The following is a 144179-nucleotide window of genomic DNA, read 5'->3' as shown; positions in this document are numbered from 1 at the left end:
TACAAGTTAACATTTTATAGTCCTATTTTATTCTCTAGGCTAGAGTATCTCTTTCTTTTCTTTTTGATGCTATTTTTAATTGATTCTTACCACTATCTTTATTGAATACCATCTGTTGTGTTGTACCAACAGCAATCTTTGTTGAAGTCTCCTAAGGATTGCTGACTTAAATTTCTCTTTCTTCCGGTTGCTATAACTGACTATAAGATAAATTGCACTTTACAACTAATGCTATGTGTGACAATTGTTATAATCATTGTATTTTTCTCTACTTCCCATTCACTGTTATATTTTCCTTGGTTAAGCAGTATATTTTAAAATAATATTTATTTTTTAAAATTCTTTATTGTTTAAAGTATTACATATAGTATTACATATGTCTCCTTTTTCCCCCCTTGACCTCTCCCAGGCCAACCCCACCTCCCAGCACATGCCCTAACCCCCCTAAGTGTCTGTGTCCATTGGTTATGCTTATATGCATGCATACAAGTCCTTTGGTTGATATCTTATCCCCCAACCTCTGCCTTCCCTCTGAGGTCAGACAGTCTGCTTAGTGTTACCCAGTCTCTGGATTCACTTTTGTTCATCAGTTATGTTGATTATTATATCCCAGATATGAGTGAGATCAGGTGATATTTATCTTTCTCCGACTAGCTTATTTTGCTTAGCATAATGCTCTCCAGTTCCACTATTGCAAATGGTAAAAGTTCCTTCTTTTTTATAACAGCATAGTATTCCATTGTGTAGATGTTCCACTGGTTTTTAATCCACTCATCTGCTGATGGGCACTTAGGCAGTTTCCAAATCTAAGCTATTGTAAATTGTGCTGCTATGAACATAAGGGTGCATTTATCCTTTCTTATTGGTGTTTCTGGTTTCTTGGGATATATTCCTAGAAGGGGGATTACTGGATCAAATGGGAGTTCCATTTTTAATTTTTTGAGGAAACTCCATACTGTTTTCCACAGTGGCTGCACCAGCCTGCATTTCCACCAGCAGTGAATGAGGGTTCCTTTTTCTCCACATCCTCCCAGTACTTGTCGTTTGTTGATTTGTTGATGATAGCCATTCTGACAGGTGTGAATGGTACCTTATTGTTGTTTTGATTTGCATCTCTCAGGTGATTAGTGACTTTGAGCATGTTTTCATATGTCTCTGGGCCTTCTGTATGTCCTCTTTCAAAAAGTGTCTATTTAGTTCCTTTGGCCATTTTTTGATTGGACTGTTTATCTTCCTTTTGTTAAGTTGTAGGAGTTCCCTGTAAATTTTAGAGATTAAACGCTTATCTGAAACAGCATTGGCAAATATGTTCTCCCATGCAGTGGGCTTTCTTGTTGTTTTGTTGATGGTTTCTTTTGCTGTGCAGAACTTCTTATTTTGATGCCGTCCCATTTGTTTATTTTCTCCTTAGTTTCCAATGCCCTAGGAGCTGTATTGGTAAAGATATTGCTATGACATATATCTGATATTTTGCTGCCTGGGGATTCTTCTAAGATTTTTATGGTTTCCCATCTTACATTTAAGTCCTTTATCCATTTTGAGTTTATTTTTGTGTATGGTGTAAGTTGGTGGTCTGGTTTCATTTTTTTGCATGTGTCTATCCAATTTTCCCAACACCATTTATTGAAGACGATGTCTTGACTCCATTGTATGCTCTTGCCTCCTTTGTCAAATATTAATTGAGCATAATGGCTTGGGTCTATTTCTGGGTTCTCTGTTCTGTTCCATTGGTCTATATGTCTGTTCTTGTGCCAGTGCCAGGAAGTTTTGAGAACAGTGTCTTTGTAATATAGACTGATATCTGGTATTGTGATCCCTCCAACGTTGTTCTTTCTCAAGATTGCTGCCACTATTTGGGGTCTTTTTTTTAATTCCAGATGAATTTTTGGAAAGTTTGTTCTAGGTCTGCGAAATATGCCATTGGTATTTTAATGGGGATGGCATTAAATCTATAGATTGCTTTGGGTGGTATGGACATTTTGATGATGTTGATTCTACCAATCCATGAACACAGTATATTTGTCCATTTGTTTATGTCATCCTCCATCTCTTTTTTTCAATGTCCCGTAGTTTTCTGAGTACAGCTCTTTTACCTCCTTAGTTAAGTTTATTCCTAGGAATCTTAATAATTTTGGTGCAATTTAAATGGGGTTGTTTTTGTTGTTTCTCTTTCTGTGAGTTCATTATTGGTATATAAAAAAGCCATAGGTTTCTGGGTAATAATTCTGTATTCTGGTACATTGCTGAATTCCTTTATTAAATCTAAAAGTTTTTGATGGAATCTTTAGGGTTTTCTATGTACAATATCATGTCATCTGCAAATAATGACTGTTTTACTTCTTTTCGAATTTGAATGCCTTTTGTTTCTTCTTCTTGTCTGATTGCTATGACTAGCAATTCCCATATTATGTCAAACAAGAGTGGTGAAAGTGGGCATCCCTGTCTTGCTCCTGTTCTTAGGGGAAATGATTTTAGTTTTTGTCCACTGAGTATGATGTTAGCTGTAGGTTTGTCATATAAGGCTTTTATTATGTTGAGGTCTGATCCCTCTATTCCCACTTTGCTGAGAGTTTTTCTCAAGAAAGGGTGTTGGATTTTGTCAAATGCTTTTTCTGCATCAATTGATATGATTATGTGATTTTTATCTCTCAATTTGTTTATGTGATGTATCACATTTATTGATTTGCAGATATTGTTCCAAACGTGCATCCTTGGAATAAATCCCACTTGGGCATGGTGTATGATCTTTCTAATGTAATGCTGTATTTGATTTGCTAGGATTTTGTTGAGGATTTTAGCATCTTTGTTCATCAGAGATATTGGCCTGTAATTTTCTTTCTTTGTAGTATCTTTACCTGGTTTTGGGATTAGGGTAATTCTGGTTTCATAGAAAGAGCTTGGAAGTGTTCCTTCCTCTTGAATTTTTTTGGAATAGTCTAAAGAGGATAGATTTTAGTTCTTCTTTGAATGTTTGGTAAAACTCCTCTGTGAAGCTGTCTGGCCTAGGGCTTTTATTTGCTGGAAGTTTTTAAATTCAATTTCCTCCATAGTTATCGGCCTATTCAGGGTTCTTTTATTCTTTCTGATTGAGTTTTGCAAGGTCATATTTTTTTAGGAATATGTTCATTTCTTCTATGGTGACCAGTTTTTTGGAATAGAGTTGTTCATAGTATTTTTTTACAATCCTTTGTATTTCTGTGGGGTCTGTTGTTATTTCGTCTCTTTCATTTTTTATTTTGTTTATTTGGGTTCTCTCTCTTTGCTTCTTGGTGAGCCTGGCCAGAGTTTCATCAATCTTGTTTATCTTTTCAAAGAACCAGCTCTTGGTTTTATTGATCTTTTTTATTGTTTTTTGGTCTCTATGTCATTTATTTCCGCTCTTATCTTTATTATTTCCTTCCTTCTGCTCACTCTGACCTTTTCTTGCTCCTCTCTTTCTAATTCTTTAAGTTGCAGAGTTAGATAATTTATTACCAGTTTTTCTTGTTTTTGTTGGTAGGCCAGTAGTGCTATGCACTTCCCCCTCAGTTCTGCTTTCACTGTGTCCCATAGATTTTGGATTGTTGTGTTTTCATTGTCATTTATTTCCAGGATGTTTTAAATTTCTTCTTTGATCTCTTTGTTAACCCAATCATTGTTTAATAACATGCTATTTAGCGTCCAAGTGTTGGAATTTTTTGATTGTTTTTATGGCAGTTGATTTCTAATATTATGCCACTGTGATCTGAGAAGATACTTGATATGATTTCAGTCTTCTTGAATTTGGAGAGACTGTGACCCAATATGTCATCTATCTTTGAAAATGACCCATGTGCACTTAAGAATTTATATTCCATAACTTTGTGTTGAAATGTTCTGAAGATGTCAATTAAGTCCATCTGTTCTAGTGCATCATTTAGGAAATCTTATGATTTACAGTGAATCTTTAAAATGACTTAATAAAATCATTAGATGGTCATTGATTAATTTCATAAATTTATCATTCATTTCATAATATTTATTCTACATCTACTACACATCAGACAGTGATGTTAACATTGGTATTTACTAACCATATTGGCATCAGCCTTTGGGAATATCATTTTAATTATTTTTTTAAACTTTCTCCAATTTCATTAAGTTAAAATTGTTGAAATTAATTTATGGTACTGTAGTAATTTCTGCATTTAAATTTCAGTATTTTACAGTTCTTTTTTTCCAAACTCATAGAACAAACCAACTGATTTATCGTATGCACATAGGGGTTTTCGATAGATAATTCTCAGTTAACCATACTTGCTGAGTATGTACTATGTGTTCTTCATTGAGTCATAAAACAGTCATAGCCCTTCCTCATGTATACCAATTTGGGAAGATGACAACACTCTGGTAAAAAAATAAATATGTAATTGCAAATTGTGATAAATGCTCTGGGAAAAAATGTGTGTTGAGAGAGAATAAGAAGGAGCAATTACATTTATTGATCTTGCTCAATATATTCAATTCAACCTCTTGTCTGAGTTATGGACATACATTTTCTATTATCTATTATATGTTTCTATCATGTGTAAACATGGTTCCTCAAACCTAATATGTTATTTTCTCTCCTTTTCCTCCCTCTCTACTATTCCTCCTCCTCCTCCTCCTCCTCTTTCTTCTTCCTCACATAATTTATTGAATGCTTTCTGCCATGAAATGTGGTGGGAACTTTACAAATGGTAACTGTAAATTTTAATTGCAGCGTAAATATTAATATTATTATGCACATTTCACTTACAAGAGAAATGAGTCTTATAAAGGGTGAGCCTATGTTTTATAGACTACAATAAATCCTTTGACTGTGTCAGTTATGAAAAGCTATGGATTGCTCTGAAAGAAATGGGCGTGCCTCAGCACTTGATTGTTCTGATGTATAATGTGTATTATAGACAGGAAGCCACTGTCAGGACAGAGTATGGAGAGACAGAATGGTTTCCTAGGCAAAGGTGTCAGACAAGGGTACATTTTATTTCCCTATTTGTATAATCTGTATGCAGAACCTATCATATGAAAAACTGGGCTAGACTCAGAGGAAGGAGGAGTGAATATTAGTGGAAGAAATATCAGTAAGTTAAGATATGCAGATGATACTATCTTATGGGCAGAAAGTAGAAATAATTTGAAATAACTTCTGATGAAAGTGAAAGAAGAAAGTGACAAAGTAGAATTGGATATGACCAGCAAGAAGACAAATGTCATGACTACATAAGAAATACAAAACTTGAATGTAGACAATGAACACATTGAAATTGTGAAAGATTTTGCACACCTTGCTTCGATCATCAATTAAAATGGAGATTGCAGCCAAGAAATCAAGAGAAGGCTAAGGCTTGCAAGGGCAGTAATGGAAAAATTAGGAAAGATCACCGAGAGAAAAAAAAACAGATGTGTCATTAGAGACCAAGTCTAAGATCATCCACATATTCCCAATTATTATGTACAGATGCAAAAGTTGGACAGTGAAGAAGGTTGGTAAGAAAAAAAAATAGATTCATTTGAAATATGGTGCTGGAGGAGGGCTCTATAGATACCCAGGGCTGCCAGGAAGATGAAGTGGGTCTTAGTGCAAACTAAGCCTGAAACATCACTGGAGGCAAAAATGACAAAACTGAGGCTGTCCTAGTTCGGTGACATCATGATAAGCAGGGTTCTTTGGAAATTACAATAATGCTGTGGAAAATAGAGGGCAGAGGGAAAAGAGGAAAACCAAATATGTATGGAATGAATTGACTTTGTAAAAGAAGTCAAAGGCATGAATCTGCAGGAGTTGAGTAGGACTATTGAGGAAGGTCATTGTAGACATCATGCATTCATAGGGTCGCCAGGAGTCAGAGCTGATTCAGTGGCATGCAACACACACAAAGGGTGAAGTAACTTTGGCCATGCCATAGCACATCTTCAAGGAGGGATGCTAACTCAGGTCTTCTGATTCTAAATCTCATGTTCTTTCTCTAAGATGCCATCTTTCCAGAATTTATCATGTGCCCACTATGTGTTAAGAAGAATATAGGCATTTCCTTATGTAATTATAACAACAATCCCATGAAGTAGATGCTATATTCATCCCCTTGCTAGATTCCCAGATCTGTCCTACAGTATCTGTATTCCTCTGGGGGTGGCTTTATGAGAGAAAGGAGGAAATAATTCCAGTGACCTGGAAAAACAAAATTGGAATGTGGGGCTACCAAAGCAGCTGGGATTTAATGTTCTAAGGTCTTGGAGAAAGGGGAACTGCAAAGAAATGAACTCAACATTATATACTCCTTTTACACTCGAGGCACTTGCTAAACTTGGAGCTTAAATCATTATCTGACCTTTACCTTTTCTACAGCTTCTTTCAAATCAACTAATAGAAATAACTGCACTTGTGTCCTCAGAACACACCATGTGTAATAGCCAAAAATTGGAAAGTGTCCCAATATCCAATCACCTTAGAATGGATGAATACTCCTGTTGTAGTCATACAGTGAGATGTTAATATAGCAATGAGAATAAATATACTAGAACAATTCACATTGCATGTATCATATAGATTTTAAAACATACACAGTAACAGAAGACTAAGTACTGTATGCTTCCATTTATATGAAAACTAAATTATAGTGTTTAGTGATAATTATATAGTAATGAAGGTATAAGGGAAGGCAGGGTGGTTAACTTTATTTTTTATTTTTTTTAAATTTAAATTCTTTATTGTTGAAAGTATTACATATGTTAATGGTGGTTAACTTTAGAGAAAACCAAGAGTGGTCTGCTTGGGAGTGGACATATGGGGAATTTCTAAGGTACTGGAAGTATTTTTTAAATGAACTAAATGACAATTCAAATAATTACTTAACCTTCCAAACATAAACAATGGCAGAGAAAAAAATGATAAATTAAAATATACTACTCATCCAGTTTCAAAAATTATCAATTTATGGACTATTATCTCTATGACCCCAATTCCTCTACCAACAGCATAAATCATTTGAGACCTAATCCCATACATCATATCATTTCAAATGTGTAAATATTTTATGAATCTGTATAAAATAAAATATTAAAACACATTCATAATATCATTACAACAAAAAGAAACTTAATGATTTCTTAACATCATCAGGTTTCCTATCAGTTTTTTGTAAAATGTCTGATATTCTCAAATTTTTAGAGTTGGTTTGTTCAAATCAGGACCCATTAAATGGCCTATCTCTTTAATTTGGCAGCTATGCCTCTTCAGTGGTATGACTCTACATTCTGGATTTTCCAGAGTTCCATGTTCCATTTCAATAGCATCTCTTCTCTCGCTCTAAAATATTCTGGTTTAGATGAAAAAGCATATGATCACTTTACGTTTAAGCCATTTTTATCTATAAGTTCCCACTCCCTCCCTTTTCTTTTTCATACACACACACACACACACACACACACACACACACACACTAGAGGCCCGGTGCACAAAACTTAGTGCACTCGGGAGGAGGGGGAGGGGGGTCCCTCAGCCCGGCCTGTGCCCTCTCACAGTCTGGAACCCCTCAGGGGATGACCATCTGCTAGCTGAAGCCTGCTCCCCAGGAGATTGGGCCTAAGCTGGCAATCAGACATCCCTCTGGCAGCCCGGCAGCCCTCGGGGGATGTCCACTTCCCAGTGGGGAGCAGACCTAAGCTGCAGTCAGACATCCTTAGCACTGCTGAGGAGGTAGGAGAGACTCCCACCACCACCGCTGTACTGGCAGCCATCAGCCTGGCTTGTGGCTGAGCAGAGCTCCCCCATGTGGGAGCGCACTGACCACCAGAGGGCAGCTCCTTCATTAAGCGCCTGCCCCCTGGTGGTCAGTGTGTGTCATAGTGACCAGTTATTCCCAGTCTTTCTGCTGTTAGGGTCAGTTTGCCTATTACCCTGTTACTATATAGGATAGAGGCCTGGTGCACGGGTAGGGGCTGGCTGGTTTCCCCTGAATGGTGTCCCAGATCAGGGTGGGGGTCCTGCCTGGGTGCCTGGCCAGCCTGGGTGAGGGGCTGATGGCTGTTTTCAGGCTGCTTGCACCCCCTTCAGGGTGGGAGTCCCCACTGGGGTGCCTGGCCAGCCTGGATGAGGGGCTGATGGCTGTTTTCAGGCTGCCCGCACCCCCTTCATGGTGGGAGTCCCCACTGGGGTGCCTGGCCAGTCTGGATGAGGGGCTGAGGGCCATTTTCAGGCAGACCAAGCCTGCAACTGAAGCTCCCAGTCTCTCCTTTTTGTCTTTATTTTTTTTATTCTGGGATTTATTTACCTTCTGTAATTGAAACTTTGTTGCGGCTCCAGCTCCGAGGCCGGCTGGTTGAAAGCAGGTATCTGGGGTTTGTTTAGCTTCTATAATTGCAACATTGTTGCTTAGAGTTCAGCTCAGAGCTGGGCTGCGGCAGGCGGGGAACCTTGGCTTCCTCCATCACTGGAGCAAGCAAGCCTCATGTTCGCTTCAGCTGCGTGGCTGCCGGCCGCCATCTTGGTTGGCAGTTAATTTGCATATCGCCCTGATTAGCCAATGGGAAGCGTAGCGGAGGTATGGTTAATTACCATGTTCGTCTATTATTAGATAGGAGTCATATATATATATATATATATATATATATATATATATATATATATAGTCATTTTCCCTATAGTGTTTTCTGCACTCTTGTTATTTGCTAAATACATCTAACTGGTGTTATTTAATGTTTTCCTTTGTATCCTGTTTTTCCTGTAAATTGGAAATTAGAAACAGAAGCTTTATTTGTTTTAAGTTCCAATGGGAATGAGGAGGGAGAATACTTTATAGGTGATGTTTACTTCTGGTACAAAGAATGGAGCATCCAGTTACCACATTTTCAGTCAGTTAGGTTAGCAATCATTGATGATCATTGCCTAGAGGTATTATTTCTAAAGGAATTTTCCAAATGGTATTATTAACATTCTGTTTCTTAATCTAGGAGGTACTTATATGGGGCTTTACTTTATAATAATTTATTCAACCATTTATGAAATTTTCTATATACCAGTAAGTGTTGTATTTTATTAAAATAACTTTAGAATAAGAATTTTTCTCTCTATATATATGTGTGTATGGCTTTGGGCAGGAGAAACATGAAATTTGTGAGATATATTGTTAAATTATAATGATGAAATTAATATGTTTTGCAAATTCGGCAGCAATTGATTACAAAAGTAAATTTCCTTACTATTCTCAGTACTAATAAATAATAATTATGAATTATATACTATTCCAATGTGACCAGTTATTTAGTAGAAGGTTTAAACTTGCTTTCTATGCTGTGATAATGTAGAAAATGTAGTAAAAGGGGAATGTGATGATGTGGAACAGAAAGAAGGCTGGATATGGCTTCATGAGGGGTAAACCCATTTATGAGAGGAGACTCATATCTTTTTAGTAGCATCTATTAATAAAGATTACAGTCTTTAATGAATAATTAAGATATACCATTTTAAAAATAACTTGTTTGGGCTTTGGACATCAAAGAATCATAAATGTATTCAATTTGATGGTTACAGGGTGATTTATGTGTTAATTACTCTACATTCCAATTGATTCTAGATACCATCTCCCAGGATACATTGACCAAAGAGATATAGCTATATTTAAAAATATGTAAAAGTAATAAGTCCCTCCTACCTTGTTGATAGAGATGGAAGACTGAGAATCTTTTCTGTTTGATAGTGGATGTAAAATTATAGGTCTACAGCTTTCTTGCTAAGGCAAAATTACTGTCAAAGCAAATTCCCATAAAACTGCATTTGAATCATATTTTCTAGAGATGATAAACTGCTAATGTTAATTACCTCTGAAAAGAAAAATAAACCTATTGGCTGCTGGGAAAATATTCCATTGTTGTCTGGGGTGCTCTGGTTTATATTCAAGCTATGTTGCTTACTAGTAGCTGACAAACTCCAGAATTCTCCTGTATATTGATTGACCCATCTGTTTTCCTAGTTTCACTGTACTTTGGTTTCCATTACCCCAATGATCTTTATTGTTGGAGGTAATCAGATATGGAAGTTAAAAGACTGACTGCTGAATACAGACTGGGGTAAGTCACTTCTAGCTATGTGACCTTGGACAAGTTTCTTAAGCTGTTTGTGTCTTTTTTTTAAGCTGTAGAATCCTATATATAAAAGGCTAATTAATATGCAAATTGACTGAAAGGCAGAATGACTGGTTGCTATGATGCACACTAACTGCCAGGGGGCAGACGCTCAACACAGGAACTGCCCCCTGGTGGTCAATGTGTGGAGCGCTGCTCAGCCAGAAGCCGGGCTAATGGCTGGCGAGTGCAGTGGCGGTGGCAGGAGCCTCTCCTGCCTTAGCAGCAGCACTAAGAATGTTCGACTGCCAGCTTAGGCCCAATTCCCATTGGGATTGGGACTGTGAGAGGGCACAGGCTGGACTGAGGAACCCCCTCCCCCGAGTGCACAGATTTCATGCCCTGTGCCTCTAGTGATAATTATAATATGTCCCATCTATCTGGTGTAATGATTAATACACATAACATCTTTGGCACATAGGTCCACAGCAAATCATAGTTATCTTCAGCATGCTTTGGCTTATTTACTTAATTGCATACTAAAGATTATCACTGCAAAAACTGCTCTACCCTGAGCATAGTTCTGGGCTGGGTATTGGAGATGGCAAAAATGGGCATTCCTGTCTTTCAGGTGCTCACAGGGAAACCAACACATGACAAATAGTTGCCTCAGCTGAAAGGAGCATTTGTAGATGCCAGGAGATGCAAAGAGGAGGCCACCAAAGGATGGGGATGTTACTTGGAGAAGATTTCCTGTAAAGATTATTTGCAAGTTGGGTCTAGAAGGACATAAATTGATAAAAGCAGTGTAGGACAGTCCAGTAGCTGAAAATTGGGTTAGAGGTGGGCTTGAAAGTGGCATGATGATGGTGGGGATAGTAAAAAATTGAGTAGTAATAATATAGGTTTAGAAGAGAACAATTGTACCTCCAAGAGACTGCAGCTTTCAAGTTACTTTTCCTTTGACAAATTGGTTACATCTTCTTTCTACTCTCATTTTTTTTTTTGATACTTTATTTTTTTACATACAAGCATAAAATGGTATTGATTATGAAGCTTTTAGAGGGTGGTGTCTTGGAAGCCAGCTTTAGGGTCCAGGGTTTGAAGTGGCATACATCACTTCCATCTACATTCCATTGGCCTTTACTCAGTAGATGACCCTCTCTCACTGCATGGTGGGCCGGGAGATGTAGACTTCCTTTGTGTTATTCACAGGGTCTCTTAATGATAAGTATTATCTAGTTCTTAAATGGGATAGGAGGCATAGTTTGTGTGTCTAAGGATGTTTTCAGGGATGTTGGTTATTGATATTACTAGAGGCCCAGTGAACAAAAATTTGTGCACTCGGGGGGGGGGGGGTGGTTCCTCAGCCCGGCCTGTGCCCTCTCACAGTCTGGGACCCCTCGGGGGATGACCACCTGCTGGCTTAGGCCTGCTCCCTGGGGGATTGGGCCTAAGATGGCAATCAGACATCCCTCTGCAGCCCGGCAGCCCTTGGGGGATGTCCACTTGCCAGAAGGGAGCAGACCAAAGCTGCAGTTGGACATCCTTAGCGCTGCTGAGGAGGCAGGAGAGGCTCCCACCACCACCGCTGTACTGGCAGCCATCAGCCTGGCTTGTGGCTGAGCAGAGCTCCCCCATGTGGGAGCGCACTGACCACCAGAGGGCAGCTCCTGCATTGAGCGTCTGCCCCCTGGTGGTCAGTGTGTGTCATAGTGACCAGTCATTCCCAGTCTTTCTGCCGTTAGGGTCAGTTTGCCTATTACCCTTTTACTATATAGGATAGAGGCCTGGTGCACGGGTGGGGGCCGGCTGGTTTGCCCTGAAGGGTGTCCCGGATCAGGGTGGGGGTCCCGCTGAGGTGCCTGGCCAGCCTGGATGAGGGGCTGAGGGCCATTTTCAAGCTGGCTGGTGACTGAAGCTCCCAGCTTCTCCTTTTTTTCTTTTTTCTTTTGGGATTTATTTACCTTCTATAATTGAAACTTTGTTGCTGTCACTGGAGCTGCGAGCTGGCTCCTGCTCACTGCAGCTCTGAGGCAACGGCCTGCTTAAAGCAGGTATCTGGGGTTTGTTTAGCTTCTATAATTGAAACTTTGTTGCTTTCGGAGCTCATAGCTGGGCCGTAGCAGGCAGGTAACCTTGGCTTCCTCCATCACTGGAGCAAGCAAGCCTCCTGCTCGCTTCAGCTGCCTGGCTGCCGGCCGCCATCTTTGTTGGAGGGTAATTTGCATATCACTGATTAGCCAATAGGAAACGTAGCGGAGGTACGGTTAATTACCCTTTTTGTCTTTTATTAGATAGGATTAGCTTAGTAGATATCACTGTATACTGGGGCCCTAGAGGGCCACTACGAAACTATGAGCACCTCCTTCATCAGTCTTTATGCTTGTACATCTGGCCTTTTTGGTGTACATACATGCCCTCAAAGCTTTATGTGTTAAGGCCCATTATACATGTAGGCATTCACCTCTGTTTCCCCAGTACTACCTATAGGTTCAGTTAATATATGATGAATTCTAAAGGAATGAATTTGTGTTTATGCATAGTATTAAATGTCTGTAGATACAATCACATTCATCTAAATTAATCTGTAAGTTTATTTTTCCTTTCAGCTCTGAAACATTGTTTTTTTTCTTATTTATTATTTTTAGAGAATTCTAGTGTACAGTCTACTTATAATCTATACCAGTGGTCGGCAAACTCATTAGTCAACAGAGCCAAATGTCTACAGTACAATGATTGAAATTTCTTTTGAGAGCCAAATTTATTAAACTTAAACTATATAGATAGGTACATTGTTATTAACTTAATTAGGGTACTCCTAAGCTGGCCTTTGCTAAAAACGTCCTCAATCTGATTGAGGTATATTCGTTGAGGTTGACCCCTTCCAACTCTCCCATTCACACTCGCCTTGTATACTTGTTTCAGATAGACGAGTGTGGATGGGAGATTTGGAAGGGGTTGACCTCAGCAAACGTACCTCAAAACAATGTACCTCCCCCGTGCTGCATATCCTGCGGCCCGCCTGCGTTGCATCTCCCGTCGCCCAACCGACCGACCAACACCCCCCACGTTTTCTAACGCCACTCTTCAAAATAGATTCGGCCAGGCCGAAAACCGACTTCTGCGCATGGGCCATGAAGTTTCAATCGCACTGTACATGTGTGCCCACACATGGTATTTTGTGGAAGAGCCATACTCAAGGGGCCAAAGAGCCGCATGTGGCTTGAGAGCCGCAGTTTGCCGACCACTGATCTATACTAATAAAAGGGTAATATGCTAATTAGACCAGGTAGACCGGACATCTTCCAGATGTAATTCTGGATGTCCTTCCTGACAAAGCCAGGGGCGTGGCTGGCCTGCAAACCGCCCATGACCCCACCCCAATGGGGGCGTGGATGGCCTGAAAATGGCCGAGGCCTCTTGCCCAGGCCAGCCCCACACCCCAGTGGGGACCCGCACCCCAATTGGGGGCATGGCTGGCCTGCAAACCCCTGGTGGCCCCTTGCCCAGGCTGGCCCTGTCCCCCAGTGGGGACCCCCACTCTGATTGGGGGTGTGACCGACCTGCAAACTTCCCACGCTCCCTCGCCCTGACCGGCCACACTACCCAGCAGGGACCCCCACCCTGATCCAGGGCCCCCTTCAGGGCAGGCCAGCCGGCCCCCACCTGTGCACCAGGCCTCTATCCTATATAATAAAAGGGTAATATGCAGATTGACCCTAATGGCCAGAACAACCAGAACGACCACTGGACCAGTCACTATGAGGCGCACTGACCACCATTTGGTCCCTTTCCCTGGCCATCAGGCTCCAATCGCCTAATGGCTATCTGTAGCAGGGGTGGGGCCAGCGAGCAGGCGGGAGCAACCGACCTCTTGGTCCCTTTCCCTGGCCATCAGGGACTGATCACCCGATGGTGAATGGGGAACCGGGGATGGGTAGCGGCGGGGGGCGGGGCCAGCTGCGGGCAGCTGGGGAAGATGGCCCTTATCGCAAGCCAGGCCTAGGGACCATACCCGCATACAAATTTTGTGCGCCAGGCCTCTAGTAGATGAACATTTACTCAGTAATGATGATTCTTTAGTTGCACATACTATACCTCTGGTAAAAAACTTTAAATAGACAATACCTGTTTTAGCCTTGTACTCACACGCTGCAGTCAAATGTACAATGTGTTTCTTTTATGGTTGGCTTTGCTCCAATGGCAAGGTATAGATTTGCACTTCCAATGCACTATATTTTCAGACTGTTTAATATTAGCTTTCTTTCACAGAATCAACATTGAATGCAATGAGGACATTACTAATAATAAAAGTGTGTGTGTGTGTGTGTGTGTGTGTGTGTGTGTGTAGTGTTGGTATTGTCTGGATGAATTTTCAGTAGCTCTTAATCTAAAATAAACAGAAACTATTGCTTGCATCGGTATTTTTTTCTAAGTGATATCTGTAATATTCTTTTTTGTGTGTGAATGAACAATAGCAAAAAGTGATTGCACAGTGGTTTCATAGCTCAATAAATTAGCCTTAGTGGATAAGAGATTTACTGTGCCTTAATCAATGAATAATTATTCCTTTATGATCTCAGTCGGATCCCATAAAAAGGGTTTTCACGTGTAGCCTTGTTCCTTTTGAGGCTGCAAAAAGAACTATAAAATTATTAAGCCTAGTTAAATTGTCCTTTGTGGCTCTGTTGAGAGGAGTGTCTGTACAGTACACATATGTGACCGTCTTTTAGATCAGGGAAAGGAGCAAGAAACAAAACATACTTCCTCTTTAACATGAATAAAATGTATTTTGAACACAATGGAAACAAGAACATAGATCTTTGGAAAATAGTTTTCTTATTATGCCTTGATTAGCAGATTAAGGGAGTTCATTAAGAAATGACACATCATTTATATATTTCATGCATCCAAATTTTCAAAGGCTATTAGCTGTTACTCAGTCTTTAATTTAAACTGAATATATCTGCTTTTAATTTTTTTAATTAAAACATTTTTTAGTCCTTCCCAGTGTTGTTCAGTGGTTTGAGCATCAGCCTGCATACCAAAGGGTCTCTGGTTTCATTCCTGGTCAAGGGCATGTACCTGGGTTGCAGGTTTGATCCCCGGCCCCTGTTGGGTCAAGTGCAGGAGGAAACCAATCAATGTGCCTCTCTCACATTGATGTATATTCCCCCCCCCCCGTCTTTCTCCCTCCTCACCCCTCCATCCCTCACTTCTACTCTCTCTAAAAATAAATGGAAAAAATATCCTGGGGTGAGGATTAACAACAAACAAGCAAGCAAAATTGTTTTTAAACTTTAAATATTTTTGATTTATTGATTTAAGAGTGATTTATTTCATTGATCTAAATGTTCTTCCTTATGCTGATAGCACTTTTTAAAATTTTTGTAGTTTTTCATAAGACATGGTTCTGAAGTCAGCTTCATAAGGCTTCTCAGAAAGTCTTGCTAGATTTAGCAACCATTATTGCTCATAATGGCACTGATTTGATAGTGCATCCTTGTGTTGATTTTTCTGTCTTTCTGGTTTCACTTCTCATATCCCTTGATCATACTTCCTGGAATTGCAGTAAAATAAATTACTCATAGACATTTTCTTTGATTCTGATTTTGGGACACCCAGGCAAAACAGAACTAAGGAATCTACTGTTCCCCTATAGTGACACCAGGCAGAGGGAACTGACAGGTCATAATGTGACTCTTAAACACTTTGACCAGATGTTGCATAGTGCTGTACAACTGGGGACTCTGGTACTAATTTATTTTTAAGTATTTTTATTGATTTTAGAGAGGAAGGGCGAGGAAGAGAGAGATAGAAACATCAATGATGAGAGAGAAAGATTGATTGGCTGCCTCCTGCATGCCCCACACTGGGGATCGAGCCTGCAACCCAGGCATGTGCCCTGACCGGGAATCGAACCATGACCTCCTGGTTCATAGGTTGACACTCAATCACTGAGCCACACCAGCTGGGCTCGTACTGATTTTTTATGTTGGTTTTGAGTACTGAGGTAGTCCCTGAGCTTGATGAAAGTTCTTTTGTCTCACCATTAAACCTTTCTGCTTTTCTCCTTTTGACTATGGGGCAATCTTCTACAATAATTGCCTTACTTAATTAAAAGGGGGTAAATATTTGCAAAGGAAGTAATAAGGATGGTTCCTAAGTATATATAAATTTTGACTGAATGGGGAATAATAATTAAAATAATAAATTTCGTGTTTTTTAAACACTATGTGTCAGGCACTATACTAAGTTTAATTCTAACATTCCATCATGAAGTAGGTGCTGGTATTAGCCCCATTTTACCTTTAAGAACCTTGACTCCAACTCAGGTGACACTAACTCTTTAAAGCTTGCCTTCTTATGCAACATATTAGATGGCTTTAAGATGTTCTTCCTGTGAGTGAGTTAAACTACTAGTTATAAAATTCTTGACATGTTTGTATAAATCTTCATAAGAAGCCAACAACTTGTCTGAAATGTTATCCCTCTTAAAAACTAAGGCTAACAAACTAATTGTAGAGGAATTAAGTTTTTGATATAGAAAAACTGGTTTTAGAATATGATGCTGAAACCTTGAAACCTAACAAAGAATAACAACAACAACAACAAAAAATGGACTTTAGTCTCTTGCCAGTGCACTCAGAATTTAAAAGTCTAGAGTTGCTCCAGTGTCTGCACAGATGGAATCTGGAGATGACAATATTTTGTCATTTGGCTTCTAGATATCCTTGGTGTATGCACCCCTGTGAAATCTGGTCCATCTCCAATATGTCAGAAAGCATCTGACTCCTTAGGTCCTGAGTCTGCACACAAAGTGTGTAAGTACACTGAAATACTGAGGTCAATTTACTGTTGTCAAGGGTCTTCTAAAATGATTTTGTAATGGTTGTTATATTGGAATGGACTTAACACTGTAGTTTCAGTCTGAGAAGGGAAGAACAATGTTTGGTTAAGATTAGAAAATACCTTTCTTGGAATTTTTTTATGTGTGCCTGCTAACTCATTCTTTGCCCAGAAAGGCTTTGGTGGACATGACTCTGAGATAAATCCAAGATTTGAATTGAGACTACTAGTAGATTGAGGTGAGGAAGAAAGTGTTCCTTTTTATATTTTCAGACTCTTCCTGCAGGAATGAAAATGTAATCAAGAACCCTTGATTAAAGAACAATCACTAAATAGTTAGAGCTGAGAAACTTTCCCATGAAATCTTGCTCTATTATGTCTTAGTATACATACCAATTAGGGATTGTTGCAGGGAATAGTTAGCTGCTCAAACTAGCCCAAGTTAAAGTTTTATTGATAGAATTTATGGAGTCTCAGGGGATATAGCAGTTATGGAAGGAATTTTAATTTCTAGCCAGTTTTAATTTTAGGTGGAAGTTTAAACATGACAGCTCATTCTCTTATTTTGTTTCGCACTTTATTAAGAGAGAGGCACATCTGTGACATTTAGTTCAGTAAGTAGAATCAGGTACAAATGACACCTCCAATAAGCAACAGTCCTTTCTATATAACCTAGCTGTCATTAAAGAAGTATGACTGCATTTTAAGAGCTTTTCAAATAAGTTAATTAGCAAAACTTTGTTAATAGAGTTGATTTTAAATATTTCCTCTCTTAGAGTTTCCTGCAGCCATGCTTTAAACATTAATAAGTGATAGCATTTTTTTTCAGATCAGTCATTACACACACTGAATCACCTTTTAAGATGTTCAAATCCTTCTCTCTTAGATAATCAGTGTGCTTATTCTTCAGCTATTACCCTTTTCCATGTTAATGCATCAGCTATATTGAGTTTACCTACCACAGACATTCCCTGTTTTGATAAGCACATCTGTGTTAAGTGAATTAGTTTCCCTTTTAATCCTTTAAGACATTATTATTTTTTCTTTCAGATGTCCATCCTAGAGCCATCACCATCATTCTAGAACTTTCCCTTTGCCCTTTTTACTGACTGGCTCCATGTTTCCTGAATTTCTTTCTTGGTTTTTAATGGAGTTCACTTTTCAGAAGATTCCTGAAAGAAATGTATAGGAGATAAATTTCTTTGTGACCATTTTTTTTGTACGAGAATATCCTTATTCTATAATTACACTTGATTTGTACTTATATTCTATAAGTACATTGAGTATTTAGATTGGAAATAACTTTTCCTCAAAACTTTGAAGGCTTCCCTTTATTATCTTTTAGTCTTCATATTTCTATCCAGAAACCCGACCCTTTTCAGGTTCCAGAATTTATGTTTTAGTTTCTCTCTTTTTGACAGAAGATTTCTACACATGTTTGGTTATCTCTCTATATTTAAGAGTAAGGGCCTTATAATTATTTGGAAAACCTGTATAATGAGGTTGTATTCCTTGGTAAGGTTTGCTATGGTGTGATAGGTGGTAACATGGCATTTTAATAGAGGCCTTCAATCTCATACATGTACATGTTTTCTCTGGGCCCTTCAGTTTCTCTACAGAGGACTTCTCTGATTTTATGCTTGAAGGGAGAAAGCCCAGTGGTCTGTGTTCTGGGAACTGAACCAGAAAATGACCTGCAGGTCTCACCATTCAGTACAGGGATTTGTATTTCATCCCTATTACTCAATAGAATATCTCACCCTGTATTTGCTGTACATACCTCTTACAGAGTATAAACCTCTGATATGTTGGGGGTCAAGGAAAGGATCTGGCATTTAATTGTTTCTTAGGTAAACTTTCAACTAATCCTCTTGTTTTATTCACACACCTGTTCTTCTCTATATGAACATCTCACTCTAAAACAGTGGTGGGGAACCTTTTTTCTGCCAAGGATCTTTTGGATATTTATAACATCAGTTGTGGACCATACAAGATTATCAACTTAAAAATTATCCTGCTATATTTGGTGAAAGACTTAATTAACTCAATCCTAATGCCTTGGCAGAGCCTCACGAAGTGATTTCTTGGACCGTATGCGGTCCGCAGGCCGGATATTCCCTAATCCTGCTGTAAGAGATACCTGGTATTTCCATATTCTAAAACTTTTTGAGTTTTTGAAGTAAAATTGTCAACTTCCTATTGGCTTCCTTCAATTCAGGTTGAGGTTTCAGCTTTATCTGGTTTGCTAAGCAGTTACTTTTCATCCATCTATCTTCGAACATTTTAGAAATGTATTTGATATTGCTTATCTGGTATTTTCTCCACTACTATTCTTTTCATCTTTATGGGTCTATAAGTTTTAAAATTCTTTCACTGTGAGTTTTGTGTGGTTTTGCAAGGATGAGGAACAAATAAATACATGCGTCCACTGCCATATGTAATCAGAAGTCCATAAACTATCTTAAAGAGTATACGTAAAAATAGCTATATCTCTATGGTATGACACTAGTACTATTTAAAATATGATCAATTTATCACTATAATATCTGCAAGCAGAAGAGGGCATAAGTACTCTGAAAACAAAGTCCTGTCCTTCCCAACTCTCATGCTGTTTTCTCAGTAGAAGAGCTAAGCCACGTGATACCTTTACAAAGCCTCTTGCCTGAGTTTTCCAGTTGCACTTTGAAAATCTTGCTGTTGTAAGACTTAATACATTTTCTTCTGTTTATTTACCTTTTTACACTAAGCCTCAGCTACGTGAAGTCAAATGTTAAGCCTTATTCGTCTTTGTATTGCCTGACTTAGCACAGTGCTTAGCGTGTAGTAGGTGCTTCATACATGTTTACTGAAAAATGTTGAATGAGTATGTTAATAATTCACCTACATATTCAAGGAACTTTGGACATCTCATATCTAAAGTAATTACTCTCCAGTATTTTCCTCTTCCCCCCTCCCATCTCCCCACTTCCAGCAAGCAAGATATACTTTTATGTATATTTAAACTGAGTACAAATATATCCCAGTATATTTCTTTTGCTTAATTCTTACAGTTTAACTGAGGTTGTTTAATCATTTTAATTTTCAAACAATTTTCTCCAGAATAAGAGAAAACCATTTTTTATATGTTGGCCATTTATGGACTTTTATATCAATACTAGAGGCCCGGTGCACAAAAATTTGTGCACTCGGGGGGGGGGGGGTCCCTCAGCCCGGCCTGTGCCCTCTCACAGTCTGGGACCCCTCGGGAGATAACGACCTGCTGGCTTAGGCCTGCTCCCGGGTGGCAGAGGGCAGGCCCAATCCCTAGGTGCAGCCCCTGGTCGGGCTCAGAGCAGGGCCGATTGGGGAGTTGGGGCGCCGCCCCCTGTCATGCACAGAGCAGGGCGATCGGGAGTTTGCGATGCCACCCTCAGTCACGCTCAGGGTAGGGCCGATTGGGGGGTTGGGGCACTGTCCCCTGTCACACTCAAGGCAGGGTCGATGGGGAGGTTGCGGCGCCACCCCCTGTCACGCACAGAGCAGGGCCAATCAGGGGGTTGGGGCACTGCCCCCTGTCACTCACAGAGCAGGGCTCATCAGGGGGGTTGGGGCTCTGTACCCTGTCACGCACAGAACAGGGCCAATCAGGGGGTTGGGGCACTGCCCCCTGTCATGCACAGAGCAGGGCCCATCAGGGAGTTGGGGCACCGCCTTCTATCACCCACAGAGCAGGGCCGATCAGGGGGTTGGGGCGCCGCCACTCTCACACTCAGGGCAGGGCTGATGGGGAGGTTATGGCTCTCCCCCGTCACACACAGAGCAGGGCCCATGGGGGGGGGGGAGTTGGGGCACCGCACCCTGTCACACACAGCCGCAGGGCGATCAGGGGGTTGGGGAGCTCCCCCCTATCAGGCACAGAGCAGGGCTGATCAGGGGGTTGGGGCGCCTTCCCCTGTCAGGAACAGAGCAGGGCTGATAGGGAGGTTGTGGCTCCGCCCCCTGTCACACATAGAGCTGCAGGGCGATCAGGGGTTTGGGCGCTGCCCCCTGTCACGCTGATCCCGGTGCCAGAAGGCCTTGCGGCTCTGCTGATCCTGGTGCCGGGAGGCATATTACCCTCTTACTATATAGAGTAGAGGCTTGGTGCATGGGTGGGTGCCGGCTGGTTTGCCCTGAAGGGTGTCCTGGATCAGGGTGGGGGTCCCCACTGGGGTGCCTGGCCAGCCTGGGTGAGGGGATGATGGCTGTTTGCAGCTGGTCACACATCCTTCAGGGTGGGGGTCCCCACTGGGGTGCCTGGCCAGTCTGGGTGAGGGACTGAGGGCTGTTTTCAGGCTGGGGGTGACTGAAGCTCCCAACTGCTCCTTTCTTTTCTTTTCTTTTTTTTTTTTATTCTGGGCCAGCTTTAGCTTTGAGGCTTGGCTCCAGCTCTTAGGCCTCCGCTGTTGAAAGTAGGTTTCTGGCCTTTGCTTACAATGTTGTGATCCTGCTGGCTGAAGCCCGGCGGACTAAAGCAGGTTTCTGGGGTTTTTTTTTAGCTTCTATATTTGTTACATAGTTGCTTAGAGTTGCAGCTCAGAGGCCTGCAGCGGCAGGCGGGAAACATTGGTTTCTTCCGTCACTGAAGCAAGCAAGCCTCATGTTATTTTCTTGCTGCCTGGCTGCCGGCCGCCATCTTGGCTGGCAGTTAATTTGCATATTGCCCTGATTATCCAATGGGAAGAGTAGCGGTCATACGCCAATTACCATGTTTCTCTTTTATTAGATAGGATTCTTGCCTGTTAAGGTAAAATGAATGGTATAAGGTGGTGGCCAGGTTTAGATACAATTGTAAATTTAATTCATGAGTTATTTACAGCTTGTGTGTTATCTTCAGAAAATTGTACTAAGCACTGTTTGGAAATTAAAATGAGTCAGAAAAACTTCTGCCATTAAGTTGCTTACATTATAATAAACTTAAAAATATAAGATGCTGCCCTATGTACAGGTAAACAATGAGTGCTATGAAATTCAAAAGGGGAGCTCACATATGGAATCATGATGGGTATTTTGGGGGAAAGTAGCATTTCAAATGTGCTTTGAAGAATGCTGTAAAGGAGAGAGAGAGAGAATCCAATGGAAAAAGATGTGAAAGTAGAGTATGGGTTAGAAAAATAGTAACTTGATGTATTTGGTAATAGGAAGTAACAAGTTTATTTGATTAAAATGTAGAGAGTATATAAGGATATATGGAAGAAAGAGCTAGAACACTTAGCCTGAGCCGTTTTGTAGAGTACTTTGAATGTCAGACTAAGGTACTTTTGCTCAATGAACCAGTCAATGGGGAGACACTGAAGGTTTTAAGCTAGGGAATAGTAATATTGAATTACAACCTAAGAATGTTAGTGAGGCAGATATATCAGGGGAGCAATAGGAGGAGAGACCATTACAAGGCCACTCTTGTAGAGCAGTCAGAAAAAAATGAGCTTCTGAAAGAGTAAAGAAAAGAAGAGCAGAACATAATTTTTTGGATGTTCATTATTCTCTGTTTATATTACTATTCAATTGTTTACTTATCTATTGTTTGTGTCCTCCCATTAAAATGGAATCTCCTTGAGAGCAAGGGTCTTGTCTATCCCCTTGAGCCCTGCACTCCAATGTCTAGAATAGTGCTTGCAGCATCGTAGTTCCTCAGGAAATGCTTCTCGAAGGAATTAAGGAGACAGTGAAGGAAAATGAGAAGTAAAATAGGTCTGTCTCAGGTGCATGAATTAAGTCAAATAAATTCAAATAGGCCAGTAATACCATTAATGAAAATGGAGTGAACTCTTTAATTAGAAAACAAAAATGGTCAGAAAGAATTTTAAAAATACCATTTATATGCTATGTAAAGATTCATGCTTAAAACATAATGACACAGCAAAGATAAAAGGATGGAAAAAATATCCCAGATAAATATTAACCAGAAGAAAGATGCTGTAATTTTTGCACAAAAAAAAGATGCTATAATTTTTGCACAAAATATATTTTAAACTAATATAAATTGAAATCAAACATATAAATGTTTATGTTTATATATTTAAAATTTGAATATACCTAATAATCTATATATATAAAAACCCAGTGACCATTAAGGCGGAACGACCAGAATGACCAGTCACTATGATGCACACTGACCACCAGAGGGCAGATGCTCAATACAGGAGATGCCCCATGGTAGTCAGTGCACTCCCACAGAGGGAGCACCACTCAGCCAGAAGCCGGGCTCACGGCTGGTGAGCATAGTGGCGGTGGTGGGAGATGCCTGTGGCAGCACTAAGGAGCAGCAAGCCAAGCAGTAAGGAGCGAGCAGGCAGGCAGTAAGGAGTGAGCAGGTGGGTAGTTAGGAGTGAGGGGTCCTGGATTTTGAGAGAGCACCGGCTGAGACCCCCCCGCCCCTCCATGCATAAATTTCATGCACCAGGCCTCTAGTATTATTATAAATATCCTATATAATAAAGAGGTAATATGCAAATTGACTGTCACACCCTTGCACAAGAAGGCCTCCCCCATGTGGCCACAATATGGCCACCCCCATGTTGTCACAAGATGGCCACCACAAGATGGCCAGCAGGGGAGGGCAGTTGTGGGCAATTAGGCCAGCAGGGAAGGGCAGTTGGGGGGACCAGGCCTGCAGGGGAGGGCAGTTGGGGGCAACCAGGCCAGCTGGGGAGGGCAGTTGGGGGGGACTGGGCTGGCAGGGGAGGGCAGTTGGGGGCTACCGGGCTGGCAGGGGAGGGCAGTTGGGGGCTAAAACAGCAGGCAGACACCCCCCAAGGGGTCCCAGATTTGGAGAGAGTGCAGGTTGAGCTGAGGGACACCCCCCAAGTGCACAAATTTCATGCACTGGGCCTCTAGTATAAAACATAAATGGACATAACTACATGGAAGATTGACAAATCCACAATCCAAAAAGATTTTAACATACATCTCTTAGTAACTGGCACAGACTTCACCAATGGGTCAATATAGAACTTACATTGAAGTTTCTTGTCAAGCACTAATGGGATATTTAGGCTGGGTGGGGAAAAATAATGGCATTATAGACTGGAGGAATAGCATAAGCTAAAGAACAAAGAGCAAAAATGAAAAAGAAAATGGCTGATATGAGATCATAGGTTTCAAGTTGGGGAGTAGCACAGACTGTTAGGAAGATCATTTTAATGACATGTGGAGTGGAGTGGAAGGTGGAATGAGGAGTGAGCAGGAAAGCTAGGATAAAGGTGACTAGTTGAGAGACCTTTTTAGCAGTTCATACATAAGACAATGAGGTCTTGAACAAAGGCAGTATCAGTAAAGATTGAGGGGAGGATTCAGCTTTAGTCAATGTTATGGAAACATAATTGTTAGTACAAGTGACTTATGGAGGAGGGAAACATTAGTATGGCTCCCTGTTTCTGGGATGGATGGATAGTAGTGCTATTAATCAAGAAAGGATGTATAACAGGAAGTCAGGTTTAAGGGGATATACCTATGACACTTACGGTTTAGAATAAATTTTCTTTTAAAGTTAATTTTATAATTTTTAAATGCTTGTGATAGTACAATGGTGGAAAATTTTGTACTCTCCAATGAAATTTTTTTCTTACATAACTGAGTAATATGACATCTCTGAATTATGAGTATAAATATCACTTTTTTTTTTCTTTTTTAAGATCATCTGAGAAACTTTTACCTGGAAATGGCAGACTGGAGCTTAAGTCCTGGCTCTGCTATTGCCATGTGACCTTGTTTTATCTTATGTGCAAGTATATGTGATTCTGTCTTTTTGTTAAACAGCAATTTAGGTAACTTCCTGTATGTAGTAGATTTCCTAATCCATTACTTAAAACTATCATCTCTAAAAAGCATCTCAATACAGCTGTCCTCAAGCATGCATGCTCTGAACTAGTGGGTGTGTGCTACCTCCATTGGGTTCAATGCAGTTCCACCAACATTTCACAGACTGAAGAACACATTTCAAAATCTCTTGTTTCATAGTTTATACTCTTTTCCTATTTTACAAACTAATCTTTTAATAGTAAAAAACTTGACAAAATGATAGTGATGATGATGAGAATGATGATGATGATGATGATGATGATGATGATGAAAGTAGAGAGCTTGGGACCTGGCTGTGTAGCTCAATTGGTTGTAATGTCATCCCATATGCAAAAGGATGCAGGTATGATTCCCAGTAAGGGCACATACATACATTATGGGTTCCATCTCTGGTTGGGGTGCAACTGATCCATGTTTCTCTCACATTGGTGTTTCTCTCTCTAAAATCAATTAAAAAACACACGACATAACCTCTACTGAGGATTTAAAAATTGAAAATAAATAAAAGTATAGAGCTGTTTGTTGCTCAAATTGAGCATTTCAACTGTAATTTTACAATGACATCACATTGAAGGTATTACTAGCCCTGTTTTGTATTTGACGAAATTGAGGGTCTGAGAATTTAAGCAAAAGGTGAGGCTTGAATATAATTCCAGCTCTCTGATTCCAATGTTTGCATCCCTACAGTTATTCAAAATGCTATGGAAAACTGGACTGGATGAATAAAAAATGTTATTTATAAAGTACCGTCCAGTATGGGAGTACTAGTATGTCTGCTGCCTTGGGTTTCTTATATAACAGTTGTATTTCTTACAAATCAGGAAGTAATCTTGCAGCTTGTGTATAGATAGAATTGTGTTTGTTGAAGGGGATGAAAATGGTCAACACAAATGTATTCACAACATTTCCCCTCTCAAAAATATACATTTTTGTTTTTGCATCAATATAATAACTTAAAAAGATTGAGTAATTATGGCTTTTTGCATTTAAAAAAATATATTTTTATTCACTTTACAGAGGAAGGGAGAGGGAGTGATAGAAACATCAACAACGAGCAAGAATCATTGATCATTGACCAGCTGCCTCCTACACACCCCACCCTGGGGATCGAGCCTGCAACCCGGGCATGTAACCCGACCAGGAATCAAAATGTGACCTCCTGGTTCATAGGCTGAAGCTCAACCAGTGATCAATGCTGGCTGGGTGTACTGTTTTTCTTTTCTTTTAAACTAGTAAATGGTGGCACTAAGCATATCTTGGAAGTTTCTCACTAGGTGATAAACCAAATTCTATGTAAATTCTCAGAACTGAAATAAATTGACTTCAGTGATGACTGTTTTAAAGTGTTAAATCACATAGTGTCCTTAGAAAAATTCAACGATGACTATATATTTTCTAAGGTGCTTCAAGAATTTGATCACTTATAATTAGCAATAAATGATATGGCTTCTAATAATGACCTTAGTGGATGCTTTAGCTATGTTGGGGTCTGTGCCAAACAAGGGTCAGCTTCTGAGATTGCAATTGCACATTTTTTAGTTTTTGTTTTTAAAATTAAAAATCATCTATAAATTGTCCTTGGCCCTTGTGATGTTCTGGGAAAAGCTCCAAAAGTTCTGTCAGATCATCTGGTGTATTTTTGCTTACTAGCAATACTTGTAGCAATAATAATGAGTTGACACTATCTATGTGCCATGTGCCAGGGATTGTGCTAAGAGGTTTATACGCTCTACTTAGTCTACAAAACAGCATTTGGCACCAGAAACAGTTATTATCCCTATTTTACAAATGGGGAGCACGAGGCTCAGAGAAGTTAAATAACTTGCCCAAGGTCACACAGACAATACGTGTCAGAACTGGGATTTGCCTACATATTGGGCTAAAATATGTTTAAAGGCTCTGTAAATGGAATTTTCTCAGTTTCAGAGAGCAGTGGAGGCACACGGAATGCCCGTTTGTTTCTGTGGCCTGACACCTGGGTCATCATTTATGACAGCTTGATGCACACTTACGGATGCCAAGTGTCAGTTGAGAATGGCTGATGCAATGGCCCCATAGCACTCAGATTTGTTGGAAAATTTCATGTTGATCTTTATACAAAAAAAGTGTTGCTTAAGCTTCTGAGGTTGGATTTTTCCATCCTGGTGCATAAATTGAGTGTTGGGGAGTCAGTGTGCCTGAGGTGTGAAGATGATGATGTATTTCCTGTAGGCATGAAGGCACTCAGAAACAAAGCAAGGCCATCGAACTGTCATTTGTTGTTCTTCCTACTCAAGCTTTTAAAAAAGAAACTGAGGTCAATTAACTGGGAAGCTTAACCTCTCTTAGCTTGTCTTTCTTTGCATAGGCTTTTAGCCTTTTAAATAAATCATTTTTCTCTTTTCTCCCTCCCCACCCCCTACCCATTTTGAACACGTTCTTGGATTTCTCATGCTGGGCCTAAGGAGCAGACTGCTTATATTCAAGAATGATTTGGAGGGGATAAAGTGTGCAAGATTTTGAATTCTTGCCATAAGTCCCTGGCAGACAGCCAGGCAGCCTCAGAGGAATAAGGCTAATGAAGGGAGGGTAAAGAAGATCTTGGAGTACGGCTGGTAATGCAGCACTCACTTAATTGGGAGCAGGTACTGGTGCAAACTTCTCCATGTTAATTGGAAAAAGGGAAGGAGATTGTAAAGGAAGAAGGAAAAAGGAATGCATAAAGTTTTCAAGCCAAGGAGCCAGAGGCAGCCCTGTCTATGCCAGAGAAAGAACTCAATTTAGGGCAATTTGCTCTGCAAGCTGGGCTGCAGCCTCCCTTGGGAATAGGGATGAGGAAGAAAATGAAACCAAAAGAGAACTTGATAAAATCACCTAGCACAGACAATCTCAGTAGAATAGGTTTTACTGAGTTAAATCTGCCCCAATCAATATGATTCTTTTCATATAAGTTACAAATAAAAAGCCACAAGATTACAATAAAAATTGAGACTCGAGCGCTGCTGATGTTGCACCTGGGAGTCTTAAGAACTTGTTATGGAATATATGTTCTTGCAACTATAATGTTTGTTTTTTCTTTTCACCCTGGTCATGCGAATCAACTCTTTGCTCTCCCTCCCCATCCATCCAGTTTTATATATTGTTTTAAAAACCACTGGAGGCAAACTCTTTTTGCCGAATTTCTCTTGTACTGGAGATCAGTGATCAGTAGTTGTTTTTGTTTGTTTGTTTGTTTGTTTTTGTCCAGAAATGTGTTGAATTGACCAAGGGGCTGATTTTTCATGCTACTGATGAAGAGATTTCTTTCTATTATACATTTTTATAACAATATATTAGTAAAACAATAAAAGAGATGTGAGATTTCATTATAAGAGAAAGCAATGCTTTTTGATGCACACAAGAGACTAAAACATCCTGTAATTACATGTTAATAAACATCAGTTCTGAATATTTTTTTACTGTGTTGTATAAGTAGGAGTTATAAGCTCCCGATGGCTTTACTGTGATAACTTTTATTTTTATCCTTAGTAAATAAAGATGCAGAAGACCAAACAAAACATTTTGGCCTTTCTGCCATTGTGGTTAACTGACGAAAAACTTGGAGTATTTCGGTACATAAAAGTACATTTTAAAGATAAAGAGCTTATTTGGCCATACGTTTTCTGGCAATTTTTTGTTCTTAAATTTCTTTAAAATTATTAATAATGGAGAATAAAAAGATCATGGTGCCTCATATGTGCTTACAATCCCATTTATTCCCAGTGAATGGATATTTGTTCTCTCTGTGTTGTTCTCCATTGACAAGCACCCACAGACCTGCTCCACAGAGCTGCAACTCCTACATAGGCCCTTCTGTTTTCCCTAAGTGCAGCTGCCCACAAAGCTGCTAGCCCTAGAGTGCCACAGAAGTAGAGGTTGGGGGCAGGGGAGAGGGAGAGATGATGACAGAGAAAGGCTTTTTCCCCAACTCAGAATTTCACTTGTGCTAAGAGATACACAAGAACTCTGATGTACTAGTAAACACACCAGCAGCTTCTGTCTCTTAAGTTTCTATGATTTATTGTCAGTTCTATCACTTTCTCACCTTCACCTCTGGAACTATGGGTGCTCACACCTGGATGGATCATGCAGGGAATAGACACCATCACTGTTCTTGTTTCCCATGACTTGGTGGCTGTAGCCCCAAATAAACATTTCTCTTCTTCCTCAACTGTAAAATAAAATGTCTGCACAAATCACTTGTTACAAACAGGGACTGCTGTGTGTTTAACATGAGTAGGTGGGAGAAGGGGTCTTTCTACAGCTCAGCTACCCAAGATGCTCTATTTGGTTCTATAACCTATTTATGTGATGTGGTTTAGCTTCTGGAAAAATAGTGAATTAGAAAATTTGCCTTTATCTCATGCCCACTGTTCCTTTTATGCACCTTTTCCCAATGGAGCATTTTTAAAAGAATGCAAGTAATTAAAATATTTTTGAGAGTTGGAGGGGCTTTTCACTGCTGGTCTTTTTGTAGAGTTATCCACTATTAGCATCATTTTTTTCATCTTTAGGAAAGGGCATTAGGGATCTTTCTGCCATGACATTTCTCAAAATACGATGTACAGATTACCATTTGTTTTATTTATGTATAAGATGACTCAGCTTTGATAAGTTGAGCACATTTCTGCAATAAAAGGGAATTACAAGAGTTAAAACTAATGTTAAGGTTATATATATATATATACTGTATATATATAATGTTTATACATATAATGATAGGTATACATAATGATAAAAATGCTTTATAATGTTTTAATTTTTAAAAATATACTTTAATTGATTTCAGAGAGGAAGGGAGAGAGAAATAGAAACATCAATGATGAGAGAGTATCATTGAGTGGCTGCCTCCTGCACACCCCCACTGGGGACCAAGCCTGCAATCTGAGCATGTGCCCTTGACCAGAATCGAACCCGGGACCTTCCAGTCTGCAGTCCAATGCTCTATCCACTGAGCCAAACCAGCTAGGGCTAATGTTTTAACTTTAATAGTACAAATGCAACAGCTGAATAGCTATTAGAAAATGCATTAATTAAAAACCCATTTGTGGATCAATTATGGATGAGAGTTTCTTATTAGTTTACATATGGCCTTGTGCCTTTTTGAGCTCTGTCATTTTATACAAATTTTAATTGAAGATGTATCTCTTCTGGGAAGTACATACTCATAAAATATAGCATATTCTCTCTTGCAGACATCACCAATGACTATATTAATATAGAACCAATCAAGTGCAAGTGTCAAAAACAAGTTACACCATTGGTTTTATTAGCCTATACCTGATTCTTATTCAACTAACATTTATGGAGCTCTAATATGGCCAGACATTGTGCTATTATATGGTATCTATTATTTAACCTAAAATTCTTCAGAGCCAGGAATGAACTAGATGTGCTTATTTACATTTTAAAGATAAGAAGCATGAAGTCTGAATAAGCTAGATGGTAATTCAATTCCATATCTAGTGATTAGATGGTAACTCCATATCTAATGATTAGATGGTAATTCCATATCTAGTGAGTAATAGAGGTGGGGCTTGAAGCCAGGGTCTCATGATGCCAATGTGTGATTTTGCAACAATAAATGTATGACTCTAGCCCAACTTCTCCTTATTCCAAAATCTACAATACACTTGTCATATTAACTGGAGTGAACATTCTTGAGAATTACTACCCATATTTGGTAGATGAGGACAATATATAAGAAAACTGTATTCCTATTTCTGATAGGAATATATCTTTAATATAGAAATAGTGAGTGGATAAATAAATGGCACATACTTCCTTTTTAATTATTCTTGTTTAGGTAATAAACTATTAAACAACCTGAATATATCATATTATGATGCTTTAGATTGTCTTAGCTTTGCACAACTTAAAATAATTTCTGAACTCTTCAAGTTAATGCATTACTTTTTAGTTTATTAATGCTAAATGAATTTAAAATGTTTCCTCTTTATATGTTATAAAATTTTAAACTTATGGATAACTAAAAATATTAAATAACAAACACCCATATGTTCTTATCCAGATTCACCAGCTCTTACCAACTCACTACATTTGCAGTGTCTCTCTGTAATATATAAATGAAAATTAGTTGCAGACGTAATGGTAATTCACCCCTAAATACTTCCACATGCATCTCCTTAAAACAGGACATTCTCATTCATAACCTTATTCATAACCATCTTTATAACCTTATAATATTGTTGTCAGATCCAAAATATACAGTAATGAAAGAATATACTTGATATTAACACATAAAAATTTCCCAATTATCCAATTAGCATCCCTTTCATAAGTTGTTTTATTTTTTCAACAACTTTTTAAAATCTAGAACATTTCCTAGAATATTTTTCATGACTAAGACTTTTGAAAAGTTTAGGGCAGTTGTTTTTTATAATTTCCTACTGATTATTTCTCTATTACTAGAATTACGTTAAACATTTTTGTCAAGAATACTGCACAGATCATCATGTGTCCTCATATTATGGCAGCAGGCATATAATATTGACTTGTTCCATTATTGGTGATGTTAACTTTAATTATTTCATTAAGGTGGCATTGCTGAGGTTCTTCTATTGTGAAGATATCCTTTTTTTCTTGCAATCAATAACTGTGGGTGATACTTTAGGACTATGAATATCCTGTAATCAACAAAATGTTAATATTTTTTAGCATTCATAATGATCTTTGCTTAAATCAGTTATTACAAGAGTGCTTGAAAAGTGATGATTTTATACTTATATAATTCATTTGATATTTATTAATGGAATAACTTTCATCTCCTCCATATTCTTTTCTTTTATTTCCTTGCTTTTTGGCTCAGCAAGATATTACAAGCTTATCTTATACTTTCCTTGCCCAAGACCTAGGATCAACCATTTCTTCAAAGATCCCAGGTTCACAGACAACAGTGTGGTGAAAGCCTGGGGTAGGGGGTGGGGGTGGGCTAGAAGGGGTCAGTGGGGAGAAAAGGGGACATATGCAATACTTTCAACAATAAATATTAATTTTTAAAAAGATCCCATGTTCCTTTTAGTAGGGATTTGTATTTAGAAATAAAAATCTGGGTTCATGATGTGCATAATGTTCCTATGCATTTTCATTGAATAAAGCTAGAAAAAAAGAAAAAACAATATTAGAAAATATTTGCAGCACACAATGCAGATAAAATGTTAGTATTCCAAAAGAGAACTCTGAAAAATAAGCTACAGACATGAACATATGCTTCATAGAGATAAATATACAAATGACCCTAAAATACATTTAGGATGTTCAGGGTCACTCAACTTATAAAAATGAAGATTAGAACTGCACTCATCTGACCATTCCTCACTTATGAAATTGACATAAATCCCTAACTTGACAATGTACCTTGCTGATAAAGTTGTGAAGGAACGCATTCTCATACATTGTGGGTGAGAACATAACATTATACCACCCTGATGGAGGTACTTTGGAGGAGTTACATTCTTTGATTTTGTGATTTTCTTTTGTTTATTTATAATAAATTGGGCTCTTAATTTCTATCACTTATTTTCTTTTTGCTGCCACCACCAATCCTCTAAGCAACACCTTCACTTCCCATGACTAGCATCTCTCTTCATAAGCAGTTTCGAGCTCCTTCATTTTGACTCCCCAACAGCCAGCCCTCTGCACTACCTGGTAGCAGACTGTTCTTAATACTACTTATTCATAGAAGATTCTTTCTGGGGATAAGTTGACCTCAGGTGCACCAATACAGGGCCATTTTTCTTCCTAATTTCCCATGAAATCTGCACCAGACTCTTCACACAGGTTTGGACTTCACTTAGTTCTGCTGGTGTCATGTATTTTTCTTTTGACATGTAGATTGAAGATTTTAATTCTCTGACTTTCAGCTATATTGTAGTCATGGATTATGGATGAATATTTACTCTCCTTGATGACCTCTCTCTCTCAGATGAAGGAAGAGTTTCAGGTTTGAGTCATTTTTTTCCTATAGGAACCTAAAAGAACATCTGTTTTGATATTTTCAAAAAAGCTTAAATTTAAAAAATAACAGTTTCACATGAGGAAAATTGTTTGATTGGTATATTAAGTTATCACTGTGGAAGCTAATATTCTGCATCACACAGCCTAGCTTAATTGTCTGTTTTGAAAATACTGTCAGTTCACAGACTAAAAATGTATTCCAGATCATGCATTGTTTAAGTTGTTCTGATTCTTAGTGCTAGAAACTCTTTATTTCTGCTTCTTTATTACTCACAGTCTTGCAAATAACTATTTTGTTATGGTTAAGAGTGTGTGCTCTAGAGAGAAACTACTTGAGTCTATAGCTTGGTTCCACCACTTACAAGCTATTCTATATAATAAAAGGCTAATATGCAAATTGACCGAATGGTGGAACGACCGATCGTTTTGATGCACACTGACCACCAGGGGGCAGATGCTCAATGCAGGGGGAGCACTGCTCAGCCAGAAGCCAGGCTTATGGCTGATGAGTGCAGCGGGGGTGGCAGGAGAGGCACCGCAGCAGTGCTAAGGATGTCCCACTGACAGCTCAGTTGGACATCCCCTGAGGGCTCCTGGACTGGAAGAGAATGCAGGCTGGGCTGAGGGATGCCCCCCCCCCACCCCCCGAGTGCATGAATTTCGTGCACTGGGCCTCTACTATGATTATAAAATTTACTTAATTCCTCTATACCTCAGTTTCCTTCTGTATAAATTGGCAGATAACAATAGTGTCTATTCATAGGACTATTAATACTTATATAAAATGTAGAACACTTGATATATAATAAATATTTAATAAATATTACCTCAATATTCTGAAACCAAAGTTTTAGTTAATAGTCAAAGGACATGAGTTAATTTCCTATATATAGAATTCTCCTTTATGAACAAAATATTTCTTTGAAAATCTTGGTAAAATGTAACAAAAATGAAAATTATTTATTTTCTTGAATAGTTTTTGAAGAATAGGTGATATTTGCTGTATAAAGATGAGTTAGTCTCAGGAGTTACTATTCTCAAGTTCTGTCACAATTCTGATTCTTTCAATCATGTACCTTATTATATATTTAGCTTTTGTAGTTGAATGTAATATACCTATATTATTATCACATTTTAGTTATAACAAATTCCCTCAACATAAAAGTACTTTCACTTTCAATTATATATATATATATATATGTATATGTATATGTATATTTCTTTTTTTTCATATCATCATCAGTGTAAGTAACTAAATAATTTTTCATAACTTGAGAGTATTTTCTGTGTTGGGAGAGCTTGGTTATGTGTTTCCCTATGGTTTCTAATAAGTTCAAACAGTAGATTCTAAATTCAGTAGCATATTGAAGGTCTGATCATGTGAATATCCTTTTTATTTAAAATAGAACATTGAAATATGAATCTGAACATCCAAAAGGGAAGACGAGTCTTTTAAATCAACCCTGGGTACTGTTGATGCCCTCGCTAGATCTGCTTTGCTCCTTTTCTACCAGGTCTGTTTATATTTGCGTGGGCTGAGTCAGAGGGCACTGCCAACCTAGAGTCACTTTAACTGAATCTTTAAGCCTGGCTATTTCCTAACTTAGGGTTAGTGTGAATTTTAACCATAGACCCTTATGCAAACCAGCCTAAGACTACAGGTTCCCTGGGGGGATTATTGATTTTTCCACTTTAACACTCTAGTTCTTTGTATCAGTTTTGCCCCAAAGTTGATACTATTGTTTAAATTTAAGTTCGCCATTTTTAAAATTTCAGTTTACTGTTCATTTTCCCCTAATACTTAAGTATTTTCTCTAACTACTTTGTGAACATGTGGTTATTTTGTAATAATGTAATTTTATAGATTATAATTGAAGTACTAGAGGCCTGGTGCACAAAAATGTGTGCACGGGGGGGTGTGTGTGTGTGTGTCCCTCAGCCCAGCCTGTGCCCTCTCGCAGTCTGGGACCTCTCAGGGGATGACCACCTGCTGGTTTAGGCCTGCTCCCCAGGGGATTGGGCCTAAACTGCCAATCAGACATCCCTCTGGCAGCCCGGGAGCCCTTGGGGGATGTCCATTTACCAGTGGAGAGCAGGCCTAAGCTGCAGTCTGACATCCTTAGCGCTGCTGAGGAGGCGGGAGAGGCTCCCACCACCACCGCTGTACTGGTAGCCATCAGCCTGGCTTGTGGCTGAGCAGAGCTCCCCCTGTGGGAGTGCACTGACCACCAGAGGGCAGCTCCTGCATTGAGAGTCTGCCCCCTGGTGGTCAGTGTATGTCATAGTGACCAGTCATTCCCAGACTTTCTGCTGTTAGGGTCAGTTTGCATATTACCCTTTTATTATATAGGATAGAGGCCTTGTGCATGGGTAGGGGCCAGCTGGTTTGCCCTTCAGGGTGGGGGTCCTTTCTAGGGTGCCATTGGGATGCCTGGCCAGCCTGGGTGAGGGGCTGCTGGCTGTTTTCAGGCTGGCCACACTACCTTTAGGGTGGGGGGGGGGTCCCCACTGGGGTGCCTGGCCAGTCTGGGTGAAGGGCTGAGGGCCATTTTCAGGCTGGCAAAGCCTCCCCAGCAACAGAAGTTCCCAGCCTCTCCTTTTTTTCTTTTTTCTTTTTTTCTGGGATTTATTTATCTTCTATAATTGAAACTTTGTTGCCTGAGTGGAGTTCAGAGCCGGCCAGTTTGGGTGGGAGGGAAAGCCTCCTGCGCTCCAGCTCTGTGGCCATGGCTGGTTGATAGCTGGTATCTTGGGTTTGTTTAGCTTCTATAATTGAAACTTTGTTGCTTTGAGTGGAGCTTAGAGCCGGGCCACGGCAGGTGGGGAACCTTGGCTTCCTCCATCACTGGAGCCAGCAAGCCTCCTGCTAGTTCCAGCTCCGTGGCTGCCGGCCGCCATCTTTGTTGGCAGTTAATTTGCATATCTTGCTGATTAGCCAATGGGAGGCGTAGCAAAGGTATGGTAAATTACCATGTTTGTCTATTATTCGTTAAGATTACTCTATCAGATTTAAAATTTTATAAAATTGAATTTATTGGGGTAATACTAGTTAATAACATCATATAAATTTCAGATATAAACTTTATAATATGACATCTCTATAGTCTATTGTGTGTTCCCCACCCAACGTTTAGACTCCTTCCTTCATTATATATTTGACCCACTTTACCCTCTTCATCCTTCCTTCACCATCTGCTTTTCTGGTAACCATCATTCTGTTGTCTATACCTATGATTTTGGTGTGTTTTTATGTTTGTTTCTATGTTGGTTTTGTTTATTTGTTACTGTTTTTTGTTTTATATTCCACATATGAATGAAATAATATTGTTCTCGTCCTCTCAACTTTCAGATTTTTAATGCTGATTTTATTTAATTTGTTCCTGGACTTTTTTTTTTTTAATTTTTTTAACTTACTTTGAACCTTAAATTTATTTCCTTAATTAAACTTATGATTTAGGAGAGCACATGCATTTTAAGTAATGACTATATGTCTTTTTTTATTGTCTAAAGTTTTACATATGTCTCCTTTTTCCCCAGTTGACGCCCCCCCCCAACCATTCTCACCCCAAGCAAGCCCCCACCGCCCCAGTGTCTGTGTCCGTTGGTTATGCTAATATGCATGCATACAAGTCCTTTGGTTGCTCTCTAACCCTCACCCTCCACTACCATTTGTCTCTGGATCTATTCTTGTTTATCAAATTATATTGATCATTATGTTCCTGGCCTTTTGAAGTATATCTTCAATAATTTTTTTAGTAGTACATGGATTTTGTTTTTCCTATTCTAAGAGAAGTTTTCAGATGCTTTGATACATAAAATATAATTTGGTGAAAGACTGAATTGTTGGACCACCACATTTTCATCTCAAAAATCTGCTATTGCTCCCAGTCCCTTCTGGCATTTAATGTCATGAAGAAGTCTGAGGCCAGCCTGAGCTTTATTTCATTGTAGTAGGATTTTGTGTTTTTGCCTGATTGATTACAAGGTTTTTAATATTATTATTCTTATAACTCAACGTTGTTATGAAGATGTGCATTGGTCATCGTTCTCCTACATTTTCTTCTAGGAAACACGTTTTTTTTCTGATAGATCTCATTAGGGCCTCATGAGGGGGGAAACAAAAGTTATGTTATTTAACTCATTGAGAAGTTCTTTTAGCTCAAAAGGTGTGTACTGGGACTGGAATAAGAAACTTCCCAATATTCTCATTGTATTGTTCCTGGGTCACTGAGTAAAGAGAAGTACTAGGGGAAAAAATGAATCTCACATTGTTTTTTCCACTTAGTATTGGTTCATGAGGTATATTTTGGCATTCTTTGATCTGGTCTTAGTGTCACCTTTAATTTAGTTTAATTTTGGTTTTTATATTTTCTATGTTTATATGTGTGTTTTAAGCATACTTTATGAGAGGCTGCTTTTGGAGCTTTTGGCCTGAAACATTTTAAAGCACAGTTCGTTTTCATCATGAGCAATTTCTTATTAAGATGAAGTTTAAATTTCACTTGTTTAAGACTGCTGTATGTCTATACACAACACAGTATCTTTAAATATTTAAACCCTTGTGTTCTTGTCACTATTTGCCCCTGCTGTCTTTGTCACTGACCTTTTCTTATGTATTTTATCATTTTAATTGAAAAAATATGACATTCCATCAATAATTAGAAACCTGATTGGATTAAAACATTTTTATATTACAAAAATTATCCATAATTTAGTCAGAACAAGGATTAAAATTATAATTTTAAAGTTTTTTGGTATTTTTGATGATATGTTTCAATATTTAAAGGAATAATGGATAAAGACATGTCTGTTTCCAATATGTGGTTGAACAGTGCCATGCAGTGAAATTTAAAATGATAGCAAGAGGGTGCGGATGGAGGGGGTCACTGGGAAAAAAAAAATACAAGGGGTATCTGTAATACTTTCAACAATAAAGATAACTTTAAAAATAAAATAAAACATATCGGATACAGAGGGAAAAAATAGAATAATAGGCTAGAAAAAACATATTAAAATTTTATTTCCTCCTAAAAGTAAATAATAATAAAGCATCAACCTATGTATTGAGGAATGAATCAAAGGCCAAATTTCCCCATAAATAGTAAGCTTTAATTTCAGGAACTACCAAATATATGTATGTACATTTAATCCTTACCTGAGGATATATTTATTGATTTTTAGAGGAGGAAGGGAGGGAGTGAGAGAGAGAGAGAGAGTGAGAAAGAGAGATCAGTTGGTTGCCTCCCATAGGAGCCTCGACAGGGGATTGAACCAGCAATCTATGTATGTGCCCTGATTGGGAATGGAACCCACAAACTTTTTAGTGAATGGGATGATGCTCCAACCAACTTAGCCACTGGCTGGGCCCAACAAAATATTTTAATGAATGAAGCAATATGTATGCAAGCTAGGTTATATAAACATTTAAGTAAAAATTGGCAATTGAAAACTCTAACACTGTCTAGCTTAGTATGGTACTCTAAAATACCACACTCTTAAAGTTGTCAAATATCATGTTTATCTTTCATATGTTGTTATAAATAATACTAGAGTCCCAATGCATGAATTCATGCACAGGTGGGGTCCAGATGGCCCACCCTGGTGGGGGCCCATTGGGCAGGGCCAGCAGGCGGGGAGGGGCCATGGGTGGCTGGCCGGCTGGCCCCACCCCCGATCAAGGTGTTGGGGGCTGATTGGGGGCCAGGCCGGCCTGAGGGGGTGGGGGTGGGGTCAATTGGGGCCCAGATCAGGCTGGTTGGCTGCTGCAGTAAGCATCATAGTCACCGGTCATTCTGGTTGTTCCGGTCATTCTGCCATTCTGGTTGCTGGGCTTTTATATATATAGACTAGAGGCCTGATGCACGAAATTCATGCAAGAGTAGTCCTTCCCTCCCCTGGCTGCCAGCACCAGCTTCCTTCTGGCACCCGGGATCTGGGCTTCCCTCTGACTGCCAGCCGGCACCTGGGACCCTGGCTTCCCTCATAGCTCTGGCTTCATCCAGAAGGTCATCCAGAAGGACGTCTGGCCTAATTAGCATATTATGCTTTATTATTATAGATAGTACCCTATGTAGTAAAGATCTAATTATGGATATCAGGTTTTGATTGCCTAATATGATGGATTCAAGAAAAGCAACCAGGAAGTGAAATGGGAAATATGTCTCTATTCCTTTGAAGCCCATTTGTTTTCCTGTAATTGGGATGAAATTTTCCATCTGCCTTAGTCCTCTGTTAATGATTTCAGAACACTTAGAGTTAAAAACATCACATTTCCTCTCTTTGAATTTCTGCTACTATAACCCTTGATTAAATGTCAGGTTTTTTTTGTCTTTATTGTTTTACCTTTTTATTCCTATTTACATTTTTGACAGCTTTCCCTCTCAGCTGAATACTGTTATCACTTCTTTATTTTAATCCTCTCCCAAGCTGCCTATATTATCACCCCTGTGTTTCAGAACTCAGAATTCTACCCTTTCATCCACTAATTGGCTTTTTACCCCAGCTTGCCTTGCCTCCTCTTTGTACATCTGACCCTACTTTCTACCAACCTGCTCACCAGGCTTGCGGACTTGTCAGATCTTCTTAGCTTGTGTCCTCTTTCTTCATCCAGAGGATGTCATTAATATTTTTTTCTCCACTCTCCCAAAAGTTTCTGTGACAATGACATCCATGACAATATTATTTTCTGGAGTAAATAGCACAGTTTCCCATTTTCAAATAAGTTTTTTTTTTTAAGATATATATTTTGTGAAGTTAGTGCCTTTTGATTAAATATATGCATTGGTTTCAACAACTAAGAAAATGTATGTAATTAAACAAACATTTATTTTACCCTATTCATTTCCATTTATATTTTTCCTTTGGTTAAGAAAGGATACATGCTACTATTCTTTCAATGAGTTCTTTACCCTTTAAATATGAATGTAGTAAAATACTGTTGTAGGGCAATAAAATTCAAACTTTAATTTTTAGTGAGTTTGAACATGTGGCAAAATGAGAATGTATGAAAATGAGCCAAGTCAATATTTGTTACCAAGTTTACATAGATATAATGAGTGAATTAGTCAAGATGTTGTATTTATAATACCTTTATTTGTCTATAAACATAGGACAAATTTTAGCAGAATATGTTAATATATACACAGACGATTAAATTCAACTGCTACTAAAAATCTCAAATGAATCAAGAAGTTTGAAGTTTGTATTATTATCTAGGGAACCTTTTAAAGTATATTTTCTTTTTCTTCACTATGATCTTGTTTTTTGTCACAGGCGTAGACTGAAATAGGCCTGGATTTCTATTATAAATTTACAACTTAGGCTAATTTTATTAATTGTCAGTAATTTTCAAATATTTGACTTGATAGAAAACAGCACTAAGCAGTTCACCAGGAAGTATCATGGTAGGGATTCAAGACTAAGTAGGATTTTTGAGGATTATTCGCATGGAGTGTCTGATCTAAGGTGAAGGAGAAAGTTTCAGGATGAAGATTAATTATCATACAACAGGTCAGCGAGTGGGTGGATAAATCAACATACCAGAGATAAAAGAAGACTCCAACAAGTGCATTCATGTGTTTCTGTTCTATGAATTAGGTTTTTAGGGTGACTGCATCAAGTCAAACTGGAGAAGTCAAATTAGCATTAATTTGTAGAAAGGAACCAATAAGGAATTTTGAACAAAACACCAAGCCTTGCATTAGAAACACCTAACTGAAATATAATTTATCAAGAGTTGTAAGGAAAATAAATATAAGGAAATAGACCAAGTTCTGCAGAATATCACTGTTACCAATAGTGCTTCTCTACTAATGAAACTTAAAAGTTCAAGTGTGACTAGAAACTGTAGATCAGTAACCAGTGCATAAATAAATTATATATAATTTTTCTGTACATAAATTCCCTACAAATATTTAAAATTATACCCTAAATATTACTTTTAAACTTGTTATTTGTATTTGGCACATTTTTCTGCCCTGTTTTATGTATGTATTTGGTTTGGAAACTCTGCAAAGGCTGAGAAAACTTCTTTGGCCACAAGAGGATGTAATTAACAGTTCAGTAGCCTGTGCTCTCTTATTATGCATAGAAATATGTAACTTTAAATGGTTTATCAATAAATTAGAGGCATAGGGCCTGTAAAATTTCTGCTGGGTCATTGGATCTGACTATTCTCAATTATGTCCAATTACTTCTGTCTAATATGATAGTCACATGTGACTACTAAGCACTGAAATGTGTTCTGTCCAAAGTGAAATGTGCTTTAAATTAAAATATACACTAAATTTGAAGACATAGTAAAAAAGAATAAAAAGAATCTTATGCATCACTTTTTACATTAATTACACCTTGAAATAATATTTGAGGTATAATGGGCATAAGACATATAGTATCATCTTCTTCTTTTTACTTGTTTTTCATGTGACTACTAGAGAATTTATTTATTTATTTATATACTTATTTTACTTAAAAAAATTGAACTTGAGAGAGAGAGAGGGGAAGGGAGAGAGAAAGAGAGGGAAAGAGACACATTGACTTGTTGTTCCACTTATTCACTTATTTATGTATTCACTGGTTGATTCCTTTATTTTCTCCTGCTATTTTAAGTTTTTTTTTAATCTATTTTTCCCATCACTCTTGATCCTCTCTATGCCCTCTCCCAACTCCACTCAACCGTCCAACCCACCCTCCTCATAATCTCCACACTGTTGTCCATGCATCTGAGTTCTCTCTCGTTTTTTTTTTCTTTTTTGCTTAATGCCCCCACAATTCTCCCCCCACCAGAGATAGCTAGAGCTGTCTGCCTGCTCTGTATCTATGAGTCTGTCTCTGTTTTCCTTGGTAGTTCAGTTTGTTCATTAAATTCCACATCTGAGTGAAATCATATCTTGCTTATCTTTCTCTGATTCTTGTATGTGCTCTGACGTGGGGATTGAACCCACAACCTTGGCATGTCGGGATGATGCTCTAACTGACTGAGCTACCCAACCAGGTTGCTAATAGCAAATTTAAAATTACATAACTGGTTCACATTATATGTCTATTGGAAAGTATGGTTCCAATTTCTGCCAGCTTAAAAACAATTTTTGCTAGATTAAAGTCAATACATTACGGTGATCTCACATAAATTAAACATTTATTTAAGCTTTATTGTATCATCTTCATCTATATTTTGGCATATGATCTGATTTATTTATCTATAAATTTTTTTCCTAAGGAATATTTCCTTAGATTTTAAAAAAGAACACAGAAAGAGATATAAATGAAAGCTATATAGCATTGTTGGTACCAAAGTATTGGTATTCCATAAGTTCATTTGAGTCATTCCCTCTGAGCCATCTGCACATCAATTCTTTCTGAAGTTGTGAACAGTTAGAGAGATGAACATTCTTGTAGTTTGCTTCTCTTTCTTACCTTCTGAAGGTGAATGATAAATCCAATGGTCTAAAGGATTTGGTGAAAGGGAAGAAGTAGCGGAGGGGTGATCAGGGTATACACTGGATGTGCAACTGTGGATCATGAGGCTAGGGTGCTTGGGCATTTTAAGTATTTCTTAAAATGGTCATTAGAAATAGAGGTAATTTCTCGAAGTCACAGAAATGCAAAGTTCCCTTGCCACTTTCCTCAGAAACCTTCATCTCTCTACCCTTTTTTATTAAAAAGATGCTTGTGGTGTTTGCATTTTTGTTATGAACCATTTCCCTCTGCATTGCCTTTGAGATAGTTGGTACTCTGCCTTTGAATTCTTTTTCAAGCCCAGGATTAGTGAGAAATTGACTTTTAATTTCCAAGTCTCTAAGATTTTTTTTGGTTTCCAGCATAGAACTCCATTTTTCTTTTAAACTTGATTAGATGCTTTCATTCAGTGTTTAATGAGAAAATTTATCCTGGCATTAGTGAAATTATTGATATGCTTTATACTTGTTTTTAATTTTGCATTCTTTCTTCTCCTTATATATTTCCCTATTTGTGATGCCTTTTTTTCAGTTAGATATTTATTCTCTTTGGATTTCTTGTTGATTCATAAGAATTACCATAATTTACTATTCCTGGTATAACAGTGAAACCTATATTTCCTCTCCACTGCTATTTGAAAAATAAGATATCAAATATTTCCCCCATCAAAATGCATTATTTCCTTCTTTGGTGTGCATTTTAAACAGTGATTTTATTATTGATATTTTTTAAAAGGTGAGGTTTCTATCATCCTCTCTTAAATTCTTTTTTTTTCCCCTAGCACTGAGAGGTTTTACAAATTTGCTTTTGGTGAAAAGAGGGTTAAGAAACAGTAGCTGTTCTAAGATATCCATAACTCTTTTGGTCTTTTTAATCTTCAAGTTTCTTTCACAAACAGATACTTTTCTTCTATGTGATATGCAAATCTTTCAGCTCCTAAGAGTAACAGGATAGGGGTATGTGTTTTATCTTAAAACAAAGACCATGAAAAAATAATAATATGATAAAGTGATTCAAAGGATTTCTGAAACAGGTGTTCTAAGTCTACACTAATTGGATTTCAGTTAATTATTCCTTTTACTTTAGGGAATATAAGTAAGAAATATTTAAAAAGTACGTGAGAAACTTCTCTGGCATGCCAATTGCTCTCATATTATTTAACATAAGGGAAAAAAATGCTAGCTTAATGTGACCGAAGCTTTAATTACTATCTTCATTTGTAGATTCTTAAGGTAAAATTGATAGGTCTGTCCATGAAGTACACATTTCAGGGTGTTATGCATACTCTACATTTTCATCCGTATTTAATTTTAATTTTCTTTTGCCAATGCACAGAAAATATTTTTATAATTTTAAGATTGGATTTCCCACTCACCTCAGGGAGACCAAAATAAATCTCTCTTAGGCTTTATTTATTCAAGAAATCTGCTGTTCTTTGATTTGGACAAATTGTTCATTATCCATTAATCTCATTTTCTATTTTTGCAAACAGAAGAGTACTTGTTATATATTACTCTGCCAATTATTAGCATTCCTCATGGGTGTGGGTTGAAGAAGGATCCAAAGGAATGAAAGTCTTGTTTTTTAAATAGAAGATGAGTTCAGAATGTAAACTCCATGAGGGTTTGAATTTCCCAGTTGTTGTTGTCTTTTCCCAGAGTGTAGGACTTTGCCTGGTGCATAGTTAATATGCAATAAATATTTTCTGGATGAATGATTGAATAAGTGAGTGAGTGAGTGAATGAGTGAATGAATGAATGAGACATACTAAAGGAAGTCAGATAGATGACCAGAATCAGGATATCAGGTTATCTGAAATTAAGTACTTGGTATAGTAGACAAGGGGTAAAGGGAAATGAACAAACCTATGTATATTGAATTCTAGCTTTTCTTTTATTTATTATGCAAAATTAGAATTATGGTCTCATAGTAAGGAAATCCTTCATTAACTTGATTTTGGTTAAGGTGGAGGATTCACTCGTTTAGTGAAGTAAAAATTCTTAGTTGATAATTGAGGTAGATTCATTTGTTTTGCTTCTTTACAAATAAGTATGTGGTTAATAAACATTTGTTATATGAATGAATGGATATTTATCATATTTCCCAATAAAAGTGGGACCCATATTTTAAGCACCCTTTTCCCCTGGTATAGTATGGTGCCTGTTTCATAGTAAGTTTCACACACTTGGTTAAGGTGCATTTTACCATTGCACTCATTGTTATATTTTAACTGTCTCTAATTTGTTTCAAATCACCAGTTTAATTCTGGGCTTAGTTCTGATAATGACACTTTTTACAGAGGTCTGAATTCACGGCTGACCTCTAGACAGTTCTAAGACGATATCAAGGAGGAAGATAAGCATAGCTACCCAAAGATGTTATATTGTTAGGAAATGTATACAAAATATATTTTACTTACTTGATTTCCTCCTTGTGTGCCTTCAATAAAATATTTTTTATAAATTAATATTTGCACATGGTGAAAATAATTCAAGTGGTTTCAAAAGAATCTAAAGAGTAAAAATTCAACTTCCCTGAACCTCCCACTTTCAGAGGCAATCATTCTTTGTTTCTATTTTAAAATTATGTTGGTAGTTACCATTATATTTTAAAATATTATTCATCAATTTCTTGAATTATCATATTTTTAAAAATATTTTTTGAATCATTGCTTAGAAATGAAGAATTTAGCACATTAGTTCCTTTCTCCCCTCCTGATTTTACTAACTAAATTTTTATAGTTACAACAGTTATATTATCATTTTACATTGTCAAAGTTTGATTTCTAAATATAATTAAATCTTCCAAATGGACTATAACTTAAATCAAAATATGATCCTTAATAAAAATCACATTTATAGTTTTATGCTCATATAACTCTTATTCAGTATTAAATCGAATATTTGGCCTGGACCCACAGAGATGAAAATATCTAAGAACAGTATAGGGCATTAGATTTTTAAGTTATTTTAAATTTCTTCACTTCTTGATTATAGTTAACTTTTTCATTCACCTATTGTCACCTGCATTTTAAGCCTTCTCTGTGTTTTGCTGGAGAACACCCTTGAATAATGTTTCATCAGAGGTTACATAGGAGATATATCTTCTTGTTTATGCTGATCCAAAAGTATTTTAGTTTCCTTTGACCACTAATTATAGATTGTTGTGGGCATAGGATTATAGAATTAAAATAATTTTCTGTCAGAACTTCAAAGGCCTTAATCTATTGTTTTATAATGTAAAATGTGGTTTTAAAAATTTTGTTATCATTTTGAATCTCAGTGCTTAATAAATAATCTTTTTTCCCCCTCTCTGAAAGATGTTAGGTTTTTTTTTTTTTTCTTTGCCTTTGGAATATTGAAATTTTCCCACAATCTACCTAAATGGTACTCCCCCTAGCCTCTACAGACACTTTACTTGATACATACTGAGTACTTTTAATTCCAAAGTCATCCTTCTTTCTTAGCTTAGTAAAGGTTTTTATTTTATTTTATTTATTTATTTATTTGTATATTTTTACTTTTCCTGTACTCCATTGTCTCTGTCCTCTATTCAGGGATTCTCCCCCCCCCCCCCCAATAGAGTCCATTTCTTTGTTTTATTGCCCTGTGTTATGGAAGATTTCCTACTTTTGTCTTTCATACTTTCTGCTTGTTTGCTGGTATAATGATAACATTATTTGATCCATTTAGTGAATTTTTTATAATTGTATTTTTTAATTTTATGTTTTTCCCCTTTAATAGTATATTTTTGCGTAAAGAACAAAAATATCCCCTTAAGTCACTTTAATAATATGAGCTATATTTGAAATAAATTGCTTCTGTTTCTTAGGTTGAAATTTTTTCAATCTGACTGATATTGCATATTTTAATCTTTCACTTTCGTGCTATTAATTTTTTTTTTCTGGAATCAGATTCCAGGTAACATTTTATCTTTGTTAAAGATTGAGTAACCCAGGACAAGTTACCCCCAACCTAAACTTCAATTTCTTTATTAAAAAACGGAGGCAACCCCCCCCCCCAAAAAAAAAACAACAACAAAAACATTGGCATAGCAAGGGTGATGTTAGTGCCATGATCATTTAGCATAGAATCAGCACACAATTATACATTTAAAAAATGTCTTTTATTTTGTCAATGACATGATACCTTATTCTTCAAATTGTGGTTTGTTGATGGGGATGGTATTATTCCACTATAAACTTGAACCTTTAATGTATTATATTCTTATGGAATACTCAGGGGTTAGCACACTTTTTTCTGCAAATTAAAAGATAGTAAATATTTTCGGTTTGATGGACCACATGGTCTCTATGGCAACTATTTATCTTTGCTATTATAGCAAAAGAAATAGACAATGTGTAAAAAGATGGATGTGGCTTTGTTCCAATAAAACTTTATTTATTGAAAACATGCAATGGGCCAGATTTGACCAGCAGACAGTTGCTTGCAACCCTTAAAATATATCATATAATACACAGCATGTTCTGTGGAATTACTACTGGGTGTGGAGTTGGGAGCATAAATTTAAATATTCCTTACTCATGTGTTCTGGAGTAAGTAATTTAATACTTTTAAGCTTCTTTTCTCTCTCAAAAGTAACATAAAAGAAATAGAGTAAATTATTATTTGTTTGTTATAGTTCTAAAATTCTATTCTGAAAATTAATAAAGGCATTTCATTGTGAAAATCTTAATGTTCAGTATAAAATGATATATAATGTAGATGATTTTACTTTTGAGAGAGAGGACTAGGTCTAATGCTTGGTTTCAGCATATCTATTCAAAATAAGCTTTAACATTGCTTTTGCTATTCAGAAATAATCTGCTACACATGAAACTATGCAATAAATTCTGGAACATGTTTTAATGGGTCTTCTATTGTTTGAAAAATGAATTGGGAGCACTTTGCTGTAGGTTTCTTTAATTAACTGAAATACGGTTCAAAACAGGATGCTACTGGAGCCTGTAAAATATTTATCCCTAAATATAAAAAAACATAAATATCAAAGGAAGCAATAGTCTCAGGTACAATGGTAATTACAGGTGTCTGATGTGGTTCATAAATGGAGTGTATTTTTGAATGAATCTTTACATCAGAATTTTAGCTCTTTACATATCAGTAATCAAAGATAATGTATACTCCTTCCATTTTTCTAGATCATTTTAAAACAGAAGATAATAAGCATCTTTATTTTGACATTTGAAGGCAAATTGTTATGTTTTTCTTAAAGTAGTATATTTTGTTGCAAATATTCTTCACGTGCTTACTTAAATCTGTAAAACTCTATTTGCAGTAGTCATCTATGTAATCATTTGTTCTTTGTTCATTTCTTCATTCATCCAAGACATAGTTGTTAGTCATGCTGTAGAGAACAGTATGAAGACGCTGCTGTCAGTCTCTGGGAATACAGGCTATATAAGAATGATTTGGTGGGGGAAAATAGTGTTCTTTGGAGGAAGGCAGGTCTAGTTTGAAACCTGTTTTTACTTTGTCAATGTGTCTTGGACATATTATTTAACCTCCTTGATTCTCAATTTCTTCATTTGCAAAATGGAGGTAGCTACACACAGAAAGTGCCTGCCATGCTGTCTAATAAAAGTTAGTTACTTAGACTTCCTTTCCTGGGAGTAAGGAAAATGGAAATGGTGTGTGTGGGGAAAAAATAGCCTGGACTACAGAGTTCCCAGAGACTAGTGATGCGGGGCTTTTACAAATAGCCTTCCTTTTTCCCTCTCACCCTCTCTCCTGCCCCTTCTTCCCCGTTTCTCCCTCTTTTCCCCTTCCCTATTGCCTTAGTTATATTTTCTGTCTGAGAAGCAGTTAGTTTCTTATTCCCAAGCTTTCATTAGATTACAGTGGAGGACACTCAGTTTTTGTTATCACAGCTCCCAAGAAAAGTGAAAATTTACTTCTGATTAAAAAGTAAATACAAAAGCAGGAGAGTCGCTAAGCAGGATACGGGGTTACTACACCCTATTATCCAAGAATAGTATATTTCAAACTAGAGGCCCAGAGCACGAAATCGTGTGTGGGTAGGGTCCCTAAGGCCTAGCCTGCGATCAGTGCCATCTTTTGTTCGCTTGCCAGTCCCCAGTCCCGCTCTGCCGCTACCCCCTCTCCTCCCCCCCCCCCCCCCCCCCGCCCCGCATTCACCGTGGTTCTCCAATCACAGCATGGCTCCGGTTCCCTGGAGCCTGCGGGCTGCAGGGAGGGACCAAGAGGTCCACCCTTCTGCCTGCTTGCCAGTCCTGCCCAGCTGCCACTCACCTCTGTTCGCTGTGCTTCCCCATTCGCCATGGGACAGTGATTCGAGCCTGCAGACAGCGGGGGAGGGACCAAAAGGTGGTCAATGAACCTCATGGCAACTGGTCAAGCAGTCATTCCGGCCATTATGCTTATGGTCGCTGGCCTTTTATTATATAGAATAGGTCTGGAGCCCTTGGCTGTAAGGTCCTACCAGCAGCAGCCACAAAGGAGAGAAGTCTTGGGCAAAGAGCTCCACTTCATGGCAGTTACATCCTGGCCATGGACAAGGCCTAGCAAAGTTGAAAGCAGTGGCAGTTTGGACTCCTGGGAGACTTTGGAATGCCTCTTGCATAACAATGAAGTAGTAGCAAACAGTAGTTACTACCATTTTATTCTCTGCTGATTATTAAGTACTGTTTTGTGGCATCTAACCCACTCTTCCATCTTCAGCTTCATAATATGCTTACAAATTAAATACTTTTGTAAATCAGTAGGTGAAGGGATATTATGACTAGAAAAGTACATTTTTTTATATCACTATTTTTATGTAAATCTCATGATTCATATCTGCATCATTCTAAATATTCAAACTAAGTGCAAACTAAATTTTCACATTGGGGGTCTTTTAGCTTCTACCCAATATGCAGCTTTGCATATATGTATAATTTTTTAAAACTAGAATTTCAAAACCTGGTTGTAGTTCCAAATTAAAGACTGCCAGTATGATATTATAAATTGTATTGCACTTATTGTTGTTAACCTTTCAGTTTTATGTTTTTGATGTTATTTTTAATCTCTGATTGATGCATAGACAAATTTGTTATTTATTTTTTTAAAGTGAGAATATGAACATCAACTTTGTTAGTCATTGTATTATTTTGTCAGTTTTACTTGTAGGTTTTTTTTACTTACTTATAACTTTCATTAAAATTTTTCATCAATATATTATTTTCCCTAAGGCTCTTAAGTATTTTGCCTGCTAGTCTTTTTATGCTCTGATGCCTTACATACATATCTTCACTTATGACAAAAGCTACAGGATATGGATTGGGGTTCATTATTTCTGGTCTTGTTTGGTACAGTTAGGAAAATAGTGACAAATAAAAGAAAACTCTTATGTGAAATTAAAAAGCACTTCATTTTGTTGAAAAAGCAAGTTAAAATAACTTTAATGATACATAACAATATACTTACTTTCCTAGGGTTATTCCCAGGATTCTTTTTAACCCTTTCTTCAAAACAATCATATTTATTATTTCAATAAAAGAAAGTAATCACATAGGGGCAAGTGATCATGCAAAAAAAAATTGTGTGTTTCATACATTCTTCTTGTGAAATATAGTAGGAGAAATATTTATGAGCAGCATAAGATAGGAAGCTGAAACTGCAATCATTTCTAAATGAAAATTATGTGACAGTTCATCAGTATTTAATGCTAACATTGGGTGATGCATGCATGAAGAATTTAGCAGCTATTCATCATCACCCTGTGTGTGGTTAGTCTCTGATATACTTTTTTTGGAATAGAATGGTGTTTTAATGGGAACATGAACCAGAGCTTCAGTTTGAGATATTAAATAAATGGGGATGCCAGAGGTGGATTTGTTTCTGTTGTTTGCGGAGTGTGTGTGTGTGTGTGTGTGTGTGTGTGTGTGTGTGGTGGTGGTGGTGGTGGTGGTGGTGGTGGTTTATCACATTCCTGTTCAAAGTAGCCTGCCACACCTCACACGGGTTAGTTTTTAATCCACATTCTCAAAAGCCATGGCTGGGCTCCTGCACCAGATGCAGGTGTCCCCTTGTGCTGTCAGCCAGGAATGATTAATGAGGATTTGCCCCTACTGAAAGCAGTCTTTGGAGCATTGTTCAGGGCATCTGTGGAACTGTCGGGGGAGACAAGGACACAAGTGAACAACCAATTATTTGGCCATCACTAAGGCAGCATGAAAAAGACATCAAATTGGACAGAAAGGCAATGCTTTTGTTTGGGGATCAAATTTTTTTAGGTGTTAACAGTAATATAAGAATTTTACCTAATTTCAAAGAATTTTGATGAAATCTAGACTTTTAACCAAAAGTAGATTTTCTTTTTCCTTTGAAGCTAACCGAATTCTTTGAAAGTCGTATAAAAGAAATAAAATATAATTAAAATGATTCTAAGTGATTGCCTATTTTATAAAGATATATTTTGCTTGGCTAACACAAAACAAGGAGCATGCAGTGGGTAGGAGGGTCCTCCACTCAGAATTGCAAATTGCTGGTCAGGGTTGATAGAGACCGGGGGCTTTACAAGTGACCACAGGGCAGACACATTTCACTGGAATGCTGAAGTGGAAGATGAAAAAACTCCAAAGGTGTGAAACATTTCCAAGTCTGTGATCAACATATGTGTGTTCCTTCTTTTCCAGTGTGAGACGTACACTTACTTAGGTTTTAGTAAGAAAAGATGTTCAGAATCATTCTTGTACTAGGTTTGTGAATTCAACAATTTTTAAAAGATTAAAAAGGCTTATATATTTTGAGCACAATTCATATGAGAATTAAGAAGTTCTTTCTCTCAGTAAAGTACTTTCTTTTATACTCTTTCCTTTCAAGCCTGTTGTCTTTAGGATATTAAGAATTAAGAGTTAATGCCTGAAAACTCTAAAAACTTCAAAGAGCAAATGATGATGTTGTAATATATAAAAAGTAATGGCTAGTAACAACTTGAACAAAAAATAATTAACATTTTTTGCTGGTTAATACTTTTGCATTGTTGTTGTTGTTTTTTAAAATGAAAAGGACTTCAGTCCCAGGGTGATTAGAAATCAAGGTTAAAACATGGGTCAACTGAGTATATTTAAAACAAATGTCTGAGAAAAGACTGCTTTTACAAGTGATTTCTGGTAGAATGCATTGCTTTATTGTTCTTAAGAAATGTTCTCCTGTACCTGCAGTGGGCTAGCTGCTTCCTGATTTATAGTCACTTGGTCAGTTTGAGAATTACATAATTTTCTGCACTTCTAAAGCCAATCAGAATTTCTTTTGTCATATATCTCTCTATCTCTATCTCTGCCTATCTCCCTATCTATCTATCTATCTATCTATCTATCTATCTATCTATCAATCATCTATCATCTATCTATCATCAGTCTATCTATAAACAAACTGGCCCGTTTAGACAGATGCCTTTCTATATGAAAGTTGGCAAATGGGATATGGCCAAATTTAAGGTTATTATGACTAGCAGCGTTGGCATGAAATAGCCTGAGTAGATAATAGATAAATCCAAACCCAAGTGGACACTGACATTGCCTCCTTTCAATATAGCGAAAACAGTACTTCCAAACTGTCTTTATTTACTACTCACATTAAAATTGGCTTAGTCAGAAATATAGTGTAACTTAATTATTTTTTATTAATAACTCAGTATTTAAATGTGTTAGCAAATTCCCTGGACTAATTTTCCCATGCAACTTCTGCTCTGAGTTTTTAACCATTTGAAATAATTTTGTTAGAAAAATTGGCTGTCATTATATACAGTCTTAGGTATGATCTCATCTCTTTCCTATTTTCTTTAGCAACTTTTGTTTTCAATTCTTGGTGCTGTCTTATTACCTGCAGCTTAGTTATTAAAATAATTTTGAATGACTTTGAGCTAAGGCAGGTTCCCAGAAAAGATTACTCATTGCATTTCTGTTGTTTGGTGCTCCAAACATTTGGTCATTAAGAATAGCATGTTTCCCTTGATTGTTTATAAGATTGTTTACAATAAATATATCCCAGGAATAGCAAATGCTAATGTTGTGTCCTACTTTCTCTCCTACATATCTAATCTTGGATTGATGTGTCGTTATCTCTTCTTCACATCATACTCATTTTCTCTATAAGCTTTCAATTTTCTGAAAAGGGTTTGCAAATTGTTCTTTATTTCCCACAGTTTCCTTTTGGGTATTGATGTTAAGCTATCATGGTACATGCTTTCCTGGATTATTCTTTTTCATGGTAAAAAAATAATTATTTTCTAAGGTAGGCTTTCAGTTATAAGAATCTCAAGCTTAGAATATTGAAGAACTTCTAGTTTTAAAGAATTGTGATCAAATTTCTAATTTTACTCTGAGGAGAGATTTGGAAATGGGAGTTAACGATATTGTTTAGGCCAGAAGAATCATTGCATGTTATCAATATTTCTCTTCTCAGATGAGAGGAACATTTAGGGTTGCCAAGTAAGATACATGATGTCTGGTTACATTGGAATTTCAGGTAATCAATTAATTTTTTTTGGTATAACTATACCCAATATATTTCAGGGGGGTATACGTATACTACTAATTTATTTTTTATGAAATTCAAATTTAACTGAGTGTCCTTTATTTTTATTTGCAAAATCTGGCAACCTTTGGTAAAGTCAAAATGTTATGAGGGTGTTTATAACCCATATAATAATCTGGAAATCTGTCTTTCAGGCTCTTCCTTAACGTTTCATATGGCAGTGAGCCAAGGTTTTTTTCACCTTATTACCTCGCTGGTAGGAAGCCTCCAACTACTTTATTGAAATGTTGTAAAGATAATTTTATCTTAAACAAATTTATCTTAAATATCCGGAATTTTTTTTGACAGCAAATAATATATAAGTAAAAGGTGGTAGAGTGATACCCTAAAGACCAATTAAAGGTCTTTTGTGATTGGCGAATTCAACTATGTGAATTGAGAGAAGCGCAGATCTGCCATCTACAAAAGTATGAAATGCTTTCCATCATTTATAATGAATTGCATGAGAAAGGAAATAAGTTTGCTCTTGACAGAAAATGAACTTCCTTACAGACAGCAGAAGTTGAAAGGAAGGTTTGAAGTTCCAAAAGGTTCCAGGGAGAAAGGTAGTAGAGATGTGAATGAAAACTGCTTAATTTAAACTTTATATGCAAAACTCAAATTAGGTAAGAAACTTGTGACTTCAGCCTTTCCATCTGATGTCAGAGGAGTTGTCAGAATCCAGGGCCTAGCTTTGCCTTAATTGCTTTTTTTTTTAAAGCACTTAATGATATAGTTGTTTAACTGTTGTATTCTCATACATACACTTTTTTAAATGTAAATGAATAAGTGAAATTAGTTTTAAAATATTTTCTCAGAAATTTTCAGTTGCAAATATAGGTTTATTTGAACCTTTGCCTAACAATCTCATGGTTATTCTAGTAAGGTTTAAGCTACAGTATGCAGTTGAGAGTATGCTAATAGATGGAATGAGAAGTATTTTATTTTAAGGCATAAATATAAACAAGGTACTCACCTATTGAGCATTGTTTAATCGGTATCATTGGATAATATTCCTTATTTTAAAACATAAAACTACATAGAGCAAACAAACAACAAAATGTGTTATTCTGTATATAATAGGCAACTTAACTTATAACCCTTCAAGAAATAGAAGTATTAGAAAAGTATTCTTGGTCTTCAAGTTTTATTTTGCTTCTGTTGTATGTAGTAGACATAAGAATACTTTAAATAACTTTGATCTTATTCTCACTTAGTATTAATTGACATATCTTAATCCAAGTATGAGCATATTAGATATAATATGAGAAGTTTTTAAAAAATCAATTACCATATATTTATTGATTTCCTATTATGTTACATGTGAGGTATTAGAAGCTATATGGACTATTAAGCTACATTAAGCTATGTGCTGTTTAAAATATTTAATATAGTCATGTGCCACTTAATAACAGGGATACAGTCTGAGAAATACGTTGTTGGGTGATTTCACCATTTCACAAACATCATACTGTGCATTTACACAAAGCTAAATGGTATAGCTGTTATACACCTAGTCTATATGGTATAGTCTATATGGTATAGCCTATAGGCTACAAACTTGTAAAGCATGGTACTGTACAGAATACCATAGGCAATGTAACACAATGTTAAGTATTTGTGTATTTAAACATATGTAAACATAGAAAGATACAGTATGAAAGATAAAAATTGTACAACTTTATAGGGCACTTACCATTAATGGAGCTGGCATGACTGAAGTTGCTCTGAGTGAGCCAGTGAGTGAGTGGTGAGTGAAAGTCTAGGACATTACTGTGCATTACTGTGGACTTTATAAACATGGTTCACTTAGGCAACACTAAATTTATAAAAAATGTTTTTCTTTTTTCAATAATAAATTAACCTTAGCTTACTGTAACATTTTACTTTATAAACTTTAAATCGTTTTACCATTTCAACTCTTTTATAATAACATTTAGCTTAAAACACTAACACATTGTACATCTGTACAATATTTTCTGTTTTTATATCTTCATTCTATAAATTTTTTTCTCTTTTTAATTTTTTGTTTTTGCTTTTCAAAACCTTTTTTGGTTAAAAACTAAGGCACAAACACACACATTGGCCTAGACCTATAGAGGGTCAGGATCATCAATATCACTGCCTTCCACCTCCATATCTCATCCCACTGGTAGGTCTTCAGGGTAAAAAATGAGCTGTCATCTCCTATAATAATAATTCTGGAATCCCTCCTGAACGACTTGCCTGAAGATCCTCTTGAGGAGGTATCACTTTTTCAGAAATATGTCTATGGTGGTTTGCTTGATTTGTTTCATGTTTTTGTTGTTGTTGTTTTTCATTACAGACTTGTAAGCAGATAATGTACTGTGAACACACCTCTCTGCTAACAAAAACCTTTTGGTGTTGGGAGTGATGTTTACAAAATGTTTAAGAAGCTTGTTGAGGTCAGCAAAAGGTTCTGCTAACCTCTTTACTGTGCATTTTCTTGGGAGTTTTTCTCTTTCTTCCCCCGCAGTTTCCTTTTCTCTTGCCTTTTCAGCTATGTGTTTTTGTTCCAGTTCCAACAACTCTTCACTATTTGATTCCTCAGGAACCACTTCTAGAAGCTTCCCAATGTTATAGTCATCCACACCCAGCTTAGAGTTGTTGGCCATCTCAATTACTGCATTATTGATTTTTTTCAACCTCCTCATCCTTGGCAAATCCTTTAGCTTTATAGACAAATCTCTTGAGTGTCTTCTTCTAGATGCCATTCTTATCCTTCTCGATGCCATCATCCCAAGCCCAAGCAAGGTTCTTTCCAGAATTGCATCAAGGTCTTCTTGTTGTCTTCCTCAGTTATTGCAAAAGGTCCTTCTCAGGTAGCAGGTCTTAGCTGCTATAAGCCCTTTATTCATTGATTAGATGAAGAGGTGGTGTTTGGAGGGAGAAACACCACTTTGATATTGGGATTAAGATCACAATAAAAGGAGTGCATTTGGGAGCATTATCAATAGTAAGCAAAATTTTGAAAGGTATGTTATTCTCTAAACAGCACTTCATTTTACTGGCATCACAATTCAGGAGGGCATCTTGGAAAAAGCAGCTGGGTCATCCATGACTTCTTATTGTCCCTGTAGTATACTAGCAGCGTGTGCTTATTAATATGCTTGAAGATCCTGGGGTTCTCACTGTGTCAGATGACAAAAGGATTTCAATTTGTATCCTGCAACGCTGCCCCTAAGCAAGACTATTATATTGTCTTTAAAAGCCTTGAAATCTGGCATTGATTTGGCCTTCTTTTGTATGAAAATCCTTTCAGGCATTTGTTTCCAGAATAGGGAGGTTTCATCTATATTGAATATTTTCTCTGGCAAGTAATTTTCCTCCACAATTAGCTTATTTAGAGCTTCCAAATATTATTTAGCTGCCTTTATATCAGCACTCATGGAATCATAACTCACTTTCACATTACATAATGAATTACAATCCTCGAATCATTTAAACTACTCAGAGCTAGAAGTAAATGTAATATTGTAGTCAGGTCCAGCTTTTTTTTAGTATTATGCTAAATGAAATAAGCCAGTCAGAGAAATACAAGTGTCACATGATGTCACTCATAAGTGGAATATAATGAACAAAAGAAACTGATGAATAAAATAGATCCAGAGATATAGAAGCATGAAACACTGTTAAATATCAGAGGGAAGGCAGGGGTGGGTGAGTGAATGGAAAGAGATCAACCAAAGAACTTGTATGCATATATGCATAGCCTATGGACACAGATAATAGGGTGGTGAAGGCCTGGGGTGGTGGGCAGAGGTAGGTTAGAACTGACCAACTGACAGGTCAATTGGGTAAAAGGGGGGACATATGTAATACTTTCAACAGTACAATAAAAATGTTTTTTATTGATTTTTTAAGAGAGAGGAAGGGAGAGGGATAGAGAGATGGAAACATAGATGAGAAACATCGATCGGCTTCCTCTTGCACGCACCTTACTGGGGATCAAACCTGCAACCCGGGCATGTGCCCTGACCAGGAATTGAATGAGGACCTCTTGGTTCATGGATTGATGCTCAACTGTTGAGCCGCATTGGCCAGGTGGGCCCAGCCTTTTATTTCAACACTAGAGGCCCATTGCAGGAAGATCCCTGCAAAAATAGGGCTTTGCTCCCTTCTCTGCTGCTCCTACCCCGCCCTTTTCTGCCGCTTCTCTCCCACCCGTTTCCGCTACCTTGGCTCTGTTGCTTGGCTTCCTTCTACACTGTCTTCAGACTTCACTCTCAGCCTGTATATGCAAATTAGCCACTATTTTTGTTGGTGTTTAATTTGCATATCACTCTGATTAGCCAATGGGTGTAGCAAAGGTACAGTCAATTTGAATCTTTGTCTATTATTAGATAGGATGCAAACAAACTTTTTTCTTTGGCTATGATTGTCAGGCTGCTGAGAGGGATATGGTTCTGTATCTGGTCTTTAATCTGGGTCATTGGAAATTTATCCATATCTAATATAGGTTTTTCTTGAATTTTTGTTAGTCTTGTTGCCTTTAATGAAGCAGATCCTTTAAGAGTAGCCATCACTCTGTTCTTGTTCTTCAAGGCAATAGCTATGGTGGAATGGGACATGCCTTACTGGTGAGCAATAACCATCACTGATTCTCCATCTTAATAAGTATTATTTTGTTTCCAGGTCAGTCATGCCACATGACCTCTTACTTGCAACATAATTTTTGGATTTTGTATGCTTAGGAGCCGTGAAGAACAAAACAACACAAGATTAAATCAAGCACAAGAGAAAATAATGCAATCAATAGACTCCATAAACATGAGATGTATGAGACTGCTGCCATTGTATCATAGCATAATGTTTTAGACCAACCCCATTTTTTAAATAAATAGGAAAAGTATACTCTTAAATAATGGTAAGATATAGTATATTAAATATATATACCAGTAACATAGTTATTTATTATTATCAATTATTATGTACTATATATACTTACATGGGCTATTCTTTTATACAACTGACAGGACAGTAGTAGGTTTGCTTACACCAGCATCACCATAAACATGTGAGTAATACATTGCCTCACTATGATATGATGGCTACAATATCACTAGGTGATAGGAATTGTTCAGCTCATTATAATCTTACTAGAGGCCCGGTGCATGAATTTGTGCACGGGTGGGGTCCCTCAGCCTGACCGGCGATCAAGGCCTATTGGGGGTCTGGCTGGCCGGGGGGAGGGGCCATTGGAGGTTGGCTGTGGGAGTGCACTGACCACCAGGGGGCAGCTCTTGCATTGAGCGTCTGCCCCCTGGTGGTCATTGTGCATCATAGCGACTGGTCGACCAGTTGTTCTGGTCATTCGGTCATAACGGTCGCTTACACTTTTACATATATAGATGAGGCCACCATTGTATATGCCATTTGTCATTGACCAAACATTGTTATGTGGCAGTGTGACCATAAGTATGTATCTATATGTCCATAGATACATATAGATAGCTCTATATAGATATAGATAGATAGCTCTCCAATATATACAAAGAAGGTACCAGTGAGCACAATCACACCAAAATTGGCCTATTTCATGAAGAAAATTATATCAATCAAATGAAAAATCCATTACCTTTCTGACCGTTTCAACTACAGATTTACTTGCATTCTCATTCTTATTTTCTCCCTCCTTCCTTTATAGTTGAGCAAATGTGATCCCTTCTTTCCTGGCCAGCCTCCTGACCTGGATCTTGGATTCCTTTCCTTCTTGACTTTTTAGGGCTCTTGCTGTAGTGATCATCTCTTCTGCTTTCTGTACCTTCAACCTTTCTTCATCAACTACTTGCCATGAGAACTCAAATATACTTACATCTCTTCTACCTTAAAAAAAAAAGTTTCTACCTGGACTCCGATTTCCTCCCTCCCCTTCAACTGTTGCCCTGTCTCTTCTTATTAAAATCCACAATTTAAGGCCATAATTTTTTTAAAAGTTGTCTATTTTTTCTTTGTGCTACTTCTCAGTTTATTGTTTTTGTCTTCAAGACTCCAATGGTAAACTGCTTTCACTCAGGTCACACAGAATTTCCTTGGGACTAATGCAATGGATATTTTAAACTTTATATCACTTGACTTGTGGATGGATTTAGACTTAGTTTACAATGTTCTTCTTGGCTTTGAAAACATATCCTCTACTGCCTCTCTCAGACTTGTTTCCCTTTGTATAGCCTTTAACTGTTGACATTCCTCAGGATTCTGACTCAGAGACTTATCTCACTCCTCATCTACCCCTACATATTGAAGACATCTTTAGACTGAGAACTTATATCAGTTTCTCCAGCTCACACCTCTCTGCTGAGCTCCATTTCTAGACATTCTGTGTTCTCTAAACATCTTCACTTAATAATATTTCAGATTATCTCGAACTCACTATATGTGATAAATGTGTTTCCTGAATTACTTGAAAGCCTTTTACACTGAACAGTAGCCCACTCTAGACTTGGTACCCTCTAGCATCTCCCCACATTTTAGACACAGTAATCAAATATAAAGCGTATCACTTCTTCTGTCTGTCCTATATGAATTTCATCACTGACTTCTGAATCCTAAGGATAAAGTGAAAACTCTTTGTTTCCTCAGAACCTTATGATTTTTCACTCATTCTTTATAGACTTTGGTTTTTGCCTTGTCTCTCTGATACTCTATGCTATAACTATTGTGAACATTTTCTTTTTCTGTTCTTCAGTCTCACTCTGCTATTTTTTTACCCAGTTGGCTGTCATACTTGGATTTATCTCTGCCTAAAACATCCCTCATTTGTTTTTGTCTTGATCATCATTTAAATCTCATTTTAGCTGAGAAACTCCTTCCTCTTAAAAGCCTTTCCTGACTCCCACACCTAAAGACACCCACACAAAACCCTATTTTGTGGTCACATATCTGTTTATATTTTCTCAACACAGCACTTAGGGATCCTCTACTACAACAACTTTCTCACTTGTGTGTATTTGCCATGTAGTATAAGTCAGGGGCACAACTTCTGAAGCATTGGATACCTAGTTGAAATTTTCCCAGAGATTAAATTGATTTAAAATTCTGTGTAGTTAAGATTACATAATGGTTCTCTGAATGTTATGTTATTCATTCATTCATTTACTCATAAAAATATTTTCTTAGAATAGTATAGAAGTGATTAAGAGGGCAGACTCTGAGGCTAGGCTAGATTGATTGGGTTTAATCACTACCCTTACCTGTGTGATTTATTGTCAGGTTGGTTAAGCTTATTTACTCCTCAGTCCCTTATCCACAAATTAGGAATAATAATAGTAGCTACCTTATTGGGATGTTTTCTTAAATTAGTTATTTAATGTACCTGGTTCACAGTGAGAACTGTGCCAGTATTTATTGTTGATCACTGCTAATAAAATGTACAGACTGGCGAAAAACACAGCATCTCTCATCATGGAACTTATAGCTAGTGTGGGAGAGACACATTTAAGAAAACAAGGTTAGCCCTAGTCGGTTTGTCTCACTGGATAGAGCATCGGCCTGTGGACTAAAGGGTCCTGGGTTCGATTCCTGGTCAAGGGCACATGCCCAGGTTGCGGGCTCATCCCTAGTAGGGGGCGTGCAGGAGGCAGCTGATCAGTGATTCTCTCTCATCATTGATGTTTCTATCTCTCTCTCCCCCTCCCTTGCTCTCTGAAGTCAATAAAAATATATTAAAAAAAGAAAACAAGATTAGTTAATTCCCTCTCTGGGAGACTCTAATGCATTTTTGTTTTTGTTAATTTTCACCAGAGGATATTTTTTCCATTGATTTTTAGAGAGGGGGAGACTGAGAGAGACACATTAATTGATTACCTCCCGCAGAAACCCCAACTGGGGCTGGGGATTGAACCTGCAACCCAGGTATGCACCCTTTACTGGGAATCAAACCTGAGGCCCTTCTGTGTGCAGGCTGGTGCTCTAACCACTTAGCACACTGGCGAGGGCTCTAATGCATTTTTAAAAATCCTCACCCTAACCCCAGCCCCAAGGTATCTGAGGTTTTTCCAAGTACTAAAGTAGAATTGTATGGCTTCACTGGGAATTATTTGATACACTCCTTTTAACTCCTGGGTTCTTGGATGTCCTTAGCTTTCACAGGTTTGCCTCATAGCCATTTCATAGACTCTCTGTAGGATGAAGATCTACTTTAGAGAAATACTTTCCACTTAATCCTTTCCCTGGAAGCAATAGTCTTTCAAGTTTATCTTCCACCCAGTGCCAACACCAATCTATACTGCACCTTTCTGCAAATTATGATAAGATACTCTCTAACTGAAAGAATTAGAAAAAAATGCCCTTCTGAGTAAGGAGGAGCAGCCTCCTAGTCATACAGATTGAGGAGTATATATAAAAAGAGCTGTTTCCAGGAGTAATATAGGGCAGCTTTGGGGAGAATGACTGTGATAATGAGCTGGACTTCATTCCTACTGTACCCTCTTCACAGGATGCTATTGTTCAGGGCACATCATTTCCATTAAATGCAGCAGCCCTGCTTCACAGTGTGTCTGTTTGCTTCCCAGGCTTCATGTGACCTAAACTTCTTCATGGCTGCCCAAGGTCAACTCCATAAGCAACTCACCATTCTTTGGGAATTTTCTCAGGTTTCTCCAATATCTTTCTGCCTCATTTTTTCAGAGCTCTGCCCCATACTTTCTAAGATGATAGCCTTGGTCCATTCTACCTGCAGAGTAGCATAGCTAGATATTAAAAGGGAGTCTCAAGAAGACCAATTTACATTAACCCAAGGAAGTAAGTAACTGCACTTTTAGACAAGCTTTTTTTTAGTAGCACTTCTTATTGATATCATTTGGGTGAAGTTAACAGTTGGCAATCTCAGCTGAAGTATCCATCTCCCTCTGGTGAACCTTCCTGGAACCACTCATGCTGAGTAAAGGAAGAGAAACTTGGCATATCAATATTGATGAGTAAACACCTAAAAGTAATAGGAAATATAGTCTGTTGAGTATGTCAGACTTAGAAAATTACATTAACTAGTACTTTAAAAATCATTAGTAATTAGTACTGTAAAATATATTCATTTATCACTAATAAAGTACTTATATATGCTTTATCTTTTTTAATGTTGAAAGTAATTCTATGGGAGAGGCAATATTATTGCACAATGCAGATGCTTTTTAAACAGCTATATTGGTCCGTTAAATAAAAAATATAAGATTCAGCCTGTCACCAAACATTGTCTAGGGAAGATGAAATTAATTCTAATAGAATTTTAATAATTTATTTGTATTCACCATAAATTACTTTACTAAAATCTGAATAAATGTTGAAAGGAAAAGGACAATTTTTATCTGGGCACACCAAAGACACAGATAAATTTAAAGCAGATATAATCAAAACATGATAGTTTTTCATTTCAAAGCAGTGGCTCTGTTTTGTCTAGTTATGAATCAGAGCTAATGAAGTATATGAACACAGAACTAACACTCTAAATCAAACTTTAAACATATGCTTTGTTATTTTGTTAGTAGTAGCTGTAAATGATTTGAAGACCTCTATTTTGCTAAAAAAAAAAAAATAGGTTCTGTCCTTTAGGTTTTGAATGAGCCATTAGCACTTTACAAGGAATTAGACATAACTACTACATTAATTGCACCTAGCGGCTACATGAGAATTTTTATTGTACACTCTTTTGGGAAAGATTTCTTAGTGATAGTTCATGCTGGAAGTTGACAAAGTTCTCAACCTGGTATGTATATACACATTTTAAAACAACATTATATTAGAATAGCTCAGCAGTTAGCTATACATAAAAAATAGGACATTCCTATAATGTAGTATTCTCTAATTTTATTTAAAGCAATTTGTTTCTTCTCCTTTTGTTCCTTGTTTTCTAAAATTGTGAAAGCAGAAGTAATTAATGGGTGCTCCTGAACATATTCAGAAAAATATATCTTTGACCTGGAGTATGATGAAAATTTAAAACAAATTTTTCTGAAGTGATATTTCCAAACCATATTGTATTTGTGAGTGTAAAGAGGTTACATACAGAAAATGGTATAACACATTGTTCAGGTTATTCAGAATGTTTTCTCAGCTTTTATATTTCATTATAAAATTTAAGGAAACATTTCCCCATATGACGGTAGTTGAGAATTCCTAGAGTAAACGGTGACAATCACACAATTCTGAAAATCTTTGGAAATTGTGTTTTGTCTAACTATGAACACTCATATTCCTCATTATGCTGATGTCAGAATCATAAAATCCTTGATCTAGATGCAAACAATTTTTGAAAGAAATTATATATTATGAGCAAATTAAGTAAGAGTGTCCTGTTATTCTACAGGGTTATATTTATAGCCAACCTTTCCCTTAGAGCTTTTGCCCTGTGTAAGACGTTTATCTAAAGTATTTTCTGTGCTCCTTTGAAATTTTCACTAAGGATTATTGTTGGTGACCTTGGAGAATCTGAGCTCTAAACTCTGAGACAGGTCACAGTATCTCAGAGTCAGAGACTCACAAGAACAGTGACGGCTGAGAGGCGGGTCAAGCATTTTCTTTCTCTTCCCCTGCTTCTTAATCTCTTATCCTCCAGGAGGAGTTCTGAGACCATTGATAGACATCATAGCTCATGGGTCTAAGCTTTCCTACTGCAAGGAATTCTCATTATTTCAAGGGCTTTTAAATCAGTAAACAGTAGAAGACAATTACTGTATAGATTGGTTTAATTAGTTTATTTGATGCCCAGAGCATGTAAATTTGCAACCAGGTTGTTTCTGCTAACTATAGAATCATAAATTAATGACAGTGTTCTGGATGAAAAAGATGATGCTCTGTGCATGCTAACCTCTTAGTACAATTCTAATGGATTAGGAAGAGGATTGGCATCCATTGAGCCTTTTACCAAAGAGGCTTCTCACATCTTGACATTTTTTTTGAAGATCATAAGCCATAATTTTTTACCATCTTTTTTACTAGTACATTTCTAGTTTTCTATTAAATGACCTGAATGAAAATATTGCTATATAGAGCTACCAAAAATTTGTATATTAAATAAAATTTATTTATTCTCTATGCTGTCTTTATAATCTATGAAACATTCTATATCAAATTAAAAACAATTTTTGAGGACCACAGGGCCTCGGACTTAAAAAGATGTTTCCATATTTTTAGTATACATGTTTAATGGCTTTAAATGATGTTTCCAATTTGTTCATGCAGTGTGACACCTCACTTTTCTTGTCATCCCCACTTTTTACTTACTTCCCCAGTAATGGAGCAAAAAAAGCACCCATTTTCTCCTTTAGAAAATGTCGGTCTCCCACAAATGCAAATTAGCTTGAGATAAAACTAACAAAAGAGAAATAGGAGGAAACAAAGAAAGAGAATTTTTTAAGCCTTTGACTGGTTGCTTGAGCATTGTTCAACATGTAGACATAGTCACTTTATTCCCACCATGATTTTTAGAAGTTGTGACAAGAGCCATCCACATCCTTTTGTGTGTGACTAGTGGCACATTTGTGAGATGACCAGCTGGGGTTGGGGCTATAACTAGGAGCAGTTTTCTTTTTGTGAAGTTAATGGGCACATATGGGAACAGAACAAGCTTTAGCAGTTTTCTGGGCTCCTCCCTCTTCCCTAGCCATGGATTTGAAAAATTGCCATTGAGACTAGACTCAATAATTTTTAAAATGCTCCTCTCTTTTATATAACATTGTCATTTATAGAAGACACCAGACATAAGTTAACTTGAGTTGAAAAATGAAATTAGACCTGAAGTCTTTACTAATATTTTGAAATTTTATTTATTTTTCTCCACACTATCCCTAACTCTTCCTAATCATTATATATAGTGTCTTTCTTTAGAGGTCTGATTGATGTGAGCTAATATGATAATATTTTGTGGGACCATAATTGTTTACAGTAGAAGATAAGACAATTGACTCAGTTTTGTAGCTTCTGATCGATGAAAGCCTACTGGAATTCTCAATGTTTCCTGGTGAGCATCTCTGAAAAGCCTGTTTCTTTTGGATATGCTCTTTTTGACTCTTAGTGTCAATAAAAAATGAGCTTTGACTTAGTATAATAGTCTTGATCATTTAGAACAATAAAAATTGTGCAGAAGCAACTGGAAAACACATTTTTTTCACAATGTTCATAGGACTTTCCAAGTTGAACCCTTTAGCTCCAAATTTGAACTAACATTTCATTGTAAAACTGAACACCCATCTTCTTATGCTAATTGGTTTGCAAATGGTCTGTCAATGTCAGAGACCTACCTACCTCCCCCTTCTACCTTTTTGATTCTTTGATTATTTGTGAATCTTTGGACTAATAATTAGAAACAACTAATTTAGAAAACATGTACTGAGTGCTTACCACGTGACATACATTTGTCCCAAAATCTTTAAATGCATTATCTCATTAATTCCCTTAATGACACTGTAAGGTAAGTGTTTTTCCCATTTTACAGATGAGAGTATCAAGTTTGGAGTGTTTAATGTTAATTTACCTAATGCCATGTAGGTAACAATAGAAGACTTGTTCTAACTCTAGAAACCCTTTGCTTATCTGCTCTGTGTTGTTGCTTATTTTCTTAATCTTATTTTAGTTTTTGTTTTCATTATGATAATATTATGTACTTAGGATTGTAGTTCACTGTGTAGGTAGGAAAATTTGTGTATCCATTAATTTATACATAAAATGAAAGAGCTGAATATGATTATCCTCACATATCTACTGGTCTAAAAATTGATAACTGTGAAGAAATAGACAATTTCGGCCAAGCTAGGGTTTCTCTGTGAGAGGCTTGGTAACCTTTGTGGAGATGGGAAAGGAACTTAGATGACAGTGGGAAGGAAAACAGGTTAACAGGCAAACAATTGCAGGGGGAAAAAAAAAAGGTGGCGGCCCTATGTAAAATCAAGGAATTAGAAAACTTTCTACTCTAAGACATCAGTAAATGTTTAATGGGATATATTTATTTTCTCATTATATTCATTATAATAAAAAATAAAACCCAGAGTGAGTGCTTTAACAGCACTCAGGATGCCGTGCCTCCTGCCAGAGAGGAGAGCCTGTGCTGAGCGAGGGCTCCCAGGATCACATGTGGTTCATGGACTCAAGAATATGTTTGCTTTAGTCACTTCCTAAGTTAAATCTGAATGTCCTGGACACCACAATGTACGTTATCATTGATAATCCATTTTCATAGCATCCAAATGATATTACAGGGAAGGCCCAGTTTTTACATTTTAAAATAAATAACAAAATAGAAAGTGTTGTCATTAGGTGACAAAGGGGATGGCTTTGTACCTTGGATATCACTAGTAGGACTATTATTATTATAGGAATGTGCTGAGAGAGGCTGTTGGCATGCTAAAAATACACTCCTTTAATAATAATCCATGCATAAAGGGCCATGAGAGAAGATATGGCGGAGACTTAATGAATTCTGGATATTCTCCATACTTACCATTGCTACAAATAAAAAAATAAATACATTTAAAATATTAAATTGTGATGGTTAAAAAAGAAAAATCTGTAATATGATGATGAACTTGAATCACATAAATGTGAATTTTTTTATTTGAAATGTGTTTTGTTTTAAATTTAAAACAGATGCATGATTGTAAATACAGGGTAGTTGTAATATTCTAAGCACATATTTTAGGGACTTCCTCCCTTTTCCAAATCTCACTCGAGTGGAACATACACTCATTTCTGTAACAAAAATTCTTTCTACTCTATTGGCAAAATGAATAGCATCAACTCAAAATATTTAAAAATTTAGTCACATCCACATCCCGCAGCCTATAAGGAGCTTTCACGCTCTTGGGCTCGCTTTAGATCTTTAATACCCTTTCCTTTTGTGTCAAGGAGCTCACGAGGCGTAAAGAAGCACTGATAAACCAACCCACTTAGATCCCTTCCTGGGCCGTCACCTCTCGCTGCCAAGCGGCTTTAGGTGGTAACTGATCTGTGACAGGCTGCCAGTCAAACAGAGCATTTCTGAAAGCTGACACAAAAGACTGAACGCTGGAGAATGGATAGGAAAAATAAGAAAAGGACCCCAACTGTATCAGTGCCCCCCACTCCATCTCAGTCTGTTCCTCTTGGCTACCGCCCCCACCCTCCGACCCACCCCTATCCTCCCTAACCTTTTTTGGTTGGTTTCTCTCTTTTCTCTTCTCATTCTTTTCCCTCCCAACTGCCCGCCTCCTCCCTCCCCCAGCCCTTTCTCAGAGCACAGCCTTTCTCCTGCTCTCCCAGTCTAGCTCTCTCTTAGTCAGGTTCAAGGCAGGGCCAGCCTGGAGTGGAGAGATAGAGATCAGCAGCCCTTCCAAGCGGGACTGCCCCAGTGCACCGCTGATAATAGAGGCATAAGTGAGAGTGACAGTCAGATGGAAACTGACACAGGCCTTCTGTCAATGCCGCAGCTGCCTGTGGGACTGAGGACGGAAGGGGGGTGAGGGTGGGAGAGTTGAGCTGAAATGTCAGTGCCGATAGCTGCACCAGCTCCCTATTTTTCTGTGGAGGTGTCTTGCTATTCCACATGTGAGGCAGGGATTCTTCAAACTCCACAGCACTTACTGTTTCTTCTTGGCTAGTTTGAGTGTGTGAGCCGGAGCGGCTTACTTGGTGACATCCTCACTTAATTTCTTCTGGTGCTGTGCAGACCCGGTGCTGTGATTGTGTTTGACAGTTCTTGTTCTCACAGCCTTTTGAGCGTTTTAAAGATTGATAAATCTTGTCATATGAGAAACCTGAGTGATGCCGGAGTATTTCACATTCTTATAGCTGTAGATCATATCTGTATTTTCCTACATTAAAACAAGGCTAGAAAATATTAACTGAGGAATATGGGCAGAAGTCCCCCCCCCCCCCCCCCTCAGGTGTAGGCTATGCTGAAATTGTCACAAGCAACTGGCTCTTGATCTTGACTTTGGGAGTTCTCTGGAGAGACGTTAAGTGGTAGCTCTTCTGTGATCATTATTCTCTTGATTTATAGGAGTCATGGTGATACCATTGTTCATCAATAGATCTCACATTCCTATTTCAGAAGGCAAACTATCTAATCTAATAAAAGAGAAACATGGTAATTGGCGTAGGACCGCTACCCTTCCCATTGGCTAATCAGGGAGATATGCAAATTAACTGTCAGCCAAGATGGCGGCCGGCAGCCAGGCAGCTTGAAACTAACATGAGGCTTGCTTGCTTCAGTGACGGAGGAAACCAATGTTCCCTGCCTGCCTTGCAGGCCTCTGAGCCTGCAGTTTGAAACATTTTAACAAATATAGAAGCTAAAAAAAAACACACCCAGAAACCAGCATTCAGCGAGCTGGGATCTTAGAGCTGGAGTCAGAGCTGGAGTTATACATTGTTTCGATTACCTACTTTCAGCAGCGGAGGCCTAAGAGCTGGAGCCTCAGAGCTAAAGCTGGCCCAGAATTAAAAAAGAAAAAAAGGAGCGGTTGGGAGCTTCCGTCACCCGCCAGCCTGAAAACAGCCCTCAGCCCCTCACCGAGACTGGCCAGGCACCCCAGTGGGGACCCCCACCCTGAAGGGTGTGTGACCAGCTGCAAACAGCCCTCAGCCCCTCACCCAGGCTGGTCAAGCACCCCAGTGGGGACCCCCACCCTGAATGGTGTGTGACCAGCTGCAAACAGCCATCATCCCTTCACCCAGGCTGGCCAGGCACCCCAGTGGGGAACCCCACCCTGATCCAGGACACCCTTCAGGGAAAACCAGCCAGCCCCACCCATGCACCAGGCCTCTATCCTATATAGTAAAAGGGTAATATGCCTCCCAGCACCGGGATCAGCATGACAGGGGGCAGCACCCAAACCCCCTGATCGCCCTGCGGCTCTTGTGTGACAGGGGGTGGGGCCACAACCTCCCTATCCGCCCTGCTCTGTTAGTGACAGGGGAAAGCACCCCAACCTCCTGATCAGCCCTGCTCTGTGCCTGATACAGGGGAGCTCCCCAACCTCTGATCGCCCTGCGGCTCTGTGTGTGACAGGGTGCGATGCCCCAAACCCCCCCCCCCACCCCCCCGGGCCCTGCTCTGTGTGTGACAGGGTAGAGCCATAACCTCCCCATTGGCCCTGCCCTGAGTATGAGAGTGGCGGCGCCCCAAACCCCTGATCGGCCCTGCTCTGTGGGTGATAGAGGGCGGTGCCACAACCCCCACCCCTCCCACGGGCCCTGCTCTGTCTGTGATGGGGTAGAGCCATAACCTCCCCATATGCCCTGCCCTGAGTGTGAGAGTGGTGGCGTCCCAACCCCTGATCGGCCCTGCTCTGTGGGTGATAGAGGGCGGCGCCCCAACCCCCTGATCCGCCCTGCTCTGTGTGTGACAGGGGGTGGTGCCCCAACTCCCCTATTGGCCCTACTCTCTGAGTGACGGGGGAGCTCCTCAACCCCCTGATGGGCCCTGCTCTGTGCGTGACAGGGGGCAGCGCCCCAACCCCCTGATCAACCCTGCTCTGTGTGTGACAGGGTATGGAGCCCCAACCCCCCTGATGGGCCCTGCTCTGTGCATGACAGGGGGCAGCGCCCCAACCCCTGATCCTCCCTGCTCTGTGCGTTACAGGGGGTGGCGCCGCAAACTTCCCTATCGACCCTGCCTTGAGTGTGACAGGGGGCGGTGCCCCAACCCCCCAATCGGCCCTACCCTGAGCGTGACTGAGGGTGGCATCACAACCTCCCAATCCGCCTTGCTCTGTGCATGACAGGGGGCGGTGCCCCAACTCCCCAATCGGCCCTGCTCTGAGCGCGACCAGGGGCTACACCTAGGGATTGGGCCTGCCCTCTGCCACCCGGGAGCAGGCCTAAGCCAGCAGGTCGTTATCTCCCGAGGGGTCCCAGACTGCGAGAGGGCACAGGCTGGGCTGAGGGACCCCCTCTTCCCCCCCGAGTGCACAAATTTTTGTGCACCTGGGCCTCTAGTTTTATATAAACTTGTCTAAATCACACACACAGCATCCTATATAATAAAAGGCTAATATGCAAATAGACTGAATGGCAGAACAACTGAACAACCGAACAACTGGTTGTTATGATGTGTGCTGACCACCAGGGGGTGTGCGAGGAACATGGCAGGTGTTGGCCACAGAGGGATGGTGGAGCAGGTGAGCGGGGGGCCAGACCAAGGTAGGGCGCAGGTTGCTGTCATCAGGGCGAGCCTTTGGTGGTTACTGAAAATTATTTGCTTCTGTGTGCCACAGTCCCACCTGGTGCTTGCACCTGCTGCTGGCACCAGCCTCGCTTGCACCCGTTGCTGGTGCTGGAGTTGCCACTCACATGCACTGCTGGTGCCCAGTGCTGGCCCCCATTGCTCGGCGCCATTAGCAGGTGAAAGTGGCAGCTGCCAGCCCTGGTCACCCCTCAGAGTTTCTCCACCTCCCCCTGCTCCTGAGGAGAGATCAGGGCTGGCAGCCGCCTTGCACCCACTGCCAGTGATGGCTCTGCTTGCACCTGCAACTGGCGCCAGAGCCGCTGCTCACACCTGCTGCTGATGCCCAGCACTGGCCCCAATCACTCGGCGACTTCAGCGGGTTTGAATGGTGACTGCTGGCCCTGATCACCCTTGAGGGTATCTCCACCTTCCCATGCTCCTGAGGGGTGATTGGGGCAGCAGCTGCCGCTCACACCTGCTTACTGTGCCGGCCCTGCTTGCACTTGCTGCTGGCACTGGCCCCCATCACTTTGCACCTTCAGCAGGTGCAAGTGGGGCCAGCACCATCAGTGAGTGGGAGCGGTGGTGGCAGGAGCGGGTCTGCTGGCAGACAGGGGACCAGGGGCTGCAGTGGGAGGGCCTGGGTGGGGCCATGGAGGATGGGCTGAGACCTACCCCTGTGCCTACCACAGCCTCGCAGCCCACAGTTCCTTTCAAGGTGCATGAATTTATGCACTGGGCCCCTAGTATATCATAACAGCAACTGAAGGTGACTATAGTCTCAGTTGTATGACACTGATAAAATCCATTAAGGCTCAGTCCTGCTGAGCCTCTACTGATATCTCCAACAGTTTAGCATCTCTAAAAGGCTATAGCAGCTTGAAGTTTGGAGGTTTTCCATATCCCAGGAAACAGAATTACCTGAGATTTTTAGCTCAGTCTATTACAAATAAACTCTGCTTTTCCTTCTGAGAAAGTTATTGGCCAGGATGTTATCTTTTGGTTATAATATAACTAGAGGCCTGATGCATGAATTTGTGCATGGGTGGAGTCCCTTGGCCTGGCCAGCAATTGAGGCCTATCAGAGCTGGCTGGCCAGGGGGAGGGACCACAGGAGGTTGACTGGCCAGCGCCCCCCCATCAGGGCCAAGGGTGGGGGGGTCTGGCCGGCCACGGGGAGGGACTGCAGGAGGTTGGCTGGCCGGCCACGGGAAGTTGGCTGTGGGAGCACACTGACCACGAGGGGGCAGCTCCTGTATTGAGAATCTGCCCCCTGGTGGTCAGTATGCATCATAACAACCAATCAACCGGTCATTGGGTCATTCAGTCACTTAGGCTTTTATATATATAGACTAGAGGCCCGGTGCACAAAAATTTGTGCACTCGGTGGGGGGGTCCGCTCAGCCCAGCCTGTGCCCTCTCGCAGTCTGGGACCCCTTGGGGGATGACCACCTCCTGGCTTAGGCCTGCTCCCTGGGGGATTGGGCCCAACCTGGCAGTCAGACATTCCTCTGGCAGCTCAGCAGCCCTCGGGGGATATCCACTTGCCAGCGGGGAGCAGACCTAAGCTGCAGTTGGACATCCTTAGCGCTGCTGAAGAGGCAGGAGAGGCTCCCACCACCACCGCTATACTGTCAGCAATCAGCCTGGCTTGTGGCTGAGCAGAGCTCCCCTATGTGGGAGCTCACTGACCACCAGAGGACAGCTCCTGCATTGAGCGTCTGCCCCCTGGTGGTCAGTGTGTGTCATAGTGATCAGTCATTCCCAGTCTTTCTGTTGTTAGGGTCAGTTTGCATATTACCCTTTTACTTTATAGGATAAAGGCCTGGTGCACGGGTGGGGGCTGGGTGATTTGCCCTGAAGGGTGTCCTGGATCAGTGTGGGGGTCCCGCTTGGATGCCTGGCCAGCCTGAGTGAGGGGCTGATGGCTGTTTGCAGCTGGTCACGCCCCCTTCAGGATGGGGGTCCCCACTGGGATGCCTGGCCAGCCTGGATGAGGGCCTGATGGCTGTTTTCAGGCTGGTCACACCCCCTTCAGGTTGGGGGTCCCCACTGGGGTGTCTGGCCAGTCTGGGTGAGGGGCTGAGGGCCGTTTTCAGGCTGGCCTGCGACTGAAGCTCCCAGCCTCTCCTTTTTTTCTTTTTTTTATTCTGGGATTTATTTACCTTCTATAATTAAAACTCTGTTGCCTTCACTGATAGTCCCAGCTCTGAGGCCGCGGCTGGCTGAAAGCAGGTATCTGGGGTTTGTTTGGCTTCTATAATTGAAACTTGGTTGCTTTTGGAGCTGTTGCTTTTGGAGCTCAGAGCCAGGCCACGGCAGGCGGGGAACCTTGGCTTCCTCCATCACTGGAGCAAGCAAACCGCCTGCTCGCTTCAGCTGCGTGGCTGCTGGCTGCCATCTTTGTTGGCAGTTAATTTGCATATCTCGCTGATTAGCCAATGGGAAGCTTAGCGGAGGTATGGTTAATTACCCTTTTTGTCTTTTATTAGATAGGATAAGGGTAAATCAAATATCTATACTAAAGAAGGTGGGTACAGAATAACTTAATTTCTCTCTTCTTGTGTAGGTAAATGAAAGTAAGTGATAATGAACATATTAGATGTTATAAAGATTATTAACCTGACAATTATAAAACCACTGCCATATACAGACACAAACACACACATACACACACACACACACACACGAAGAGAGAAAAATATCCCATGGGAGAATATTGATTATTTTTAATGATCTGATTTACCTTCTCAATTTAGTTTTTATGTGTCTTTCCTTATAAGTATATCTTTTGGATATCTATATTTTGTTCAAGTTACAAAGCACTAAAGGAAATAGCTGAAGACAAATTGTAATTTTGTGAATTTAGGAAAAGGATAAAAATTATGATTAAAAGAACTATATGCATTTATAATTATGGCTTATTTGTATTTTATTTGAGATCATCTGTCAGAAACCATTAATCAAGTCTCAGTATTTACAAGGTGCTCTATAACCATTATGCAAATAGAGGCAAGAAAAACCAGCTCTGGCCGAAACCGGTTTGGCTCAGTGGATAGAGCGTCGGCCTGCGGACTGAAAGGTCCCAGGTTCGATTCCGGTCAGGGGCATGTACCTGGGTTGCGGGCATATCCCCAGTGGGAGATGTGCAGAAGGCAGCTGATCGATGTTTCTCTCTCATCGATGTTTCTAACTCTCTATCTCTCTCCCTTTCTCTCTGTAAAAAATCAATAAAATATATTAAAAAAAAAAAAAAAAAAAAAAAAAGAAAAACCAGCTCTGTCTACCAAGGAGCTTTCCTAAGACATATAGGATTAATGACCTTTTATATACACCACACAAAGGCTAGAGGACAAGCATTGGCTAAGTGTATAAAATAAACAAATGCATGAAAACAACGTCCTATGCCAGTGAGTCTGTGACTAGAGTAGAAGGGACAGTTAGAATCATTAGTTAGAATGGAAGTGCCATGTTTAGAGAAAAACAGGAAAAGGGAAAGCTTTGCAGACAGGGTAATATTTTAGGAACTGTCTGAAATAAGGAACAAAAGAGGAATTATGAACCAGTTCTTTCTATTCTCAATAAATGTGAGCATTTCTCAAGGACCTTTTTTTTAATCCTTGGCCTTTATATGTACCTTTTTGAAATAGAGACGTACGGTACCTCTGGCAGAGAGGTCAAAGTGGAACTTTCAGTTGTAAAATCAACAGAAACAAAAATTTATTGATGCATATTATATGCTAATAATGCTGTTGATGTTATTAAATTTATAACTTCCATCCATCTTCCCAATAATTCTGTGAGCTAAGTCTTATATTCCTTATTTAATAGCAGAGAGAGATGTGAAATATTTTGCTCAAGAATATGTAGGAAGTGATGATAGCCTGAGCAAACATCTAGAGTAATCAACTAGAAACTTGCTGAATGGAGATTTCTGGGCCCCATCCAGAGTTTGTGATTCAGTAGATCTGGGGTAGACTTAAGAATTTGCATTTCTGACAAGCTTTCAGGTTACACTGATGCTGTTAATTTGGGGGTTGTAGTTGTGGAAAAAATAGAGATGTTAACTTTGTCCTCAAATTTTTGAATTAAGCAATTGTTGACATTGACCATGAAGGGAAAGACACAAGTAGAACAGAGTTAATTTCAGAAATAATACATTTAAGATAACTATTTGATATCTAGCTGGGAGAACCAGGGAGGCAGCTGGATGTCTGTAGCCAATCTTGAGATAAAAACACAAGTCTTAGAATATACATGATATTTATGGCATCAATATGGGTAAGATCACTAATCAAGTATAGAGAGGACCCAGGACTGAGTTCTGGGGCACTCTAACATAAAAGGTTTGCGAGAAAGAGCAAAATGAGTAAAGAATATTGAGAGGGAAGAACCACAAAAGTAGGAGAAAACCAACAAGATTCAGTGTCCTGGAAGCCAGGTGGTCTGATTTCCATTTTAAAAGTATCACTCAGGCCACTGTAATGAGAATAGAGTCCCAGGGGTGGGCAAACTTTTTGACTCGAGGGCCACAATGGGTTCTTAAACTGGACCGGAGGGCCGGAACAAAAGCATGGATGGAGTGTTTGTGTGAACTAATACATGTTAACACTGCTTCTGGTGAAGGAGCGGAGGGGAGAGCAAGAGAACCCTCCGCTCGGGCCGGATCCGGCCCGCGGGCCGTTGTTTGCCCACGGCTGGAATAGACCTTAGTGGCCATGGTGGAAGCAGGGAGACTAGTGAAGTGAATATTCCAGTAATCTAGATAGGAGATATATATTTTTTACCTCAGAATGGTTGCAGTGGAAATAGTGATAACGGCAGGTCTCTCATAAATTTTGAAGATAGAACTGACAAAATTTACAAAAGAATTGGTTGTGGGATGTGAGAGGTGGAAGTAACAAGATTTTTGGTTTGAACAACTGAAAATATGGGTTATCATTTACTGAGATGAGGGAGATATGAAATAGGAGCAAGTTTTGTTGAAAAAAATGACGACTTAGATTTATTATATGTTACAGTTGTGATTTACATTAGACATCCAAATAAAGATGTGAATTTAACAGTTAGGCAAAGAAGTGTGAAGTTCAGTTAAGAGGTTGAGTCTGGAAATACAACTTGGCTGCATGAGATTACCCAGAGAGTAACAGTGTATGGATAAAGGAAAGTAGCCAGGGTCTAGCACTTGGGCTTTCACATGTTAAAGAGAAGGGAAATGAGGAGAAACCAGTATAGGTGGCTGAGAAGGGGAAACTAGTGATCTTCGAGGGGACCCAGGAAATTGTGGTTTAGTGGAAGCCAAATGAAGCTTAGACTAGAATTGACCACTGACTTCAGCATTTGACATTGGAATTGGAAGGGATAGATTGTTGTTCTGTTGTAATGTTTTTATTTTGAGAATGAATTGGATTTCTGGGAATGTACAGTATATACTGCAATTTTAAATTATTGCAATTTCTTTGTATTTTTAAGAACCAGGCTTTTCCTACAAATACCAGGCAAATTGCTCAGTCAGTCATGCTGGTTGATCACCTCAGAATGAAAATGCTCACAGAAGTGCTGAAGTGTCCTTGTAATTTTATAGTCTTCGAATTGTGTTCCTAGAACCCCAATCATTTTCAAACTGAAGCACTCTCAAAATGTTGCAATTTGATGAGTAATATAAAACTATTTCAGTATTTTACAACTTCATATTTTCATATAATTCTTAAAGAGAACCCATGCCCATTTCATTTCCTAGTGTGATGGTATGTGATTAAAACTTTGGGTAAATCACATAGAATTTGATTTGAAAGATAAATAGAGGCATTCTAATTGGTAGTAGACCTTACAAAAAATATAAAACCTTTGGTTAAAAGACTTTCTTGGTTTTTGCAAGTTAAAACAGACAAAACAGGAAATTAGCAGATGATTCTATGAATGATCCTCATGAAGTAGTGTAGCAGTACCAGGTATAACAATGTGATAAAAGAGAGACATAGATCTTTTAGCGCTGATTGAAGAAGTTGAAAGGGAGAAAAGCTACTATAGCTATAATTTTCTCAGCTTCTCTCTTAGCTACAGAATTATTCAGAAAAACAATATGGGCTCATTTATATCCAGTGACCTTACTGTATGTCTCAGAGATATCATAGTTATCTTGTGCTATTAAGCTTTCTTTAGAAAATGTAAGATTAATATTAGTTTAATTGAAAGATTGAACAGAAACACTGACATCCATTCAACCAAATCATTAAATTCAACACTCCATATGGACACAAAGAATGTCTAATTCATCCAATTAAAATAATGTCTGTGCCCTTCAAAGGTGTATTGCCATAACAAGCGATGAACTACTTTTTAATAATGTTTTACTCTCTCCTCTTATGAAGACTCTAACAGAAAAGAAGTATTTTATTTAATGGACTAGGTAACTTGGATCCTAAGCCTATGTATCATATATTAAAAGGGAAAATAATAGAGTCTCCTTTAATAATGGTCCTGCTAGAATTTTCGGGAAAATAAATGTATTTACTTTGTTGGTGGTTCCACATGAGTTATTTTATTGGCAGGTTTATTTATTAATTATGCAGAGCAATGGTTTTGAGAAACTCAAGCAAGCCTACTCAATAATAGATAATGTATTCTTCCTAGTAAGTCCATCAGGGATATTCAACTTATTCCTGACAATAATAAAAACTGTTCTAAACAGAAATATCGTAGGAAAAATATCTAAAACTTGAATTCAAGTGTATATTAATGTAAAATGATTTCTCTATTTATAAATGGATTGTAGAGAAAAATAGGCCTCAATCTCAAGGTAAAAATGGAATGGACTTCCAGGGAACTCTAAGAAGTAGCATAGAGAGAAGATGGAGAGACCATCAAGTTAATTACTCTTTTTTAAAGAAATAAACTGGAGATAGCATAGTTAGAGAACATTTAAGCCCATTAAAATTAAACATATTTTATAAGCAAATAGATAGGAATCAGAAATGATGGAATATTAGTTCTAATTTTGTTTTTACCATTTTTCAAAGTGAGAAAGAAAGTAAAAAACTATAGACCATGACCTACATTTTTTTCTTTAAGGTAATATATACTATATTATATAAAATAGTTCATAAATAGAAAATAACATGAACTAGTTTGGGTCAAGGCCTACTCAAATATTATGGTTGCTACTATTGTTGCTGTGTTCACTAGACTGATCAATCAAAGAAATATGAAAGAATTAGTGTAACTAAGTGAATATCCAACAAGGCATCTGAGAGTATTTGATGTTAAACTCTTGGGCTGTCTGGAGACATATAGGCAAGCAGGTTAGTAACTTACTCATTGATAATATTCTAAATGTGCTTCTTAATGAGTAGAAGTCTATAAGAAGGGTGATTCTTGATGGTGTGCTTTGGGCTCTGTCCTTGGTTATCCCTTGGTTAATATCTTCATTAATAATTTGGGTTGAAAGAGTGAATGGCATGCTAATTACTTTCAAAGGTAATATGAAGGTAAAAATTCACTCCACAAAAAATTCATCATTGCTTAGCCTAGTAAAAAGCACTATGCATTTATTAGATGAATGGGTTATTTCTCCAAATAGGTCTTAGGTTAAATAATGCATTGAATCTGTAATAAAAAATATTTAATTGGGAACAAAATAAAAACTCACAAGTGAAGGGTCATAGAAAAGTAGCATATATGCACAACAGATTTAGTCAATAACAAGATAATAAGCTCATTATTAGTTACCAGTAAGACAGGACTACCCATGAGGCACCTCTTTTTGCCACAGAAGCTAATCAGAGTTCTGGGCATATCAGTGTCTAAGAAAATACGATTACAGAAGGGATGATCCCACCATTCCTGCAGGTAAGATTATAACTGGAAACCTGTTCAGTTTTATGTAACATTCTTTATATTGGACATGAACAAACCAGAGCACATCTGGGGTGGAGGGCAGTCGTGGAAACAACCATGTAGTTAAAATGTTTGTGTCACATATCTTCCTCTGACATTATAAATCAGCCGTGGGCAAACTACGGCCCGTGGGCCGGATCCGGCCAGTTTGAAATGAATAAAACTATTGAAAAAAAAGACCGTACCCTTTTATGTAATGATGTTTACTTTGAATTTATATTAGTTCACACAAACACTCCATCCATGCTTTTGTTCCGGCCCTCTGCTCCAGTTTAAGAACCCATTGTGGCCCTCAAGTCAAAAAGTTTGCCCACCCCTGTTATAAATTCATAATAGTATATATTAATTTACATTTTATATTAATATACAAAAAAATCTTAATTCCTGTCCGCTAAAATGTTATGCCCAATCTATCATTACATGGAAACTGTTTTCCACATAGTCACAGTGGCTTCCTTTCCAGTGAATCTAATACAGGAGAAAATTCTCACTTGTGACTTCTCAAGTGCATTTGACTCTAATAAAGACACTGTCCTTTCTGAAACTCTCTTTCCTTGGCTTTTATGGCACCACAAGTCGCCTAATACTCTCTTTCTGGCCATGGCTTCTCATCTTTCTTTAATGGCTGCTTCTCTGCCCTCCTTTAAATATTGGTACTTCTCTCTCCTGTGCCTTGTTTCCTCTGCTCGCGTAACTACACCCCTTCATCCCTTCTTCCCAGCATCATCTTCAATCGCTATCCATGTGCTGCAGGCCCCCTACTCTGTGTATCGTTCTTAGACCTACCTCCTGAATTTCAGGCTCACCTATCCAGTGATCTGTTTGACATCTCCACTAGGGTGGAAGCATATTTTGGTAAAAGTTGTGAGGGAAGGAACTATTTATTCCTCCAGTGCAAAGTTAGTCATTCCAACCTAGTTATTTTGTTAGACTACAGACAAATGAAGGCAGGCATGTTTTGTATGAGGTCACATCCACAGCAATAGCCCATTGCCTGACCAAGTAGGATATTAATCATTACCAGCTAAATGAATGGCTGAATGAATCAGTGAGGGAACCATCAAGCTCAGACACTTCACTGTAAATAAGTTTTCCACAGCAATTACCCCTGTCAAATCCATCATCTTTTCCTACCTGGGATACACCAGTAGAATCCCAGTTGATCTCTTTGAAACTATCTTGCTTTAGAAAGCTTTCATAAACCAATTCAAACCAAAGCTAGTTTTCTAAAACACAAATCTGATCAGATCATGCTTAAATATGTTTAATATATTTCAATGGATTTTCACTGTTCTATGAGAGCTCTTCAATGTGTTTTGTGCTTTGCTATTTATGACGTGTCTGCCATCACTTTTTATGCGATCAATACCCTAGGTGTTTCACTTCTTTAAATGTGCCATACTCTTCCACAAAACCTCTATTTCCCCTGGCTTATGTCTTCAGGCGTTGGCATGAAGTTACTTCCTCTGGAGATTTCCTGATTTATTTATTTTTAGCCCAACTTTTCTTTCTTTTAGCTTCCAGGGATGCTCTCTACTGCCCTATCATAGCAGTTATTTTTACAGATTTTCATCCTATTGTGTTTAATTATAAATCTTTACTAGATTTTCCTCTATGGAGGACAGGGTCAGAATGTTCATGCTAATGGTTAGGTTCCTGGCTCCTAGTACATTGCCTGGCACTTCATAAGTGTGTAATTGCTGGATGCATGAACAGAGCTATGATATTGTGTTCACAGATTGTCCTTCCCGTCCCTATTGGATAGTGCTATTCAAGAGTTGATGCAATTTAATGCATGACTAAGAAAACCAAACACCACGAAAATCATTCTGTTTTGAAGTGCAGTAGTATGTTTGCAGACCAGAGGTTTAATTAAAAATGAATGACTTATGTAAAGAAATGTAACAATTGGATTCACAGATATGTGGGCTATAGTCTATTAACTCTTGTATTCATAATGTAGTGTGGCAAATAACATGTCTAAAAAGTGTTAGGAACAATATTTAAATAGGTTGGTATTGTTTCATGACTTGATCGGGGAACCCATTAAATAGATAAGTTGAAAGAAAATGACTAGTATGCCTTATATAAAGTATTCAGAATTTAGTATATAGGATGAATTTGTTGGTTTATATATGTTTTAACTTAAATACTTTATTTACTCCTATAGGAACCCTGCGAGGTTTGTGGCAAAAAAAAAAAGATACCCAGAAAGGTTAACCTGTGCAAAATAAACTAGTTGCTGCTAAGTGTCCGGGTTGGGCCTCAAACCTAAATCTTTTAACTCCTTACCCCATGTTTTATGCACCAGGCTAAATAGAGTATCTTGTAACACTTTACATAATTTTCTGGTCCATTTGCTCACTTGCTTCAGTAAATGGGCTCCTCCATTAGTGCACTTACCACTACATTTTGCCTTCTTTGTATCTCCATTTTAGCCCAGAGCAAACAATTCATTTCAAAAAACGTGGTTTCCATAAAACGTTAGAAAAGTGAGGGAACAATGACCTCTAAAGACCCAACCATCTTTCTCTAGAGATGTTAGGGAAATGAGTTGTATAGAAAAGTCAGGTTTTTATTTTCTTTAATTAAGAGAAGATTGAGAACTCTATTAAAAAATAAGATAACATGTATATGATGCTTAACCAAGTTCTAAATGTTCTACAGTTTTAGCTTATGTAATCCACAAAATAGCCCTAAGTAGTACCATTGCTACCCCAATTTTACAGATGCAGAAATTAAGGCACAGAAAGGTTTAGAAATATGCTTGAGGTGGTAAGTGGTGTGTAGATGAGATTCTAATCTAGACCTAATTAGAACCAGAGCCTGCTTTTAACCACTAGGAAACCTGTTTTTTAATGACTATTTTCTCTTGATTTCCTTAGATTTCTTAAATTAATTTATTCAGAAAACATTTATCAAATGCCTAGCATTGATCAGGCACTGGGGGAGAAAATCAGATTTGGTTCTTGTCCTTATGGAGCTTTATTTCTAATGAATATTCTGTGTAATAGATTTTTTTCTCTTCCTCAACTGATGTCTAATGGAGGTCCAACTATGTAAGGTGAAAAATTGCAAAGTTGTTGTAGTATGGCAAGCAAACTCATTTAAAGTTTCCTTTTTATTGAAAAAAAAGAGGCTGCATAAACTTGGATGTGCATTTTCTTTGTAAATGTGGGCATGAACAACTGAGATTGTAAGCAATAGGAGTGTAAATGGTGGAGATTTGGACAAACATGGGAAGTGTGTCAGTATATGTGTGTGCACAGGTGTGTGTGCTTGTGTGGTGTTGGTACAGAGGTTAACATGGAAGAAAGAGAAAATCAATTGCTTGTTTCAAAAATACCAATGTTGTAAGGAAAAGCTGACAAATGGGGAAGAGATAATGGCACATAATACAGGAAAAGAAACAGAAAAAAAAAGCACAAAATAAGTTTGAAAAACTGTGGTTGAAGGGCTATGTAATCATATTTGAAAGTTATAAAAATCCTGCATTACCTTGTGTGCAGAGTGCTAGTGATTAGGAAGGAAAAAAGCTAGGAAACATTTATTGTTAAATTATTATTTAGCTAAGGCATTAATCATGAGTAATTTTTATTTTCTTTACTTTCTGTTTTTCCATGTCCTCCACTACTCCTTCTCCTCAACCCCCTTAGTGTAATTAGTCCTTTAGGGGAAGTTAAACATACGAGAATAGGGCAATAGGGCATACGGCAGGACCCTTGTCCAAACTATCTTCCCCACCTGACATTTTGTGGATCTGATTGCCTTTGTGTAAACTCTGCCACTGAGTGGCTGGCTGCACCTAGCATGTAAATCACATGAACTTCTGGATAGTTCAATATTGAAGATATATCAGAAAATTGGAGTAAGTTCAGAAAAGAGTGTCCAACTGAAAAGGAACTGGGGGAGGGGAATAACTTATGAGTTCAAAAGAAGATAAACATATTGTGTGCATTATTCTAAACATATTACACAAAATTCTTCAATGGAAATATGTTAAATAATAAACCTCATAATTTCAATGAAACTTTTAAATACATTCTAGCTGAGATAATATTTAACTTATTTAAAATTTGATTGTTGATTAGAAATTAGATATTAATGATTGTTGATCACCATTTATTACTGATGATGAAAAATACTGTAACATTTATTTTTTCTAGTAATTTTATAGAAATAGTATAATTTTTTAAAAAATATTTTTTTTATTGATTTCAGAGAGGAAGGAAGAAGAGAGAGATAGAAACATCAGTGATGAGAGAATCATTGATCAGCTGCCTCTTGCATGCCCCCTACTGGGGTTGGGCCTGCAACCGGGCAAGTGCCCTGACCTGGAAAGTGTCACTGGAATTAAACCAGTGACCTCTTGGTTCATGGGTTGATGTTCAACCACTGAGCCATGGATGCCTGGCATAAATAGTAAAATTTTTTATGTTAACTGTTACTTAGATTATTGTGTTATTTTTATTGAACAAATGTTTATTTTCAATGTTAATTAGCCAAGCTCAGCAGTTAATGAAAAATATCCAAAATTATACAGTGTTTGTGAAATTTTTTTATACATGCCTGGCAAATATTAGGCTCTTATTAATATTTCAAAACAACATCATAAAAACAAATAAATACCAGAAAATCATATTGGCAAAACTGCTATATATTTATAATCTGAAGGAGATAATAGCAAGATGAAAGCTAAAAATTGATAATTTCCACATTCACTCATTTCATGGAGGTCTCAAAAGGATAGAAGCAGAGATCTGATGAAATTGGGAGCTTTAGCCATCGCTCCTTTAATGGAGGAATAATTAAAAGTAATGGAAAGAAACCTGATTCTAATGATATCTATATTGATATTAAAATATGCTATTAATTGCTGTAATTCATTGTCAAATTGGGAATTTGAGTCATAGTTGACAATTTCAAATATAGTATACTAGAGGCCCGGTGCACAAAATTCATGCACTGGGGGGATGGGGTTCCCTCAGCCCAGCCTGCCCCTCTCACAGTCCGGGAGCCCTCAGTGGATGTCCTACTGACGGCCACAGTCTGTCAGCAGAGGCTCGGAGCAGGCATCCTGTGTGTGTGGGTGTGTGTGTGTGTTTGAGTGTGTGTGTCTGCTGGGGGCCTGCCACCAGCCACACCATGGAGGCTTGGAGCAGGTGCCCCTCTGTGTTGATCTCTCAGGCTCCTGGCCTCCACTGCGTGTTTTCCTCTCCCTTGAGATGTGGCCAGGTTGGGGTGCTGCCTACAGGCTGTGCTTTTCTGCTCTTGGATCACCGGATCACTTCAGAGACCGAGGGCAGGCCCTACTGGGTGCTGCCTGTGGGGAACTTTCCTGCTTGGCATTCCCAGGAGCAGGCCCACCTAAGGGTGGGCCGCCCTCCGCACTTGCCTGCTCTGGGATCACGATGGGGTCCCAGCTGGCAGCGGGGCTTAGGTGGCACACGGGGTCCTGGCTGGGGGCAGGGCTTAGGCGCACAGGGCTTAGGTGGCACATAGGGGTCCCGGCTGGGGCGGGGCTTAGGTGACGTGATCGCGCCGCCTAAGCCCAGTCACCCAGGGCTGTACCCAGCCTGGATGGTGTCTGGCGCTGGCCAGCCCTGCCTGCAGTATGCAAATTAACCGCCATCTTAGATGGCGGTTAATTTGCATATGGTGCTGATTAGCCAATGGGAAGCATAGCGGAGGTATGGTTAATTACCCTTTTTGTCTTTTATTAGATAGGATTAGCAATTCCTATGCAAGATGAGATAAAATACCTTATCTTAAAAATGTTTTTATAACATTGGTTACAAGTTAGATTTTGATCAGAAATATACTTCATAGTTTTGGAATTACAGTTTGGCTTCAGAGATCAATGTTTGATTAACAAAGATTTTGCAGATGCAGGTTATACTTTATTATATTTAATTGACTGCTTACATGATTATGTATAAGTACATGTATTTGTTCATTGTACACAATTGTTGAGCTCATGTTATATGCAAAGCTCAGTATAGAGAGAATCTGTTTCTCTAAATTGTCACATTCTCAGACTTTAGATGGGAGACCCAATTTTTAGCCACTGCTATTTAATTTTTACTTTTAATTCTTCAGTCCACCTGGACTTTGTTTTGATTTATGTTGTGAGAAGATGATTCTTTAAACCTGGTTTTTGTCTAACTCACAATAGTCAGTGTTTAATACTCAGTTTCTGTTGCATCTTTAATCATTTGCTAGGTTCTTATATGCTCCAGAGTATTTTTCTAGGGTTTTTTATTTGTCTATTAATTGGGTTGTTGATACTATCACCAGTTTTAATCATTGTGGGTTGATTATATATTTTAATATTTTATAGGACAACAGCTTTTGATAATTCATTTTTTTCATCAAATTTTGTTAGCTTTCAAACAAGCTTATATGTTTAGATACAATTTAAATTAATTTGCCAGGTAGTAAATGGTTGTTGTTTTGAAAAATATTTTTTAAGAAACTCTGACATTGTTTTCATTCTTTAAGTGTTCTTAGACAGAATTGCTGTATTGGTGATATTAAGTATTTCACAATTCAAAACTTGGTGTATGACTTTATTCATTTTGAAGTTTTAGTTGTAAAGAAACCACAGATGTCCTTAGTAGTTTTTCTTAGATAGCATATTTGTTTATGACCATTGAAAGGAGATTTTCTCCATTTTCATCTTTTGACTGGTTAAAGAGGAAAGGTATAGTTTTTGTTTATATCATTATTCTACTCAGTGACTAATATCTTACCAAGTCTACGTTTTTCTTGTTTTCTCTTATTTTCATATTTGGTGCAAGCAATAGTTTTGTTCTCTTCAATAGTTATATTGCCTACTTCTCCCTCATATATAATTGTAGAGCAATATTAAAAAATACACAGATCAATGTTAATAATAATGGTGAGGCTTGTGATGGAGTATAATACAAATGTTCCCAGTGTCTCACATTTAGGAGGAATTAAGACCAATCACACTTGGTCCATATATTTTAGGCATTGCTGGCAGTTCAGTGTCTGTGGCAACTTCTCAGCTCTGATGTTTTAGTAGGAACAGACATTGACAATGCATAAATGAATGTGTATGGTTGTGTTCCAATAAAATTTTATTTATAAAAGCAGAGTGCAAGTCAAATTTGCCCCCAGGCCATAGTTTGCTGATTCTTATTTTAAGTAGTTAATTCTGGTCTTCTGCTTTATTTAAAGCCTCATATTTTCATGCTATTTTTCCTTTATTGACTACATTTACTTTAATTTTATCTTTTTATGTAGTTACATATGTATCAACTAATTTTTAGTAGTATAAGTAGGAATAAAATTGTCTATTTACTACCCACTGCATGATTAAGAAAATTTGATTAATTCACAAAGGAAGAACTGAAAATGTTCAATAAACATGAACATATGCTTAGACTCACTAGAAGTGAAATAAAGAAACACTTCAAACGAAGATATAGATATATATTTATATTTAAATGTATATTTATATGCCTATCAACTTGCCAACAATGAAAAGGCATTGCGCAGTTATATATGTGAATGTCTGTGTATGTTGGATGGGAAGGGATTGGTAGGGGGAATTTCTGATAAAAACGAAAGGAAGACTAACCATGGATTCTTTCTGGAGGGTAAGTTGGTGATACACGTCAAGGCCTTAAGTTCATACTATTTGAAGACAACAATTTATTTGTAGGCAATAAGGAAATAACCAGAAGAACACAAGATATATTTAAAATAGTGATCATGATGGCATTATTTATAGTAGTAAAATAACATCAACCACAGTTAGGAATAAAATTAATTTTAAACAAATTGGAATTAGTGTGTGTGGGGGTTCTATTTCTTATAATGATGGATTGATATTGCAGACCATATCACCATAAAAACACAATGTAAAAAAATCTGGAAGCGCAAAACATCTTAAATAGATCATGTAGTTAATTAAATAATAAGGAAATGTCAGACCAATTATAGAGAAAGCATTAGAGTTTGCCCCAGTCAATCTTTGGGTATGGTAAGCAGGAATTTTGACAAGAGTATGAAGCAGAGATTGAAGTTCAATCCCTATTGAACACCACACAACAGACACAGAGTTCTGGAACCCCAGATATTAGAAATAGAAAACAATTACGTTTTCTATGTTAATGGAGGTAAAGGCTAAGCTTAAAATTTCAGTAAAATCTGAAAATTGATAACAATAATTGACAATTATGCAAAAGAGCCAACCTGAAATTATAGCAATTAAAATCAAAGTCAACATTAAGAACTCAAAGGCTGGGTTTACAAACAAATTACTTATGTTTGATATATTCTGACTCGCAGGATAGGTCATGAGAAACTATCCAGGATGAAGTAGAGAGAGATAGAAATATGGAAAACTCAGAAAATAGTAAGAGACCTAGAGGACCTAATAAGATTTAGCATGTTTAAATTGAGGCCCAGAAAAAGAAGAGCAAGAAAACTCTGCAGACACAATTTTAAAGCAACAATAGCTGAAAATATCATATAGCCCAGTGATGGCGAACCTATGACACGCGAATTCATTTTTTTGGTTGATTTTTCTTTGTTAAATGGCATTTAAATATATAAAATAAATATCAAAAATATAAATCTTTGTTTTACTATGGTTGAAAATATCAAAAATTTCTATATGTGACACGGCACCAGAGTTAAGTTAGGGTTTTTCAAAATGCTGACACGCTGAGCTCAAAAGGTTTGCCATCACTGATATGACCACTGACTTGGTGTGTCTACTGACTTAAGAACTTGAAAGAAGCCACCAGCAAGATAAATAAGTATTAAAAATCTACACTTAGATACATAATATTGAACCTGAAGAAAAATTAACAATATGAAATTGATTAAATTTAATGTAGCCTAACAGTGGGACCCCATTCAGCACATGAAGTTGATAATATAGGTGCAGGGTAATAAGTCTAAAAAGTGCTTATAACATATTAAATGGAAAACACCCATAATACAAGGCCAGTAAACCTTTAAAACATGTATATGTAGAGGAAGACCTTGAATATACAATAAAATATTCAATGTAATAATTTCTAGGTGGTGGAAATTTGGGAGCTCTAACCCTAGCTGGTTTGGCTCAGTAGATAGAGCTTTGGCCTATGGACTGAAGGGTCCTGGGTTCCATTCTGGTTAAGGGCACATCCCCGGGTTGCGGGCTCCATCTCCAGTAGGGAGTGTGCAGGAGGCAGCTGATCAGTGATTCTCTCTCATCATTGATGTTTCTATCTCTCTCCCCCTCTCCCTTCCTCTTTGAAATCAATAAAAATATATTTTAAAAAATAAATAAAAAAATAAAGTTCACCCTCAAGGAAAAAAAAAAAACACACGTAAAAAAGATATTTGGGAGCTCTAAACCCATTAATAATTTTTAAATATTTATATATTTTTTATGATTTGTCAATGACTACATTTTCATAGTATAATTAAAAATCAAATGCAGTACTCACTTTGGTGAGAGGACAGTAAGATAGATGCTTTTATACTTTGCCAGGGGGATTATATCTTGAAATAAATTGTGTTGTAAAATTAGATTTATGCATCAAAAACTGTAAAAGTGGTCATGCCCATTGATCTGATAATTTAAGGTCTAGTTATGTACCCTATAAAATTAAAGATTTGAAGGAAGATTTTAAGTAATGCAGATTGATGCTCAAGACACAAATCCTCTGCCTAGAATACTCTCTTTCATTTGGTCTTTTTCAGGTCTCTTCTTCTTCAGAACGATTTTTCCTCCCACAGGAGTCCCTCCTATGATATACACTGCATCACAGTTGTAACTACATGGGTTTTTCATCATTATCTGCATAACTGCAGTCTTCAACTATACATATATTATAAGTTTTTAGAGATAGGAATTATGCTGCTATCTTGTAAACTCTAATAGCTTACAATTTTTATCTTGCATTGTAAATAGTTAAACCTAAGGTGTTTAAGTTTATGGCACCTAACAGTACAAAGTACGTTTCTTATAACCAGTTATCCTTGTGATTTTTGCTTAAAAATTGCCTGTTCCTCCTGTTTTGTCAGCAACTGATGTGTCATTTCTTAGAAAGAGCATAGAACCTAGCGGTGCATGGAGATCATTTGCCTGGGGCCTTCTATGGACCTGCTGTGGGTATTGTGCCAAAATGGTTGGGGTGATATCGGACCCTGTTCTGGGTCTCAGTTGATTCATCTTCACAATGAAAAAATTGGACTAAAACATCACTAAAGCTTAGTTGCAATCATTACACCCTCTCAAATCCATGTTTACCCAGTTAAAAAACAACAACAAGCAAAACTTAAATTCTTTATTAAGATAAATAAGCACACAAATAACTGGCCTAATAATTTTGATTGTCTTAAAATGTTTGGGAAAAATTGATTAGGCCTGAAACTTAATACCCATTGGGTTACCAACCTCACTATGCTTTAAAATACTAATTACACACACACACACACACACATACACAAGTTCTAAATCCTAATCCTTTGATCTATCTATTATCCTATCTAATAAAAGAGAAACATGGTAATTAGTGTACGACCGCTACCCTTCCCATTGGATAATCAGGGCAATATGCAAATTAACTGCCGGCCAAGATGGCGGCCGGCAGCCAGGCAGCTTGAAACTAACATGAGGCTTGCTTGCTTCAGTGATGGAGGACTCCAACGTTCCCCGCCAGCCACTGCAGGCCTCTGAGCTGCAACTCTAAGCAACTATGTAACAAATATAGAAGCTAAACAAAACGCCAGAAACCTGCTTTAGTCCACCGGGCTTCAGCCAGCAGGATCGCAACATTGTAAGCAAAGGCCAGAAACCTACTTTCAGCAGCAGAGGCCTAAGAGCTGGAGCCAAGCCTCAAAGCTAAAGCTGGCCCAGAATAAAAAAAGAAAAAAGAAAAACAGGAGGGGTTGGGAGCTTCCGTCACCCCCAGCCTGAAAACAGCCCTCAGCCCCTCACCCAGACTGGCCAGGCACCCCAATGGGGACCCCCACCCTGATCCAGGATACCCTTCAGGGCTAACCAGCCGGCATCCACCTGTGCACCAGGCCTCTACCCTATATAGTAAAAGGGTAATATGCCTCCCAGCACCGGAATCAGCGGAGCCGCGAGGCCTCCCGGCACCGGGATCAGCATGACAGGGGGCAGCGCCCAAACCCCCAAACCCCCGATCGCCCTGCGGCTCTGTGTGTCACAGGGGGAAGGGCCACAACCTCCCTATCCGCCCTGCTCTGTTCCTGACAGGGGAAGGCGCCCCAACCCCCTGATTGCCCTGCGGCTCTGTGTGTGACAGGGTGCGGTGCCCCAACCCCCTGATCGGCCCTGCTCTGTGTGTGACAGGGTCCAGTGCCCCAACTCCCCCCCCCCCACGGGCTCTGCTCTGTGTGTGACGGGGTAGAGCCATAACCTCCCCATCGGCCCTGCCCTGAGTGTGAGAGGGGCGGCGCCCCAACCCCCTGATCGGCCCTGCTCTGTGGGTGATAGAGGGCGGCGCCCAACCCCCTGATGGGCCCTGCTCTGTACGTGACAGGGGGTGGCGCCGCAACCTCTCCATCGACCCTGCCTTGAGTGTGACAGGGGACGGCGCCCCAACTCCCCAATCGGCCCTGCTCTGAGCCCGACCAGGGGCTGCACCTAGGGATTGGGCCTGCCCTCTGCCACCCGGGAGCAGGCCTAAGCCAGCAGGTTGTTATCTCCCGTGGGGTCCCAGACTGCGAGAGGGCACAGGCCAGGCTGAGGGACCCTCCCTCCCCCCCGAGTGCACAAATTTTTGTGCACCGGGCCTCTAGTAAGTTTATAAGCTTCACTATAGTCTGAAAGCAGCTTGCTAAGAGTCAGAAGCAGGGAGAGGTGATTAGGACAAAATGTATGAAAAATTCAAAATATTGTTATTGATGCTATTCTGAGGAAAGCACATCCAAATGTATATTTTGAGGACTGTGATACACCTGTCCAGCAGCAAAGCTTTAACAGGTAGGCTGTGTTTATATATGTTTGCTGCTAGGAGACTGCCTCTGCTTCCTAAGTGGTTAGTATAGCAACAGGGAGGACTATCACTTATGTTTACTTGTGACTGAGTTGTTTTCATTGAGGATAGCATAAAACTCTCCTTTTCTCCTCTGCTTTCCTACTGCCCTGTTGCCACCAAATATGTGTTAAGAGCATTATCCAACATAATCCTCTGGATTAACTTTACAAAGAAAATTCATAGAATATAAAGAAATATCAGGGAAGGAAGGACAAATCAGCTACAAAACTAAATAACTTTATTTTAAAATATAGCCCAGTCTATTTGAATATGTGTGTATGTATAATGCACACGTAAAGAGAGTTTGGTATATATATATATTGCATGTATAGTATATCTACAAAAAATACTGAGTATTTTGATAGTCTTAGACACTGGGTTGACCACTTTGGTTCTAAAGCATTTTTAATTGTTTTTTTTTACAGTTTTGCTAGAGGCCAGGTGCACAGATTCGTGCACATTGAAAGGAAATTAATTAGAAGAAATATTTTAATATCGCTTTTCGCCCTTTCTCTATTATAGAAGTGCCAACCAAATTCACAATCGACAATGACTGATTAAAACACACACATGCGATTGGCACCAGCTAGAGCTTTATATGTATCGTGCATATGCGAGTCAAGGTAGCCTTTTATAGATATAGAATAAACTTGCTTAATTAGACCTGCTTTCTGATGTAGCTAAACTTTTTCCAGCCCAGTGAAGCCCCCCAACTTCTCTTTCAGGTAATTGTCAGCAATACAATAGTAAATATCAACATGAAGCAGATTATTATTGTAGATCATGCAGAGAGAACAAAAATATTTAACTGCAGCAGTGTTTGACCATATTCTGCGCAGTGAGGAAACCTGAAGTCATTTTCAGGGTACACCATTTCTTCTTTTCAGTCGGGTCAAGTTTCTAAATATCCATTTTCTGGCTAATGAAAAAAAAATAGGATTCCATTCCCATCTACCTACTCCAGGACTTCTGTGAGGATCAAATGAGATGAGGCACAGGGAAATGCTTCACAGACATTTGGTTAAAGTGTGAAATGTTTGCACCTGGCTATAAAGCAAGTTGTGTTCTTGGGCTGAAGAAACTGCAAGAAGGCTAGTCACTAGGGAAAGGAAGCCGGCGTTGATATATGACAACATTACCCGAGGTCCACAGTGACCTTTTCCAGGCTGGGCTGTGAGCTACATTTTGCGTCATGGGGTCTTAGAAGCGTCAGCTGCGATTTGGTGCAGTGTTGCTCCAGGGTGGTGGCGGGGCTTGTATCCCACTTGGGGGAAGCCAAGTGTTGCTTTGTGGGTGCCAGGTTCAGGTTTATGGCAGCTTCTGTGTTGAGCATCGGCCCTCTGGTGGTCAGTGCACATGATAGCAAACAGTCGGACTGTTGGACACTTAGCATATTAGCCTTTTATATATATACTAGAGGCCCGGTGCACAAAAATATGTGTACTCGGCGGGGGGGGGGGGGGGGTCCCTCAGCCCAGCCTGTGCCCTCTCGCAGTCTGGGACCCCTCAGGAGATAACGACCTGCTGGCTTAGGCCTGCTCCCGGGTGGCAGAGGGCAGGCCCAATCCCTAGGTGCAGCCCCTGGTCGGGCTCAGAGCAGGGCTGATTGGGGAGTTGGGGCACCGCCCCCTGTCATGCACAGAGCAGGGCGGATTGGGAGGTTGAAATGCCACCCTCAGTCACGCTCAGGATAAGGCCAATTGGGGGGTTGGGGCACCGCCCCGTCACACTCAAGGCAGGGTCGATGGGGAGGTTGCAGCGCCACCCCCTGTCACGCACAGAGCAGGGCCCATCAGGGGGTTTGGGGCTCCATACCCTGTCACACACAGAGCAGGGTCGATCAGGGGGTAGGGGAGCTCCCCCCTGTCACGCACAGAGCAGGGCCCATCAGGGGGTTGGGGAGCTCCCCCCTGTCACTCACAGCAAAGGGCCGATAGGGGAGTTGGGGCACCGCCCACTGTCACACACAGAGCAGGGAAGATCAGGGGGTTGGGGCGCTGCCCTCTATCACCCACAGAGCAGGGCCGATCAGGGGGTTGGGGCGCCAACACTCTCACACTCAGGGCAGGGCCGATGGGGAGGTTATGGCTCTACCCCATCACATACAGAGCAGAGCCCATGTTGGGGGGTTGGGGCGCCGCACCCTGTCACACACAGAGCAGGGCCGATCAGGGGGTTGGGGCGCCACCACTCTCACACTCAGGGCAGGGCCGATGGGGAGGTTATGGTTCTACGCCGTCACACACAGAGCAGAGCCCGTGGGGAGGGGGGGGGGGTTGGGGCGCCGGACCCTGTCACACACAGAGCAGGGCCAATCAGGGGGTTGGGGCACTGCACCCTGTCACACACAGAGCCGCAGGGCAATCAGGGGGTTGGGGAGCTCCCCCCTATCAGGCACAGAGCAGGGCTGATCAGGGAGTTGGGGTGCCTTCCCCTGTCAGGAACAGAGCAGGGCAGATAGGGAGGTTGTGGCCCCACCCCCTTGACACACAGAGCTGCAGGGCGATCAGGGGGTTTGGGCGCTACCCCCTGTCATGCTGATCCCGGTGCCGGGTGGCCTCGCAGCTCTGCTGATCCCGGTGCTGGGAGGCATATTACCCTTTTACTATATTGGATAGAGGCCTGGTTTATGGGTGGGGGCTGGCTGGTTTGCTCTGAAGGGTGTCCTGGATCAGGGTGGGGGTCCCCACTGGGGTTCCTGGCCAGCCTGGATGAGGGGATGATGGCTGTTTGCAGCTGGCCACACACCCTTCAGTGTAGGGGTCCCCACTGGGGTGCCTGGCCAGTCTGGGTGAGGGGCTGAGGGCTGTTTTCAGGCTGGCGGTGACAAGCTCCCAACCACTCCTTTTTTTTCTTTTTTCTTTTTTATTCTGGGGCAGCTTTAGCTCTGGCTCCAGCTCTGAGGCCTCTGCTGCTGAAAGCATGTATCTTGTTTGTTTGGGTTCTATAATCTCGAAACACTGTATCAACTCCAGCTGTGAGATCCCGGCCGGCTGAAAGCAGGTTTCTGGGGTTTTGTTTAGCTTCTGTATTTGTTACAATGTTTCAAACTGCAAACTCAGAGGCCAGCAAGGCAGGCGGGGAACGTTGGAGTCCTCCATCACTGAAGCAAGCAAGCCTCATGTTCAGTTTAAGCTGCCTGGCTGCTGGCCGCCATCTTGGCTGGCAGTTTATTTGCATATCGCCCTGATTAGCCAATTGGGAAGGATAGCGGTCGTACGCTAATTACCATGTTTCTCTTTTATTAGATAGGACTAGAGGCCTGGTGCACAAAAATTTGTGCACTGGCCGGGGGGGGGGGAGTGTCCCTCAGCCCCACTTGTTCCCTCTCGCAGTCTGGTACCCCTTGGGAGATAACTACCTGCTGGCTTAGGCCCACTCCCAGGTGGCAGAGGGCAAGCCCAATCCCTAGGTGCCTGCCCCGCAGCCCCTGGTCGGGCTCAGAGCAGGGCCAATTGGGGAGTTGGGGCGCCGCCCCCTGTCATGCACAGAGCATGGCGGATCAGGAGGTTGTGATGCCACCTTTAGTCATGCTCAGGGTAGGGCCAATTGAGGGGTTGGGGCGCCGCCCCCTGTCACACTCAAGGCTGGGTTGATAGAGAGGTTGCGGCGCCACCCCGTCACGCACAGAGCAGGGCCAATCAGGGGGTTGTGGTGCCACCCTAGTCACATACAGAGCTGGCCGATCAGGGGGTTGGGGCGCTGCCCCCTGTCACGCGCAGAGCAGGGCCATCAGGGGGGTTGGGGCTCCGCATCCTGTCACATACAGAGTAGGGCCCATCAGGGGGGTTGGGGCTCTGTACCCTGTCACACACAGAGCAGGGCCAATTAGGGGTTTGGGGAGCACCCCCCTGTCACTCACAGAGCAGGGCCGATCAGGGGGTTGGGCGCCTTCCCCTGTCAGGAACAGAGCAGGGCGGATAGGGAGGTTGTGGCCCCACCCCCTGTCACACACAGAGCCACAGGGTGATCAGGGGGTTTGGGCGCTGCCCCCTGTCACGCTGATCCCGGTGCCGGGAGGCATATTACCTTTTTATTATATTGGATAGAGGCCTGGTGCACGGGTGGGGGCCAGGTGGTTTGCCCTGAAGGGTGTCCTGGATCAGGGTGGGGGTTCCCACTGGGGTGCCTGTCCAGCCTGGGTGAGGGGATGATGGCTGTTTGCAGCTGGTCACACACCCTTCAGGGTGGGGGTCCCCACTGGGGTGCCTGGCCAGTCTGGGTGAGGGGCTGATGGGTGTTTTCAGGCTGGTGGGTGACTGAAGCTCCCAACTGCTCTTTTTTTTCTATTTTTTTCTTTTTTATTCTGGGCCAGCTTTAGCTCTGACTCCAGCTCTGAGGCCTCTGCTGCTGAAAGCAGGTATCTGGTTTGTTTGGGTTCTATAATCGAAACACTGTATCAACTCCAGCTCTGAAATCCCAGTGGGCTGAGAGCAGGTTTCTGGGGTTTTGTTTAGCTTCTATATTTGTAACGATCTTTCAAACTGCAAGCTCAGAGGCCGGCAGCGGCAGGTGGGGAACGTTGGAGTCCTCCATCACTGAAGCAAGCAAGCCTCATGTTCAGTTTAAGCTGCCTGGCTGCCGGCTGCCATCTTGGCTGGCAATTAATTTGCATATCACCCTGATTAGCCAATGGGAAGGGTAGCGGATGTACGGCTAAATACCATGTTTCTCTTTTATTAGATAGGATGTATACACACACACACACACACACACACACACACACACACACGGTATTTTTCAACTATGATTCTATACCAGCCCAGCCCTAGGCAAACTACGGCCCGTGGGCTGGATCCGGCCCATTTGAAATGAATAAAACTATTGAAAAAAAGACCGTACCCTTTTATGTAATGATGTTTACTTTGAATTTATATTAGTTCACATAAACACTCCATCCATGCTTTTGTTCCGGCCCTCCGCTCCAGTTTAAGAACCCACTGTGGCCCTCGAGTCAAAAAGTTTGCCCACTCCTTTTTATACTAAGATAGAATCATATATGTAAGTACAATATATGTATCTGTTTAATAATACATATAAATATCATAACAAGTAAAAGTGTAGAACATTAGAGGAACTGGTTAACCCAGTGTCTTGTAGTTCTAAATAATAACAGCCTAATATGCTAAGTGTCTGGTCGTCAGTTGGCCATTCAATCAATCAAAGCATAATATACTAATGATATGCTAGGGCTGCTCAACCACTCATTATGACATGCACTGACCACCAGGGGACAGAGAGTCGACCGGTTGACCAGTCGCTATGACATGCACTGACCACCAGGGGAAAGATGCTTCAACCAGTAGGTGAGCTTGCTGCTGGGGTCTGGCTGATCAGGACTGAGTGAGAAAGGCCGGACACTCCATAGAGCTCTCCCATGGTCCCTCCTCGGCTTGCCCACCTCCTGTGTCCCTCCCTGGTCCCAATCGTGCACTGGTGGGGTCCCTCAGCCTGCCCTGCACCCTCTCACAATCCAGGCTGAGGGAACCTCCCCATGTGCACAAATTTTGTGCACTGGGCCTCTAGTCTATATATATAAAAGCCTACGTGACCAAACGACTGATCGGCTGGTCGCTATGATGCACACTGACCACCAGGGGGAAGGCGCTCAACACAGGAGCTGCCCCCTGGTAGTCCGTGTGCTCCCGCAGCCCCTCCACCCCGGCCAGCTGGTCCTGAATGGCCCCAATCAGGCTGGCCAGCCAACCTCCTTTGGGTCACCCCCTCCCCCTAGCTGGCCAACATCCTGCGGTCCCTCCTCCCCTCCCTCACCCTGTCAGCCAACCTTCCATGGCCCCCCTCCACTGGGCCTACCTCCCTCAGCTCCGATCAGCCCCAGTCGCTGGCCAGGCCGAGGGACCCCACTTGTGCACAAATTTGTGCACTGGGCCTCTAGTTCTTAATATGTATATTATATGGAATCTGGTTCTAGTCATTCACAATGGAAGCACTACAATCAGGTGAGCCATTTAATGGATTTTAATGCAAAGAAATCCTTATATTCTGAAATATATATATATATATATATATATATATATATTTAACATACTGCATTTTCAAATTCATTAGTTGTTTGAGAATTAGAAGGATTGGTAAAATCTGATTTTGTTAATAAAGTTCAGTCTACCTGACAGAAATTCTGGCTGTGCTATATTATTTACTAGGCTTCACATGTGGAACTAATGCTAAATTGCAATGATATATACTCTATAGTCTCCTAATATTTTTTAATAGGTCTTACTGAGACCTATTAAACCAGTTTTTGTTTTGTTTTGTTTTTTTTAGCTGAAAGTCCTTTTTAAGGACATTGTACAATGTTTTTGCTAAAGTTTAGTAGTTAAAAAGAAGTGATTCTCATTGATATGTAAAAACATTCAAAAAGAAATTATTGCATTTGAAAATAGGTTTCCTGTTGTTTTTTTCTCTATAAAGTTTTTGTACAAGCTTTTTATTTTGTGGATCTTGCATTTTCTCTATGTATGACTACCAAAAGTAAACTATGTAAGTTGTCTAACATTGTCATAGCTTTTTAGTAGTGAAAAAATTTTTAAAGAAATGTGTAATAAAACTAATCAGTAAAAACATTTCTGTAGATTTTAGCAAAGCTAAGTGATCTTATTCCACCCTATCTTCCATATGTGTAAACAAATGCAGCAATATCTCACAATTATTTAATTACTAAGTACTTTTTATTTTACTAGTTTGTATGTATTGTTAGACCTTCAATGTATTTTAATAACAGTATCTGACAAAACAAGCTAAGTCACTGAAGGACATGTGTGTCCTGCAACAAAGTTCAAAGGGCTGAGACTCTGTGGGCCTGAAGTGGGCAATGGACGGTGTATTTCCTTCTCTACAGATTTCAACAGATACATCAGTCAGATCTCAAGATTGTGAGAAAAATTTGAGGAAATATTGCCCTGAAGTAAATTTTAATTTAGGTTGAACAATGTTTAACACAAGCTATTTTGCTTCAAAGTGCAAGTGTGAGTGAGTTATGTATGGTGGCTTCTTCTTGCTTAAAGCCTCTCATATAAGAAGAATATTATTTTGGCCAACATTTGGTTAGTTGTGTTTACTACTGTTTGCCACAGGTAAACTGGATGGAACATCCCACAGCTCATTATAGAGATAAGAATGCTCCATTCCTGAAGTCAAATGACAGAACTAGTCATGGTGTGCATTGTAATTTTAGTGCAACTGTACATTTCCAAGCTGTTTGATGTAATGCTTACTAAGCACTGAATTTGGACTGTCAGATGCTTCAAGGGATGGTAATTAAATAAAGGCAATTCTGTGGTTGTGTGAGTTAAGCCAATATCTGGTGTGTTCTAGGAGTCTTTTCTAGAAAATTTTTATTTTGAAACTTAAGTTTTAGAATAAGTACATTTTGTATTTATTGACTAATCTTGCATTAAAAGTGCACTTTCTAGGATGATCTCTGAAAATATATACCTTTGTTTTCTTGTGATAAGTCAATGTCCAAGTCACTTAGCAGAGAAGCAGTACTGCCCTAGGAAACGTTATTTTCCTTCTCTCAAGTTGTATGGTCAGTTGCTATTTATTTTATTCTTTATTGTTGACAGTATTACAGATGACAGTATTACAGATGTTCCCCCCACTCCACTTTGCTCCTTCCATCCAACCCCCACCCCACCCCAGGCTTCACCACTCTATTGTCTATGTCCATGTGCTGTGCATATATGTATATAAATTCTTTGGTTAATTTCTTTGAATCCCCACCACCACCCAGTGCCCTCTGAGATTTGTCTTGTCAGTCTGTTGCATCCATTCCTCTGGACCTAGTTTGTTCATCAGTTTATTTTGTTCATTAGATACATTAGAAGAATATATATATATATATATATATATATATATATATATATATTATATTGCTTTAGATTTTTAAAAGTTTTGCTATCTTGGAGCTGGTGCTTGTATGAAAATCTGTATACAGTAAGGTGGATAGTTAACAAGTTAGTGTCTCTTCAAATATGCTAATTCATGCTGTAAGATTGGCTTAGAAAGGAAACTGGAAATACAGAGTTTAGGTGAGTCAGGGAGGTAGCTTCTAACCAAGAAGCTATTTTATGCTTGAAAAATGCAGAAACTGAATTAGTCTGCAGGCCCCTATCAGCTTGTTCTTGGAGAGGCTCCCAACCTCTAACTGCATCATGGCTGCAGCATCATTCTCTGTATCAGACTGTTTATTCCCCATGGCTGTCTCAAAGATAGTCCCTGGCCAATATTCTTTAAATCTGTCACATTTACTTTTCTAAAAAAATAAAGTAAAAAAAAAAACCCCAAAACTTTTTGGGAAATAAAAACAGTACATGTACTAAGTTATTTTTAATGTTTTTGTATCTGTAGTTGTTAAATAGTTGTATGTGTATGTGTGTGTGTGCATGTATGCACATGTATGACTAAAGAAAGCTATTAGGATTGTGAGGAATATACTTTACAAAGTATAGCTTTTCTATGAAACATCTAGAAGAAAGATAATAGATAATAATGCGGTTGTTAACATTACTATTTTCAAAAATTGAAAAGGGATGATCACTAGAAGTCAGTTTGGCATTTTCCTATATGACATCCTATTAAGGTCTCTGAATCTCAGTTATGCAGTTCTATGAATTTAAATCCAACAGAGATGATGTAGCTTTTACACAATTTTCTTCAGTTATAAGAACCGTAATCATTGCAATGGGATGCCTTAAGCCTGGGTCACTTAAATCATTTCTGAATACAGCAGGCACTCTTCAGGGACACGCAAGATGGGGAAGGCACCTGTTGCTCACTGCATCTTAGTGTCACTCATAGAGACTTAATGCAGGTCAGTCTGTTCAGGAATCAGTTATGGAGAAGAATATAAAAATGCTGAAACTTCACAAACACACTAAAATATAGGTATAGAGAAAACATTTTTAAAAGGTTAAGCAGTTTAGATTCACAAAATATTTAGATATTCTCTCAGTGTTAGTCTTGAGAAAGTAACTGAATGGCATATAATAATGAAGATGTAAGTATTTACATTGACACATAAATGCTGTCTCAATATATAGGCTTCCTACACTTCTGAATTCCAATGATGTATAATAGAACTTTGAGAATTAAGATAGACAAGAGGTAAAAATTTGTGACATTGGGGAAAATATAGCTTGCTGAAATCATATTAGACATAAATAGCTTTTTAAAAACTGGAAATTTTGGAGATTTTAATAATTTTTGTCTTTAATTTTTTAACAAATATTGTGCATGCATTTATGGTACAGAGGGTCATAAGGAAATTTTCTTGATCCTTGTCCTATATTTACATTTTCTTATATATTCTTCCTTAAATGTCCTTGTTAATATGAACATAGGAATGAAATAAACAATGAGACCATGATATATTTTTCTATGCATAAGTACTTTTAATTCCTAATTTTTACAATTAATAATTATTTATTATTTATATAACTTTATTGATTTATGCTTCTTTTATTCTATTTTTATTGTCATTGCTTTAGTATTTTTAAATTAAATGATCACATCTAATAAAATTTCCTTTTCTCCTCTCCTACTGCAATTTTTTATGGATTAAGTTGTAAATGCTGTCCCTTTGATGCTTGACAGGAATTGTGATCATTTCAGTGGAATAGTGAGGAGGACTTCACAGTGCAAGTCAGTCCTCTACATGGTCATCCAAATGTTTCTGATATTCTGAAAATTCACAGCTAACAGCCTTTCCTGGAGAAATAATGATCTCTTCTTGACAAAAGACTGGCGATGTTTAGCTAGACTGACGTCATTTGAACCCTTCCAATCACTGAAAGAAGCAAAGTGGTGAACAGAATCTAGACTTCAGGTCTCCAAACCTCTGTTTTGATAACTTTTCCAATTCTTTTACAGGGGGGCACTACCCAGAGGATAGGAGAACAAGGGGGAAGTCGTGAGAAAGAGGAGGATAAGAGACAGTGTTATGAATGTAGGTGATGTTGCTCAGCAGCACAATGGAGTCCTTGGGTCAGAGAGCCCTGAAAAGCAGCAGCAGCTTGGGGTCTTTTATAGCCACGAAGTTTATCTGTAGCTAATAGATATGAGGTGCCATTTTGTGGGGTATGCAAAGCAGGAAGACTCTAAGAGGCTAAAACTGTGCTTATTCAGACTATATTTAAAACAACGGGATACGTAAAAACGTAGGGGTTTTTGATGTCAGTGGGGTTTGGAGCTAATAGGTCTCACCTGCTATGAAGAAGTAAACAACAGTGAGTCAATGTGTACTTAAGCCATCTTTGCTTCACTGATATAACAACTGGGCCACACTTTTTTTGTTTGTGTATGTGTGTTTTATCATAACATGCTCAAATACACACACACACACACACACACACACACCACTATAATGTATAACATATACATGTCATCTTTGTTAACTTTAGCATTGGTTAACCTTAATATATTTTGTTATAATTGCTCCAGGTTTTTTAAAAGCATATGTCACTAGAGTTGAATTCCTCTAAGTACCACTACCTAAAACTATCTCTTCCTTGCCTTCTGTCCAGGGAATATATAAATAGTCCCATGCTACATATATATAATTTAAAAATAATTTATAAACTTGTTTTGGGATGATTTGAAACTTTATATAAATGATAATATAATGTACATAACCTTCTGCCCTCTTCTTTTAGTTTATGAGATTGATGCAAGTGGATCCAATTGATACTTGTAGATCAAGTTTATTGTTTTTACTGCTAATAGTATTTCATTGTGTGAATATAACATGATGTTTTTAAAAAAATTTATATGGATGTTTAAGTTGTTTCCAGCTTTTTATTTTTGCAAATGATACCTTAGAGAATGTTTCTTGATATATTTTCATATGTAAATGTTGCTATTTGGCTATTCCATTGACAAATCATTCCCAAACACCCTATGTGCACAGATTTTGGACTATATTGAAATTAGATATAATTCCTATTCTTAATGCATTTATAATCTTAATTTAATCATATATATATTTTATATGTGTGTGTGTAAGAATGACTAATAATTTATAGTTTAATTTCATCTGTAATTTTACTAAATTTAGATTTATTCCTAACTAAGGGATATTATCGATGACATTGCTTGATTTTTCCCCTTAATCTTTGGTTTTAGTAATCTTCCAAAGTGCTCAGGCAGATGTGAATGACTGAGTTATAGTTTTGTCTTTAGGAGAATATTGTGTTAAAGAGCCTTTCTGAATTTCTAGCACTGTCACCTGCTCAGTTAATGATTTATTAAATATATCAGAGCAATTAGAAAAATGAGATTTAGAAAAATGTTATCCACTACAGCTCAAGTAATTCAAATTACTTTTCTAGGAGTAATTGGGAAAAGTCATAGCAATACATGACATAGTAAGGATAATGATCAATGTAAGCTGAAAATTTCTAATGGGAAATATACACAGAGCTTTGGAATTGCATTCCAAATCACTTCTTTTTCAGCATTTATTGTATGCAACAAACACATAGAAAGTGTTTAGCTAACACAGGTAGTTTGAAAATATTTTAACATTTTTATCTAAACAAATGTCAGAATTTTTTTAAATGAAAAATGCTAAGTATAATAAAAGCATATATTTATGCTCTTGGCAGCCAAATGTGCTTTTTAATGGAATTTAAATAAATGGAATTTTTATGACAAAAAAAGCAACAGTAAAAGCAGTGATTATGTTTTTCATAGTTCATTTGCCTTCTGTGCCCTGCAGACCTTGTGTGGAGGAAAATGAGATCTGAGTGAAGTCTACAATGTCATTGACTCTGAAGAAGGACTCAGAGACCCATTGGTGTTTAATGACCCTTGCTGGCCTATGCAATGGAAACTGGTATGATCTTCAGAAATAGATGGTTTTTTGGCAATGTTAAGAAATATTATTTCCATCATATTTTAATGCAGTAGACGGACACTTTTATGCACCGCCTGCTTTTATCTATTGGTTTTGCAGAGAGGGATTTAGTAAACTTTTAATGAAATGTCACTGCCAGCTTATTAATAAGCACTAATCCTTTTAATTTGACTGCATCCTTAAGATTTGATTTACTTTATAAACAACACCAGTAAAAAAACCTAAGACATTTAAATTTGGTGTGTGTGAACAGACTCATTATATAGGAATGTTGTTGCCATCCAGGTTTGAAGTTCTTGTTCTCACCTAACCAGAATATATTCTAATTTCATCAGTAATGAAAGCATGCCTCTTTGTCTTTGCATATTAAGTGAATTGCACAACAAACTTTTTTTCACAATGCTTATAGTTCTACATTGCCCTGTCACTTATATAAGATTGTGATAGTGGAAAGGTCTGAGAAAGCACACATAGTTTTTGAGTGTAAAAAAAGTTGTAGAAACCACTGAAGAGTTTAAAAGGAAATATTTACAGTGTGAGGATAACTTGGTGATATAGCGGAGAGAAATTGAAGACCTTGTTATAGCCATCCTTAGATCTGTAAATTATATTGTGTTGCAGAGGATCTAGTGTCATAAGATGAGAAAAAGGTTAAGTGTGTTTCATCATTTTCATGGAGATAATGAGGTGAGAAGTGGGAAACTGTTGTGGTAGCTCTTTTTTATGTTGATCATTGGCAGTTACCAAGCTTACTATATGAAAAGAACAGAAAATGCATGTTGGAAAATGTCCAGCTCACTTTTGTGAGCTTCAATTCATCTTTAAAAAGTGAAACATAGTTTGAAAAACTCTAAGACATCTATAAGACTACATTTGACATTTCAGACAAACAAAAAATCTCAAGCAGAACAACAGACTGTGGATTGCTTCAGTTACCCGAAAGTGAGATAATCAGCAATAAGTTAGTAGACTAGAGTTAATTAGAATTATGAAAGACAAAGACAAAAAGAATTAAATTAAGAAAAAGGAATGAGGGAAGGTGGCTAATAAAGAAGAAGGGTATGAAGGGGTTAGAAATTGTTAAACTTTCTTTTGTTTGTTTGTTTTTTATCTGAAGAAGCAGTACAAATTAAGATGAATATTTAATGCTTACATATATGACACTTTGTAATTAGTCACCTAGCAAAAAAACACTTTTTCCATATTGGTTATTAAATGCCAAGCTCTTCTATGCTGAAGTCAAGAGTTTCAGAAGACACATAGGGAAAGGAGGTGGAAGGCAAATGACACAGGAAAGATAATAAGAATTGAGTAGCAGTCAATAAAGTGACAGGGAAATGAAGACAAGCCTTAGAGACTCTTAAACAGTAAGTCCTCTTAAACACAGAGAAGAGAGATCATGAAAGGAAAAGGCAGAAGACAGAAGTAGTAGGATAATTCTATTCCATTTTCTAGGGTATGAGTTAGTAGACTTTTTCTGCAAATGACCAGATAGTAAATATTTCAGGTTTCATGGCCCATGTCAATCTCTGTGGCATATTTTTTGTTATTATCTCAGTCCTTTAAAAATGTAAAAACCTTTCTTAGCTTAGAGCCATATAAAATCAAATTAGGCTGGATTTCTTTTGCAGGCCATAGTTTACTGACAGAAGGAGAGTAAGGGGAAGAGAGGCATCAAAATTGGAGTAGCCATTCAGATTTAGCTGTCTTTTAAGGACCCAGCTGTGTGCTGTGCTATACAGTAGCACAACTCAGCAGTGAAAGGTGAAGCCAGGTCATTTTACTGTCAGTAGCCTTCTGGATTATTACTGTATTTCAGTAGCACCTTTCTATAGGCCTGTCTGCCAGGTTGGAAGAGATTCCTTGTAGTACCCATGCAAACCTTAATACAAAATTGCAAAGAAAGATTTGCAGTTTGTAATTGGATGTCCTGTCTAAAACATGTTCAAAGCATCAGACTAAGCTGTGTAAGAAAATCCATCCTCTGATGAGAATCCCAAATGTACTTCAGTGAAAAACTGAGTGCACAGGTGGGTTGTGCTGCCCTGCCAGAGAATTTGAGACCTTATGCTGATTCCCACCCTGTAAGTAGTCTTCCTCAGTTACCAATTTCTCCCTACTTTTGCAATAAAATACCAGAAACAAATACATCCAAATATATAAACTAACTTTTTTCTTTTTTATCTAATTCTACCACTATTGTTATGTTTGTTCACTGAAAAATCATTGTAGTATCATAAGCCTATTTGAGGACATCCATCGTATTCTTTTGCTAGACACTTGCAGAATTCTGCTAATACGAGGTAATATTTCTTGCTTGTTCTTATCTTAGGATATTTTTAAGAACTTATTTTTGAGAAATTCTTTTCAGATGTTTAAATTTCATTCTTGATCTAGAGATTGGCATAAAAATTTAATACTGCTCTCCTAAAATTGTGCTCAATGTAGGTGTTTAAGAATAATTAAAGAGATTTTTGACTGAATATTACATTTTCTGAAGTACTGTGTTCTATAATAAAGTTCCTTAAGATCTTATCTGAGATTTTTGTGAGCATGATAAAGTGTTCTACCATGATACCTAGAGTAAATAGCCTAGAGAAGTGAAAGCTAAAAAGGAGACTATTTTTCTTAGATTAGATAGGCAAAAATAACATCCATTTTAACTGTTGTTCAAAGCTCAATAGAGATTGATAAGAAAAGTTACAGCAATGTAATTTTCAAGAAGGTAAGGTTGTCTATTTATTTTCTACTTTAAGTTTCAATTCAGAAATTGTGCAGAGTAAAGTGTTGTATCTGTACATGCTATAAGACAATGGGCACATGATGCGAAAATGAGTTGACATAAACTTCCATAACTAAAAAAAGTATCAGGAGCCCTGGCCAGTGTTCTAAGTGGTTAGAGCATTGGCCCATACACTGAAGGGTTGCAGGTTTGATACCTCTTCAAGGGCACTTACCTGAGTTGCAGGTTTGATCCTGTCCTGATCGAGACACCTACAGGAGGCAACCAATTGATGTGCCTCTCTCACATCGATGTTTCTCTCTCTCCCTCCCTTCCACTCTCTCTAAAAACAATGGAAAAAATGTCATTGGGTGAGGATTACGATAATAACAAAAAAAATTAGGATACTCTCAATATCTGAGCCAGCGCTCCTCTCCTTTCTCCATCTGATCTGCATGCCCAGGCAGATTGCTACGGCACAGCCAGAGGACCAGGGCGAGGACGATGTTGAGAGGTTCAGCCTATGAGTTTAAAGAGAAAAAAGAATGTTTGATCATGTTAGCATGGCTTTTTAAATAATAAAAAAAACTTCAAAAAATGTTGCTAGGAAGAGTATAGGCTTTAGGGTGAGACAAATGTAGATTCAAATGCTGAATTTACACTGTGCTTTCTAGACTGTGATATTCATGAACATTTTAATCTTCTGAAAAATCTGTTTTCTTATCTTTTAAGATGAACATAATGATAACATACTTCAAAGGATTATTCTTAAAATTAAATGAGATTATGGACACAAGGATGTCACAATTTTTGAAACATAGTGGGTAGTCAATGAACAACTTGGCAGCTGGCCAGATTCATTTCCTACCTACAATGGGTTAAACTTCCAGTACATAAGAATAAACTATGCTGAGTGCTCATTTATCAACAACACTAGATTACTAAAGCAGTACTAATACAGGTTATTAATAATTCTTGTGTTATAACAATGGGAATAATGTCTATGGTGATGGTCTCCAAAAAAGTGTTTACCCCATAGAAAGTGCACGAGCATATCATGAGAGTCAGGAAAAAAATCCAAGACCTTCCATTAATATATTTTTTAATATTTTAAAGTTTTAAGTTTTTCTGAATGTATTATAATTCACATAATATATTAATATATCAGTACATATTTTTGTTTATAAATAATTAAATAAGCATATAGTACAGGTGTATACACAAAACATTTTAAATGAGAAGACTAATGACCAGAATGCTTGTTCAGCTGACATATTCAACAAATACTCATAAAGTGATGTCAAGATATTTTTATTGAGTGTGCTATATGAATAGGACTAGGCATTAAATATTTGAAGATGAGGCAGATATGGATTTTAACTTTAAAAATCTTAAACTCTAAAAGAGATGATAGCATAGACTAATACACTACTATACTAATGGAAAGCCATTCTATTAAGAACGCAAAATTAAAATAAGTTATTTCTGGCTTGAGGGAGGTGATAATATTTGAATTGGGAATAAATCTGGGAACACTGTAACCAGAAGCATGAAGATAGAAAAATATTGTATTTTTTTTTCCAGAGAAAGTATCTTGAATACTTAAATGAGAAGTCCAGACTTCATCCTATACAATTAGAATTTTATAAAAGATTTTTGATTTTGAGTTATGCTTCAATATTATTAATTTATTATTTTAGCAATTCATTTGTGAAACATTTGTTTGTTAAATACGATGGTCACGCCCAATGCTAAGTACATAAATGTGAATAATATGCTGTTCCTGTTCTCAAAAGATTCATAGTTTAATTTAGTGAGATAGTCATGTAAACATACTCACTGCATTTTATTAATGTACTAGAGGCTCGATGCACAAAATTCATGCAAGGGGCTCGGCCCTCGCAGCCCCAGCTACTTCAGCCCTCACAGCCCTGGCTGCCTCGCAGCCCTGGTGGCCTCATGGCCCTGTGGCTCCACGGCCCTGCCCACTGGTCATTCGGAAGGTCATCTGGAAGGGCATATTAGCTCTTTATTATATAGGATAACAAAGTTTTGTGTTACAGTGGTTACAACATACGGAAGGAAACAGCTTATTCTGTCCAGGTATCTTAGAAAGGCTTTACTGATTCCAGAGAGAAAAATACAGTGGAACCTCTGTTCTTGAACTCAATTCCTTCTGTTCCAGACCCCAAGTGACTCCCTGTTTCTTATATACAGTATATGTCTAATCTATAAATAAACAATTTAAAAACAGAAAGGGCATGAAATGTAAAAGAAAATTTAACCAAAAAGGAAATGAAATGTATAGTAAAAAAATGAAAATTTAATAATAACAAGCAGCACCAAAAGCAAAAAAACAAACAAACAAACAAAAAACACATGAAAATATTCACAGCCGAATATCCTGAGATGTTACTGGTAACAGCAATAAACTGACTCATACTCCTTCATTCTCTCCTTGTTTGTTGCCTAAGGGACGAGTGACTTATCATATAGGTATCAGCATGAAAGGTTTGTTGGGTTGAGAAGTAAAGTGTTTGAGATGGGAGACATTCGAGAAACAAGGTTTGACTTAAGCCACCATTACATTCCAAGATAGAAAGGCTGAGGTAGGCTATGGCTTTTTTTCATGTGGATGGAACCTGGCAAAACAGTGATGGAGAAAAGGTTGCACAGTCAGTTGGGCCCAAATCCTAAGGACCACATATAACAACATAAAGCATTTGTTCTTTGTCCTGTTGCTCATGGAGATTAGAGGCTTATGAGAGGAAAGTAACTCCATCATCTTTGCCTCCTAGAACGATGATTTAGGTAGCAGGGTGAGTGCAGAATAAAGGAGACAAAGACTGGAGGCTAAAGAGGACAGTTAAGAGATACCTACAGTTCAGGAAAATGAAGAAACTTGGACCTAGGTAGAGAAAGTGAGGATAAAGACAAAAATGCAGAGTGAAGCCATAATTACGCGGGTGGTATTGATGAAAATCTTTGATAAATCTGGAATTGAGCATTAAGGAAGGACCTGTCCAGAATGATTTGAGATTGGTTTGGTGACATGGAGAGTGATTGTATTAGTCTGCTAGGACTGCCATAACAAAATAACAGAGAAAATAAACAATAGAAATTTATTTCCTCACAGTTCTGGGGTCTGCAAGTCCAAGATCAAGGTGCCAGCAGGGTTGGTTTCTCCTGATGTCTCTCCCCTTGGCTTGCACAGCTTGCAGAAGCTGTGGCTTCTCACTGGTCCTCACAAGGATTTTCCTCTGTGCACGTGCAACCCTGTATCTCTTCCTCTTCTTACAAGAACTCCATTCCTATTGGATTAGGTTCCCACCCATATGACCTCATTTAACCCTAATTATTTCTTTAAAGGCTCTATTTTCAAATACGCTCACAATGCGGGATAGGGCTTTTAACAAACAAATTTAACAACATAGCAATTTATAAAAAACAGGTAAAGTTTGGTGGTGTGGTTCAGTTAATTATGTGCATGACAGAGTGACTAAGATCTGTCTGTGCAATATTTTAATTGAGAGGGAAGGGACTAAAATATTTCATAATTATAACAGTATCATTACCCATGTTTTAATAATAAGGACATTGAAACTCATAGCACTGAGAATAACAGGTAAGCATTTAGAAATATGAAAGATAATGAATTATGTTGTGGGCATTATAATTACAGATTTGCTTATGTAACAAATGTTGCAAATATAGCAAAGGCACATTTATCTTACAATATAACATTTTGCTCACATCTATATATATAAAAGCCTAATATGCAAAGTGCCCCCTAGGGAGTTCGATCACTTGCTATGACGTGCACTGACCACCAGGGGGCAGCACAGAACGAAGGAAGGTCCTGTCCAGCAGCCAGCAGCCACTGGGGATCCTGCTCGTGCATGAATTTGTGCACTGGGCCTCTAGTTTACTTATAATCCATATTTCTAAGTAACTTATCTTTGGGTCTTTGAGTCTTTGTATATAATAAATATCCTATAATAAAAGGCCAGATGCCATAAGTGTCATGACCGGAACAACCACTCGACCATTCACCATGAGCTGGCATTTACCACCTCTCAGTCCCTCCCCATGCCTGCCCACTGCCTGCCTGCGAGTGGTGGCGGGGCTGGACTGGGGACTGGTGAGCGGGCTGAACGGCTGACCTTTTGGTCCCTGCCCTCAGCCCGTAGGCTCCAATGGATCAGTGATGGTGAACGGGGGAATCAGGGTAGGTGGCAGGAGGACAGGGGGCTGCTCACACCAGGGCGGGTAGGTTGTGGGTGCGCCCCGCAGCTTCTGTCAGCGCCTCAAGCCGCCACGGCAGCAGCGGCGGCAGTGGTGCCCATGTGAGCGGCCCTGAGCAGGCAGCACGTTCCATCAGCGGCCAGCCCAGTGCACGCGCATGAAGGTAAGGTCGCCAGCGCCCACTTTTCCTCAGGCCTGAGCCCCCGAGGAGCCTGGGATGAGCTGATGATCCCAACGGCCTGACAGCTCAGCGCCGTTCGGTCTGGGGACTGGTGAACGGGAAGAAGATGGCCCTGATGGCAGGAGGCTAGGCCTAGGGACCCTCCCCACACGATTTCATGCACTGGGCCTCTAGTGTAACTATAAACTATTGCACTTGAATATATATGTAAACATGCATACATGTATGTATTTGGTGGTACATTACTAAATGTATAGATGGTTATTAAATGAGGTTGCATAGGAATACATGTTTGGTGGAAAATGGAATTAAAGTAACAATATTTAATAATATTTAAAGGCCAAATAGAGTGCATTAATCTGAAAGCAGTGTGTAGGTTAAGATGGAGGAGGGACAGGAGAGCGCTAGACATGTGTGTGAAGGCTGTTGTAGAAATTCAGTAATGAAAGCTGAGTGGGGGGACTGGCATGGCACAGGGAGAGAAGGAGGGACTAGGACAGATTTACACACTCAGATATTTACGGAGCGCTAAGTAGAGGCTAGGCAATGCGCTGGACCTTGGAGACTCGATAGTGAACAAGCTATCCTTTTAGACGAGTTTCTTACCCTCATAAGAAATAATATAATTAATGGTAAAATAAAACTGCTACAACCATGTGGTTGATAGCAAAAAGTGGTAGCTTCTTACATAGTGCTGAGGGCAAAGGAAATATTTTCCAGAGAAAATGACATTTAAATTGAGGACCAAGATTACTATAACTTAATTTGACAAAGAAGTTACCAGGATAGGAGGAATACCTGTTTTAAGCAAGGACACATTAGCACAAAGAGCCAGAAAATTGTGTGGCATTGAGGAACCAAAATATTTGTTAATATTGCCCCAAAGTATAGGCTGCAAAGGGAAGGAGAATTTGAAAAATTGAGGAAGAAGGGATGTTAAGTCCTAAACGGTTTGGCTCAGTGGATAGACTGTCAGCCTGCGGACTGAAGGGTCCCAGGTTTGATTCCGGTCAAAGGCATGTAACTCGGTTGCGGGCACACCCCCAATAGGGGGTGTGCAGGAAGTAGCTGATCAATGTTTCTCTCTCATTGATGTTTCTAACTCTCTATCCCTCTCCCTTCTTCTCTGTAAAAAATCAATAAAATATATATATATATATATTTTTTTTTTTAAAAAAAGAAGGGTTGTTAAGACAGATGAGTAAAACCAAAAGAGCTTACTTGTTGGAGCATAAAGAAAAACGTTATTGATTGTGGGCAGTGCTTAAATAATATTACTGCATTCCTTTGAATCAGTAACAAAGATATTGTTGTTAATGAGAAAAAATAGCAAATAACATTGGGGAAAGAAACCACACTGCAATGGACTGATGAGTGAGTGGATGTTGAGGAAGAGAAAACACTGAATGGAGACCTATAGAAGTCTACCTAACCCACTTATTGCTGACTTCCTGAGATAATGTGGATGCCTTTTGGAGTTCCAGGTACCTGGGAATTCGAGCACTGATGATACTACCGTGTAAAAATGGCAACCAAGAGACAATGAAATTACATTTTTAAGATGAGGAAAGAAAATTACTGACAGCCTAGAATTCTATTCCAAAGGAAAAAAGTATCCTCAGGAGTGAAGGTGAAATGAAGTTACTTTTAATCAAGCAAAAACTGAAAGCATTCTTCATCAGCAGATTCATACTACAAGAAATACCAAAGTATGCCCTTCAGGCAAAAAGAAAATTATCTTAGATTAAAAATTTATAAAAGTATCTGAAGCATGGATTATACTGTCTTTCTCCAGAGAAGATTTACCCTTGGTCAGAGAAATTAGCAATCCAGGATCACCTTAATCCTAGCTCAAGGATCAAGATGATTTAAAGTTGGGCATCAGTCCCTGAGGGAACTACTTATAGTCGCCCTGACTCCTAAAAAAGAGATGCTCGTCTCCTTGGACTTTGAGCCAAATTTTGAAGAACTACAGATGTCTCTGGGAGAAAAGTAGCCTCAGTTGCCAGAGTTAACTATACAGGTTTCAGCTTCTCCAGACCTTGGCCTTCAGTTCCTTGTTCGCTTTCTCACACACTCAAATGTATGCATATTTGCTCAGGTTTTCTAGTGTCTCTAGCAGGAGTATTAGAAAGAATTATATAATCCACTATTATCAGAAATAGATGTCTGAAGTTTATGTTATGGAAATAGATAAATAAACAATCTTCAAAAATGTAAGTTGCTTTAACACACTAACATAAAAGAAATAGGACCATCACAGTAAAGTTGTCCCTGGATGTTCTACTTTTGTCATAACTACAACAATAAATAGCCTGAATGGGGAGCCATCTGTTTTAAGGGTGAAGCAAAATTCTGTCTTTCCTGATGGTCAGAATTTCTTTCTATTAGTGTCTCAATTTCTATGTAAAGTATTGTTAAGATAGCAGAAAAAGAACACATATTGAAGAGAGGATATACATTTATGGCCATGGAATATCAAGATTTTTTTTACATATAGTATGTTATGATAATAAATGGAAACATTGCTATTGATTTTTATCTGATTACATATATATATATATATATATATATATATATATATATTGCTACATATTATTTCAGATATTGTTCTTTGTCTGCATTATATACTGTGTCCATATTATACATTATATCTTCTTAAACATGATTAAAGTTTTTAAATAAAAATGTATCCATGCTATAAAGACCCTTCCATGCTTGTGTTTTATACATCTCAGTAATCTGTTCACCTTAGTTAATTTAGTTCTAATTAATCTCTTAATAATTGCTCAGTGTTCCTTATTTGAACAAGTGCTTATTGATAATCTTCAACTAGTTTCTATTTTACTATTTTATAAACATTGTTCTGATGTCAGGAGGACTCTGTCATTGTATGGTGAGTGGAGTTTGATGGGGAGTTCACCATGGAAGACACCCCAGTAGGTGAAATCTTTCAGTAGGCTGCTCAAGTATCCAGCAATGCTGTTTTTTTAAAATTGCTTTTCTATTATTTTCATCATGTTAGCGGGATTTTATAGAGGACATGCAGATTAAAATTATTATTGAAATGGGACATTGCTCCTCTAAGGGTTAATGGGAAGAAAGATAAAAATATCTAATGTTCTTCTTAGAAATGGACTGGCTTGGAGGGATGTTGCCAATGGAGGCTATTGACATTTTGCTCATGCTAAAGGAATGCCAGGCTACTGGGTTAGTGTGAGGAATGGGATACTAGGCAAAGGCAATTGCGCATAAATAAAAAGTGATACTGTATTGAAGACATACTTTCTAGACTTCAGGTTTGTGTAGAACAGATTCAGTAGTTGAGTTACCCTGTGGATAGAATTGTGATTTTATTAGATCTTTTGCTCTTTTAGATACTGCCAGTTTATTGATGGATTCTAAAGATCTTTTTTATCTGTCATCCAGTATCATGCAAATTATGTTACAATTAATTTTTTAAGAGCTGACTTTCTGAATTTAACTTATAAGTTCCTCACCTATTTTTAAATAGAATTTGAGTTGCTAATGGCTGACAGCCACTCGAAGACAAGGAGGCAGTTGTGACGGCAGCCAAATGAATTTGTCCTGTATGTCCCCTCCAGCTGAGTGCTATGTAGTGCCAACTAACCCTTGGTTTTATGTCATGTTATGAGTTTTTCACACAAGTATTCTGATTCCTCCATGTGATCTTATGAAACTTCTTCATAAATCATTTGTAATTAATTAATTCACAATCTGGGATGATTAATTAAAATTTGTTCCTGGTGCCAGGGTCAGTAACTTTCCTAGCTTAGTAGAATCTGTGGTGCTCTGACTAGATCCCCTTCTTTGGTTTCGTGCAGCCCCACACCAGCTTCTGACAGTTTTAAATGTATCACAGCTCCCACAATACTCCCACCTCCTAGCCCTTCATGTCTTCATCCTGAGAAGTGCCATGGCTGATGGGACACTTCTCCCTCCACTTCAGGGTTGGTATGAAAATTATGTCTGTCTGATACATGTACAGAAATCTAGCTTCCTTACCTCAAGAGGGGACTGCACTGGGATGATATTTATATTCTAGACTCCCTGGAATCTTCATGGGTCAGGTCAAGACTGATCTGAGACTTTACCTGAGGCTACATTGTCAATCAACTCTTTCTCCTTCCTTACTCTGCTTCACTCCCATCCTTCCTTATAGGTAACCTTGAAGAGATCTTTGTAAATAAAGCATCTGAAATTCTGGATTGAGCTCTGTTTCTAGGGTAGCTATCCTAATAATGTTCCAAAAGTGGTCTTAGGAAGCAAACTCCCAGAAAGTGGTTCTGGAGTTGGAAACTTGACTCCTGCTTTGTAGCAAATACCTCATCACTGGTTTGCATAGCTCTGGCATGCAGCCAAATGCAATTGCTAAGGCTGTCACTGAGGTCAACTGGGGTAGGATATGTGGGGAAGGAGATGCACTGGCTTGTGCAGTGTCTCTGGCATTTGAGAGGTTCAAGAGAAATACAATTTATAAAGATTGTGAAATTGAAAGACTTTTTCTGAATGCCACTGTTGCTTTGAAGAGATGAAATAGCAGGCCCAGGGCAAGCAACACTACTTTAAAGTCAAGTGTGAGAGTCAGAGGGCCTCTTTGGCAGCTGTAAAAGAGACCTTCAGCTCCTATAGCTGGAGGGCAGATAGAACTGAAGACCTGGCGTAAGTCTTAATTATAAAAGTCACAGAACTCAAGAGAAAGCTTAATTCTTGGTCTAGGAAAGTCTTGTGTGCTAAGGCTGGAGCCCTGAAAGGTAAAGAAAGTGACACTGAAACTTGGAAGAGGGTTATCTGGGTCTGTGTACATGTAAACCTTGGACTTCCTTATTCCCCTGAAACTTCTGGGATTATACAAATCATCCAGTACCATTTTATTAAAAGTCTCCCCTAACTCTTGACTGAAGACTATGAAGCCTCAAATGAGGCAGATGCCTTACAAAATAATGCTAACCCTCCCAAATCTTCCCTCTTCTGGGGGCAAGGACATACCATATGTAACAAAGAACTATATACCATTCTACAGATCCTGGCATGGTAGGGCCCTGCTGTACATGAAGCGTTCTGACAGTTGAGTATCAAGTGACGGTACAGCCAGAATTTCTCATTGTGAGCTGAGTAATGTCAGACTAACGAGTCATGAGATTGGGTAGGGTGAGCCTAGCATCAATCCCTTATAAAATGGAAGTGATGCATCCAGGATATGTAAGCTCAAGCAGGTCCAGAGGACTTATGAAAGCTGTAAGTAAGGCAGCTAAGAACTCCCTATCACTGTTGCCCCTGGCAGCCTCCCGTCAGCTTATACCAATGGCCTTTTGATGGACACTGTGATGAGCTTCTCAGCTCCCTGTTTAATGAAAGGCTCAATGCCTCATCTGCTAAAGATGCTGTGAAACAACACTCTTTAGCTCTCAGACATTTAAAGTGCCTGAGGTTCAGAGAGCTGCCTCACCAGTGGTCATGTTTTTTACTTGTTCATGCAGGTATAAAGTCCTGCTCACTTTGCCAAACTGTAGACAACTCTGAAGGACCATTTTAGCAATTTACCAGAGATATTTATCTAGAGATCCCTATGGAACAGGAGAAGTCTAGATTAGAGCTTGACTTCTCCCTAATCTTGCTTCCTTCTTTTCCCTTCCAAACATGTTGATCCCAAGGGTACACTTTCATAAACATCCTGTTTATTAACTTAGCCTATTCCTACAACCTGTGATAAGCCTCATGGGAGTTTCCTATGACCAGGTGATAGAGGGGGATAGAGACATGAGCTTCATTCACAGGTAAGTTGGCATGTTGGTGCAAACCTAAAATGAAAAGTTAATGCATTATCCCTTCACTCAGGTGTGGCTTTGAAAGACAATGATGAAGGAAGGGAAGCCTATCAGTTGGCAGATCTTTAGGCAGAGTTCCTGGTTTTTGTGTAAAGAGAAATGGTTTAAGGTAATAATACTCATAGATTCATAGGCAGTTATAAATAATTTAGATGGTTATTCAATGAATCTGGAAGGAGCAATATTATGAGATCAGGCTTAAAGATGTCTGGGAAGAGACTATAGATGGACCTTTGGGATTGGAAAGGAAGCATGAAGCTCTTTACACTGCACACTAGAGTGAACCTTTTATATACAGGATGACTTAGCCAATTGTTATCAGCCTCTCCCCTTGACCATGACAGTGATGGTATTATGGGCATGTGAATGGAGCAGCTATAGTGACAGAAATGGAATCTGTGTATATGCCTCAGAATATGTGCTCTGTCTCACCAATTGCTGCTTCTGAAGGTTCATCCTGTCAATAGCAGAGATTAATGGTGAGTATCCAATATGATACCATCCCCCAAGGAGACCTTTCAGCCACTTGGTGCCAACTTGATTTCATGGGACCTTTTTGTCTTGAAAAAGGCAGAATTTATCCTGACCAAGATTGAAACATTTGGGTTCACCTTTGTAGCCCATAGGACTTTGACTCTAAGAGCTCATGGAGTATTGATTTGCTGGCATGAAATTCTGTATAACAACATCTCCAACTAAGAAATCTATTTTTTCTTTAAAAGGAGTGGGCACATGACCATGGGGACCATTAGTCTCATGGCCAATAGCATTATCCAGAAAGTGCTGTCCTGTTAGAATAGTGGAATAGCCTTTAAAAGATACAGATGAGCCCTGGCTGGGTTGCTGAGTTGGTTGGAGTATTGTCCCCTACACCAAAAGGTTGTGGGTTTGATTTCCAGTCAGGGCACATACCTAGGTTGTGGGTTCCATCCCTGATCAAGGTGTGTACGGTAAGCAACAGATTGGTGTTTCTCTCTCAAATTGGTGTTTTTCTCTCTCTTCCTCTGTCTCTCAAATCAATAAAAACATATCCTCTGGTGAGGATTTTTAAAAAAGACAGATGACATACCAGTTTGGAGATGAAACCTTGAAAGTATTGGGCACTACTTTTTAGTATGCAGTATACTCTTAAACCAACATCCATTTTGTGCTGCTGTTTGAGAAAAAGGTAGATTTTTATAGTGTTAAGAATTGTGTCCCCCCAATTTGGTATATTGAAGTCCTAATCCCCAATGTGACTGATTTTAGAGATAAAGGCTTTAACGAGGTAATTAGGATAAATGAGGCCATAAGGATAGGAACCTAACCCAATAGGACTGGTGTCTTAGAAAGAAGAGGAAGATATTATAGAAATGAACACAACAGAGAAAAAGCTGTGTGAGGACACAGTGAGAGGAGGGCCATCTGTGAGCCTAGGAGAGAGAGGCCGCAAGAGAAACCAACCCTGCTAGCACCTTGATCTTGAACTTGCAGCCTCCAGAACTGTGAGAAACTAAATTTCTGCTGTTTAAGCCACCAAGACTGTGTTGTATTCTTAAGGCAGCCCTAGTATCTAACACACATGGTTTTGGGAACTAAGGGCCTTACTCGCCATCATTCCTATTGACTTATTTTAGGAATTTGTGCTTCCTGACCCTGAAACATTAAACTCTGAATCTAGAGGTTTTGGGTTTTTAGAAGGGTTCTTTTCCACCTGTGGACACCCTAAGATTCCTACTAAATATTAAGGTACAACTGCCACTTGGTGGTTTGGGGCAGCTAGTGACAGTAGACCAGCAAACACAAGCAAGAGTGATTGACCCTTACCTTCTCTGGGAGTCAGGACTGCCGAGAACAGGGAAGAACATGTTCGGCTGTCAGGTGCTCCACTATGTAGGGGAGAGAAGGTGTTTTTGGTTCCTCCTATGCTCATTTATAATGTTGAATGGACAAGTGCAGCAACCATGACCTTCCTAATGATGATATTGTAACAGGGCTCAACCCTCAGGAATCATGCTCTTTGTTTCTCCACTAGGTAAACCACTGGGGCTAGTGGAAGTGAGAGAGAGAGAGAGAGAGAGAGAGAGAGAGAGAGAGAGAGAGAGAGAGAAAGAGTAGAATGTATGAAGGAAGAGGAAGATAAGTATTAGTTTTGCCATAAGACAAACTGTACCAGCTAGTACGTTTCCTCGAGTATTGTGACCACAGAATCCTGAAGAATCTGTGCCTGGATGAAGTAAGTTTGATGTAAGAAACAAGTGTATCCAAGTGGCTGCTGCAAGTGCCCAGCCAAGATTCCCGTTACTGGCCCCATTGCTGTCCCCCATCTGCTGGGAGGATTGGCTACTCACAGCTCTTAGCTGCCCCCTTCTCTAGAGATTTGCCCTTAGCTATGATTGCTGCTTCCACACACCTCCCACCATCCAGGGATGGCCACAGCTAATGACCAAAAAGTAGGGGGCACAACAGATTGGCTCTCTTTCTTCAAGGAGGGGCATCTTTGTGGTACAATTTTTGCTTCAGACTCTCACCACCACCACCGCCACCACCCGCCCCGCCCCCCATGTTAAGGAACAGGCCAAAGCTAGACATTCCCTGAGACCACATCTTTTTGAAATATTTTTCCATCCTGTTTTTCTGCCTCTTTTGCAGGCTCTGCCTAAAGAACACACCCTTAGCATCTCATGTGCATTCAAATTGCTCTCTTAGGCTCTATTTCTAGGCAACTGGAACTAAGACAATTATTAGTAATAAAATAAATACAACAGAGTGTATTAGTTATCTTGGCTTGATAGAGTAGCTTCTCTGAGCCCAGCACTCTGCTCCCACTATGTGGGGGTACAGTGGCCTGAGGCATAGCCCGTCCCATCATTGAACTTGCAGTCTAATTACAACGTAAAAAACATAGGTGCATGCACAGCGTAAACCTGTAACTAGGTGCCAGATGGTATCAGTTTGACAAGAGGTGAACTTGGAGTTTGGAAAAAAAGAGTGTCTTCCTCAGAGAGGTACAAATTTGAAAGTAATTCTCAAAATGCCTGTTATTTAAAAGAATTTTCACTGCCATAATTTGAGAATTTGGGTAAGGTCGACAATATATATTGAAGTGATAAAGTTGGTGAGATATAGTTAATTTATTGTATTAATAAGAGTTGAAATAAGGCATATAAATTTCCAAAATACTAGCATCTGAATTGATGCTCTGATGCTGCAGGGTATTTATTTAGACATGAGCTACAGCTCAAAGCTCAGTTCCCAGGTGCTGCTATCCACCGAGAGGACAGAGTGTGTGGAGACGTTTCCTGGGGAACTGTCAGATAGCAACCATAGGGGGCAATGCAAGCTTGGCAGTAGCATTCTCAGCTCCCTGTCTGCACCCGCTGAACTGGTCCTTTCAAGACACTGATGTTTTATTATTCCTGTTTAAAGCAGGCTGAATCTTTACAGTTTCACAGTGTTTTAAAGTGCACAATTACCTGAAGGTTGGGGAAAACCAGATGTTGAAATGTAAAAGTGTTCAATGTAAAGAAAAAAACATGTTATAAAGATACAAAGACTAAATGGGATAGAGAGGCTTTGAGTTTACAGTTGACACAAAAGTAGTACAGAAGTTTGTAGCTAATCCACGAAGAATCTAATCTGCTCCACTGATTGTTATCTGTCAAATTCCTGTTTTTGGAAAAGACAAGTCTTAGAAAAGCAAACTAATTCTTATTTAAATTTTGTTCTATTTCCTAATGAATTTGGTGTCTGAATATTATCAATGAAGCAACCATTGTTGAACAAATAAAATAGTTCTTGCAATTTATTTTAAAGGGTATATGCATTTCACATATTTTTGCACTTATTTTAAAGTTCCAGAGTCAGTGGATATGGATGAATATTGATGAGTATGATTTTCCTGCCCATCATTATAAAAATACCTTTCCTAGTTGAACTGTTAATGAAATGATGAGAAAATCTGAGGTGAACATTAGCAGTCTATTTTCATTTTGTTTCATCAAAAAGAATCTATTTTACAAGTACTATTTACTTGCAATAACCTGCAGCAAAAAATGATTTAGTGTTCAGTATGTGCATTAAAATGTACTTGCTTTTTTAAATATGTAAAAGCTGATGGAAATTTCATTTAAGCACAATTCCGGTATCACAGATTTTAAGCAAAATAAAAGGAAGTTAGGGTACCATTTAAACATGGCTATAAAAATAATTTCTTTCAGTGGCTGGAGGGAAGGAAGGATCGGTCAAAGTAATTTTTATCTTCGATGGGATTCTCCACTAGCCTGCTTTTTTATTTGGCTTAATGCATGCCACAATAATCATGCTATTTCTTCCTAGCATTTTCCTAGCTCTTAGTAATAAGAATAATTGCATTCTAAAGTGCCTTTTCTCACTAAGCTCTGAAGTCCTTTCTGTGTCTTAATTCCCACAAGATTTCTGTGTGGCACACAAGGATGTGTATTATTCTCTTGTCTTCCCCTTGTAACAACAAGGATAGTAAGGTACACATGCAGTATGATCCACAAGAGAGAGTCAGGATGACAGAGGCAGATCAGGGCCTGGCTTCCAGTTTAGGAGCCAGGCCATGCTTTCTAGGAATTATTAATACACTGGATGATTCAGTCCTGACTATTAGTAACTATCTTTTATGTCCTAGTGTCTATCCTAGAACATTAACATTTATAGGAAGGAAAAGTGTAATAACTTGAAGTAAATTATATTATACCCTGTAAACAAGCAAGTAAATAACTGCAATAATAGGAAGGTTATTGACAGTAATTCAAAAGGTAAATGTTTAATGGCATAAATGTAAAATTAACAATTAAAACAAACAAAAATTATTTTAAATAACATAAGAGCTGCTAGGAAAAAACAACCTAGTTATGTAATTTGAGTATAGAATGAAGCTGTGTAAATATATTGACTAGGGCTCAAAGATGTCCAGATAGGCCTGGAATATGACATGTATTTGATATACATTATTTAGCAAATACATGAATAATACAATTTGAAAATCCTACCCAAATTATTTTAATCTCTTTTAGGTGGGATAATAGTATTGTAATTGCATATATTTTAAACTTTCTTTATCTTTTTGGTATATATAAAAGATAACTATTCTTCCATTTGCAAATGAAATTATTTGAAGTTTGTGATTTGCTTCAAAATTGATCTGGAGGTTTGATCTATGAAACAAGATCAGCCCTGATTTGATTATTGTTGAAGCTGTATGATAGATATATAAGTCAAGTATATTTTCTATTTTTGTTTATGTTTAAAATTTTTTATGATAAAAATGTTTGACATTTAAAAGATCATACCCATATATATTAAATAAGATGTTATTACAATATGTTATAATAAAATACATCTCGCCTCCCTGGAACTTAGCTATTTGGTATCCTAATCTATCCAGTACATAGTCAAGAAATAAAATATGCCCCACAAGAAAGAGGAGCTCTTAGATATCAATATGAATATCATAAGATAATATTAATTAGATGTCATAAGTCACATACTATTATTTTAAGCATTCTAATAAAAGTTGCTGCTTAACTATATGTTAAAAATTAATAGTTTGAGTATTCACAGACTTAGGGTCAAATACTTATGCTAGAATTTAATAATTTGGCAATTTCTTTCAATTCTGTAAGCCTTCATCTCCTCATATATAAAATATATATAATATCTACATTACAGGGTTTTAATGAAGTTTGCGAGTAATGAAATTAAAGTTTTTCCTGGTACTTGATGGGTGTTATATGAACAGTAGCTCATAATTTTAAGCTTGATTCATTTTTGAGACAACATAAAATTAAAGTGGAAAATAGCTACATGATGTTCAATGGAGAATGACACTCTTACAGAACACTTAATAGGAAAACATGGTCCAAAAAATAAACAAGAAGAAATTAGCTATTTTTTGAAGGCAAATTCTTTTAGTATAGGGACCCAAAAACCTGTATGCCTTGCCAAAGTTTGTGTTTGCCTTTGTATCACAACACATGACAATAAGTGATATAGTGATCACAGAGAATTATTGGGAAAAGTTAACACAGAAACCTAAAATCTCAGAAGTCTAACACAACTACAATTGGTTTTCCATCTATGTCACACCGTCCACTATAAGTCAGGAGGTTGTCCTGGGAAGCTTTTCACCCAGATGCCTTTCTTTTGGCTCCATCATGCCCTAGGGTCTCCTTAGAATTCTCTGACAGATTCACTTCATTTGTTCAGTCAATTGGAAAAGGAAAAGAGGTCCCATTGAGGATTGCATGAGATATTGTATGTGCCCTTACCAGGACTAGAGCCTGCAACCTTTAGGTGCACAGGCCAACACTCAAACAACTAAGCCACATCGGCCAAGTCTCATGAGATATTTTAGGGGCATACCTGGAAATGAACTTCATCTTTTCCACCCAAATAGCGTTGTTCACAGTTAGCTACAGGGGCCTGGCAGATACAGTCTTCCCATGTAGCCACAAAGTGTGGACTCTAGACAAGTGTTTCTGCTACAGTACAAAATGAATGAAGTGTCTCAACAGTTCTAGGAGGTTTGATACAAAAATACAGGGTGAATTATGTAGCTGTATGTAACCAGTGCCGGACTCTAAGCTTTCTGAAACGGGGGACATGAATTGGTTATTTCTGACTTCCAGCTAGTACTCAGTAAGTAGAAGTTTTATTAACTAAATTATTCAGAAAGTCTAGATTTTTAAAGTTTTTGTATAATTTTTTTATTATTGTTTAAAGTATTACATATGTCTCCTTTTCCCCTGTTGACTCCCCACCCCCGCCACTCCTAATACCATGGGCAAGCCCCCGCCGCCCCAGTGTCTGTGTCCATTGGTTATGCTAATATGCATGCATACAAATCCTTTGGTTGATCTCTAACCCCCCCTCTAGAAGTAATGCTATGTTAATGTAAGGGGGGAAAATCAATGCTACATTCCCCTGCCTTCTCTCTGAGGCTGGATGGTCTGTTCAGTGCTACCTTGTCTTTGGATCTATTTTTGTTCACCAGTTTATGTTGATCATCATATACCACCACATATGAGTGAAATTAGGTGATATTTATCTTTCTCCAACAGGCTTATTTCCCTTAGCATAATGCCCTCCAATTCCATTCATGCTGTTGCAAATGGTAAAAGCTCATTTTTTATAGCAGCGTAGTATTCCATTGTGCAGATGTACCACAGTTTTTTAACTGACTCATCTGCTGGTGGGCACTTAGCTATTATAAATTGTGCTGCTATGAACTTAGGGGTGCATATATCCTTTCTGATTGGTGTTTCTGGTTTCTTGGGATATAGTCCTAGAAGCAGGATCACTGGGTCAAATGGGAGTTCCATTTTTAGTTTTTGAGGAAACTCCATACTGTTTTTCATAGTGGCTGTACCAGTGCAGCCAGTGCGTTCCCACCAGCAGTGCGCGAGGGTTCCTTTTTCTCCACATCCTCTCCACCACTTGTTGTTTGTTGATTTGTTGATGATAGCCATTCTGACAGGTGTGAGATGGTACCTCATTGTTGTTTTGATTTGCATCTCTCAGATGATTAGTGACTTTGAGCATGTTTTCATATGTCTCTCGGCCTTCTGTATGTCCTCTTTTGAAAAATGTCTATTTAGGTCCTTTGCCCATTTTTTTGATTGGATTGTTTATCTTCCTTTTGTTAAGTTATATGAGTTCCTTGTAAATTTTGGAGATTAAACCCTTATCTTAAATAGCATTGGCAAATATGTTCTTCCATGCAGTGAGCTTTCCTGTTGTTTTTGTTGATGATTTCTTTTGCTGTGCAGAAGGTTTTTATTTTGATGTAGTCCCATTTATATATTTTCTCGTCAGTTTCCATTGCCCTAGGAGCTGTATCAGTAAAGATTGCTGTGACATATGTCTGATATTTTGCTGCCTATAGAGTCTTCTAAGATTTCTATGGTTTCCCGTCTTACATTTAAGTCCTTTAACCATTTAGAGTTTGTTTTTATGAATGGTGTAAGTTGGTGATCTAGTTTTATTTTTCTGCATGTATCTAACCAAATTTCCCAGCACCATTTATTGAAGAGACTGTCTTGACTCCATTATATGCTCTTGCCTCCTTTGTCAAATAATAATTGAGCATAATGGCTTGGGTCAATTTCTGTGTTCTCGGTTTGGTTCCATTGGTCTATATGTCTGTTCTTGTGCCAGGACCAGGCAGTTTTGAGAACTGTGGCTTTGTAATATAGCTTGATATCTGGTATTGTGATTCCTCCAACTTTGTTCTTCTTTCTCAGGATTGCTGTGGCTATTCGGGGTCTTTTTAAAATTTTTTTATTCCAGATGAATTTTTGGAGAGTTTGTTCTAGGTCTGTGAAATATGCCGTTGGTATTTTAATGGGGATTGCATTGAATCTATAAATTGCTTTGGATAGTATGCACATTTTAATGATGTTGAATCTACCAATCCATGAACACGGTATGTTCTTCCACTTGTTTATGTTTTCCTCTATCTCTTTTTTCAATGTCCTGTAGTTTTCTGAGTACAGGTCTTTTACCTCCTTAGTTAAGTTTATTCCTCAGTATCTTAATTTTTTTGGTGCAATGGTAAATGGGATTTTTTTTTAAGTTTCTCTTTCTGTGAGTTTATTATTGGTATATAAAATAGCCATCGGTTTCTGGGTGTTAATTTTGTATCCTGCTACATTGCCAAATTCATTTATTAAGTCTAGTAGTTTTTTGATGGAGTCTTTGGGGTTTTCTATGTACAGTATCATGTCATCTGTGAATAAGGACAGTTTTCCTTCTTCTTTTCCAATTTGGATGCCTATTATTTCTTCTTCTAGTCTGACCGCTATGGCTAGCACTTCCAGTACTATATCGAACAGGAGTGGTAAAGTGGGCATCCCTGTCTTGTTCCTTTTCGTAGGGGAAATGGATTTAGTTTTTACCCATTGAATATGATATTGGCTGTATATTTGTCATATAAGACTTTTATTATGTTGAGGTATGATCCCCTCTATTCCCACTTTGCTGAGAGCTTTTATCAAGAAAGGATGTTGGCTTTGTCAGATGCTTTTTCTGCATCGATTAATATGATTATGTGATTTTTGTCTTTCAATTTGTTTATGTGATGTATCACATTTATTGATTTGCCAATATTGTACCATCCTACCATCCTTTCATCTCTGGAACAAATCCCATTTGGTCATGGTGTATAATCTTTCTAATGTAATGCTAGATCTGATTTGCTAGAATTTTGTTGAGGATTTTATCATCTATGTTCATCAAGGATATTGGCCTGTAGTTCTCTTTCTTTGTGGTGTCTTTATCTGGTTTTGGAATTAGGGTAATGCTGGCTTCATAGAAAGAGCATGGAAGTGTGTCTTCCTCTTGAATTTTTTGGAATAGTCTGAGGAGGATAGGTTTTAGTTCTTCTTTGAATGCTTGGTAGAACTCCCCTGTAAAGCTGTCCGGACCAGGGCTTATGTTTGCTGGAAGATTTTTTATTACTGCTTCAATTTCTTTGTTAGTTATTAGCCTATTCAGATTTTTTTATTCTTCCTGGTTGAGTTTTGGAAGCTTGTATTTTTCAAAGAATATGTCCATTTCGTCTAGGTTGTCCATTTTGTTGGAATAGAGTTGTTCATAGTATTTTTTCATAATCCTTGGTATTTCTTTGGGGTCAGTTGTTACTTCACCTCTTTCATTTCTGATTTTGTTTATTTGGGTCTTCTCTTTGCTTCTTGATGAGCCTGCATAGAGGTTCATCAATCTTGTTTATCCTTTCAAAGAACCAGCTCTTGGTTTTATTGATCTTTTGTATTGTTTTTTTGTTTTTTTGTTTTGTTCTCTATGTCATTTATTTCCACTCTGATCTTTATTATTTCCTTCCTTCTGCCTACTCAAGGCTTTTCTTGTTGCTCTATTTCTAATTCTTTGAGTTGTAGGGTTATATAATTTATTACCATTTCTTCTTTTCTTTGAAGTAGGCCTGTAGAGCTATGAACTTCCCTCTCAAGACTGCTTTCACTGTGTCCCATAGATTTCGGATTGTTGTGTTTTCATTGTTGTTTGTTACCAGGATGTTTTTATTTCTTCTTTGATCTCTTTGGCAACCCAATCATTGTTTCCATATAATTTTATATTTATGGCATTGCTGTTTGGATATAAGCCTATCTATTGAGTATTTTTAAAAAATATATTTGTATTGATTTCAGTGAGGAAGGTAGAGGGAGAGAGAGAAGGAGAAACATCAATGATGAGAGAGAATCATTGATCAGCTGCTTTCTTCATGTCCTACACTGGGGATCAACCCGCAACCTGGGCATGTGCCCTTACCAGGAATCAAACCATGACCTCCTGGTTCATAGGTCTACACTCAACTGCTGAGCCATGCCAGCCAGGCTATCTATTGAGTATTGAAGAAAAAGTAAGTTGTGACAGAAATAATTCAGTGTGGTCTTAAATACTGTATTCAGCACATTAATTAAATAATAGAATCAATATAATTTACTGTATTTGAAATAGCAAAAATGTTTTTGAACCTTTTACTGAACCACATAAATGATGGCCTTATTTCTTGGTTTTGAATTTTCTTAAAGATAATAGAAATTAATATGGATTATATAAAATTCTAAAGAAAGAATCTAAGAGTATTTGTGGAAACAATTTTGTCTATTCCTTGACTCCAACAATTACCTGAAAGGATTTCATTTTTTAAGTATTCCTTTTCCTCCTAAATCTGGAATTTTCAGATTGAAAGAGAAGGTCCACTCTCTATTATCTTCTAGTGATCAAGAAGGAAATGAGGAGGATTTGATTCATTTATTAAACAAACAAACAATATTTTAAAATTCATTGGCATGTGCAGTGCAGCAGAACAGAGGAGTATTAAAGAAAGTGGGTATGCTAGCTTGGTGACCAGGTAGCAGAATCACCCAAGATAATGACAGAGACTAGGCAGCAGTTCATTGTTTGACAGTGAGACTTGGGACCATACCATAAGGATAAAGTTCTGGTTGTGCCACAATCATTTATAGGTTTCAGGCTTGGGAATGGGTCAGAGCACTAATGAAAATTTAGACACTGACATAATTTTGGGGAGAAAAAGATAATAGAGTGAAAGAAATGAGTAAATGTTTTTGTAAATAACAGTGACAATGAAAAAGCAATAATAAAACCATTCAAATGTAAGAATTACCCTGGAATGTACTTTAGACGTTGCTCTAGGTATTCTCTCCATCTCTGTCATTGATTCTGGTGAATATTACTACAGATCGTTACTCTTATCACCTATCTACAACACAGAATTTTTTCAAAAAGAAAACTAATGTACAAAACACAAAAACCATTACTGAAAAACAGCTACTTCTACTTATTTGAAATATAATGGCCCCTGAACCTCTGTGGAAATTTGGAAACTGGTGGGAAAGTATTGAGAATGTAACTAGAGATATTTTAAAGGCACAGCTAAAAGTAGACAATTTTTTTTAGAAGACTTTATATTCAGTATCATTTTCCTAAAACTTCAAAACTATATTTGTCAAAGCATCTGAGAAAGTTGCTGCCAAAAGACTTTTGCCCACCTCAATACAAACAAACAAAAAAGGAAACAATAGGCTTGGTAATAGAGAATGTATTGGGGACGAGAGATTGGTTATATATTGTCAATAGCAATAGAAATTATAATATTTATGAACTAAAATACAATTTTTACTTTGTTTTATTCCAAATTGAAATTATTGGTTAAATTTAGTGGCAGTTGGCTTCTTTAAAGTAACTGAATTGACAACCAAAAGTGAAAGTCTATTTTTAAGGTTTTTTTTTTACATCTTTCACCACCTAAAACGTATCTGTGCATAATGAACTTTAAAATGCATGTTTTTTATATCCTCTCTCATGGCTATCATTTATAGGGTTTAACTCTAGAAAGGAACTCTGAGAAACTATTAAATAGTGTTCACACTGCACACATACACGCAATACCCATTTTAAATGTGCTTAGGAAGATGTTAAGGTTTATACCTTAATGTTTATATAGACTAAGTTCTTTAATCTCAAAGCTTAGTTATTTTTTCTAATTTTATTGAAATTAACCTATATCCTGAAGGTATCTTTTAGCAAGCTGACACAATCTGAAATACCTTCACTTATAGCCTATCTGAATGTAACTGTAAACCTCTGTATTTGTACCGCTTTCTGCTTTCTTTCATGAATAGAATTCAGTTGTACTAAGGTAATGGTGCAAATTTATAGTCTCTATAAAAGCACTGTTATTGTATTGCTTTGCCTAATGCATTAGGAAGAGAAGACCACTTGGCAGACAACACATATCTACAAACGAACAAAATGCAGTAAAATCAAAATTGCATTAGTTTTGTCAATAATTTGTGTTATAATTTTTATGGCAAATATTAATGGAAAGGATCCCTTAAATGAAAATGAGTCTGACGTTTTCCTTTTGTTGTTGCTACCCTGGTTGTATTTACATCCAGTCATTTATTGTCCATTAAAGAAGTAATGCTATGTTAATGTAAGGGGGGGAAATCAATGCTACTGAAATCAGTAGCTGTGGGGAAACAGTGCAGCAGCTGGTTTGCAAACAGCGAGCCCATATAGATCAATGAAATTATAAGCTAAATCTGCTGATGCTCACAAACTGCTCCAGCGGTGTACTATCTAACCTTTGTCAAGTTCAACAGCTCTAGAAAGCCTGTGGTGACTAAATGGAAAGCAGGGCAAAGGCAATCGGGAGACGGTGACAATGTACCTGGAGTATTTTAGTAGGATATGTGATGTTCTACTTTTGTAGCTACCAGGATATCTGCATATTTTTAACCTATAGAAAAGCCATTTAATCTGTAAGTGAGCTACATAGAAAGCCTTCACACCCCAGAAAAATCTCTGCCTTAAAAGGGTCCCTTGTCCTGGAATGTGGAAGCCTACGTGATACTTCACAGATCTGCCTGTTAAGTTTAGTTCCAGAAAATATTCATGATGGAATTCTAGAATAAGTGGTGTTAGATTTGGTGACTTATTGTGGTCTTTAAAGTTTTCTTTACAGTGGGGCCTTGACTTATGAATTTAATTCGTTCCATGACAGAGCTCGTAACTCAAATTACTGTATGTCAAATCTTAAAGTGAACAAGTGAGACACGTGATGCTGGGCTGATGTTGTGGCGTTCACTGTGACGTTCGCTGCACCAACTAGCTGTGGGGTATCTGGAGCTGGCTCGTAACCCGAATTTTAGCTCGCAACTCAAAGCAAAAAATCGGCCGAGAGACGGCTCGTATCTTGAAAAACTCATTAGTCGGGACACTCGTAAGTCAAGGCCCCACTGTATTATAAATGTACTAGTGGCCCAGTGCACGAAATTTGTGCAGGGAGGAGGGGGTGTTCCTCAGCCTGGCCTGCACCCTCTCTAATCTGGGACCCCTCGAAGGATGTCCTACTGCTGGTTTACAGGGATCGGACCTAAACCGGCAGTTGGACATCCCTCTCACAATCTGGGACTGCTGGCTCCTAACCGCTCACCTGCCTACTTGCTTGCCTGATTGCCCCTAACCACTCTGCCTGCCGGCCTGCTTGCCCCAACTACCCCCCGCCGCTGGCCTGCTTGCCCCCAAATGCCCCCCCGCCAGCCTGATCACCCTCAACTGTCCCCCCCCCCTGCTGGCCTGCTCACCCCTATCTTCCCTCCCCACTGGCCTGCTCACTCCAAACTGCCCCCCCCACCACTGTCCTGATCACCATCAACTGACCCCCACTGATGGCCTGCTTGCCTCCAACTGGCCCTCCTGCTGGTCTGGTTACCCCCAATGGCCCCGCCCCCACCAGCCTGATCACCCACAACTGCCCTCCCCTCTTGGCCTCTAACCGCCTCTACCTTGGCCCCACTACCATGGCTTTGTCCAGAAGAACGTCTGGAAGGTCTCCCAGTCTAATTAGCATATTACCCTTTTATTAGTATAGATTATTAGCCTGGCCGGCGTGGCTCAGTGGTTGACCATCAGCCTATGAACCAGAAGATCACAGTTTGATTCCTGGTCAGGACACATGCCCAGGTTTTGGGCTCGAATCCCAAGGCAGCCGATCAATGATTCTCTCATCATTGATGTTTCTATCTCTCCCTCTCCCTTCCTCTCTGAAATCAATAAAAATATATTTTAAAAAAGATATTATTATGTACATTGGGCCTTAGCATCTTGATAATAAATCACTGATCAGATACATGTACACTTAACATTTGAAAAAGACAACAAACCTTCTATCTCAATATTTTACGTGACATTAGTGTTTTTCTCTATGATAATTGAATTTTCAAAGTTTCTTTTAGTTAAGCCTTCCAAGAACACTCAGCTGTACTTTAACTACTTTTCCCAAGACACACAAAAATTTTGACATAAGGAGTGCTAATACAATGAGAGGAAAGTCAATATTCCCAGAAGAGAATCATCAAAAGGTGTTGATGGATTAAAAACAATAGGTTAATTCTGTTTAAAAGTAGAAGAGATCTTTGACATTGGCAAGTGTAACATCATTTTTCTATTACTTGGGAAGATAAATGAGTTTCCCAAGGTCACACATCTATTGAATGGTAATAGTGGAACTCAGACCCAGACACTCTAGGCCACAGGCACCACATGAGCTACCATTGACATTGATATGGATGGGGAAAAGGAAGAGACTGTAGAAGGCAGAAGAATGAAGATTTACATGGGGTGCTTTTATTCAAATAGTTATAAGGCATAATAGGGACACATTATATGGAATAAAATTAATCACAAAATATCATTCCTACTAAAGTATTCTTAATTAAGTTGTTGGCAAGAAGAACAAAAATGTGTCCTTCATCTTTCTCCCTCCCTCCCTTTCTCTCTCTCTCTTTAATATCAATCAAAAAATTTCAAAACAAAAAAAGTGCTTGCAGGGCCAAACAAAGTCTAGACTGTCAACAAGGCTGACCATACACCATCTGTTCCTCAAATATGCACCAAGCAAAGTGTCCTGTGAGGCACAAGACTTGCTTTCTTTGAATTCTAGTTCAGTAATTATATTGATTGAAATCATTTTTCTGTATCAGTCCTGTAAGTAGTGATATAAGGGTGACATAAGCTTCATAGGACTGGCTAACCATATAAATGTTAGAAATTTTAGCCAAATAGCATCAACTGGGAACTCTAATAGTTCAGTCCCCTCACTTAAATCTACCTTGATTTTTATATTCAAAGTCATTTTCTGTATGGTTTGTTCAAATTTAATAATAGTTGTAGTGGATAAGATAAACCTGAGTTATTTGTTTCCCTATGTAAAGAATAATCATATTCCAGCCCAGGCAGCATGGCTCAGTGGTTGAATATCAGGAGGTTCAATTCCTGTTAGGACGCATGCCTGGTTGGCAGGCTCGATCCCCTTTTGGGGAGTGCAGGAGGCAGCTGATCAATGATTCTTTTTCATCATTTATGTTTCTATTTCACTCTCTTTCTTCTTCTCTGAAATATATATATAAAATCATATTCCAGATAAATTGATACATTTTTAGAGGTATACAATTAAAAATAATGTCAAGAATATTAGAGTATATATACTATCTCCTAAGTAATTTTAGAACAGGCTAACCATAAGCAATACATATATGTTAATCCTTACCTGAGGATATGTTTTTATTGATTTCAGAGAGAGAGGAAGGAAAAGAGAGAGTAAAATATTGATGGGAGAAAGAAGCATTTATTGCTTGCTTCTCAAACTTGCCCCAAATGGGGATCAAACCCACAACTTGGTATGTGCCCTGACCAGGAATTGAACCCACAACCTTTTTTGGTGTACAGAATGAAGCTCCAACTACCGGAGCCACCTGGCCAGGGTGAGCAATACCTATATTTTATCTGCTGATGTTTAGATAATGTGAACCCTACCAAATACAATTTTAAATTTTATTTTAAAATACCTTATTCTTGAACCCTCGTGCAGACTAGTGCAGCCACTGTGGAAAACGGTATGGAGTTTCCTCAAAAAATTAAAAATGGAGCCGAAACCGGTTTGGCTCAGTGGATAGAGCGTCGGCCTGTGGACTGAAGGGTCCCAGGTTCGATTCCAGTCAAGGGCATGTACCTGGGTTGCGGGCACATCCCCAGTAGGAGATGTGCAGGAGGCAGCTGATCGATGTTTCTCTCTCATCGATGTTTCTAACTCTCTATCTCTCTCCCTTCCTCTCTGTAAAAAATCAATAAAATATATTAAAAAAAAATTAAAAATGGAACTCCCGTTTGACCCAGTGATCCCACTTCTAGGAATATATCCCAAGAAACCAGAAACACTGATCAGAAAGGCCCCTTTGTTCATACCATAGCTAAGATTTGAAAACAGCCTAAGTGCCCAACAGCAGATGAGTGGATTAAAAAACTGTGGTACATCTACACAATGGAATGCCACGCTGCTATAAAAAAGAAGAAATTCTTATCATTTGCAATGGCATGGATGGAACTGGAGAGCATTATGCCAAGCAAAATAAGCCAGTTGGAGAAAGATAAATATCACATGCTCTCATTCATTTGTGGAATATAATGAACAACATAAACTGATGAACAAAAATAGATCCAGAGACATAGAAGCATCGAATAGACCATCCAACCTCAGAGGGAAGGCAGAGTGTGTGTGTGTGGGGGGGAGGCGGGGGAGGGTTAAGAGAGCAACCAAAGGACTTGTATGCATGCATATAAGCATAACTCATGGACACAGACAGTAGGGGGATGAGGGCATGTGCTGGTGGGCAGGAATGGCTGGGGAGAGGTCAATGGGGGGGTGGGGGGGAGGAGACATATATAATACTTTAAACAATAAATAATTTTAAAATAAAATACCTTATTCTCATATTTACAGTTTTTCAAAGTATACTCATTTCTACATTCTGATATCCTCCTGAGTACCATGAGGCATATTATTACCTCCAGTTTAGTGGATGCAGAGAGGCTAAGTCAAGAAAATCAGAAATGAGAACTCAACTCCTGGGAACAAATTCCATTATTTCATTACTGCCTTTCTTTTATGCTTTGAGTTGGGACAAATGAAGTAAGAGAAAAACTGAAGCATGAAAAGAAAAATTTGTTCCTCATATTACATAATTATACTAATGATTATGACTCAGGAGGAAACAAGGCATTCAGTATCTTTCAAATTAAAAGAGTTAATTCATACTTCAAAAATAATTTTCAAGGACTTTTAAAAGAGCAATGGCAAAACATCATGGAGTTATTGTAGAGCCTGCACAAAGAAAACAAGAAATAATTAAATACACAACATGATTTACTATAGCTATGGAAGATGGTTGATGGAGCAGCATGGAATTCACTACACCTGCAATATAGAAGAGGCATGTTGAGGTTGTGCTCAACCTTTTGAGATAAAAACCAAAATAATCTCAATACCTTTTATTTCCTACCACCATCACCAAAGAGCAGAGAGGTACAGGGCAGTAGACAGAGGGTAAAGAGAAAGCAGTGACCATAGCTGGCAGGTAGTACAGTGAAGATCATGAGACCTCTGTGGTTTTCAGCACAGCAGCAATCTTGATCTCTCCTGTATACCCTTTCAGTGCCACTGACATCTTCTTGCTTCACACATGATGAGATAGGTCCAATTTTAGGTACCAAACCAGGTTTGTGATCAAATGAATCTCTACATAACCTCATAGTTACTAAGAAGAAAAGTAGGGAGAATTAAAAGTTTTATTTGACTAAGATTTAGTTTGAACTTTGAGCAATTGCAAAGATAAAAAAATACCTCTGCAATTTATTAAAATTTGGCTACTCAGAAGAACCTATTCTTCGGGCTACGTGCAGCAAGGAATACAACAAAGAATATGCAAAAACAAACCGAACCAACGTATGAACTCTAGTACAGTGTTTCTCCTGAGCTATGAGGCCCATAGAATGAGTAGTTGGATCTCTGTGTAAAAGCACTGATCCACTGAGCAATCTTTGGGGGATAGGTGCTAAATTGATTGTGTTCACCCATCTCTCATTTGGTACATAGACCTGTCCACTGTTGTCCTTTTTCATTCTCCCATCACTGATGGACTTTTCTCATCCTAGTTACCCCTTTGATACTCTGAGAAAATTCTGATTTTCTATCCTGTCTATGCTGCTTTGAGTCAAGTATTGTCTGTAGTCCTGAGGCTATTTCCCGTGAGTGGTTCGCCCATCAGGCCATATCTAGTCAAAAAACTAAAAAGGAAAGAGACAGAAAGTGTTTTTTAATACATTAATGTTTTTATAAGTTCTTTTTTCATGAGGATTGGTTAATATTAGAGATATGTATTGTTTGTGTTAATTATTTGTGTGTTTGCTTTACTCTTGATAAAATGTGCATAATTTGTTTTACAGTGCGACTTTTTCCCTGTTCCCAACTAAACTATTTGTTGACCTTATTCAGTTTTGAATTAACATAATCTATTAAGCATGGTTTAAAAAAAAGAGCTATCTGAACTGGGCAGAGACCATTATATAATTGTAACCATAATTCTGATGTTGATCAGAAAAAGACAAGTTGCTCTCTCTCAGCATGCTCTCTTAATAAGGCCTCATCTTGTCTGATTGTGCCATTTTTCCCAGTTTCAGAATATGAATAGTCAAGATTTTTTTCAGTACTTATCAGATTGTAAGATTCATTTGTTGAATGAGTAAATTGAGCAGTGATATGTATATGTAGCTCTAATGTACGTGTGTGTATGTGTGTAAGTAAATATCGGCTAGAAATTTATTTAGATGTCACTTTATAGACTTAGCTCTTTTTAAAAAAATTTGTATCAACTTTATACACAATATATTGCATCCAACTTGTTCAATAGTGGCAGTTGTTTACACCCATAAGGTCACCTCCACAATTAGATACAGAATGTTTCTGTCATCTTCAATAGATTCCTTTTGTCCCATTGCCATGTTGCAGACATTTCTCCTGCTACCAGTACTCTAGGCAAGCACTGATCTTTGTTTTGTTTTATTTCTTTGGTTGCTTTTTATTTGTATCACTATAAATTAGTTAGCACTTGAAAGAAGTTTTTATAAATATAGATTCATGGAATATATACTCTTTAGCTTCCTTTACCCAATATACGCGTTTGGGGTTGAATCATGCTGTTGAATGCATCAGTAGTCCCTTTTTTTAATTGCTAAGTAGCCATTGTATGAAAATATCACATTTTGCATAACTGCTCAGGTGTTGATTGACATTTGGGTTGTTTTTGGTTTTTGAGTATTTTCCACATGTATAATCTTCTTTGGTGAGGTGTCTGTGTAGGTCTTTTGCCCACTTTTTAAATAAAATCATTTACTTTCTTTCTGTTGAGTTAAACATTGTATTTTTAAATTCTAAAATTTTACTTAATTTATTTTCATATTTTGTATTTCTAAGCTAAAAGTTTCTATGTATTCATCCATTACAAGCATTTTTATTTACCTCAATGAGCACATTTATAATAGCTGATACAATCAATAGTTTGAGAATTTCAACATCTGGGTCATTTTACAATTGGCTTCTACTTATTTTCTTTTTGCTTGAAACTGTGTCACATTTTCCTAGCTCTTTTAATATGGAATAATAATGCATTTGTCCTGGATGTTTGACACATTATGTTTTGGGTTTGGGGGATTCCGCTGTACTTCTTCAAAGAGTGATATTGTTCCCTTTTTAAAAGTAATTACCTGGAGCACTAACCAGTTTGGCTCAGTGGATAGAACGTCAGCCTGTGGACTGAAGGGTCCCAGGTTCGATTCTGGTCAAGGGCATGTGCCTTGGTTGCGGGCACATCCCCAGTAGTGGGTGTGCAGGAGGCAGCTGATTGATGCTTCTAACTCTCTATCCCTCTCCCTTCCTCTCTGTAAAAAATCAGATATATATATATATATTTTTAAATAATTACCTTGAGCCCGTCTGTCATGGCTCAGTAGTTGAGCATCAACCTATGAACCAGGAGGTCATGGTTGGATTCCGGGTCAGGACACATGCCCGGGTTGCGGGCTCGATCCCCAGTGTGCTCTTTTCTTTCCTGGTTCCCCTTTGCTCTCGGGTTGCCCTGCATTCGTTCCTCTGGTTTGCCCAGCCAGAAACATGGTGGGTTTTCTATTAGAGTTGTAGCCATTCCTCTCCACTGACATATAATTGTGATTGCCCTAAGGGTAAAGTTACGAAAACACTCAATGACAGTCACTTCCTTCAAGTTTCAAATCCCCTGAGCAATCCAACTGCTTTGTTCACTTTCTAGACCCCTGCAATGTTTATTTTTTGTTATTCTCCCCGCCCCCCACTTAACCCATAGTTATTATCTACAGGACTGCAGGAAGTTTGATATTATATTACAAGCTTATTTCTCCATAAAAGTAGCAGAGCCTTAGACCATTTAATTCTTGATGACACACATGTATCTTACAAAAAAAAAAATGCTTTCAAGAGCAGAAATGCTCTACTGCCTGACATATGAATATGATTATATTTCTATAAATGGGCATTGAATATTTCTAGCAAGTGAATGCAGTTAATAGTTATCTTAATCTGGGAAAATTATTCTATGAAACAAAGCTTCAAGGAGAGAAAAAATAGAGCAGTGTGAGAAAGAGTACTTTGTGCTTGGCAACATAAAATTTGAAGAAACTCTCAGGTTGATGAAATGTGAGATGATGTACATAGTCAAGCCACTCTGATCTATATGGCCTTCCAAATTTTTTATATATTGTGTCATTTTACTTCTTTTCTCATATGAACAATTATTTGAACTGAAGCTGCTTCTATTGGTGACTAAAACTGAGGAGGCAGTACTGTGTAGTGGATAACAACAGATTTTTATATACAAATCACAACTTCATTGCTTCCTAGTTTAATGACCCTAGGTGAGTGACCTAATTTTTTATATACCAATTTTCTCATTATTAAAATGGAGATAATAATGCTACTTATCTCATAAAATCCTTAGAAAGAAATTAATGTATATTCAGATTTTAGAAATCTCTTGGCACAAAAATACAATGGAAATTATGTATTATTATTTTTATTCTTAGAAATATCAGGATTATAACTATGTTTTAAAATTTTCAAATAGGCAAAGGTACTTAAGGAGAAGAACACAAATGAGTGCCGTAGATCTGTTGATACAAGAATGTTAATACACATGATGAACTTTCTACATTCTGATCTTGATGGGAGCAAATTTATTATTATTTAAGTTTAGTCTTAGAGTTTCTCTTTTTCCTACATTATTTTACATACTTTTCTTTTTAAAATGTTGGTCCTTCTGCCTGGAATCACCTTCTTTCTCTTCTCTCTTTGGAAAATGCCTCTGAGGTACATCCTTCTGAAAATTGCTCAGTCATCCCTAACCACATAGCTCAAATGAACCCTAGAAGGTAGAATAATGTAGGGAATGAATAAACACTTTGGAATTAGATGGATTTTGGATATCAACTCTGTCACTCACAAAATGTGGACAGGATACTCAATATGTTGAACCTTAACCTCGCCAAAAAATGAGAAGACTGTCCATGTAAAAAAAAAAAAAGTGATGAAGATGAAATAAGATGGCATTTTTGAGTGCTTAGCCAGAGTTTAGAAATAGCAATCCTATATAATAAAACCCTAATATGCAAATCGACCAAATGGCAGAACAACTGGTGGCTATGATGCTCACTGACCACCAGAGAGCAGATGCTCAATGCAGGAGCTGTCCCCTGGTGGTCAGTGTGCTTCCACAGGGGGAGCATAGCTCAGCCAGAAACCAGGCTCAAGAACGCTAAGGAGCAGCAAGCCCAGCTTCTGGGCTCATGGCTGGCAAGCACAGTGGTAGGCGGGTAGTAAGGAGTGAGGGGTTCTAGACTGCAAGAGAGATGTCCAACTGCCCGCTGTAGGGAGCGGGCCTAAGCGGGCAGTCGGGCATCGCCCGAGGGGTCCCAGATTGTGAGAGGGCGCAGGCCGGACTGAGGGACCCCACCAGTGCATGATATTTTGTGCATTGGGCCTCTAGTTATCTAATAACAATGAATTCTCTGCCCTTTTTTTTAATGTCCTTCTGCTATGAAGTCTTCCTGAACACTGCCTGGATGATCATATCTGTCCCTCCTCTAGTCTGTCATTCAAGCTCCTCATTATACTCCATTGATGTCTGTCTTTACCACTTTGTTTACTTCTCCTTGAGGGCAGAGACCTACATGTCTTTTATCTATTGGTGCACCTACCATAGCACTTGGACCACTGTCCATTGTCTAAATGTTTGTTTGCTTAAGAGAATGACTAGAAACACTATTATTAACTTGTATTTCATTTGAATCTATAATTTTCACCTACCAGTTTAAATGACAAGGGCATTTAAATCAAATGCGGTATTGTAGGGGAAAACAAATATGAGGATTTTTCTTTTGTCTTGTTCTGACATTTTTTAAGGTAATAAAAACATTCTTATTTCTGAATCCTCAGGAATAATTCCTCTTGACTGCAGTAAGTACCTACTTTTGAGGAACAGAAAGCTGATGAGCTGCAGGCTTCCCTGCTGCTAAATTCATCTAACAAGGCACTCCTGATGTGTTCTTATTTTAAGGCCAATGGGAACTATATAGATTGGTTTGCTGCTCTCTTTCCTGAAAAAGAAAGGACTTTGAGTTGTGCATGTTTATGTTGGTAAATAAATTCTGCTGTGAAATAGGAATCCAAGAATCAAGCCAAAGGCATCATAAACAGTCATAAAGTGAATTTGTAGGCATATTGGCTTTGGTGCTTCTAGGATAAGGTCTACATAGCTAAATTAAGCTTAAAAATCAGGAGTACTCTGGACCTTGTAGCGAGGACCTTAAATGATCTTTCCTGTGTTTTGAACAAGGTAGGTGAGAAACATTGGAGCCCTTAAATGTATTAATCTCTTCAAATATATTATGTGGCTGAAAAGTGAAACAGTGGTATCAGGAATGCTAAAAATAAATTGGGACAAACATTGCCAAACACTAATCACAGTCAAAATGGTCTTTTGTTTATATGGAGAAGTAGTTGAAAAGAAAAGGGTTAGGCTTACTTTGAGGAAGCTGGACAGATGCAGCTAGCTGAGGGAAAACAGCAGGACCACTCAGCTCCAAGTGCTGCATTCTAAATCAGGGGAAGTGGTATGCAGATAGAAAGGACAGAAGTGGCACAAAGGAAAGAAATCAAACTTAAGGCTGGGACAAAGATGCAAGAGCACATCCTGCTGCAATATGTAAATTCATACCTCTAGATCAGATAGACACATTTCATCCTGGGATACTGAAGGCACAAACACATCGAGATAGGGTCACATGAACATCATCATTACTCTATTAGGAATCATGAAAAGTTAGAAAGGTAAATGGCCCAGTTAAGAAAGTGTTATAAAGAGGATAAAGTGAATTGTAGTAACCATAGCTTACAAACTTGGATAATGGTACTTGGCAGAATTCTCATCTTTACTATTAATCAGATAGTTACTAATCTCTTAGGAAAGAGAAAGCAGCATTAATTAAAAAACCAATATGGGTATAGTAAATACATTTTACTAGTAGATCTCAACAACTCTATTGGTTTGGAGTATCTTCTCTTCACCAAGTTGTGCAGAAAGTTTTCTCCTGAATATGCTGATGAACAAATTAGCATGTTGAAGATAAGGGCAGTGAATCTGGAGGCAGCACCACAATACTAGTATATTCTAACATTTAGAAATAGTAACGTATTTGACAAGAGTAAGGGATTTGAAATAATCTAGACCTAGGTTTGAGTTCTATATCTGACACTTAATACTTGTGTGACCTTGAGGAAATTACTTAAAGTTACTAAGTCTAAAAAATGGAGATAGCAATAGTCGCAAGCTTCTAGAGTTGTTCAGAAGATTAAATGTGCTGGCACATAGTAAGAGCACAATACATAGTAGCCGAGAGAGGTCATGTGGTAGAGACACACAAAGAATACTACTAGTATAAAGGCACCCAGGAGAGCAAACTAATCCTTCGGTGGAGTAGGAGTCAGAGTTGCCCAGGGAAGAAGTATGAGAACAGCACTGGAAGTACGTGTACACAGAGCTGATGCATTTTTCAATGACAAATAGAAGTTACAATTTTAGCTTGGAGAAAGGAACTAGCTGAAGAGACAAGGGGGTGGTGACAGATGAGGCTGGGCAGAGAGGCTGGTGGGGGCGGTGTCAGCTCACAATGAACATTGCATATCATATTCAGGGGTTTAGAAGTTATCATAAGCATATGCTGTGAGAGGAAGTATGGGGGACAACTTGAAATAGTAAAGATAATTAAAATGTAAACTTGTTCCAAGCACCTAACCCAATGTTTTAGTTACTTGGAAAGATTTAGTAAATATTACATTGTATATTAAGTTGCTAGTTATGATGATTCTTCACTGAAACCAACATAAAGCTACTCAGAGAAGCACCTTGTCAATATACTCAGCAGATCAAGGGATCATTATTTCCCAATAACTTTAAAAGAACTCCCTTTTGGTATTGTTTCCAAGTTCATTATTGTTTATAAATGTTACTTTTCCAAAATAAGTGATGGCATTTGGTAAAGTCCTTGTAGGAGGATTTACAGATGACATGGATCTGAGTCTTATACAGCACACAATTATATGCTACACTGAAAAGAGAATTAGACATTAGTGACTTTTAAGAAAGATCACTAATGCAGGACAAAAACCAATCTTCTTGAGGGTTTGTTTTATTTTTCTACTTGAAAGGGAGGCTTTGAATCCTAGCAACCTTCTTTGAATCTCTTTAAGATGGCATCAAAATTTAAAGCAGTTGGTTTCTATCTTGCAAGTCACTCTGAGTTCTTTAAACTTTGGGAATGAAAGCAAAAAAAAAAAGTGATATTAATCTCATTTTGGGAATTTTTTGCTTATTAGATCTTTTTAAAAAAATATCTGTGAATGAATACATTGTTAGAAGAAAGTGTTCATGACCTTGATGGTGGTATGAATGGACTATTGCTGAAAAAGTAAAGCAAGAAAATGGGGGTCAGTTAAATGATCTCTCTATTTTCAGTATCTGTTCTTTCTTTCTCCTTGATTTGCATAACCTGTCTTCCTAACACTGGAAAGCAGTACACTGGAAACAATTTATGTGAATTTACTTTAATTCTAAGTTTTTATACACTGAATCAGCCTATCTACACTAATAAAAGAGAGATGCAAATTGACTGTACCTTTGTAACACCCATCAGCCAATCAGGAGTGAGTATGCAAATTAACCCAACAAAGATGGCAGGTTAATTTGCATACACAGGCACTGAGTGGCCAGGTGCAGGCCAGGACGCTTGTGTCGTCACCATGGTGATGACACAGGCGTTCCACACCACCCCAGCTGCTCCAGGCCTCTGGGTAGCATGGGAAGGCGGAAAGGTGGCTCTGGCCGGAACGAAGGCAGTGCCAGCAGCCAGGGGAAGGAAGGCCCATTCTTGCACAGATCTTCGTGCATCTGGCCTCCAGCCAATAATAATGCTCATGTACAAAGAATATAGTAAAGTCTTCCTCTATTCCTTCAACTGGGATTAAAGATTTTTTCTTTTTTTTTCTTTTTTTTGCTCAGGGGAGGAGGAGAGGGTGGAGGAGGAAGGGGAGGAGACAGATCGCAGCTGAGAGCCGGATTAAAGATTTTAACGGTTTCCTTTGTGTTTATCATAGCACTGCCTTTTTCTTTTCTTTACTACTGTTTATATTTTGGGCTTTAGTTCTAAATTTAAGGGTTTTGAAAACTAACATTTTAAAATGAAATATTAAGTTCTGTAGCTAAAAATCTTAGGTTTAATTCTAAGTCTCTCAAGTTTTGACTTTCAATAAAATAATACCATCTCCGAGTTCTAAGTTTTCCCACTATAAAATAGACCTTAGATAGGGTCATAGGCTTGGAGGCAGAGAACCCTGGATCATATCTCTAAAGGGTAAGTGTATCATCTGTACCAGAGTTTGAGTGATTTGGGGGGGTTAAATGGCCTAATGTAGTATATTTCATAACACATAGTTAGTGCTCAATGAAAAGATACTATAATAATAGTAACCAATGCTCATCTTACTTTCCAGGTTAATTGTGCAGATTTGAGAGTTGTATAAAATATGTGATAATGAGACACTGTGTACCAGAATAATACTCAAAGACAGAAGGTGCTAATAAATATTTGATGAATGAATGAATGAAAATTGAATATACTTAAAATTCAACAGTATTCACCTTCTCAGAATGTGTTAAAAGATAATAGTAATTGTCAAAGCCTCAAAAATCATAGTTTAATACCTGATGTTGTATGACTCAAGGATAAAAAATTAGGCCTAAAACTCAGTTTTTTTTGTCTGTAAAATGATTATAATAGTACACTTTATGGGATTATTGTTTTGGATACCATAATATTAAATTATTATTCACAGCTTTTCTTGGAAATTTGCTAACAGCAATTAGATGTGTTTGAACTGCTATCTAAAATAGTAAATCTATTTTTAGGGATAGAAATTGTTTATGAAGTTTTTCACGTTTTGTCAAGGTTTAAAATTAGACTAATCAGCAATTTTGTAAGTAAAGCACTTTTTAGGAGAATAAAGTTATCCATTCTGAAGTATAGTCATGAGCCACACAATGACCTCTCAGTCAGTGATTGACTGAATAACAACGGTGTCCTATAACATAATTGGAGCTGAATTTACTGTAAGAAATAGAAGGATATGTGATTCAGGAGAAATTCTTTTTCTCTGATGGGATCAGTTTCTGTGGGGCTTGGCAATAGATTCCTTCTCACTCACAGCACCTCAATTCTGAGTGCACAGATGACATCCCAGTCAGTCAGCCCCGGACCGAGGGGACTATTCTCCCAGCACTGCATATTCGAGGGTGCTACAGCCTCCCTGATTCAGCATGATGGTCTTCAGAGGACACTGCTGTAAATTCTTCATTGAGAACCTAAAATCCCATACAAGGACACAGTTCCACCTTAATAAGTATTAAGCATCTTTTCCACTTTAGTATAAACTTTCTGTGGGAGTGCGGATCTGGTAATTTGGAAATATTTTCAGGTTGTGATGATGTCAAACATAGATAAGTTTTATTTCTTCCAAAAGTTCAACATCAAGGAGAGCCCTTATCATTTTTCCACAATCCTATTAAACTTAATCAAGCCTTTCAAATTTATCTAGAGCAAATTACCCCTCTGCTGTTAATTGTTTGGGAATTAGACATTGTGTGAGGCCTGGCCTCTTCCCAGTGACCACCATCCAGCTCTGGCAACCTGCAGCTAGCACTGTTTATCTACACCTATATTTCCTGACTTACACCTGCAACAACTCCATCGCAGCTCATAAAGGTATCTGCATCTGACCTTTACTCCCACTTCCCCCCTCCTCTGCCTAATCTCCTTTTTCAGTGGACTGAGATCCTTCATTTGCAAGACTCATCTCTCATCCATGTCCTGGTATCCACCCTCCTTGCTCTCCTGTTAACCAGAGACCTGCAGCCATCATCCCTCTTGTATCTTCTCCTATTCCTCTTTGCTGGATTTTCCCTTTCAGGATAAGGCATGGTAGACACCCTTAACTGTCTATCTCAACTCCCCACTGCCTCACAATCACTCCCTTGCCAGTCTTGTCAGCATAGCAGAGCCTAGATTTTATCAGGTGCTCATCTTTTTCTATCTTGTGTTCTGTGAAGGTGCAGTTCTCATCTGTAGTTTTTTTTTCTTTACTTTTATTCAACTGCAACAAGTCTTTTTGGTTGGAGGTAGGGTGTATAAAACAAGTAAATGCCAAATTTAGATGAGATGTCTTTCAGAGGAGAGAATAAACTACATTTGGCAACATGGTTTCCCTCAGTACAAAAACTAACAAAATCAAGGAGTAAGTCTCCATACTTTGCTATAGTCCCACCCACCTTGCTGAGGTCTAAAGCTGAGCAAAGTGATACTATTTTGGCCAATGAGAATAAGAGGTGGTTTCCTGGGTGATACTGAGAAGTTTCCTCACCTCAAAAAGAGATGAAAAACCCTGTCCTTTTTGTCGTTTGCTTCTGGGTATTGTTGCTTAAGGGTTAATGCTCAAAGCTGCTACAACTATCCTGTAATATGAGGGAACAAGCCTGAGGAGAAAATCCAAAATAATGAGGATGACAAAACAGAAAGAAGGAAAGAACTGCATCTTGATGTTATCGTTTAGCTACTGAATTAAATAATCCTGAATCTGTCCTCTCATCGCCTCACTAACAGAGATAATAAATAGCATTATTCCTTTTTTTTTTTTTTTTTTACTTTTTAAATTAAAATTATTGAGGTGACATTGGTCAACATGAACATGTAGGTTTCAGGTGTGAGTTTCTATGTCACAAAAATCTGTATATTGCACCATGTGCCCACCACCCAAAGTCAAATCTTGTGTCACCATATATTAGGACCCGCTGCTTCCCCCACCCCCTTCTCTCTGGCAACCATTACACTGCTATTTGTGTTCACGAGTTTCAGTTTTATATCCCACATATGAGTGAAGTCATATATGGTTCTTAGCTTTTTCTGACTTATTTCACTTAACATAATGTTCTCAAGGTCTATCCATGTTGTTGCAAATTACGCTATTTCATCCTTTCTTATAGCTGAGTAGTATCCCATTGTGTTTATGTACTAATACTCCGCTGTTTTACATTTTCTTTTTACTCTCACACCAAATGAACTCTGTCATCTGCCCCATGTGTCTCCTGAAAGTAAGGTCACACTAGCTATTCAACTGACAGAACAATGGACAGTTTTTAATCCTTACCTTGTTTTCTCTCTCCATTTTATTAATGACCTGTTCCTACATGAAATGCTGCCCCTCCTTGGATTCAGTTAAGAAGCTCTCTCCTACTCCCACTTTCTCTGGTTACTCCTTAGGCTTTAAAAATCTGTTTACAAAAATTTCTAAAAAGTGTAAAAATTAATGTAACAACCACTCTGTTCTCACCAGCTAGATTTAACAAATGTTAATATCTAGTCATTTTATTGGGATCTTTTTAGATTCAGACTTATTTTCCTTCACCTGCTCTTAAAGTGCCTTCTCCAGAGTTTTGCTTTATAACAAACAAACAAAAAACCAGAAAACAAGAACAGAGGCCTTCCTGGGTGATTTTGTCCACTCTCATGGCTTCACATAGATTTCTTCATGAGGCTGCCTTTTTTAATTCAAAACCCGTGGATCTTGGGCATTCTCCACCTTAATATCCATAGGTACTTTGAAATACATACATACATACATACATACAGTACATACCTCAGTCTAGTATTGGTTTTTCATTAACGTTCAGTGACACAACAGGAACTGCATCTCAGGAGAGTGATCTGAAGGGACTGTGTTCTTCATCCAAAACTCCAAAGTCTTCGTTCGAAGGGCACATAAACTCTCTCCAGCATGATTGTCTACCTCAGACCCTTGCAGCAGAGAAGTTTTGGGTGTCTCACCCTGGAACCTGGGTCAGAGCTCTTTATCATGCTTTGAGTAATATTCTACTCAAAGTGAGCAGGGGTTTTTTTTGTTTTGTTTTTTTTAACATAT

The sequence above is a fragment of the Myotis myotis genome, unplaced genomic scaffold, assembly GCF_014108235.1.
Source record: "Myotis myotis isolate mMyoMyo1 unplaced genomic scaffold, mMyoMyo1.p scaffold_m19_p_7, whole genome shotgun sequence".
Lineage (NCBI taxonomy): Eukaryota > Metazoa > Chordata > Mammalia > Chiroptera > Vespertilionidae > Myotis > Myotis myotis.
The sequence above is the reverse complement of the archived record's forward strand: the minus strand, read 5'-3'. Positions refer to the sequence as shown.